General features: G+C 41.2%; 4 protein-coding genes and 5 non-coding genes across 10 annotated transcripts; 3 read left to right on the top strand and 6 right to left on the bottom strand.

Annotated features, from left to right (window-relative positions):
• The first annotated feature begins 7,136 nt into the window (after positions 1 to 7,136).
• On the top strand, positions 7,137 to 20,990 carry LOC114550710 (zinc finger protein OZF-like). The gene is made up of 2 exons (XM_028571491.1): positions 7,137 to 7,317; positions 18,889 to 20,990. Exons 1-2 carry the CDS (start codon positions 7,254 to 7,256, stop codon positions 20,346 to 20,348), a joined length of 1,524 nt encoding a protein of 507 aa, XP_028427292.1. The 5' UTR covers positions 7,137 to 7,253; the 3' UTR covers positions 20,349 to 20,990.
• A 15,567-nt stretch (positions 20,991 to 36,557) lies between these two features.
• On the top strand, positions 36,558 to 50,585 carry LOC114550715 (sialoadhesin-like). Of its 2 annotated transcripts, XM_028571496.1 has the most exons (10): positions 36,558 to 36,588; positions 38,119 to 38,200; positions 39,143 to 39,181; positions 44,099 to 44,198; positions 45,922 to 46,070; positions 47,102 to 47,341; positions 47,900 to 48,193; positions 48,272 to 48,514; positions 49,353 to 49,508; positions 50,386 to 50,585. In XM_028571496.1, the coding sequence occupies exons 1-10, from the start codon at positions 36,565 to 36,567 to the stop codon at positions 50,490 to 50,492; spliced, it is 1,434 nt and encodes a 477-aa protein (XP_028427297.1). In that variant the 5' UTR covers positions 36,558 to 36,564; the 3' UTR covers positions 50,493 to 50,585. The 2 variants fall into 2 exon arrangements, with proteins under 2 accessions (XP_028427297.1, XP_028427298.1); XM_028571497.1 differs by lacking the exon at positions 39,143 to 39,181.
• A 10,280-nt stretch (positions 50,586 to 60,865) lies between these two features.
• On the bottom strand, positions 60,866 to 103,981 carry LOC114550717 (gastrula zinc finger protein XlCGF57.1-like). Its single transcript, XM_028571499.1, has 3 exons — positions 103,825 to 103,981; positions 103,610 to 103,681; positions 60,866 to 62,434 (listed from the first exon to the last, which is right to left on the bottom strand). The coding sequence occupies exons 2-3, from the start codon at positions 103,647 to 103,649 to the stop codon at positions 61,095 to 61,097; spliced, it is 1,380 nt and encodes a 459-aa protein (XP_028427300.1). The 5' UTR covers positions 103,650 to 103,681; positions 103,825 to 103,981; the 3' UTR covers positions 60,866 to 61,094.
• Positions 74,799 to 74,871, bottom strand: trnat-ugu (transfer RNA threonine (anticodon UGU)). Its single transcript has one exon. It is a non-coding gene; the product is annotated as a tRNA-Thr (tRNA).
• On the bottom strand, positions 75,374 to 75,447 carry trnat-agu (transfer RNA threonine (anticodon AGU)). Its single transcript has one exon. It is a non-coding gene; the product is annotated as a tRNA-Thr (tRNA).
• trnat-cgu (transfer RNA threonine (anticodon CGU)) lies at positions 83,377 to 83,449 on the bottom strand. The gene has a single exon. It is a non-coding gene; the product is annotated as a tRNA-Thr (tRNA).
• A 1,734-nt stretch (positions 103,982 to 105,715) lies between the features above and the next one.
• On the bottom strand, positions 105,716 to 105,788 carry trnat-cgu (transfer RNA threonine (anticodon CGU)). The gene has a single exon. It is a non-coding gene; the product is annotated as a tRNA-Thr (tRNA).
• A 305-nt stretch (positions 105,789 to 106,093) lies between these two features.
• trnat-agu (transfer RNA threonine (anticodon AGU)) lies at positions 106,094 to 106,167 on the bottom strand. The gene has a single exon. It is a non-coding gene; the product is annotated as a tRNA-Thr (tRNA).
• A 2,857-nt stretch (positions 106,168 to 109,024) lies between these two features.
• Positions 109,025 to 127,153, top strand: LOC114550719 (oocyte zinc finger protein XlCOF6.1-like). The gene is made up of 2 exons (XM_028571501.1): positions 109,025 to 109,284; positions 125,473 to 127,153. The coding sequence occupies exons 1-2, from the start codon at positions 109,221 to 109,223 to the stop codon at positions 126,726 to 126,728; spliced, it is 1,320 nt and encodes a 439-aa protein (XP_028427302.1). The 5' UTR covers positions 109,025 to 109,220; the 3' UTR covers positions 126,729 to 127,153.
• Positions 127,154 to 133,091: the final 5,938 nt, after the last annotated feature.

Genomic DNA, 133,091 nt, shown 5'->3' with positions numbered 1-133,091 from the left:
GTGAAATAAACACAACATTTTTCAACTTTCTGCTATGATATATGTGACTTTTTTTGCAACGAAAATGCGGGGATTATGAAATCATGCAAGCCCTGCATATTTTCCACGGAAATTGTCAATTTATGCGCCGAAAGGGCGGCGTATTTGAAAAAATGCAGCCCCCGCATCAATATGCGGACTTTGGCTGATTATGCATTGAATTATGCGATCGCATAATTGCGTTTTTCTGGAGGGATTAGTTAAAGAGGCTGACTGCTGCTGGAATGAAGGACCTGCGGTAGCACTCCTTCTTGCACTGAGAGTGCAACAGTCAACTTCAACTCCCGGAGGGCAATTGTTTATGCAGCAAGGTGTAATACAGAAGAAAAAAAAACAGTCATAAAATTCAGAAGGAGATAAGGGGGTGACCTGAGTAACAGTGGGCTAGAAGATCAACAATAGTCACTGGTGACTGACTCTGACATTTCCAAGTGTACAAAGCACAGCATCAGTAACATCTAAAAAAAAAAAAAAAAAAAAAAAAAGCGGAAGAATGGGGACAGCCACAAATACCCACAATAAAGTGCAAAGTGAGCAGATGTGTTCGAATACACGATCAACATATTTTCCATCGTAACACAAATTGTCCCCATCAGCAGCACGGACATCATCATTATCATCGCTATCATCATCACCATCAGTACAGAATATGTATAACTAAGTAGATTATTTCTTTTTGTGTTTGTCAAGCAATTCTATTATGTTTACATTCTTGTCTTTATAGTCATAGTTAATATTTAATAATAAGCTATTGCAATGTTCACTTTTGCACTATACCACCATTGCACACACTCTACCAGCTCACCATATCATGGTCATTGCATCACATGATAAGTCCATACTGAAGTACAACATGAATTGTTAACTCTTTACATTTCTGCGAGTTATTGTTATGTATGTGAGATATATGTGTTTGTTGTGTTATGGTATATAAGCTATTGGGTGCCTAAATAATACTACTGATGTCTCTGAAGCCCTGAGAGGGGATGAGGTGGTCCGCAGTGGCCAGAGAGGAAAAGTTTGAGAGTCCCTGACAGGCCTGAAGTCTGGTTGGAGAGGTGGGTAGAATCAAATCTATTGAGAAAAAAAAAGGAAAAGAATAATTTGCCCTGTCACCAAAGTCCCTCCCAATGTCTTTATTTTGACCAGAGATGGTTTTCAGTCCCCTCCAGACCTCCCTTGTGTTGTTTTGCTGAAGGCGTACCTCCAACTTTTTCCTGTAACCGTCCTTTCCTTTCCTTCTCTCCCACCTGTGCTGTTTTTGAACCCTGCTCAGCTCTTCTTTGTCCCCAGATCGAAAAGTCTTTTCTTTTCATTCAGCAGGGCTTTGAGCGCCGGAGCCAACCAAAGTTTGTAGTTGGAGAACCACCAAACCTTTTTAGGCATGGTGTTCTCCACACAGAAATTAATATAGTCCGTGACACGGTCATTGGGAAAATAAGGGAATTTTTCTTAAAGCTACATGATTAAATTGTAAGATATAGTTGTTTTTTGTGAGTTTTCTCTCTTTACTTTTTATATACTTTTTATATATAGAACTGATGTTACTCACACTCCAGTACGCAAAATTACAATCCCACTATGGCCACGCCAAGACCCGCCCTACGAAGCAGCTCGATTGGTTGGGGTTAGGCATTTCACCTCGAGTGGTTAAGGTTAGGAGATAGGACAGGGGACCTGTAAGCGGCTGTAGACTCGACCTGGGACACGGAAGTGCGCAAGTTGGTTGTAGGTGGACGGAACGACTCGAGCACGTTTCGAGGCTAGAAATTCTTTTTTCAAACGCTCAGTGGATTCAAATTTGCTTTAAGAAAATTGTGTATGATCACACTGTGGCAGGGTTGGGAGACCATTGATGGCGAGTGAAGATAGTATGGACGAAGATGAACGTCGTCCTCAAATGAAGAGGGGGCTTAGCGAGTCAGACGACGTGAATGAGCGAGTGGTGAGGCAGAAAATAGATCAAGAAGGACTGAAAGTGCTGGTAAAGTTCAAAGAGGGTCATGATATTAAGTCAGTGGGGCCTGTGGCTCTCACTAAGTTTTTGCGCGAGAAGGTGGGTGAGATAGTCAGAGCTAGAGTTCAGTTTGATGGTGATTTGATGATAGTATGTAAAGACGAGGGCCAGCAATTGAAAGCATTAAAACTGAAGAATGTTTGCAAAAAAGAAGTTCTTGAGGTGAAGGAAAAAATGGCAGCAGGAGTGGTGTGTAGGGGAGTTATCTATGGTATTCCTATAAAAGAGGATTTGGGAAAGCTAAAGGATAGCATTGAAGGAGGACGTGCGACTAGCCTGAAGAGGCTTAAAATGTGGAGGTCTGGAGAGAAGGTTGATAGTCTTTCAGTATTAGTGGAGTTTCAAGGGAAGAAGCTGCCTAAGTATGTCACTGTCGGATATATGAACTTCAATGTAAGGATGTATGTGCCCCTCCGTTGAGGTGTTTTAAATGCCAGAAATATGGTCACATAGCTGCTTATTGCAAAGGCACTCAAACATGTGGACGCTGTGGCGGAGAGCATGTCTATGGTACATGTGGAACTGGGGTGCAAGAGAAATGTGTTAATTGTGGGGAGCGCATAGTGTTGGGTACAGGGAGTGTGAAACCAGAAAAGAGCAGTTGAAATCCAGCATATGAGGACTGAAGGAAGGTTGTCTTATGCTGAGGCAGCTAAGAGATTTCAAGCTGAGCCAGTTCTAGTGAGACAGACAGCAAGAGCTGCTAAAGCCGCAGTTGTTGATGAGGAATTCCTGATTGTTAAGAAGAAAGAGTTTCTGTGCTTTATTGCGGAAGTTATAAATTGTACGTCGTAAAGCAAGACACAGGTCTGAGAAGACCGCTATTGTGGTTAAAAGTGCAAATAGGTATCTGGGTATCAAAGACATTACGTGGGAGAGCATTTATGAAGAACTCCAGCACAGAGATAAATCTGGGATACCAACATCCCTATCACAGCCTGTCTTACAGTTGCCTACGCTGATTTTACAAGCTAAGACTTAAAAGGAAGAAAAGGAGGGAAAAGAGAAAAAAAAAAAAAAAAAAAAAAAAAAAAAAAAAAAAAAAACATTTATTTTCTTCAGTGGAATGCTAGAAGTTTGGTGGCAAATGGGCAAGAGCTCAAGAGGTTTATCTCTGAACTAGAGATTAAACCTGAGATTATTTGCATTGTTGAGACATGGCTGAAACCTCATCTAAATTTTGTTTTAAATGGTTATGTGTGTGAAAGAAGTGATAGGATCGATAGTAGTGGGGGTGGTTGTGCTACTTTTATTAAGGTGGGGGTTCCTACAGAGTTTTAGGTAAAGGTGAAGGCTTAGAGTATTTAGTTACTGAGGTTTGGTGTGATAATGGTAGTTTAAATATTGTAAATTTTTATAATCCCTGTAAAAGACTTGATATTGATGCACTGGAGCAGGTTGAAGGGCAAGAAAGTGGCAAAGTAATATGGTTAGGAGATTTTAACGCACATAGTTCTCTGTGGGGAGGGGATAGAACGGATCATAATGGTTTGGTTTTAGAAGAACTTATGGATAGGAAAGGGTTGGTTTGTTTAAATGATGGGTCACCTACTCGTATTGGGGTGAACGTGCAGTCTGTATTGGATCTGACTTTGGTTTCTCAGTCCCTTGCAGATCAAATAATATGGGAAGTTTCTAGTGCGACAACGATTGGAAGTGACCATTATCCGATTTTATGTAGGATGGGTAATATTAGCTGCAATGTAAATCAGAGTTTCTCTGAAAGATGGAATTTTAATAAAGCTGATTGGATAATGTTTACAGTTTTAAGTGATAGGAATATGGGTCAGGTTGAGGTGATAGATGATGTAGATGAATTTGCAGAAAATATTAGTGTAGCTATGGTGGAAGCTGCAAGAGCTTCTATTGCCGAGTCGAGGCCGGGAAGTACGAGGCGGAAATTGGTACCATGGTGGACAAGTGACTGCACTCAAGCAATAAGCAGTAGGAATAAAGCGTTTAAAGAGTTTAAAAATAGTTTAAGCTTTCAAAAGTATATGGATTATAAAAGAGAGCAGGCTAAGGTGAGGAAAGTAATTAGGAAAGTAAAAAAGAATTACTGGATAAAGTATTGTAATACTATAGGACGACAAACCTCTTTAAATGATGTGTGGAGAGTTGTTAAAAAAATGAGTGGGGTGCGGCAATCTTGGAGTTATCCAGTCCTTAAGAATGGTGAGACTATGGCAGTGGAGGATGGAGATAAAGCAGCATTAATGGTCAAAGATATAGAAAATGTTCATAGTAGTTTTAACTTAACTGAAGATGAAAGACATAAAAGAGAGGCAAAAAAAGACAGTACCAATATCTTTTAGAAAATGTAGAGGATCGAGATGATAGTTTGAATGCGAAGTTTTTCGCTAGGTGAACTAAAGAAGGCTGTGAGCAAGGCGAAGGTAACAGCTACGGGAAAAGATCGAATAAGTTATGCAATGTTGAAGCATCTCGGTAACGAAGCTCTTCATACTATACTGGAGTTAATCAATAAAGTATGGGAACAAGGAAAAATTCCAAAGAGCTGGAAGATGGCTGTTATTATTCCAATTAGAAAGCCAGGAAAGATCCTACTATGACTTCTAACTATAGACCAATTGCTTTGTCATCCCACCTAGGTAAGATAATGGAGAGAATGATTGTGGAGAGACTGACTTTTTTTGTTGAGTCTCGAAATTTGATAACGCTGTTCCAAAGCGGCTTCAGGAAAGGAAGATCAATTATGGATCCGGTTATTAAATTGGAGAGTGATATAAGAAAGGCCCAAGTATGTAAAGAAGTAGTAGCTGCTATATTTTTTGATATGGAAAAAGCGTATGATATGCTTTGGAAGGATGGTGTGTTAATTAAAATCCGAAGGCTTGGAATAGACGGGAAAATGTATTGCTGGATTAAGGATTTTTTTGAGCAATAGGCAAATTCAGGTGAGGATAAATAGTAGCTTCTCTGATTGTGTTTTTGTGGAAAATGGTGTACCCCAAGGAAGTGTTATCTCACCAATTTTGTTCTCTATTATGATAAATGATATATATGATACACTTGATTATGATATAGGAAAATCATTGTTTGCAGATGATGGCGCTCTCTGGAAAAGGGGTAAAAATGTTCAATTCATTGTTAGAAAATTGCAGAATGCTATCGACTGTGTAGAAGAATGGGCTGGGAAATGGGGATTCAGGTTCTCTGTTGAGAAAACCAAGGTAGTGTTTTTCTCGTTAAAAAAAAAAATTGAAGAAAGGTTTACGTTGAAATTGTATGGTAGAGATTTAGAAAGAGTAAAATGTGTGAGATTTTTAGGTATGCTTTTTGATTCCAAGCTTACCTGGCATAATCATGTGGAAAAGGTAGTTAGCAAGTGTAAAAAAGTAATTAATATAATTAGATGCTTGTGCAATAAGGAGTGGGGAGCAGATATGACTTCAATGAAAAGATTTTATGTGGGATTAATTAGATCCATTGTTGATTTCGGGTGCGTGGCTTATGGGTCTGCTGCAAAATCTGAATTAAAGAAGCTTGATGTTATTCAGGGTTCAGCCCTCCGGATATGTTCAGGAGCAATGAGAACCTCCCCTATATCAGCGCTCCAGGTTGAAGTAGGGGAAATGCCATTTGATTTGAGACGACTGCAAATGTCACTATCATATTTTGTTCATCTAAAAGGACATGTGGAAGACCATCCAACTAAAAGTGTCCTCATATCAACATGGGAGCAGGCAAAAAGTAAAAGAGAGACGTTTAGTGCAAGTACACATGAAAAGGTAAAGCAAGCGGCTGTAGAACATTTTGAATTTGGTCCATCTGTAGTCTATCCACCGCATCCACCGTGGCTGCTACCGGTTCCAGATGCTGATATAACTTTGCATGAAAAGATAAAAAACTATAAGGGGGATAGTGGACAAATGGCTATGAGGTATGTGGATAACTATTATGGGTATGTGCAAATTTTTACTGATGGGTCAAAGCAACCAGATACAGGGAAAGTGGCAATTGCATATGTGATACCAGAGTTTGATATTAAGTTTTCTGCAAGAGTTTCGGATCATTTATCAGTGTTTTCAGCAGAGTTGATAGCTATTGTGATGGCCTTGCAGTGGGTAGAGCAAAGTAAACCGATAAGAGTAGCTATATGCTCAGACTCGTTGTCAGCCTTAGAAAATTTTAAATCAGGTAACTCATGTGAAAGGTCTGATATTGTATGTGAGATATTGACGTTGCTGCATAGTATTCAAAATTGTGGGACGCATGTAAAGTTTATTTGGGTTCCGGCTCATGTAGGCATGGTTGGTAATGAGTTGGCAGACAAGTTTGCTAAACAGGCTTTGAAAGCGACAAATGTATCTATTCAGTGTAAAATATCAAAATCAGAGGCTAAGTCAATGATTAAAAACATGTTAAAAAGTTGTGGCAAGATAAATGGGATAGGGAAGTTAAAGGGAGGGATTTTTACAGTGTAAATCCTGAGGTGGGTCAGGGTCGTTTAGTACTAAGGTGTCGAAAAGAAGAGGGAATTTATACAAGAATGAGACTAGGGCATACTAGACTAAACAAAACATTACAGTTAATAGGAAAACATAATACAGGAAATTGCGAGATTTGTAATGTGCCAGAGACAGTGGAACACGTCTTTATGATGTGTAGGAAATTTAAAAGAGAAAGGGTTTTTATGAAAAGGAAAATAGAGGGCAGTGGAGAAAGTTTTATCCTTAGAGATCTTTTGTCTAAGGGCTCTGATCACAGAGTAATAAAGTATATGCTTGAATTTTTAAAGAACACTGGACTCATTGACAGAATATAGGGTTTTTTTTTTTTTTTTTTTTTGTAGCTTGCAGGCTACAGTATTTTTCAAGGATGTAAGCCATAGTGATGATCATGCACAATTTATCTGGAGGGTGGCGGTAGTGCGCTAAGTTAGTCCGCATCCGCCGTTAAACAAGCAACTGAAGAAGAAGAAGAAGGGGACCTGTAAGCATGGACGCCTGGACAATAGTAGTGTGTGAATGCTATTGAAGGGCAGGTCTTGGCGTGGCCGTAGTGGGATTCGTAATATCGCCTCCGGTACAGTGGGTGGCGGTATGTATCTATTGGTTTGCCATCTGCCATTAAATCAGAAAAGAAGATTTTACCGAGCTAAACACCGGAGCAGTCAGCGGAAAGAAGCCGTTAGTTGGCAGAAAAACCCGAGCAGTTAGTTTGTTCAACAGAGATGGACCGACACCGGAAACGGCTCGGGGAGGTTTTAAAACCGAAAACGAAGCCGCTAGGAGAAGGTTTGTGGTATTTCTACTGCTCTGCTAAGGACGCCAAGCTAACGTCAGCTAAACAATTCACGGCCGGAGCTAGCTCCTTAAGCTAACGTGTCTCATCTCCAATAGGATTTCATTGCGAGTCTTGACAGTTTATTGTGTTATCTGCCAGCGTGTGCAGCTTGGTTACCGATAGAAGCAATACAAGGAGCAGCTGTGAATGGTTTTTCAGTTGTAACGCGAGGGGTGTAGCCGGAGAGAGCTAGCTAACGTTAGCAGTTAGCTGGAGCTCCGAGAGAGCCGGTTAGCTCCAAGAGTCCATAGACAACTGAACGGAGCTCCCACCCTGATACTTTCCTCTACATCATCGACCATACAATGCCAGGTCTCCACGGCGCGTTATTTACTCCTCATACGTGAGCAGTAGAACATGTAGCTAGCACAATCTGCTCGCTAGTCAAGTCTCTCTTGACGTCTGTCGGTCCGAGGAGAGAAGCCTGCAGCGGCCCGTCTTCACACTAGTACACCACAGGGCTCGGCATTTAGGCTACTTTTTGATTTACGTTTCACTTGTCCATGCACAAAAGTCACTTTTTGTGTGTTTTGCTATTACAGAATTCGAACAAACCGTTGAAAGCATCCTAACTCTATCAACATTAATACAATTCAGTTGAATCAGTAGAAACAAACAAGAATAGGATCTCCAGACTCCATAATACAAAGTGATACATTGCACGCCGGTGTGCAGAAGTTAATATATTGAGATTCTAAGGCAATAATTTTAAAGTTTGTCATTACTTTCAGATTCCTAGTCAATATTCTGAGTTAATAGTCAATATATTGAGACAGTGTTTCCTCTGTTGATAGCATAGTGGCGTTGCGCCATGGTAAAATTTCCAGCGCCACGGTATCAGAAATGGGGTCTGCACATGAGATAATAAGTTATTGAGATTGTAAGTCAATATTTTAAATGTTCTCATTACTTTGAGATTCTTATTTTATATTCTGAGATACTGAGTCAATATATTGAGACACTAAGTCAATATTTTGACCAGAGGTAGTGGTGACTTGAACTTGTACTATATCTAAAATAATTTTGTAGACGTAACAATGGATTTTGCCACTAAATGTTGGTGTTAAATTTTATTTTTTATTTTTATATATACAATTTCACTTTCTACCCGGCAGAGGCTGATTTACCAAGGGATCCTTTACAAGGTGTAGCTCCTTTTACAGTTGATTATTAGCTTATATTTAATCCGGCAAGTCGCGGAGCTGAGGTTTTACAATAACTGACGGACAAACGAGCAGTGGAGTAGTAACGCTACGAAGCAGAGCGCCAGCTACTGCTAAATGAGTCCGATTAATGCTTCATCCACACAAAGCACACTACTCTCGCCACGAGTGACATCTGTATTCGGCTTGTTTTCTGTGAACGATGTGGCGAGGGGGTAACAGTAAGGCAGAGTTAGCTAACTAACACTTTCATAAGCATAACGCTAACATAACGTGAAGTAACATGGCATTTTATTTTGTTTGAGTTGTAACTTGTCCAATGGGGCAAGTCAATTTCTCTTCCACTTGCCCTATAAAAAATCCACTTGTCCCGAGCCCTGCATCACCATATGGCGTTTTTCCATTACATGGTACCTGCTCGACTCGACGCACTGTGCGTCCGTTTTCCGTTGCAGTTTTTAGTACCGCCTCAGCGGGGCTGGTCGTCATAGCACCGCCGCTGTAAACTGCCGTTACCTAACGCGACACACACAGAACGTCAAAAGGTGTGTTGTTGCTACAGCCAGAAGACACATTTTGTTTCAAATGAAGCTGGAGGCAGCAAAAAAACAAAAAAAAACACAGCTGGCTAAACTATTTAAAAATGGTGGGTTTGTTCAGGACCCCCCTCCCCCACCTAAGTCGCTTTCACGTCACCTTTTTGTATCGCCTCAGCTCGCTTGGAACCTCAACTGAGGTGGTACTAAAAAAAAAAAAGTACCTGGTTGGCAGGTACCAGGTACTTTTTTTTTTTTTCCTAATGGAAAACCAAAAAAGGCGAGTAGAGGCGAGTCGAGCGGGTACCGTGTAATGGAAATTTACATTTTTTCGGCTCGCCATTAATATCATTATCAGAGCAAACGCTGTCAGCGTGAAGTTTTGAAAAACTGTAATCACACTTGAAACCACTTTATCTGCATCGCCGTGACTCTCTGTGACTTCAACAAAACTGCAGACAGTTGTGTGTGTGTGTGTGTGTGTGTGTGTGTGTGTGTGTGTGTGTGTGTGTGTGTGTGTGTGTGTGTGTGTGTGTGTGTGTGTGTGTGTGTGTGTGTGTGTGTGTCCCCTCTGTGTCAATATGCAGAGGACATAAGCTTGCGTTGAGACACTTTTGGCACCGAAAGAAATAATTTTTCGTATCAGTGCCATAAATGTATAGACGTTCGGTAACCAGCCCTATTCTACTTGCAAAATATCAATTAAATATGATGCATTATTTATGAACCTATCCATGGATATGTTTTTATTTTTTTATATAAACCTCCAACATGTAACACATGTGGCAGCGTGGTTCGGCTGCGGCTCGTGTAGAGACTCAACGTGTCCCCTGACTGGACAGGCTGTTCATACCAGGCGCACTCATTTATAAAACAGTGCGGCGAATTTGGGTCAGAAGTGGCGTACGGACGAAACATAGGCTGGTCACGTCATTCCCGCAGGAGTCCTGTGGTGCGGGAGCGGGACAGAGCCGGAAATTAAATAAAAAAATGACGCTGCAATGCGGTGAGCGCGCCCAAAAGATTGCGAGGCATTTCGTTTTAGGAAAGAGAACCATTTAGAACTCACAATACGTTTGTTGATTTGGGAATACCGTGACCCGCGGGAGTCCCGAAAAATTCAACCCCCCCCCCCCAAGCTCCAACTTTAGCCAGGCACACTAGCACAACATTTGTTCTAAGCCACTGCAGTCAGACAAGTGCCGTAGTGTGTACACCTCTTCAGCGTTGTTACTCCACTTAGATCCAAGCTAACATATTTTAGTGTCTCTCGATGTTTCTCAGGGTTTTCTTTCCTCTTCTCGATTTGCGATTTTCTCCACTTTCCTCCGCGTGTCTCCGCTCAGCCGTTTTGCGTGTCTGTGTGCATGTCTGCCTGCCTGTCTCAGTCTGTGTGTGAAACGGGTTTGGTGACTGAGAATGTTATTTTTCATTTGAATGTTTATGCCGCGGCCGGAAAATTAACGTGCAACGTCACCACGTTATAATAGATTATGGTCGGCCGCTGCATCGATGCAGCATCGTCCGTGTCCGCATCCAGATGCATCGATTATTTGGATTCATTTCAACGCCTGTAGTTTATGATGAACATATTAAAACGGCGTCTTCCGCCAGACAGGGTGCCAGTGTGTTATATTTGCCCCGGGCCATCGGGCAATCCTTATTGTTGAGCCCGATTTAGTCCCGATTTATAGCTAGATAACTCTGTCGGTTACAAGTGTGCTCATGTTATAGGACTAATTAACTCGATAACATCAACTTACTAATCACTTCTTAACAGACACGTGTTCTTACTTTCACTTGGAAAAGACTAAAAGAAAAAGTAAGGTTTTTAAGTGTTTTTTTTTTTGTCATTCATCATCATATTACACACACACACACACACACACACACACACACACACACACACACACACACACACACACACACACACACACACACACACCTGGATATTCTACTTTATTTTCTACTGCAGTTCATTGCTGCCACCATGAGGAAATATTAGGGGTGTGAATCTTCACTGGTCTTTCGTTTCAATTATGATTATCCTGTTGAAGATTCGAATCGATTAGATATCACAATGCGTCACAGTGCATCGAACCCTCAGTATTATTGATTGCTACACGTGGTTTTCATCATCAATTCAAGCAGTCAGATATATATGTATAAATAAATGAACTCTCCTTTTTTATTGTATCTGCTCTTTAAAAAGGACTCTTCCTGAATGTAGTGGAGTGTGAAGCACAGCAGACTACAGACAAAAGGCCAAACAGCGATGCAGTGATTACTTTCAACACACCTAGAAAATATTAGCTCAGTTTCTTGTTATAACGAGATATCATTTTAACGTTAATGTTTTTAAATACGTTTTCGTTCTTACTAGTTGTTACAATGAGGAACAGTTGTTGTAAAAACTGAATAAAGCACAGTCCCTCCAGGATTTCGCAGCCTTTTGTTTCTCGATTTTTGCAGCCCAAAATGCCTGGTTTCGCGGGAGCTCTTGTAAAAAATTTCGATAATAGATGCGATGCCGTCTGTATTTTTGTTGCAATGAATTTGCGAGACAGTGAAAGTTAAAAAAAAAAAAAAAATCTTTTGAGTTCTTTTTTGTTGTAGTTCTTTTTAAAAATCAAAAGCAAACTTGTTTTGGGGATAATAAAACGACTCTGGGCGGAGTTTTCCTAGTAACCTTACCAAAAAGGCCCAGGATGCTGCAAATGTTTGTATAATATGAAACTGGCTGGTGGATTTAAGACAAAATAATTTATTGAATTAATCAATTTTGAACATATTTGTCAGTGGCTTGTTGATCTTTAAATTGTTAGTTAATTTCCTATCCTGGCCTGGGACACACATTCATACGGTTTGATAAAGTACTTTAACTTATCATTGCACTTACAATAACGAGTGTAGCTGTCCTTAATTTAGGTCATCCTGTATGTCTCATCTCCGGTCCTGCATCCACCGTGTGTGCGCGGGCGTCAGTCGCGGGGGGTCGCCCCGCCCGCTGCAGAGAGCCGAGAGGAGTGAAACAGCAGCAGCTTTCAGCAACTTTTAGAGTGAAAAATGGTTACAGCGTACATTGATGTTAAAATGTATACGGATTGGCGGGATGGTCTGAAATGTCTTTCGCTGTACGTTTTTGTTGGTAAATGTGAGATGTTCGAGTCGCACACGTCTCGTCTTCGTATCTGAAACAAGGAAATGAATTTGGCGACCTATGTGTTCTCACTCCCGCAAAGTCTAAGTGCCAAAGTCTGGCATGTGGGACTGCTGGGATTGGTTGAAGTTGGGTGAAACTCCGGTCAGTGGCCCCAACTTCACGGTGATTGGTAGAATTTGCGTGAATTGTCGCGATCCATGGTGAAGACATGTCCCGCTCTACTGTTCTTACCCCAACCAAATCTCAATCCTCATGCCTAAACCTAACCAACAAAGGCAACGTGCAGGGAGGAACTTGTCGCGTTGCAGACATTGATTAGCGTTTACAGTAGCCAATAGCGCTGATAAGCGTTACGCTGTATGACGACAGTAGATTGGCAGTTCTCACCAGCCCGATGCTGAATGATGCCTTTAAGTGCCCCTACGACAGCAGGTCCAATGAGAGAAGTGGGACGATGTCTTCTCAAATGGTAACTAAAACTTTTTAGCGTATTTACTTTAAACGTTAAAGAAGTAACGTGTGTAACGTTTGTCAGCGTCATCTTACTTATTCCAATAGGGCACCCTATTTATTTGAATTTGAAAGACCTTTTGTGCATTAGAATATAATTATGTTCGTAGCGTTATAATATAATTACATTAGTTGGATTACAATGTTAGTTGCATTAACTAGATTGACGTACATACGCCATCAGTTCTGATAGATAGCTAATGTGCGCAATAACTATAAAATTAACTCCACATTTACATCACAGCAAATGCAAACAAAATAAACTCTTAAGACCTCATGCCACTGACACCATCCCCCCACCGCCACTTTTTATTACATTTGCAGAGTTTTTAGTTGGGCTGCTCCATGAAGGGTCCCGATTATGAGAAAGCGGCCCTTTGTCCGGCCGGAGAAGGGCTAAGCAGTGGCGGTTCTAGACAAATTTTACTAGGGGGGGGGCCAAGGTGGGGCCAGTGTTTAACCTGAGGGGCACATAAAAAAATAGCAACAAATGCTATTTAAAGATTATAAACTTTTCCTTTTAAAATCATATAAACCTTTTTTTGTAAAAGTGTGAGTGCAGGTGCAAGAGAGGTAGGGCAATCAAAAATGAAAATGAAGATTATACCAGTTTGGCCTGAATCATTTATTTAGTTATGCATGTATATCTGCATGTATTTCAAAATGTATGCCAAGTATTTACTTAAAAAAAAAGAAACCGAGACATTGACACAAAAAAGAATTTACAGTAGAAAGCAGCATTTTAAGGACACACAGTAGGCCTACAATAAAATTGTAATTGCACTGCTTTGCAAAAAGTAAGAACCTTCTTCATCACAAACCTGATGGGGCAGTACTTGATCCACATGGATCCACTTGCTGTCCCTCTGGAGGACGCTATGTCCCGTCCTCGTTTCATGATAACTATTAGAAGTAAAAAAAAAAAAACATAGGGGCATGCATTACATTTCCTTTCCTAACCATCCCTCTCTACTGCGCGGGCAGATAGCCTGTTGATTACTTTACTCAAATGTATTTATTATCGCAATGCAACAGCCAGGACGGATGAAGTTCTGTGGTTAACATCACAGCATTGTGTAGACCTAGCAAGGTGACTGACATTTGGATATTCGCTTTTGCTTCGATGAGTTTGCTTAGATATGATTGAGTTTCTAAACACATCAAGATCAGACATTTACAACCTTGATTTCATTATCAGTGTGACGAACAAAAGTAACACGGTTATGTGCAAGAACAGCAAGTCACTTAAGAGATGAAATCGTTTTGCTTACCAACAGGAGAAATTGTAGCTTCTCTGCCCTCTCCAAGAGTAGTTTGCTGTCTCATTCACCGAGCAGCACCACACATTGCAGGCTACAGTGTTTGGGTGCGCCGCTCTAATTTACCTGTGTAGAACATTAGGCACGGGCCTCCCTAGGCCTCCGTGTAGAACCGCCACTGGGGCTAAGGCAAGAAGGGAAGGGGCTCAAGTGGAAGCGATAGAGGCAGGAGTAGTAGAGGAGATAGAGGAGGAGAATGTGGCCGAGGAAGAAAATGAAGGAAAGACATGTTTGATCAAGAGGAAGAAGAAAGACTGAGGGAACTCACCTGGCTGAAATAAGGGTAGGTGATTTTTATTTTATCAAGCTTTCCACACTAGAGCATGCAGGTCTGTCTGAAATGCATCAACAAACATGGTGTGTGAACAACAGAGTTAAGCTTAATTCAGTCAATTTTTAATGTAGTTGGCCAAATAATTCTTCTTGCTAATTTGTCATATTCAACAATCATTCATCATCCGAAAAGAAAATGTGTATTTGAGAATGTGCCAGACACTGTGGTCGTTAAAAACTTATATCATTTTTTTCCTCTGCCAAACACTCTTCATATTCCTTGTTGTGCATAAACAGGCTGAAAGAGATGCCGTGACCCCAGAAGAGAGGGACAACATTGCAGAGACAGTCGTGATGCATCTACCTGCAGTCAGAGTCAGTCGGCGGAAGGCTGAGAGCTCCGCGCCCTTCAGCATCGGCTTATCGCTGCCCCACTGGTCCCCCAGGGCAGAGGATGGAAATGGAGTTCCCGTTAGCGTAGCTTTACAGCTGAGCGATCAGGTGTAGTGAAATCTGCGCCATCCAAATGAGTATATAGTGGCTGTGAATGAGAAGGAGGTTTTCCTTCGGCGCTGGCTAAAACATCTTTGGGGGGCACCCAAACTTTCTCGATGCAGGAAAAACCTTGAAATAGCCTAGGCCAGTATATAAGAAAAATCTCCGTCTCTAGGGAACCTACACACTTATACTCAGTTAACACACACACATGACAGGCACAACACTAGACATGCCTATAAAGGATGATTCACACTACCTTTACCTAAAACTAATGCCATAAAGAAACTGTAATGTATAGGGCGATGTCAAATTAGAACACATTACCACTTACATTTAACAAAGATTACAAGTAAGATCAGTTTTTTAAAAAAAGACTAAAATTCGCAATTACTCCAAAAAAAATCATCTTAAGCTGCATATGATAGTAGGGTTGTGAATGTGGATTAATTTTGTGTTTATCTTAGTACGGACACTAGTGCACACTGGTACAGTGTGTCCATTGGTTACTTGTTTCAAACCTTTGTTAAGAAGGAAATGGGCATGTATCAGTGGTATATATTTTATTGATAATGTGAAATTATTTATTAGATAGTATTTATTTTTCATATGTGTATTAATGTAAAAATTGATATTTTGTTTTATCTTTTTTGTGGACCACAGGAAAAATACTTGTTACTACGCTAACAACTAACGGGGAGCCTAGTCAAAATAAAATTTAAAAAAATGATAATGAAGTTAACTCGAGCTATCCGCTAACCGGAGCTCATCTTTGCTCACCGAGCCTGTTAACATTCTTTGTCTCCGTGCCTGTATCCATTAACTTTAGTTATAGACTTATTATTTTTTTATTTTTTTTATAGTTTTCTGAATGACAAAGATATCTGTTCAGGTGAGATATTGAGGGCAATGGGACACATGTAATGTTAGTACAGCGTGCTTATTAGGATCCTAACAATATCAAAAAATGAAGAATGATCTTTAATAAACTAAATGAACAGGAGTTAGGAGGAGACATGCCGTGCGCACAGTGTTGACTTGTATGATAACAAGTAACTTTCTGTATGGATCATAATAGGCTATGGTTTTAAGGTTAAGTTAATACATATAACATTTGGGCTCAGGGTAATTGGGTATTTTATCTGCGGAGCGATAACATTTATGAAAAACAAACCAAATTTAATGGACAAAGCACATCATAAGCTACACTTCATCTGTCTGTATGTCATCTTCTACTTATTTAGTTATTTCTTCCTAAATTATTTAATGTTTAAGTCACTGTTTTCAATAAATACTGTGGTTTGTTTGACTAGTTTATTACTGAACCCAGTCGCCACACCCCACGCTGTCACATCCTGCGTCACCCACCACCACAGGTAAATTCTAAACCTGTAACATGATTCACTTTACTTATCATTAGTTTACTTATCAACCTTTGAACTGTGAGCTATGAAGTGCACATTGTTATCATTCATTTTTTCTGTATATTTATTGTCATTTTATGTTATTTCAGTTTTTATTTATATATATATATATATATATATATATATATATATATATATATATATATATATATATATTTTTTTTTTTTTAGTTTGTTATGCATTTGTTTATTGGTTGTTAAAAAATGCTAATAAAAATATTTCTAAACCTGGGAAGTTTATCTGGGAGTTTAATTTTGTTTAAAGTTAAAAGCTGTGAAGTTACAAGTTATAAGTTTACATTTATTTAATAATCTAATTAAATCAAAATGCTAATTCTTTACAAAAATACAGTGCATTTCAACAAAGCGGTATGTATAAACAATAAGTCAATTTTCTCACTTGTGCATACCCAGCAGTAATGTGTGGTGTCCACACTTCATTTCATCATCTATAAATGGTAAATAACTGCAATTAGATCACTATCTGCTAGCAGAGTAATTTTTAAGAGAAGCACTGATAGGGAGGGTCTCAATGTCAATTTTGCCCTGAAGTTCTGTGCAAAAATCACGGTTTGACTGTTGTTTAATGAGTTAATGCATTTATCCAAGAATATATTAAAAAGTAATGTGAAAATAATGGACTCTGGACTGGAAGAAACCAAGGAATCAACTGAACTCTCCGTCATGGAATGTGGTGACTATTGCTACGCAAGGAGGATTTGCTAAACTTAGTAAAAGTAGATGGACATGTGCATGACACAGGCCTCCTCGAGTCATTTCTGAACAATACAAAATCCATGAAATAATAATCATATGTATACCATATCATTGTAATAACTGACAACACAAGTTTTAAAGTCATTGACTGTATCCTCATCAAAGTCATCTACATCTTCATCAGACCCCCAAAGACTCCATGCTATATTTTAATACAAAAGTGACTGTCACAATAGTAATAATTGTTTGTAATTGATTGTGCACAAGCTGAGGAAGGGCGCTGCCTAAAACATTTGGTGTGTGGCAAAAATAAAAAAAAAAAGCTTTCCAAAAACCCCAGAACTGTGGGCCTGATTTTATGAATGCAAACTGCGAAACAAATAAATAGGTTTAGGCCGCAGACTGCAATCAAATTGTATGAAAGAATATGCCTACGAATGTAAATTTCACACACACAAATAACGTTAGTGAAAAACACGATCTGCTGATTCTAACTTTAAGATGTCGAAAAATAAATAAATGCAGGATTATTTGAATGTAAGATTACTCCCTTAATAAGCCTTTTTCTATTTATCTGTTGTAATGAAAAGTTTTTATTTCCAATACAAAACAGTCTTTTAACAAACCAATTCAGTTAAAGGGGACTATTGGCGTTCAGACAGTTCTTAAAGGTGCCCTGCCACACAAAACCATTTTTACTTAGGTCCATATGGGTTTGTGTTATGTGGTGAATGTGAAAATGAACTGCTGCCTCCTCTGTCAGCTCTAGCCACTTTAAAGCAATAAGCGGAGAAATCAGACCAATTACTAAAAGCTGGTCAGTCTGACGTGGTGTTGCCTGAGCTCATTACTATTCATGAGCTTGCCCAGTTGCCCTGGGTAAAGGATGCTGATAGCCAGGCTCTCATTGGCTAGCTGTTAGCCAATCAGAGTCAAGCAGATTAGCTTGTTGAATATTAATGAGAACTGGCACAAATCGAGCTGAGTCTTCCTGCAGGCTTTCTATACCACGCTAGAATGGCTTAAAATGAGGTAACCAAGGCATTTGTTTCCACAAAAACATGTTACAGAGTCCATGGTAGAACTTACCACAAAGTAATGAAATACGTGTGACAGGGCACCTTTAAAACGGTCTATTTTAAATATAACTACATCCTATATCATAGGAGGTGAAACTACAGAGGCAGATAATGATGGTGGTTGAACAGATACTGATAATGGCAAAAACACAGTTTGTCGGCTGGTATGCACTCCAGATTCCCAAATGCATGCAAGCACTCAAAAAGTGAGTTCTCAAAAATATGTAATATGGGCTTTCAACTGTATACTGAGGTTGCCAAAACAGACCGAGATGTTGTACCACAGGATGCTCTCATCTACAGCATGGTAGACAAAACATTCTCAGCCTACTAAAAACCCTCAGCCTACTAAGGAAGTGTAGCCACTGTTGGGCTCCACGACACATCGATATAGATCACCAAAACTATATTCAAACAAAATACAATATTGTGATATCGTTATCGACCAATGAAATGCCCTGGCTGATACAGACAAAGGTTCTAAAATCAGGCAGTCATTTTGTGGATGTATTCAGCACCGAATAGAATATTTTGTCCCGTTACTGTGGTGAAATCCTCTCTGATCTGGTGCCGCATAGTTTTCCTACCTTCCAGCTACCTTCAACTTATACAGCCGGTTGAAGAGCAGAGTGGAGGCATACGTTTTTGGAGAGGAAGTGCACTAGCTCTAGGCTTAAAAAGTCAGCAGCCAGGCAAGTTGTTCTCAGTATTGAATGATGGACTATGGGACCCCGAGGTAAAGCAGATGATGTCATCATGAACCTATGTCATTATTGTAGTGAATGTAGCTACTAGCAAAGTATTGTTAATTTAACATTAATGGCTGTTTGTGTTTGTGGTTCAGTTTTACCTTCAGATATCCAGAAAGTGATTGTTGGTGAAGAACAGCAGCAGGAGTGGAGCTCCAGTCTGCACCAGGAGGACCCAGAGCCCCTCCACATTAAAGAGGAACAGGAGGAACGCCAGGCCAGTCAGGATGAAGAGCAGCTCGAAGGGCCGGAGGAGGCTGATATCACCAAGTTCCCATTTACTCTTGTCCATGTGAAGAATGAAGAGGATGAAGAGAAACCTGAACAGATGAGAGTAGAAGCTGTTGGAGAAGACTGTGGAGGACCAGACCCAGCCATGAACTCAGATCCAGATACACATTTACAACCAGATATGTACGAGACTAGAGACTCATCTGAACCTGAGACAGATGACAGTAATGATTGGAAGGAGACCGGAGACCCTCTTTCAGGTTTAAACTCTCTGAATGATAACGGAGTCCCTGTTAGCGATTTGAGATGTAGTACTGGTGAGAAAGAGTGTCTGAAAAGATTTGGCACCAGTGGACATCTTAAGACACACACGAGATCTCAAACAGGAGGAAAACCATTTAGCTGCTTACTCTGTAACAAAACTTTTACAGTGAATGGAAGTTTACAAAAACACATGAAAATCCACACTGGAGAAAAGCCGTTCAGCTGCTCAATCTGTGCGAAAGCTTTTACAGAGAATGGATATTTACAAACACACATGAGAACCCACACAGGAGAGAAACCATTTAGCTGCTCCATCTGTATGAAAGCTTTTACAGTGAGTGGAAGTTTACAGAAACACATGAGAATCCACACAGGGGAGAAACCGTTTAGTTGCTCCATCTGTCAGAAAGCTTTTATACAACGCGGACATTTACAGAAACACATGAGAGGCCACACAGGAGAAAAACCATTCTGCTGCTCAGTCTGTAACAAAGCTTTTACAGTGAATGGACATTTACATAGACACATGAGAATCCACACAGGAGAGAAACCTTTTAGCTGCTCATTCTGTGAGAAGGCTTTTACAGAGAGTGGACATTTAAAGGCACACATGAGAATCCACACAGGAGAGAAACCATATAGCTGCATTGTCTGTGAGAAAACTTTTACAGTGAGTGGAAGTTTACAGAAACACATGAGAATCCACACAGGAGAGAAATCGTATAGCTGCTCAGTCTGTATGAAAACTTTTGTACAAAGTGCAAATTTACAGGCACACATGAGAATCCACACAGGAAAGAAACCATTTAGCTGCTCAGTGTGCGAGAAAGCTTTTACAGTGAGTGGACATTTAGATAGACACATGAGAATCCACACAGGCGAAAAACCGTTTAGCTGCTCTGTCTGTAAGAAAGCTTTTAGAGTGAGTGGACATTTAAAGACACACATGAGAACCCACACAGGAGAGAGGCCGTATAGCTGCCCTCTCTGCGAGAAAGCCTTTGCAGTAAGCGGAGTTTTACATAAACACATGAGAGTCCACACATGCGAGAAACCATGAAGCTGTCTGAAGTGGAGCTCCAGTCTTAAAGGAGAGCAGAGAACCTTAGTCAGGTTAAAAAACTCCACAAATGAACGAGGTCTTTGAAAGTTATGTGACACCCAATACTCTGTGTGTCTAGGCAACACTTTATAATAACAGTCACTAAAAAAATTGTAAATTGATAACTAACACTAGTTACTAGAATTGCCATAAGTGGTCATTTTGAGTGCAAGATTCCAAACTCTATAATCTGTCGTGGTAAATACATAATTGTGAGATTAACGCATTTATTGTTTTATGGTATCTTTCTGTAGGGAATTATCAGTTAACGTAACTCAGTACATGCAAATAATTGAATGCATCTTATTTGATTATGAATCTTTACTTTTTTTTTTTAACATTATAACCTAACCTGGCACTGCCACCGTTTTGGGGTCCACTGCGGTGGTAACTGCGCAGCTCTGCTCGCACTTTGTGCTGATGCCCTTTCTTTTAAACGATAAATAACAATATTTACTAAATCTAAACATGAATTCATTAGTTATGCTATGATTTGTTATTTTAAAAGTTTCCTGTTGCTCACGTCATAGTCCCGCATTGCCAGACCTTCTGGCTAGTCCACACAGCATTCTGGGATGGGGAAAAAAAAACGTGCTCCAGTTTATTGCCATTTCTTTAAACCAATAACCGTCGTCACGAGCGCTAAGCTCCGCACAGAGCCGCTGCAAAAATAGCCTCGGGAAGGAGCTTGTTTTGGTGGAACGTGTACGATCAAAAGTAGTTTGCAATGGAAAACTCTGATTGGACAGATAGTCTAGCTAGCTGTCTGGATTTACCCTGCAGAGATCTGAGGAGCAGTTAACCATAGTCCTCACAAATCCACCCGAGTTTAGAACGCCAACACAAAGAAAGAGGAAGGAAACGGACATCGGTGAAAAGGCATGCATCCGGTGGAATTTCCTGCAGCACCGGAGCAATCCCGGAAGTGGTACTTCGTGGATATAGCTACTCAAATTATAATATTTCATATATTTTATAATATATATATTTTATAATATATATATTTTATAATATATATATATATATATATATATATATATATATATATATATATATAACATCTGCATCTTATGAGTATATACCTTTTTAAGTTATTTATAATAACTTTCTTCTGTTAGCTTAGATCTTTTAGTTAAGTTAGGTATTGTGTGTTTTACTTTTGCTTTACTAATTTTCTGAATAAATGCTTTGTAAAATACGTGCTAGGTCATTTTGTACAAAATTAATTAAAATATTAATCTTCTCTGAAAAGAACTCCGAACACTTTTACTAGTTATTGGCATGTTCATTTTGGTTGTAGTTATTCCCTTTAGATCGTCTTGAGCGCGGAAAAAAAAGCAGTGATGTGCGCGTCTACACGGAAATGAATAGGGACAAATATTAACAATATCAAATGATTTAGAAGTAATTTCCTCTGAGCCGTCATGCCAGATATATTTTATCACGTGAGAGGTCAATTGATATTTACAAGATTGTTTATTATTTCAGAAAAGTTTTAGCATCAAACACTTAATTTCCTGCATTCTGGTGAATTTTTCTGCAACAATTTGTGCCTTTTCTGCATCAATTTATGGTGCCATGTTTTTTTAATTATGTGAAGGAAATTATTATTCTCCTGTATAGTTCAAAACTTTCTGCATATTAAAAAACATCTCACAAGTGTTTCGTTTTTTTATGGAAATAAAATAGAAAAATTATGTTTTTGTCTGTAGTGTCTCCCAGTAATAGGCTCTCCGGCACTATGAGAGACTAGAAAATAATAAATGTGACTTCAGACTTGCGACTCGACCCAAAATACTTGACACAAAATACAGACTTGACTCGAGCTTCGAGACTCGTCAGCAACCTGTTTTCATGCAATTATTACTTTTTAAATCTATATTCATGTATTTCAATTTTCTTTTATTGGCGCATATACGTTGGGGAAACGTATGACGAGCTGCATGTCCCCTGCCCTTTGCCGTAATGTGGAACGTAACTCACGCACATAAAAAAGTTACTTACGAGCTCAGAGACTTGAGACTTGGACTTCCAAAAAATTACTTGTGAACATCTCTGGTGTAAACGATCAGTGTAACTCTTATGAGTTCAATTTTCTAAGCACAAACGGACATACAGGAAAAACAATTTTTCATTTTTTTCCGCCATGACAAATCACATTTTTTTTTTATCTTTAACCTGTTTTTCCAATTATGTGTTTTGATTCAGAGGATCAGAAATTTAGAAAATTACAAAATTGCGTCTGAGCTCCAATTATTCAATACTGCAATGATATTCTGTCCCTCGTTCTGCCTTGCTACGCCCCGCCCCCCCCACTCGAAACCATCAGTTGCAAGCACCTCTGACCCTAAAGGCTATCAGTTTTTCATTTTGGTCCATATGCAGTTAATTACCTGGGGTCTCATTTATAAACGTGGCATACGCACAAAACGGGGCTGAAAACGTGCGTACGCCACTTCCCACGCAAAGGTTGTGATTTATAAAAAACAAACTTGACGGGAGAATGTGCGGTCCTCCACGCAAACTCTGACCCGTGCGTACGCACGTTTTGGAGACAAAATAGGAATTGGCGACGCAGATGGTGAGGTGGTGAACTGAAGTCAGACTGAAAAAGTAAATGGGAATAACTATGAGTAGAAAAAATTAAAATGTTGATGCCTCGCACATTTTTTCACTCCATATCATCCATGAAGATTAAATCCAGCAGTGTTATTTGCGCTTGTACTCAGTGATAACTGTTCCATAAACTGAAATCTTAAATAAAAATGTGTTCTTAATATTTAATCGCCGCTGTCTCGCCGTCACATTGTCCGCTACGGAGCGCAGGAGGAGATGGCCCGACTCCATGGAATACAGGATATCATCAAATAGCCTAGCATTAGATAATGGCAGAACACAATGTAAATAACTTTAAATAATATCTTTAAAACTATGCATATATCATCAAATGTCAAAGTCTGAAAATACAGCCGTTAAGCTCTCGCGCACTCGTTACCCTTAATGTCCTCGTTACCCTTAATGTCCTCGTTATCAGTCCGAACTTTAATACTGTTAACAAAACCTTCACGAAGAAAAGTGTGTTTGCCTATTACACTTTTTTTTGTTCTTCAGATTGTATTGCTGTGTTGGCAAGGTGTTAACGATCACAAATTGTTGTAAACAAATATTGCGGTGACCCCCGTGTGTAATGCTGCATGATGGCACTGCTGGCCCTGCAGGAGGACTAACCCCAATGGAAGAATCAGGAGAAAAAGAGACTTCAGGGACCATGACGATGACTGGATAATTTGCAGATTTCGATTCCCTAAAGCTGAGCTCTTGGATATATGTACTGAATTGGGTCCAGTGGAGAGGGCAACGCACCGGAACCGTGCCATCCCGGTCCAAATACAGGTCCTCGCCACTCTGGGTGAAACCGGCTGTTTCCAGAGGGAAATGTCAGACAGCTGTGTTTTTTAAAATAAATAGTATATATAATCTTCAACTTCATCACTAAGGCTTGTTTGGATACAATATATAGTTCTGTTAAATCTTATTATATACATCTGATATATTGAAGCTGTGCCCGAATGCCATAATGCCTGCTGATTAGAAAGATTTTATTAATAAAAGGTAGTCTATAGATCCGGTTTCCCTACACTGTGCGACAACAGGCCGAAATTATAATTCAATTGGCAGCAATTCCAGAGTGTCTGAGAAGTTTATTTATTTACTTATTTTTTTTCTCCGCCAGTCGTCATGATTCGGTCTAACGAAAGAACTGCAAGGGTCATTAACATACTGATCAGCATTCACATGTGCTTTGCAATGACTGTTTATGGTTAAAAATGGGAGTGTACAGGGCAGGATAAGAGGCTGACCCAAGTACGCACACTTGTAGTCAATCTGTGATTTATAAAGGGAACACTGCTTTCAGGTGTGCGTACACACAGTTTTATAAATCTGACTTTTTTTCGGCGTACACCATTTTAGGCTTTTGGGCGTACGTACACTTATAGTAAGGATCCTACACACAGTTTTATAAATGAGACCCCTGCATATTCCGCAAAGAAGAGCGAAAGAATATCATTGCAGTATTGAATAATTGGAGCTCAGACGCAATTTTTTAATTTTCTCAATTTTGATCCTCTGAATAAAAAACTGAAAATTGGAAAAACAGGTCAAAGATCCAATTTTTTTATTTGTCAAGGCAGAAAAAAAAATGTAAAATCTATGCTAATCAGTGCTTCGTGGTGCTTTGCGGGCTGTGTTCCTGGTGTAATTCCCCCTTGGAGCATCTTCTCCACTCCCCATACTTTTTGAGTCAGTGGTGGCTCAGTCCGTAGGGAACTCGAGAGTCGCGGTTCAAGTCCCCGTGCCAACCAGGTACCGAGTGTGGACTGGTAGCTGAAGAGGTGCCAATTCAAATCCTAGGCACTACTGAAGGTGCTCTTGAGCAAGCCCCCGAAACACCAACTGCTCAGGGTTAGCCTTTAGTGGGCAGCCCCCTCAATCTGACATCTCTCCATTAGTGTATGTAGGTCCTGTTGCAGATCCTGTGCATATGTGTCTATTTCGGACCTGTGTGTAATATATATATATATATATATATAGAGTGTAAACATGTTATTTCCCCCTGGCGATCAAAAAGTATCTCTTTGTCTTGGAAGGCTCTGATGGCCAACACCTGTTGTTGGGCCTCCGTCATCCTTTACCCTGACTGAACCACATCTGTATAGCTCGTCCAATCTAGGTCCCTCCTCTTTGAGATGGGTCCATGCCTTTCCAGAGTGCGAAAAATTAAGCTGAAGCAAAAACAAGAAACTGAGCGTCATGATGAATCTGTGTGAAAACCGACTGTTACACATTCCTTGTTGTCATCTTTAAATGAGAAGCTGTTAATGCCGGTTTAATTGGTAATTTAATGGGACTTTTGACTCTAAAAAAAAAAAAAAAAAAAAAAAAAAAAAAGCATGGGAAAAAGGGAGAAGGAAATGTGTTGTTCTGAGTTTCAGCCACTAGATGGACACAGAACTGCACTAATGGACTACAAGGATGTAAGTGAAAATCAGACAACAAATTGGGAAAGACTTCTGAGTGACGATTATATAATTGATGTATATAGAGATAGTTTTTGGTCTTTTTTCACATCCTTTACATCTCTTTAACATCTGTACACCCTCTGGTGTCGTCGCTGCTTTAGAAAAATAATAAAAAGGGAATCAACTTCTGTCGAATGCCGCAAGGCTTTTTCCGGATGGAGGACTTTTGCCACTGGACCATATTGCCTGTTTTTGATGCTGAATGTTTCAACAATATTTCTTTTATTTCTTGGATATAATTCTATTTTATTTTTTGGGGTTATGTACCAAATCACCAAGACAAATTCCTTGTGTTGTATGTGCATGCCTATTCACCATTTTCTGATTGTCAGAGGAAGTGTGTGTGTGTGTGTGTGTGTGTGTGTGTGTGTGTGTGTGTGTGTGTGTGTGTGCGCGCATGCATATGTGTGTTGCAGTAGATCCAGTCCATTCACTGCAGCCCATTCATTATAAATAAGCAGAACCACTCAGGATTCAGACCCCTCCCCATTATTGCTGTTTTAGTGCATAAATTGCAGGAAAGGACAGGACTATTTTTAACTGAAATTGTGTTATATATTTTGATTGATGGTGTGTTTGAATATTTCTGTATACTGGGCCAAAAAAAGCAATTTTACAGTATAGTATGTTCAAAAAAATAAAAGTATAATATGTCCAAAAAAGTGATAAAAAAATAGTATACAGTAGTATGCTCAAAAAAGTCGTAGTATAGTATGTTGAAAAAGTGATAAAGCCATAGTATAATATGTTGAAAAACATCATGAAAAGCCGTAGTATAGTATATTGAAAAAGCCATAGTATGGTATGTCGAAAAGAGCCATAGTATAGTATGTCGAAAAAAGTGACAAAAAAGTCAAAGTAGTATGTCGAAACAGGTCACAGTATTGTATGTTGAAAAAAGTGATTAAAAAGGTCAATCACCTGTGTCAACATACTATAGTGTATCAAAAAAGTGATATAAAAGCCATTCTATAATATGTTGAAAAAATCATACAGAAACCATAGTATGTTGAAAAAAGTGATAAAAAGTATTGAAAAATCCATAATATAATAGGTCCAAAATAAATCCTAGTATAGTATGTTGAAAAAGACATATTTATGTTGAAAAAAAGTCAGTGTAGTGTGTCCAAAAAAGGGATAAAAAAAGCAACAGTATGTTGAAAAAAGTAATTAAAAATGCCATAGTATATTATGAAAAAGCCATAGCATAGTATGTTGAAAAAAGTGATAAAGCGATAGAATAGTACGTCCAAAAAAGTGAAAAAAAGGCATGGTATGTATGTCGTAAAATATAGAATAGTAGGTCGAAAAAAGTGATACAAAAGTCATAGTATGTATGTTGAAAAAAAGAATCATAGTATAGTATGTCAAAAAAGTGATACAAAATTCATTGTATAGTATGTCAAGAAAAAGTAATATAAAAGCCATATTTTAGTATGTTGAAAAACTCATTAAAAAGCCATAGTGTAGTATGTCAAAAAAAGTGATAAAAAAGCCATACTATTGTTAGCCGAAAAAAGCCTTGTTGAAAAACCCAGTAGGTCAAAAAAAATTATAAAAAAGACATAGTACAGTAAGTGTATAAAAGTGATAAAAAAGCCATAGTGAAGTATGTCGAAAAAAGTGATAACAAAGCCATAGTATAGTCTGTCCAAAAACATCATAAAAGGCCATACTATAGTATATTGAAAAAGCCATAGTATAGTACGTCGACCAAGCCATAGTATACAGTAGTATGTTCAAAAAAGTCATAGTATAGTATGTCCAAAAAAGTGATTAAAAAAATCCATGTCCAAAAAAAGTGATAAAAAGCCATAGTAATATGTATGTCATCGAAAAAAGCCAGTATATTATGTCCAAAAAGTGATAAAAAAAGCCATACTATAGTAAGTCCAAAAATGTCATAGTATAGTATCTGGCAAAAAGTGATAAAAAAAAAAAGTCATATTGTGGTTATTCGAAATAAGCCATGTTGAAAAAAGGGATAAAAAAGCCATAAAAATAATTCAGTGTCGTTCTCAGAGACACTATATATTGTATTTAGAAAAAAGTCATGAAAAGCCATTATTATGTTGAAAAAAGTCATAGTATCGTTTGTCCAAAAAAGTCATAAAAAAGTCATAGTATAGTTTTCTGAAAAAAAGACATTATATAGCAAGTCGTAAAAAGTAAAAAAATACAAATTATAGTATTTCGTAAAAAAGTCATAAAAGGTCATAGTATAGTGATGTGAAAGAAGTCATAAACAGTTGATTGATTGATTTTATTTGACCACTTAAATATAAAAAAAAATATGAAACAGCACTCTGTGTCATACATTAAAAATACATAAATAGTCAGGGAAAACATAATAAAGCCCAAAGACTTATTTCCATTTTGGTCCCTATAAGGGCAAGGGGAGAGGACAAGTAGCAGCAGGTCACACATTAATCATTCATCATACATTAAACAATTCCATCCATGTTATACAGACAAATTAACAATAAAAATAGACTATGATATGATAATGACTACAATTGGCACCTAAGCCATAATTTCAAACCCTGTTTAAAACTGCGTATGCTTCCGACTGTCTTGAGTGTACCAGGTAACCGGTTCCACAGGGTAGTTCCAACAGAAAGAAAAGACTATTTGCCCAGGTTAGTCTTAGCACTGGGTGGTACAAAAATCTGTTGAGCTACCCCTAGTGGAGTATCTTTGAACTTCATTTACTCTCTTAAAATAATTTCTAAAATATTTGGGAACATCTCCATGAACAATTTTATGTACCATACCCAGCTGCAACTGAGACACTCGATCCTCAACTTTCAACCATCCCACCCTTTCAAAGTGGGAAGATTCCAGATGAGTTCTTATGGGAAGGTCTAAAATAAGCCTTATTAAATTTGTTTCGAGACATCTGAAGCCTATGTTTCAGGTTCCCTGTGACACCATTGTACCATGAGCCACACGCATAATCAAAATAAGGCTGAATTAAAGCTCCTGCCAGAATTAATTAGTTTTTTCATCCAAAAACTTTGATATTCTGGCAAAAAAGCAGACTCTCTGATTTACTTTGGTGATTACCTTTTGGGCCCGACCTACTCCAGATAAAATGCAATTTAACATACAGTATATGATCAATAAATCTGATGACAACGAAGAGAAGCAGGTGGGCCGGGTTAGGCGGACGCTGCAACTCCTCACTCCTTAACTATAAGCTTTATCAATGAGGAGAGTTTTCAGTTTAGTTAAATGTGGTGACGGTGTCTGCCCCCCGAACCCAAATTGGTAGCTGGTTCCACAGGAAAGGAGCCTGGTAGCTGAAGGCTCTGGCTCCCAGTCTACTTTTAGAGACTCTAGGAACCACAAGTAACTCTGCATTCTGGGAGCGCAGTGCTCTAGTGGGACAATAAGGTACTAAGAGCTGTTCTAGATATGATGGTGCTTTACCATTTAGGGCTTTGTAGGTCAGGAGAAGGACTTTAAAGTCAATCCTGAATTTTACAGGAAGCCAATACAGAGAAGCTAATACAGGAGAAATATGTTCTCTTTTCTTAGTTCTTGTCACAACACGTGCTGCAGCATTCTGGATCAGCTGGAGAGTCTTAATGGACTTATTTGAGCAACCTGACAGTAAGGAATTACAATAGTCCAGCCTGGAAGTAACGAATGCATGGACTAGTTTTTCAGCATCGTTTCGAGACAGCATATTCCTAATTTTGGCAATGTTACAAAGATGAAAAAAGGCTGTTCTCGAGGTTTGTTTTAGATGGGCGTTAAAGGATATATCCTGATCAAAAATAACTCCTAGATTTCTGACAGTAGTGCTGGAAGCCAGGACAACACCATCCAGAGTAGCTATATCTTTAGATAATGAAGTTCAGAGGTGTTTAGGGCCCAGCACAATAACTTCAGTTTTGTTACAGTTTAACATCAGAAAATTATAGGTCATCCAGGATTTTATATCTTTAATACATGCTTGAAGTTTAGCTAACTGACTAGTTTCGTCTGGTTTGATTGATCAGTATAATTGGGTGTCGTCCACATAGCAGTGATAATTGAGTGTTTCCTAATGATATTACCAAGAGGAAGCATATATAAAGGAGAATAAAATTGGTCCAAGTACTGAGCCTTGTGGAACGCCAGGGTTAACTTTCGCGTACTTAGAGGATTTATCATTAACATTAACAAATTGAGATCGATCAGAGAAATAAGACTTAAACCAGCTTAGTGCAATTCCTTTAATTCCGACTAAGTGTTCCAATCTCTGTAACAGGATTGTATGGTCAATAGTGTCAAAAGCAGCACTAAGATCTAGTAAAACAAGCATGGAGACAAGTCCTTTGTCTGCAGCACTTAGAACGTCGTAAGTAATTTTCACCATTGCCGTTTCTGTGCAATGGTTCTTTCTAAATCCTGATTGAAAGTCTTCAAATAAACTGTTGCTATGAAAAAAAAAAAAAAAATCACAAAATTGATTAGCATTTACCTTCTCAAGGATCTTGGAGAGAGAGGGAAGGTTATATATAGGTCTATAGTTTGCTAAGACCTCAGGATCGAGGGTGGATTTTTTTCAGAAGAGGTTTTATCACAGCTACTTTAAATGACTGCGGTACATGACCTGTTAATAGAGACATATTGATCATATCTAGTAGTGAAGTGTTAACCACGGGTAATGCTTCTTTGAGTAGCCTTGTTGGGATGGGGTCTAAGAGACAGGTAGATGGCTTAGCTGAAGATACCTTTACCATTAGTTGTTGAAGGTCTATAGGATAAAAGCAGTCTAAGTATATGTCAGGTCTAGTCGTTCTTTCTAGCAGTCCTGCGTTGAAAGGTGAACCGTTAGAAGTTGAGGGCAAAAGGTGATAAATTTTATCTCTAATTGTTATAATTTTATCATTAAAGAAGCTCATGAAGTCATCACTACTCGGAGCTAGAGGAATAGATGGCTCAGTAGAGCTCTGACTCTCTGTCAGCCTGGCTACAGTGCTGAAAAGAAACCTTGGGTTGTTCTTGTTTTCTTCTATTAATGATGAGTAATAGTCTGATCTGGCATGTCTGAGGGCCTTCCTATAGGTTTTCAGACGCCATTTACTTTCAAGTTTTCGCGAGTTTTGCTTTAATTTACGAGTTTGGGAGTTATACCAAGGTGCTGGTTTCCTTTGCTTCATCTTCTTCTTTTTGAGTGGAGCAACAGAGTCTAAAGTAGTCCGTAGGCAGGCCGTAACACCATCTACACAATTGTCGATTTGAGAGGGACTAAAGTTTACATAAAGGTCCTCTGTTGTATTGAAACAAGGTAATGAGTTTAGTGCTGTTGGAATGTCTTCCTTAAATTTAGCTATAGCACTGTCAGATAGGCATCTAGTATAGCAGCTTTTATTTAATTTCGTATAATCGGGTATTAAGAATTCGAAAGTAATTAAGAAGTGGTCCGATAATAAAGGATTTTGCGGGAATACTAATACATCTTCAATTTTGATACCATATGCCAGCATGAGGTCGAGGGTGTGGTTAAAACAGTGCGTGGCCTCATGCACACTCTGACTGAAGTCAATAGAATCTAGTAGTGAGTTGAAAGCAGTAGTAAGGCTATTGCTGTCAACGTCCACATGGATATTAAAATCACCTACAATAAGTACTTTGTCTGATTTAAGGACTACACATGATAAAAACTCTGAGAATTCAGATAAAAATTCAGAATACGGACCTGGAGCTCGGTAGACAACAAATATAATTGGCTGTACTGATTTCCGTGTTGGATGTTGAAGATTGAGAACAAGGCTTTCAAAAGAGTTATAATTTAGTTTGGGTTTAGGGTTAATTAACAGGCTTGAATCAAATATGGCTGCAACTCCCCCTCCTCGGCCTGAGCCTCTAGGAATTTGAGTATTAATATGACTGGGAGGAGTCGCTTCATTTAGACGAATATATTCTTCATGGCCCAGCCAGGTTTTAGTAAGACAGAATAGATCAATTTGATTATCAGATATCAATTCATTTACTAGTACTGTTTTAGAAGACAGAGATCTGATATTTAGTAATCCACATCTAATTTTCCTATCCTTTTCTATCATTGCAGTGGTAGTTTTAATTCCAATTAGGTTGTTAAGTATTGCCCCTCTCTTGGTTACCTTTGATCTAACTGATCTGCGTCGAGGAACAGACACTGTCTCATTTTTGGGACAGGCTGTGGCTGACGTGAACTGGATGCTAAATTGACTATGTTTGGAGTCAACTTCTTATTACTTAGGGGATTCACCACTTTGTATGGTCTGTTGTTGATTATAATTGGAATAGTACTAGTACTACATGTTACTGGAATAGTACTAGTACTACATGTTACCCTTCAGATTCATCCACTTGTATAGTGCTATCAGGGTCAATACCTGGGGGGCATGAATCTGTGATATTTTCAACAGAATGTCAATACTTGCCTTTCAGTGTGGTCGTTATGTTGCCAAATAGCAGCCTGGCTCCGTGTCGGTTTGGGTGGAGACCATCATGCTTGAGCAGGTTGGGCATTTCCCAGAACAAGTTGAAGTTGTTGACATAGGGAATGCTCAGGGAAGTGCATGTTCATTTTGCACTGGACCGCGATCACCCCCAGTGGAATTCGGTACAATGGGGCTAAATAGGGAGTGAAAAGGCTTTCCGTAGACAGGCTTTGATGCAGCTATCGCTACAGGGCGCATGTGTTGTTTACCCCTGCTGGGGGTTACACTCTTTAAGCTCCTACAGTGGAAGTGCGGGCGCTTTCTGCTTCCAACTGACAGCATTATATTCAAACATCAACAGCAGTGAGGATGTTCATCTATTAAATTAACAATAGGCAGTCGGGCCTTTTTTTTTTTTTTATATATATATATATATATATATATATATATATATATATATATATATCCATCCATCCATCCATCTTCGTCCGCTTATCCCGTGTCGGGTCGCGGGGGAGCAGCTCCAACAGGGGACCCCAAACTTCCCTTTCCCGAGCAACATTAACCAGCTCCGACTGGGGGATCGGCGTTCCCAGGCCAGGTTGGAGATATAATCCCTCCACCTAGTCCTGGGTCTTCCCGAGGCCTCCTCCCAGCTGGACGTGCCTGGAACACCTCCCTAGGGGGCGCCCAGGGGCATCCTTACCAGATGCCCGAACCACCTCAACTGGCTCCTTTCGACGCAAAGGAGCAGCGGCTCTCTCCGAGCTCCTCACGGATGACTGAGCTTCTCACCCTATCTCTAAGGGAGACGCCAGCCACCCTCCTGAGGAAACCCATTTCGCCGCTTGTACCCTGGATCTCGTTCTTTCGGTCATGACCCAGCCTTCATGACCATAGGTGAGGGTAGGAACGAAAACTGACCGGTAGATCGAGAGCTTTGCCTTCTGGCTCAACTCTCTTTTCGTCCTGGCGGTGCGATAGATTGAATGCAATACCGCACCCGCTGCGCCCGATTCTCCGACCAATCTCCCGCTCCATTGTCCCCTCACTCGCGAACAAAACCCCAAGGTACTTGAACTCCTTCACTTGGGGTAAGGACTCATTCCCTACCTGGAGAAGGCATTCCATCGGTTTCCTGCTGAGAACCATGGCCTCCGATTTAGAGGTGCTGATCCTCATCCCAACCGCTTCACACTCGGTTGCGAACCGATCCAGTGAGTGCTGAAGGTCGCAGGCCGATGATGCCATCAGGACCACATCATCTGCAAAGAGCAGCGATGAGATCCCCAGCCCACCAAACTGCAACCCTCCCCACCCCGACTACGCCTCGATATCCTGTCCATAAATATTACAAACAGGATTGGTGACAAAGCGCAGCCCTGGCGGAGGCCAACCCTCACCTGAAACGAGTCCGACTTACTACCGAGAACCCGGACACAGCTCTCACTTTGGTCATACAGAGATTGGATGGCCCTGAGTAGAGACCCCTCACCCCATACTCCCGCAGCACCTCCCACAGTATCTCCCGGGGGACCCGGTCATACGCCTTCTCCAAATCCACAAAACACATGTAGACCGGTTGGGCATACTCCCAGGCTCCCTCCAGGATCCTTGCGAGAGTGAAGAGCTGGTCCGTTGTTCCACGACCAGGACGGAATCCGCATTGTTCCTCCTCAACCCGAGGTTCGACTATCGGCCGAACCCTCCTTTCCAGCACCTTGGAGTAGACTTTACCAGGGAGGCTGAGAAGTGTGATACCTCTATAATTGGCACACACCCTCTGGTCCCCCTTTATAAAAAGAGGAACCACCACCCCAGTCTGCCTCTCCTTTGGCACCGTCCCAGACTTCCACGCAATGTTGAAGAGGCGTGTCAACCAGGACAGCCCCTCCACACCCAGAGCCTTGAGCATTTCTGGACGGATCTCATCAATCCCGGGGCTTTGCCACTGTGTAGTTGTTTGACTACATCAGTGACTTCCGCCTGGGAAATCGGCGACAATCCCCGTTATCCTCCAGCTCTGCCTCTAACATAGAGGGCGATTAGTCGGATTCAGGAGTTCCTCAAAGTGCTCCTTCCACCGCCCCTATTACCTCCTCAGTGGAGGTCAACAGTGTCCCATCCTTACTGTACACAGCTTGGATGGTTCCCCCCCCCCTCCTGAGGTGGCGAACAGTTTTCCAGAAACACTTTGGTGCCGACCGAAAGTCCTTCTCCATGTCTTCTCCAAACTTCTCCCACACCCGCTGCTTTGCCTCTTTCACGGCAGAGGATGCAGCCCTTCGGGCCCTTCGGTACCCTGCAACCGCCTCCGGAGTCCTCCGAGATAACATATCCCGGAAGGACTCCTTCTTCAGTCGGACGGCTTCCCTGACCACTGGTGTCCACCACGGTGTTCGTGGGTTACCGCCCCTTGAGGCACCTAAGATCCTAAGACCACAGCTCCTCGCCGCAGCTTCAGCAATGGAAACTTTGAACATTGTCCACTCGGGTTCAATGCCCCCAGCCTCCACAGGGATGCACGAAAAGCTCCGCCCGGAGGTGTGAGTTGAAAGTCTGTCGGACAGGGGCCTCCTCCAGACGTTCCCAATTTACCCGCACTACACGTTTGGGCTTACCAGGTCTGTCCAGAGTCTTCCCCACCCCTGACCCAACTCACCACCAGATGGTGATCGGTTGACAGCTCTGCCCCTCTCTTCACCCGAGTGTCCAAAACATACGGCCTCAGATCAGATGAAACGATTATGAAATCGATCATTGACCTTCGGCCTAGGGTGCTCTGGTACCAGGTACACTTATGAGCATCCCTATGTTCGAACATGGTGTTCGTTATAGACAATCCATGACTAGCACAGAAGTCCAACAAACAACCACTCTGGTTTAGATCAGGGAGGCCGTTCCTCCCAATCACGCCTCCAGGTGTCTCCATTATTGCCCACGTGTGCGTTGAAGTCCCCCAGCAGAACAATGGAGTCCCCCACTGGAGCCCCATGCAGGACTCCAGTCAAGGTCTCCAAGAAGGCCGAATACTCCGAACTCCTGTTTGGTGCATATGCACAAACAACAGTCAGAGTTTTCCCCCCACAACCCGCAGGCGTGGGGAGGCGACCCTCTCGTCCACGGGTAAACTCCAACACAGCGGCGCTCAGCCGGGGCTTGTGAGTATCCCCACACCCGCCCGGCGCCTCACACCCTGGGCAACTCCGAGAAGAAAAGAGTCCAACCCCTATCCAGGAGTATGGTTCCAGAACCGAGACTGTGCGCGAGAGGTAAGCCCCACCAGATCTAACCGGTAGCGCTCCACCTCCCGCACCAGTTCCGGCTCCTTCCCCCACAGAGAGGTGACGTTCCACGCCCCCAGAGCCAGCGTCTGCCGCCCGGGTCTGGTCCGTCGAGGCCCCTGACCTTCACTGCCACCCATGTGGCATCGCACCCGACCCCAACGGTTCCTCCCACAGGTGGTGGGCCCATGGGCTGGAGAGATGGGAGCCACGTAGCTTGTTCGGGCTGTGCCCGGCCGGGCTCCGTGGCAAACCCGCCACCAGGCGCTCGCCGACGAGCCCGCCCGTCTGGGCCTGGCTCCAGACGGGGGCCCCGGCTTCCTCCGGGCAGGGTCACTCCATCTCTACCTTGCTTCTTCATTGGGGTTTTTGAACCATTCTTTGTCTGGCCCCTCACCTGAGACCACTTTGCCTTGGGAGACCCTACCAGGAGCACAAAGCTCCAGCCAACACAGCCCTCAGGTTCACAGAGACACACAAACCTCTCCACCACGATAAGGTGATGGTTATATATATATATATATATATATATATATATATATATATATATATATATATATATATAAATAAAAGTAACATACAAAGCACATTTGTGTACAAAGAATTAAAAGATATGGCGTTTTTTTCAGTGGGTTTTGTGGTTCTCTCTCCTTCAGCAGCGCCCCTGAACAGCGCGGTCAGACAGCGACACTCCGTGGCAGCTCGGTGGAACTACGGCTGCTGTTTGATGTTTAATAAGGGAGAGAGTTTACGTTCAATTTGCGTCAAAGCCTGGCGCACCCAGCCTGCTCTGAAACTAACAGAAAAGCGCAAATGTATTTCTCTGTATATTTCAGAGGGCATGAAATTAACACCCGCCCACCCGCCAAATGCAGGTGAATTTGCAATTGACGGGTAACACTGTCAATCTACCTGCCACTTTGGCAGGTAGCCAATGAGAATTGAGTGATTCAGATGCGCAACTAATGGGTAAGCAGGGTACGCGGTTGCTTACGGGCCTGGTCCAATCAGGGGCCCGCATCGCTGGAAGACCTTGATTGACAGCCGGGGCTCCCTATCGCATTTTCATTACTAACACAATCCCGGCAGTCCCACGCTCCCACTGACCAAGCGGGAGTGAGAACGGGTAAAATTTATTTCCTTGTTTCGGTTATGAAGACGAGCTGCGTGGGACCTGTGTGTGTGTGACTCGAACATCTCACATTTACCAACAAAGCGTACAGCATTTTAACATCAATGTACGCTGTAACGATTTTTCACTCTGAAGTTGCTGCTGTTTCAGTCAGCTGTCTGCAGCGGGCGGGGCTGTCGCTCTGTTTCCCCCGCGACTGACGCTCTCACACACACAAACGGAGAAAAACGCAGATGAGACGTACAGGATGACCTAAATATGAGGCCAGCTACGGTCGTTATTGTAAGTGCAATGATAAGTTAAAGTCCAATAAGTACTTTATTAAACCGTATGAATGTGTGTCCCAGCCCAGGAACAGACATGTTCATATTTGATTCGTTCAATTAATTATTATTTTGTGTCTTAAATCCACCAGCCGTTTTCATATTATACCAACATCATCATCCTGAGCCTTTTTGGTAAGGTTCCTAGAAAATCTCAGCCCAGAGTAATTCATTAATAGTAATAGGCTAATTATTATTCTCCCCAAAACAAGTTTCCTTTATTTAGTTAGTATATTTTTTTTTATTTAATTTTTAAAGAACTATACAAAAAAAGTTGCAACTTTTTTGCAACAACTCATGCGTTATGGTCCACATTAACCAGTGTTTTTGTTGTTGTTGTTGTGCGCATAGGCTACTCCTGATTTTGTCAGTCCTCTGATCTCTTATATGCAGTGCCATTTAAGACCCATTTGTAAATCTTTACATATCTAACCCTAGAACATAAACAACACAAAATAGCCATGACCTATTTTACTCTGTGATATGACATGTTATGCTACTGTACTGCAAGTTATATGGATGGGGAATCAAAACATAGCATGTGGTCCAGGATTAACTGCAGGCCTACCCTCTTCATCCCGTGTCATCTCCCTCTGCCTCCTCCTGATCACTCCGTGCCTCTGTCACTCTTTGTGAATCTGCAGCCTCCTCTTCCTCCCTCAAATTCAATTCTTCTTTCTCCTCTTCTCCTCCACTTATTTCTTCATCTCCTTCCGTGGCCTTCTTCTGCCCTGACCCTCCTTGTCTCTCCAGGTTACTGCCTTCTCCTTACTTCATTTCCCTCGTACTTGTCGTCCTTTTGCACAATCACGGGAGGCTTGTATCATGTGGACGCGCCGACAGTTTTGTCGTCATTACTTAGAATTCCTCATGGGGGCGACAGACACTACTCACGCTAGCTTTAACTGGCACGCGACATGTAACAATCATAACGTCTAATGTATCAACTATCCATGCAACCATCTTCACGCATTCATAGCAAAAAGTTTTGAGGCGTGCGTGCGTTTGGACTAAAAAAGGTGGTACATGTGACCGGGTTGGCTCAGTGGTTAGAGCAGGCGCACATATACTGAGAGGCTTATGCCTTGACGCAGAGGTCCAGGGTTTGAGTCCCACCTGTGATGATTTCCTGCATGTTTTCCCCCCCTTTCTCACCTAGCTGTCCTGTCAATTAAAGGCGGAAAAGCCCCCCCCAAAAAAGTTATCTTGGTAAGCTATTTGATAACATTGTAGGAAATTATTTTCGGTGCGTATAAAAGCCGATAAGATACCAGCAGACAAAATACTCCAGCACAGATTAGTCTCTAAAAAGTCACCAAAATGAGGTATTTGAACCTCATAATTAAATACAACATCGGGGCAAAACTGCAAAAAGGTTCCCTTTCATTAGGCTGGCTACAGCCCTGATATAACAAACATGACAGTTTCTGTTCTACTGTGTGCAGAAGTCAAATGCGCCTACTCACCCTCTCTGTGTCAACTTTAATAGGATGTTCTCACCACAGCCGGTAGCAGACGGCCATTGAGGCTTCAGCTGCAGACAACCATGAAGGCAACTCCTCTTTTCCTCCGTGAGTACAGACGACTTCAGTAACAAACCAAAGTCACTTAAGGACAGTGCTGGGCAAGTAACTTCCAACTTGTGATAGATTATTGATTACTAGTTACTGTCAGTTGAGAGTAATTAGTTATGTTACAATGTTACTGCCTCTGAATTGTAATGCTTTACACTACTTTTGCGTTACAGCCAGGTAGCTTGTGAATTTTACCACGGGATGAATAAAGTCTATATACAGTACAGGCCAAAAGTTTGGACACACCTTCTCATTCATGTGTTTTTTTTTTCCATGACTATTTACATTGTAGATTCTCACTGAAGGCATCAAAACTATGAATGAACACATATGGAATTATGTACTTAACAAAAATGTGTGAAATAACTGAAAACATGTCTTCTATTTTAGATTCTTCAAAGTAGCCACCCTTTGCTTTTTTGATAACTCTGCAAACCCTTGGTGTTCTCTCAATGAGCTTCATGAGGTAGTCACCTGAAATGGTTTTACCTTCACAGGTGTGCTTTGTCAGGGTTAATTAGTGGAATTGTTTCCCTTATTAATAAAAAAAGCAAAGGGTGGCTACTTTGAAGAATCTAAAATATAAAGACATGTTTTCAGTTATTTCACACTTTTTTGTACATAATTCCATATGTGTTCATTCATAGTTCTGATGACTTCAGTGAGAATCTACAAAGTAAATAGTCATGAAAATAAAAGGAAACGCATTTAAATGAGAAGGTGTGTCCAAACTTTTGGCCTGTACTGTACATTATTATTTATTTATATTATTTCAACCATCGAACAAAGCAACAGCAAATAATCTGATGCCATCAAGTGCCATGAAGTTATGAAAAGTTTGAACTAATATTTATGAAGCTTAACATTTGAGTGTGATTTGGGTGAATGTTCAAAGGTTTTCTGCACACACCAAGAACCGACTGTGACTGTTTTTTTCAGTGTTGTTTAGTGCCTGCCATACGTCTGACCTCCGTCGAGGTAAGATTCAAGCCATACGTGTGTGTGTATGATGGATTAATTCTTTCAGATGTCTTCAACAGGGGGCCCGGGACCCCTAGGGGGTCCTCAGAGTAACTGCAGGGGCGGGGGGGCCAAATTATTGTTTGATAGTTTAAAAAAAGAAATATATCAATATGTCTGAAAATATACATTAACATGAATCCAACATATTATTTGTAAAGATGTAGCCAGGTAGCCATCCACAGATACAGTTAAGCTTAAAGGGGTGATAGAATGATTATATAGGGTATTTCACACTCGTTCCTTATGGTCTCCTAATGGGGTATGTAACATTAGTTGGGCTGAAAATGGCCTGGTTGATATTTTATTGGCCCTTATGCATCCCTGTGTTTTGGCCCAATTTGTAACAAGAGCTTTTCTTCCAAATATGGTATGGTCATGAATATTTAGATGAGCTGCGCGCTGCTTGGTTGAGCCTTATCCCCGTACACACACGTAGAGACGCGCGCTGATTGGTTGAGCGAATCCCCATACACACACATTAGAGACGCGATAGAATCTCATATTCCAAAAATTGCAATATTTTGTTACCAAATTCACTTCTGAGACATTTTTATGCGAGAAATAAACTATATAAAGCTCAAATATGGGCGGTTTTACGAAAATGGATGGCTAATTGCAAATTTGGTTACACTGTGTGTCGGAGTTCAGCGGCTGGTGCTGCCTGTGTTGCTGCCTCGCCGCGCGGCCTGCCTTCCTCCACAGACCCCGGCCTGCAGCCCACAGCACCTCATACCCGCGCAAAGTCACCATTTGGGCTAATGGACTAGCTACCAAACGCCGCTGCCCTGACAGAGCTCTAGGACCTGCAACTCCTCTCTTTCTGCTAGCTAAATGGCCCATTGTGTAATAGCGAGAGCGCGGTCAGCGAGCTTGTTACACCAGCAATCTCTTACCACATGTTACACACATGTCACGCCACTTAGCTATACAACATACCTAAATGTCTTATAAAGCTAACAACGGTGTTCGATTTCAAGTTAATGAATATTTGTTAACTGTAAGGGTTTCGTTAGCTGCGACTGTCCCTTCAATCCTATGTGTACAGATTGCGGCTAGTTAGCTTCATTTTTGGTCGTAATTTGAGTATATTTACAGTTTGAATTTTGTCACGCCACTTATACAACATCTAGCTAAATGTCTTATAAAGCTAACAACTGTGTCCGAATTCAAGTTAATGAATATTTGTGAATTTCAGAGGAATTCTAAGAGGAGGCTAGCTAGCTCTCATTGATAGAGCTACATCCAGCAGCAGGCTCTATCAATAAGAATCGCGGACAAGCAGCGTTTATTTCCCCAATCGTTTGTTTAAATAACTCAACACATTATAATTACACACATTACAAGATTAACTGGAACCTGTGGTAAGAGATTGCTGGCGTAACAAGCTCGCTGACCGCGCTCTCACTCACACACACCGGGCATTTACTGTAGCTAGCAGGAAGAGGGGAGATGCAGGCCCTGGAGCTCTGTCAGAGCAGGGGCATTTAGTTGTCCATTAGCCCAAGACTCCATACCCCTTTGCGCGTGTATGGAGTGCTATGGGTTGCCAGTCGTGACAGACCTCCAAGTACCTCATAGCAGGTCGGGGTGTGTGTGAAGGAAGGCAGGCCGGGCGGCGAGGCAGTAACCCAGGCAGCACCGGCGCTGAACTCTGACACACAGTCGGACAAAATTTGCAATTAGCCATCCATTTTCGTAAAGCTGCCCATATTTGAGCTTTACATAGTTGACTTCTCGCATAAAAAAGTTTCAGAAGTGAATTTTGCAATGGAATAGCAGAGATCTGCGTGACCTAGCTAGATTCAGAAGACTACCTGATCTCAGGTCAGTTGTGTAGCTTATGTAAATGTTGGGGCGTGACCGTTCTCTTAATACACCCATGGGCTGACAAAGGTTCCGGTTTTTGGGAGGTTGACGTCAACTTCCAGCTTTGTTGAGATTCAGCGGCAGTTTCAAAATATGAGATTTTCATAGTAAAGGGGTGTCAATGGGATTTTGAGCTTCTATGTATGTCCTATTTACCCACCGAACTATCGTTATTCAACTATGACAGGGTAAAATCAGTTTTGCATTTTATCACCCCTTTAAGGATTGACTGTTCCACATTTTAACATTAAAACATGATGTATAAATATGTGAAAACATTATTTTAATAGCTTAGTTTTGTATGCACCATAAACAAAGTTACATTTTAAGGCTCTAGGCCGCCCACCATGTTTTTGTAGGTCCCGTTTAAAATATAAGGGGCCCCTGCTCCATCTCTTTTTCAGCTGAGGGGTCCTTGGCCTGACAATGTTGAGACCCCTGATTGAATGAGTCGGGAACAAGTTCATTTTTAATCATTGCTTGATTTGCTTCACTTTTAGCTTCCCGTTTGTCAGATAAGCCGGTCGTCTCGTTTCTCACACCTCATACTAAACGACCAACAAGACAGCTGCATGAAGGAGCTGTTATTAGCAACAGAAGTACACTGCAGAGTTTATCAGAAAGTACTGTTGACAAATTCCTTAAAGAAAACTTAATGTTGTGATATAGTTCATGAACATGCACCTACTTTACAAACCTTACATCAATTGTATGATGGATTATTTAAAGAGTTGGGAAATTGTTCATTTAGTCATTGCTTTATTGAAGAGATAGATAGACAGATAGACAGATAGATAGACAGATAGACAGACAGACAGATAGACAGATAGACACACACAGTATGTATATACTACACTCTGTACAATACTACACTTAGTACAATCCGTTTACAATCTGTAAAATAACTGAAAAACTTCTGGCAGCTCATTACCCAGACTTTGTACTGTAATTAAAAATAGTAATTTTGAATGTAGCTACAGTATTTTCTGTTATTTAAAACTGTCTCGCACAAAGCAGCTCAGTTAGTAAACTTCTGAAAATAAATCTCTTCTTTAATTAATTTAAAGCTTTTTTTTTAATGCATTTCAAACAATTTTTCAACGCTTTAAACACTTTTGTGCGCTCGCTGATCCAATCGCTGGTTAATAATTTACGATAACGGTGTTGTGAATAGCTCACCATTTTAGCTACACTGTAAAACTTTTCACCGCCTCTTGGGGTGGCAGCAAAGGAGTAGGTATGGTCCAAGGTTATGATATTTTTTTAAATTCAAATTTTACTTAGTTTTTATTTCATGTTAGTTTTGACTTTTAGATTTCATTTTAGTTTTTGTTAGTTTGCATAGTATGTTTGCTAGATTTTGTTTAGTTGCAGTTTTTCCAGATAAAAAAATTGTTTTCATATATTTAGTTTTTGTCAGGGCCAGGTATAAATGTCTCAGAAGTATGAAGCTAAATATACATACAACATACATAGTTGAAGAATTACGGAAGAGGATTAGGGCCACATGTTAAAAAATAAATAACTAAATAAAAAAAAAAATAAAAAAGTCCTGAGTTTAAAGTCAGAATTCTGAGAATAAAGTCAGAAGACTTTATTCTCAGAATTTTTAATTATAAAAAAAGCCTTTTTCTATTCTGAGATTTTCGTCCGAACTCTGACTTTTTTCTCAGAATCCTGACTTTAATCACAGAATTCTGACAAAACATTTAGAATTCAGACTTTTTTTTTTTTTTTTTTTTTTTTAAACTTAAATTATTATTTTTTAGTTCTGACTTTTTCTGACAGAACTCAAATACTTTTCACATTGTGGCCCAAATCGTCTTCCGTAGGGAATTGCCATAATGTTTAATCTTTGCGCTACTTTAGCATCTTATGTGAAGCAGTCACAGCACAACGCCATGCCAGAGCAAGTCCGTCCAATTTCTGTGGTCCAATGTCACGAAGAGTTGATGGAAATTTGAGGCGGATGGGCTGCTCAACAATGCATCGCACCTCATAGCAGTGTGAAATGCACACAGGCTATTTTTGTGACATGCGGGTGTCTGAAAGCACAGATGTGTGGGCCCGGAACATTGTCATCCCCGGTGAAAAGCTTGTTAGTTTTGCTTTTGCTTTTTTCTATTTGTTGCAGAACCTTCTTTGTTAGTCATGGTACTTTAACAAGTTTCCACTTATTTCAACAAAGGGTGATAGAGTAGTTTTTGGTTACACTTCACTTGAAGTTATCTACACAAGAGTGACATGACACTAATGAATGTGTCATAAACATTATAAACAAGTCATAAACGTTTATGACCTAACTCTTCTGTCATTAAGTGTCATTCGAGTTTTTTATGATAAATTAGGGTTAGGATTAGGGTTAAGGTTCAGGTGTCATGACTGTGTCATGTCACTCTTATGTAGCTACCTTCAAGTAAAGGGTTACCTTCTTTTTTACTGCAATACATTCATTTGAGAACTGGAGTTACTCTGCCGATTAAAATGTTACGAAACGTATGATCAGCTGAAGCTAGTTCAGCAGGTATTTGGTCATATATATATAAAAATCGGACACATTAAAATGTTGACCTGATGAAAAGTCAGAGGATCACCAGAGTTATCACAGTTCATCCTGAGGGGAACATGAATGATGGACCACATTCCATTACAATCCATCCAAGAGTTGTTGACATATTTCAGTCTGGACCAATGTGGTAGTGCTAAGCACACTAAGAGAATAACTTCTTAGATTGCTCTCCTCAGTACACATCCATTGAAGTGTATTGCAGGAGAAACAGGTATCAAACTTAACCAGCATTTCTCTTAAACACATCCTTAACATTACATCAATCCGGCTCAGTCTAGTATCTGAAAGTAGGATGGAGTGAGCTTTTTCAAAAGAAATAAAGCAAAATGTAAAGTGATGCTACCATGTCCTAAAGAAGCAAGACAGTCCAGAAAACAGGCAGTGCAAAAATGTTATATAAACTCTCTCTCTCTCTCTCTCGCTCTCTCTCTCCCCAGTCTCTGTGACCCTCACTCCTAACAGGTCTCAGTATTTTGAGTATGAGAAAATGTCGGTGGGCTGTGGTAAATGGACAGCGTGGAGATACACAACAGACGGGTCAGTTCCCCTCCACACACATCACGGATGAAAGCAAAGCTTCTTTTTTTATGTGCTGTAGCACATCAACACTGAACCCAGAATGCTTTGCTCCTCATGGATAGTCTCATAAAGCATAAAGCATCCTCTGCTTTATCGTCCATTTTACAATAAAGGGTCCATAATTTACTTAATGAACATCATGCTAGATAGATAAACCTTTATTGGGCTTACACAGAGACCCATACAATTAAAACTGTGAGTGCCAAATGATAAATAGCTAAAACCAGGAATAATTTAAGACATTATACACTTAGGACAGGACAGGTAAAATATTGCACATCATGTGTGATATTGCAATATATTGCAAATGTATTAGCTGTATCATAGCTAGGCAGAATGAGGGAGAGAATACCGTTGCAGTATTGAATAATTGGAGCCCAGACGCAATTTTGTAATTTTCAAAATTTCGGATCCTCTGAATAAAAACAGAAAATTGGAAAAACAGGTTAAAGATCCAATTTTTTTAATTTGTCAAGGCGGAAAAAAATGATAAATTGGATATTGGAACCCATTTTTCTGTTTTTCCAAATGTCCGTTTGTGCTTAGAAAATTGAACTGATAAGCGTTACACTGACCGTTGTCTTCCCGTCAACCACGCACATTTTCATATTTCTGCATCAAAATTAAAACTTTTGACAATTTTGTCGCTTTTCCCGAAAAGTTTGTCACTTTCTTTGACTTTAAAAAAAAAAAAAATGTTTATGCTTTTCTGTCATGGGTGAGGAATAGCAGGCTTGAGTGCACAGACGAGTAGGCAGCAGAATGTTTGAGGATGTAATTACCTGAATGGTAAACAACAAAGGGAGACTAAGGCAAGCAGGCAGGCTAAACAAGTTCCAAAAAAACACTGAAAAAACTGAAGACCATCAAAACCACGAGGAACACAGAGGCCAGGGGATGCAAACACAATGACCTGACAACACAAAAAGAAAGCTCGGAGACTAAATACATGAGGTAACGAGGGAAAAAACGAGGGACACGGACATGATGGCTGATGAATAGGTGGAACACAAGGCAGGAAGTGAAACAAGATGCGTCATTTTCAGTATTAAAGATGTATTCCGTGCACCATGTATAGACTGATAGCTAAGCTTTGATGACCTAATAAGTTCAGGAAATTGTAGGGGAAGTCTCTTGTGTGTTCTTATTCTACATATCAGAATAAGTGGCACCAGACAGGCCTTATAAGGAATGGTTAGATCGTTGGCCACACAGTTAGTAAAACTCTGTGTACTATATCATTTTGCTTACATGTATGTATCCAAGGATGTCAGATTTTTTTTCTCCTTTTAAGCATGTATGAGCTTTTGAGCATGCGTTGTGTGTGCATTTGTGAGAGCTTTAAAAAAAAACTGCCCGGAGAGAGAAGAGCAAGCAAAGATGATAAGAGATAAGGATTTTGGCTAGACGCGGTTATATAATCTGACGTAGACTTTGCTCCGTATACTCTGTCTGTCTGCAGTTAGGGAAATTTAGTGTAATTTTGTGAAAACCACAATTGTGTATGTTAACTTAAATATGCTGGACTTCATTAACCGCTCTTGACTTTAATCTCCGTTTTGATCCCTGGGTTCTGCTATCTCAAGCCTCAACAGAGAATGCGCAGGAATTGGGGTGTATAGAGGATTGAAATTTATTTTTTCCACATTTGTAAATGACAAATGAACCGCTGTGTTCCCAGCCTGAAGCTGTCCCAGTGTGCACTGGGCTGGGGCGACCAGGTTTCCTCGAACTGCGACATGAAAGCTGTCAAACTGTCCGACAGAGGGGTGTACTGGTGTGAATCTAAACACGGAGACAGCAGCCATACTATCAACATCACCATAACTGGTAAGATTCGGAGAATCACAAACCACATGTATACTTCCTCTTCCTCCTCTCTGGGGCACTCTACTACTAGTACTTCTGCTTTGTACCTATAACAGCCTAGTAACCATTCGGAATTAAATTAAAAAAATTAAGACTTTTGCAACGCTTTTCTTCCGGTGATTTTGACGTTTTTGTCCCTTGTTGACTTTTTTTTTTTTTCCAATGTTATTGTTGATTTCTTGTTTTTTTAACTGTGGACGCGTTTTTCCACTACCACCAGTACTGTACACACGCCACGGACACCAACTTATTACCCACTAGTGTTACACTCATTTTTTTGGAACTCATGGTCAATAAACGTAGTTGGATTTTTAAATTGTACCTACGTTTTGAGTCCAAAAAGCTGAAATTCTGAATTATTTTGACTAATATTAGAGGAATGTATGCTGATGGATAATCAAAGACTCGCGTATGTCAAATCTGAGTAAGAATACCGTTTAGAAACCATATTTTTTTAAATATTAGGCCTAAGGAGGAGATGTAATTCCCCCCACTTAGCACTGTAATTCTCCACCTGATCGGTCAGTCTAAAGCAGGGGTCTCAAACTCATTTTAACTAAGAGAGTCACACCAAGGGCCAGACATGGAGAGTTTGACGTGCTTTTGTTACTGCATGTCACTTTTTTTTAACATTTCGTTAGCTTTTTTTCCGACATTTATTTGGCTTTCTCAGACATTTGTCACCTTTTTGTAAATTAGTTGCTTTTGCCGACATTTTTTTGTACACTTTTTGTCGCATTTTTGTTGACATGAAGCCCTACAAAAGTCATCAACGAACTGGGAGTGAGAATGTGTCGTTTTGGCCGAGGTCTGTACTTTCCGAAGGCCCTTCTAGTTTATCTTTCTTCTCTTTTAAAGCTATATTTATCCTCTGGCGTTGATTAAACTCTCTAGTTGTAGATTCAAACAGGTTTCTCTGTATTCAGATCCGACTGTGCAATCGGTGTTTGTGTGTGAATGGATGAGATGCTCTAATTTGTCTCTGTGTTGAGGTGGAAAAGTGATCCTTGAGAGTCCTTTCCTCCCTGTGACCGAGGGACAAGACGTCCCTCTGCACTGTAAAACAAAGACGTCCTCCAACCTGCCAGCTGATTTCTATAAAGATGGCCACCTCATCGGGACAGGCCCGAATGGTAGTTTGATCATTGGCAATTTTTCCAAGACTGATGAAGGAGCCTATAAATGTAAAGTCCGTGATGGAGAGTCTCCACTCAGCTGGTTGCTGATGAAAGGTAAAAGGTCTCCGGTCAACAAACACACACACACACACACACACACACACACACACACACACACACACACACACACACACACACACACACACACCTTGAAGTTCTAGTTCCAATAAAAAACACTTTTTGGGCCAAGTCCTGGATCTTTGCAATCCTACCTACGGCACCTGTAACTGGCACGCAACATGTTAATCTAACGTTTAACGTATCAACAATCCACGCAACTAACTGTATGCACTCATAGCAAAATGTTTGAGGCGTGCGTGCGTGCGTTTGGACTAAAAAAAAAAGGTGGTACACGATCTTGGTGAGCAATCTGACAACTTTGTAGTAAATATTTTCTGTGCATCAAAAAACGTGCTTGTTAACATACCGGCAGACAAGCTAATCCAGCACAAATTGGTGCATAAAAAGTCACCGAAATAAAGTGTATACCCCTTCCACTAGGCTGGCTAGGGGCCTTTGTACAGATAAGCAGCTGAACTAACAGTGTCAGCTGGTGGACAATAGAGGAACTGCAGCCGAGCGCACTCTGATTCAGACGTTGGCGTCCCCCAGATGATCCTGCGCCTGCGTCGCTCACAGCGTCCCCCGACTCGTCTCAGCTGTTTGAGTATAAGAAACTGTCTCTCAACTGTGGGGACAACAGCAGCTCTCGCGGGTGGAAGATCTTCAGGGCCACAAACTTCAACGCCAAGTCTGTCGGAAAGATGTCCAGCTGTGGTGAGGACTGGGGGGTCCCTACCTTCTTTGGCTGCGAGCTCTACGCTGCCAAGCAGGATGACAGCGCAGTCTACTGGTGCGAGTCTCCTGGGAGGCAGCGGAGCAACTCTCTCAACATCGGTTTTCTCGGTAGGTGGACTACGAAACGAGTAAGCACCAGAGAGGGACATGTAAAAAACATTTTCCCCCATCTCTCTCCATGTTCAGATAAACCGGTAATCCTGCAGAGTCCCGTCCTCCCTGTGATGGAGGGACAAAACGTCACTCTGTACTGCAGAACAAAGCAATCCTCCAACCTCTCCGCTGATTTCTATAAAGACGGCTCGCCTATCAGGACTGAGCCTGGAGGTCGCATGACCATCCGCCATGTAAATACGACTGATGAAGGCCTCTACAAGTGTCACATCAGCGGCGTTGGAGAGTCTTCACCCAGCTGGCTTTTTGTCAGAGGTAAGGAAGTCGTGGAGAAGAGGCCCAGCAGGTGTTGAGTCGGTAGGGCACTGGCAGCTGTTTGAAGAACTTAATGTATGTACGATTCCTGCCCTTTATGGGGGTTAAATACATGTAAATGCAACAGCCTTAGTCAGGGGCGATCCTAGGATCAGAGCTTCACGGGTGCCCGGAACCCTTTTAATGTCATTTTTCAAAATGCTTCTGTGATAACTGTGTTTTGTTTTTTAATAACATCATTGTGGACCATAATGGTAGGGGGAAAAACGGAATTGTATAACTAGAAAGACACCAACAATTCTGAGAAAACTTTTTAACTTGAATGCTGAGCCACAGGGCATTTAGCTCAAAGGGTCAGGTGGTATTACAAATAGAGTCTGATATTTATCAATGGGGAAGCCGACATTTTCAAAATGCTGTATCGATAACCTTTTGAAAATTAGAGATTTACGCGATTTTGACTTAACGGCTGACAGGCACTATTTTCTGAAAATGGCTCAGAAAATATATCTTTTTTTTTCGGAATGATCTAGGCATTTGGAATCTGGGTTTAGTATCAGAATGTTGCAAAATTCCTAGAGAAGAACTACTTAGCGCACAACAGATTACAAGAGACATTTTTAAAAATAATTTCTCTTTAGCAATTCTTTTTTCAGGGGTGCCGGGATCAAGTTTAGGGGTGCTTCGGCACATTTCTTTTGTCTCAAGATAAAGTCATGTTTCATGTTTTTGACACTAGATTCATTTATATATTTGATTGTAATTAACATTACCACATAAAAGGTCATGGCTTGTTGGTTTCAGACATGCACCTGACCAGGTGTGTTTGTTTTTCCAGCTACATATAGCAATACTACCAAGCCTTCATCCTGGGAGGGGTACCAAGGATACCCCTCCCAGCTAGTGCTGAGTGTGATTCGCCATCTGGTGGTGGCCTGTCCATACTGCATCGCCACCATCCTCATGCTGTCTACATGTGGACATAGGCCCAAAGGTAACGGATATTCTGAGCCATGCTTGCATGTACCAACGTGTTGGAAACACATTGACAAGTTGACCACAGGGGTGTAGTGCCGCAGGAACAACGCTCCGCCACTTGTGTTTTTTTTTTTTTTTTTTTTATCTTCACTAAACCTAAAACTATGTCACCTTCAAATGCCCTCCATATCTCTCTGAACTCCTTCAGCCCTACACTCCGTCCCAAACGCAAAATTATGAATCCCCACTACGGCCACGCTAAGACCCGCCCTACGAAGCAGCTCGATTGGTTGGGGTTAGGCATTTCACCTCGAGTGGTTATGGTTAGGGGTTAGAGGATTGGTCAAGGGATAGGACCTGTACATGCAAGCATGGACGCCTGGCCAATAGTAGTGTGAGAATGCTATTGAAGGGCGGGTCTTGGCGTGGTCATAGTGGGGAAAAATAAAAAAAAGATGTTGCGTTCCGAACACTCCGACCCCCCTCTTCCTCACTGCTTTACACTCCTTCTGCCCGCCTGGCCTACCCCACATGACTTCACTCTCCATCAAAATAATGGATGAATTGCTTAATTTTCATTTATCACAATCTTTTAAATGCGTGTTTTAATGTAATTATATTTGCCTTTTTAACTGTATTTTTGCTTGTTTTAACTGTAAGGTGTCCTTCAGTGGTATGAAAGGCACCCATAAATAAAATGTATTATTATTATTACTACTACTATTATTATTATTAATAATTGCACAAACAATAAAGGAAAGGGAAAAAGCCAAAAAGCATAATTTGAGCACTTTAAAAAAATAGCACTACACCCCTGGTTGAACTGATGAGAAGTCATAAGTTTTTACAGTTCATCGATCGATCAATGTCCTCATCACAACATGCTTTATTAGGTCACTCTGCAGGAAGGAAAACGCTTGTTTCCATGGAGATGTGTCCACTCAGCGAGGACGATGGGGCACGGGTCATTGCTGACGTCACCACCGAGCATCATTTCTAAACTCTCTCTCTTATGTTGTTTCTCTTTGACTTTATATCGGTTTTACATGGCTACTTTTTTAGTTTGATGGTTGTTTTTTTTGCTTTTGCCTTCTTTTTTTACACTGTATTAAATATTTTCAAAATAAATTTCAAAGTTTAGTTCTGTTGTGAAACGTATCTTCTCTTTGAAAAAAAGCTAGACCTCTGCGGGGATCCTCTCCTTAATGTTTTCAGACACATGGAACAGTATTCTGAGCCTGTCAGCGGCAAAACATGCGCTTTTATGTACGTAAATTAAAAAGGTGTTCCCAATTGCCTAGTAACTTACATTGTAGCTGGTTTCCCTGTCAATCTCGCTTAACACTGGGGCTGAAAACGCGTGCATGCTAGAAATAGGACCGACGCATTATTTTTCACGCAAGCGTGTTGGAATCATTTCCAGGCAAAAAAGAATAGGAAACGATGTTTATATGTCATTTTGACACAAATAAATATTAATAAATGACATGTTGAGGTTTGAAAGTCTCTAGGTTGTGACGTAAATGCAGAAATATAAATGTAATTTAAAAAAATTATAATTATTGATTTTCAAATATTGCACCTGTCAACACAGAACGAAATACTCTGTAACCTATTTTGCCGACGTTGCCTTTGCGGTAATCAGATCAGTATATGTTTACGTTTACCGTGACGTTTTCTACTGCTTGAGTGCAGTAAATCAATGGGAAACATCCATGTCTACAGACAAGACAAAGCAGCAGCAGCGCCGCATCAGACACGTTTCTGGTCATAGACATCGAAAACGCCACACAGCCGCCACGCAACAGAAACGCCACGCTCACGCAACGCGTTAGTCTGAACAATCCATCAAGGATTGCTCAGACTAACGATGTTTGGTTGTATTAGGTGACATAATGCAAGTACATTGGGATAACAGTAGGGAAGTAGAAATGTATCTGATGTGGTTGTTGTATTTTGTATAATTGTTTAGATTGAGTACATCTCAGATTTCCCTTGTACTGCGGTAGGGTCCAGATGATGTCAGGCTATAAAAGGCTGCCAGTTTCCATCTAGCGCTGCTGCTGTCAGGACCACGTGCTGCCTGTGGTGCTCAATTTGCTCGTTGCGATCGTGGCTCTCATTTTTGTGTTCGTTGTCAGTGAAATAAACGACTTCTTGTTGATCTGCACCGTACCTCGGCCTCAAGTCTCCTGCGGTACATATCCAACCGCTATGCGGCCATTGTAAAAGGATGGAACACTGTCTTTCTTGTTTGTTTTCCATTCCAACACTAACTCTAACACTAGATTTCTTTTCAGCGCACACAGAAAATAGAGCGCTAGGTGACCATGAGAAGATAATTCACTAAATTTGACAAAAGCAATCACTTACTATACCTTTGAGCCCTGAACCCTCATTGACTTCACTGAAGTCACATTGTAAGTAATCTCGCATTGCTCCGGACATAGCGATGGGTGTTCTGCAAAGTAGTTTCAGGAAGGAACTTGTTTTGGTGGAACATTTGCACCCCCCCGCAAAGGAAAACGCCACATGCAATATTAAACGGAGGTAACCGTTCACACAATACAGTAACATGAGCTATTTAAATTAGCTCGATACATGGTTAAACCTCTTTTGCTCTTACCGGTGTTCCGCCACGCGTACTTCGTCCACAGCACTCCCACCAATCGGTCCCAAAACGTCCCAGTTAAAGCCCAGTGATGTGGATGGGACACCCCGGGACTCCCACGTGGCCTTAACCACATTTCTTCACCATCCTCCAAGAACCGTCCTGAAATACAATCATCCTGAAATGAATGTGGGGCGTTCTAAATTTAAAATCTTTGTTTTTCTACATTATTATTACTGCAGTTAAAAATCATTCAAAGTGATCTTTAACATGAATTAAACATTGTCCAAATGGTTGGATGATCAATCGTCAACCTTTTAAAAAGTGCCCATATTATGATAAAATTATAAAAATGTTGTGTCTCTGGTGCTTCCACACGCATACAAACTTTGGAAAAAAAATAAATAAATCATCTATGTTGTTCTGAGGGAGATACTGAATGTTTCTGAATGTGTCCTGCCTTCAGTCTCCGGGTGAGCTGTTCAAATACGGCAGGGCTTTCTACGTCACTAGCCGAAAAGGGGTGGCTAACCGTAGCATGCTAGCTCGTTCTGAATGGCAAAACACTGCTACAACACACACTAGTTTACCATAATGTACAAAAGAACTACATACATGTCCCTGTTCTGCAGGTATTCCACGCAAAGTTGGAAGTGCGCCCTCATTTAGAAGAAGTCTCCTGGCTAATCCGGCCTTGTACTGACTGAAGTTGGAGAAACAGCTAGCTAGCTCATGTAGTCCTTACCTAGCTACTGAGCATGTGCGCCTCCTAACAAAGATGGGACAGAAGTGCAATGCCTCACTCTGTAGCTAAAAACAGAGACCTGAACACACAGGGTGTCACGATCCTTAGGTGGATAAAGAGGTTAGGCTTGGACCCAAATGCAGCTCAGAATTTATTAAGGACAAAACACTTCGAACAAAGAGTGTCCAGGCGACTGGCAGAGCAAAAAAACTTACAAGAAATAGTTCCAGACAAAAGTAAGCAGCAACACATGCGCCACACAGAACGATGAAACAGAGGCAATGCTCCCACAAGACACAAAGGAAAAAACACAGAGACTAAATACACCAGGTAACGAGGACTAACGAGGACTAACGAGGGACAGGCGACACAACAGGTGAAACGCATCTGACAAGACAGAAACCCAGACCGTCAAAATAAAACAGGAAATAGAACATACAGACGGGAAAACAAGACAGGAACTACAGCTAGACAAGACAAGGGAGGAAACATGGGCTACAACAGAAAACAGAACAAATACACAACAAGAACACGAAACAAGAACAGAACCTCAAAACCATGACACAGGGTGAAAAGAGGAGCTGCAGCAATGTGCAGTACAACAAAAATATGGTGTTTTTTTTGAAAATTAAGCCATGTAAACTTATTCTGATACAACCTCAAAATACAATTATGAACCTGAAAATGAGCATAACATGGCCACTTTAAAAAGCATTTGAAAAGATTAGAGACAGGAAAATGGATGAAATAAAAACTGCTTTCAAGAAGCAGAAAACCCCTTTAACGTAGATAGATCCTGACAAAACATTGTCTCTGAAAGGGTACAAATGCCCCTCTCTTCACTTACTTAAATAAACACAAATCTATTTAGGCCTACTGGTCATCATACTGACGTAGCTATAACTTTCTTAGCTAACTTGACAATACCAACACACGTTAATACGCAGTTTATGATGCATTTTTTCTCACTGAGTGATGAGTTGAAGAAGCAGCCTCTACCTGGAGGAACTGCAACGGAAGAGCAATAATTCATATTTCTCTGCAACCGTGATGAGTGGAATATTGAATTATCTTGTTGGGGTGAATGGGAATTTATATTTTGGGGCAAGCTCTTTTTTGCCACAGTTGGGAAATTGAGGAGAGGGTTAAATAAAATGGGTAGAATAGTTAGAGAAGGTCATTGTTGTTAGCAGTGGCGCCGACTGACACTGTGTGTCGCCTAAGAAGTTGCTACATTAAAGTTCTATAAAAGCTTATCTTCTCCTCCTGTGGTCTTATGTACAGCGGAGCGACAGAACAGGAGTGAACGAGAGCTAATGGACAGTAATTAACTGAAGTGATACCGTGAAGTACGCTGTTACAGATATAGCTCCTGTCGATAACATGCTAACGCGATTAGCGTTACAAGTTCTAGAAACTTCATTAAACTGATACAGTGTTAAAATTGCAAACAAGTGCGTTCACCTTCTGTAGAGTACAGGCTGTAGGGGGGGGGGGGGTTTCAGACAGGACACTGCAGCACACCGACACGGTGCTCTGTTTAGACCGAGACTGCAGGTAAGAGACAGAGAAACGTGTTCATGTCACAGACTGTTTCCCTTCTCTTTCTCTGTGTTCTGTGTTGTTGCCGTGGTGATTCCCTCCCTCTCTCCCGGCTCCTGATTGGTGCCAAGCTGGTTCACCTGCTCCCAGCTGCACACCTGCGACCCATCCACTAATCAACGCTGAACCATAGGAAATACTCAATGCTGGCCACATCCCAATCTCAAGAATTCAAAGAACTGACTTGTGTTCTTGGGGAGAACAACCTTGCTAAATGTTCTTGGAAGAACGGACTCGCAAGTTCACAAGCACAGAAAACGCTGTTAACAGTTTGAAACGATGCATCCTGTTATTGTGCAACACCCCCCCCCCCCCCCAGCACAGAGGCCGGCCTGCAGTGCTCCAAAATCACAGCTAGAAATAAAAACCACAACAATATAACCACTTTATATTTATTTATTTTATTTTTAAACAAGCTCCGGACAAGAAAACCTCATAATGTTACATATATTTCAATAATAGTGAAAAAACAAACTTATTGGGCTTGTGTCTGCCGTTTAGTCTACATAATATGCCATTCCATGTTACCACTTTATGTACAATTGTTAATTTATCATACAGATTGAAAATAAGTACACCAAAAAAGTATGAACTAAATACTAAATCTAATGTATATAGCCTACAGAGTCATAATTTAAACAAGTCTCACGACGATAAACGGGTATATCTCTCTCCTGCTTTTGCCTGCTGTGCTGTGTCAGAGTGTGTGTATGTATATGTGTGTGTGTGTGTGTGTGTGTCTTTTAGGGGTGCACGATATTAAAAAATGTGATATTGCGATATTTAGGGCCCGAGCCCCGACAGCGGCGAAGGCCCTATTGAAACTGAAGGAATTATTGTTTCTTTCTATTATTATTATTTTCCCGTCAAATGAATTGGCTTTTTGAGGGGCTTAATATATTCAAAAACTCACCAAATTTGGCGGTCGCATCAAGTCTGGTGAAAATTTACGTATTTTAAGGGTTTCGGGAATAGGCGCACAAAAATGGCTTGCTAGCGCCCCCTAGAAAGTTAAGAAAATTGAGCCCCTGCAGTGCGTTTAACGTAGACTCACGAAACTTGGTACACATATGTAACATGTCAAGATGTACAAAAACCTTCATTAGAGCCATACCCTAAACCCAACAGGAAGTGCACCATTTTGATTTCAAAGTTCGAAATTAGTGCGATTTTGGCCATTTCCACATGTCGTACTTTAACGAACTCCTCCTAGAGATTTCATCCGATCAACTTCAAACTCGGTCTGTGCCATCTTAAGAAGTTAAAGATGAAAAGTTGTTAAAGGAAAAACTTTTTGTTATAGGGCGTGGCCGTGGCGGGGCGGCCATTTTGTGCATTTCGCCGCCGAAACAGGAAGTGGGTGTAACTCGAGCGTACGTTGTCCGATTACCTCGAAACTTTTCAGGATTCATAAGAGTCCAACCCTGAGGACAAATAAAGGCCGATATTTACTTAAAGTCATAGCGCCCCCCTAGTGGCAACAGGAAGTAGGCCTAAAAGTCAAGGTGCTATACTTTAACGAACTCCTCCTAGAGATTTCATCCGATGGACTTCAAACTTGGTCTGTACCATCCCAACACCTTAACGATGAAAAGTTATTAAAAGAAAAACTTTTCGTCAGACGGTGTGGGCGTGGCGTGGTGGACATTTTGAGTGTTTAGCGATGAACAAAGAAGTTGAACTTGTGTGTACGTTGTCGTATCTGCCCGAAATTTCTTACGATGGACAAGTGTCCAGGCCTGAGGACACCTACAGGCCAAAATTGACTTTTGGTCATAGCGCCCCCAGGCCACAGGAAATGCGCCTTATATGACAAACATCATCCGATTTACATGAAACTCAGAATGTGTGGTCTACGTGTGATACTGAGCCGCCCCCTATAATATGACCACGCCCACTTACTCAGGCCAAAATTTGAACCGTTTAAGGTAGAGTCTTGTGTGAGGTGTCATTGAACTCAGCAGAGAGTTCCTTCTTTATTGGTGATGTTTTGGCTCGCCCACTATGCATAAGCCACGCCCCCTTTCATAACATTTGAACCGTTTAAGGTATACCCTTGTGTGAGGTATCATTGAACTCAGCAGACTTCCTTCTTCATTGGTGATGGTTTGGCCCGCCCCCTATGTTGAAGCCACGCCCCCTCTCATACATGCTGACCCATTTAAGGTAGAGTCTTGTGTGAGGTATCATTCATCTCAGCAGAGGCTTCATTTTTAATTAGTGATGGTTGGACCCGCCCCCTATGCTTTAGCCACGCCCCCTTTCACAGCTAATGAACCGTATGACGTAGAGTCTTGTGTGAGGTATCGTTGAACTCTGCGGGGAGTTCCCTTTTCATTGGTGATGGTTTGTGGCGGCTGAGTGCCGCGCAAATGCACGGTCGCAAGGAGTGCCGTCCGCCGGTAACCCCGACACGCGCAGAGGCGCGAGGGCCCGTCCATCGCTGCTCGCAGCTTTAATTGGTTTTCAATCTTGGAAGCACAAAGGATGTCATGTCCAGCAGATCTTCTGTGACCTGATTTCACTTGGCATTCAGGTACTGGAGGACCTTGGACTGGGTAAGCTCAGTGTCCTCTTCATCTCGAATCAGCGCTTGAGTGTTCAGAAGATGGAGGACTGGCTTTACAGAAGATACGCTGACGTAGCTCTCCCCCGACATCAGTGAAGTCCTGCAGGGGAGAAAGGGCCTTCTGTAACCAGTGTGTGCTCTGGAAGGTTGAGCTCCTTCTGTTCTGTCAAAGCTCTCCTCTTTTTCAAGCTGTGAGAAAAGTGGCCCACTATCTTTTTGCACAACTTTGTAGCCATGTTGCGAGGATCACCTTTAATTGCGTTTTCTAAATCATAAAATTAAGTAAAGACAAAAATCAGAAAGTTAATATATTACCTTTTCCTAAATAAACATTAAGTCATCACCAGTGGTGGAATAAGTATTCAGATACTTTACTTAAGTAAAAGTACTAATACCACACTGTAAACATACTTCTTAAGTCTTGCAAACTATCATCAGGAAGATGTATATGAAATATTAAAAGTAATTAACGCAGAAAAATCATCACAATTTAGAAACTGTAAAGGATCCAAACTGGTGTTTTTAAAGGTCTTATCATCTCAGCTGGACTTGTAGTCCATTATATTCCTGTGTAGTTACATTTATAATAAAACATCCCATTTTATAAGCTGTTTTGTGTGCAAAAATCTAAATTTGTAAAGTAACTAAAGCTGTCAGATGAATGTAGCGGAGTTATAAGTACAATATTTCTCTCTGAAATGTAGCGGAGTAGAAGGAGAAAGTGCCATGGAAAGAAAAGACTCTAGTAAAGTACAAGTACCTCAACATTTGAAAGTACAGTACTTGAGTAAGTGTACTTAGTTACATTCCACCACTGGTCATCACACAAGGCATAATACACGTATTTGTTAGGCTATGGTTCAAACCCAGCACACAGAGAAAACAACCACGGACTAAGAATTAAGGTAAACAAAAATAATTTTAATGAAAGTTCAGTTCATCGAGAAACGAGGAAATTAAACTACCGATTAGGTCGGCTCCAGACTGGAGAGGGGCTGAGGCGGGCAGGCAGCACGTTAGCAAGAGCACGAGATAATGACAAGAAGACAAAAAACAAACAAACGAACTGCAACTTGGGTGCCTAGTTACCGCACTGGTAGTAGCAACGATCTGGCGCCTGTGGAGAGCCATGCCCAGGAATAAATACTGCCAGGTTGGACGGTGTACGGAGAGGTAGATATCCCAGCCACGCCCCTTGACCTACTTTCAGGCGAGTCTGCCACACACACAGGCAGACACCACAAACACAGTGGGGACAAACACACATACAGACACCACCGACACAGTGGGGACAAAACAAGGGAGGACGCTACCAAGCAACGTGTATTTTTTGAGAGGTGCATGTCGGGTGGGACGCATGCTTCACAAAATAAACAATCTCATAATATCGCGCAACGTGATATTGCGATAACAATGTTGAGTCGATATATCTTGCACCCCTAGTGTGTGTGTGTGTATGTGTGATGGCCAGCCAGCGAAGTTGATAGGCCGCAGGAGATTGTGGAGTTTTTCTCCGAAAGGGCAGTTAACCACAAGCTCCCGTTAATCTTATGATTCAATTCAATTTATTATTTATAGTGAATTATTACCATGGACCATGGTCTCCAAACACTTCAGAACAAAACATTTACAATTTAGCCCATATAAAAGGCAAAGTGAAATATAAAATCAACAACACAAAAAGTAATATAATTGGAACACCACATTGTAAATTTTTAAAACATGAAATAAAACAACGAAGGATAGTGCATAATAAAATAAACAAAACAAGGGTTCAAAGGTTATGGATTTAAAACATATCCCTAATGATTTGAATAAAGAAATGCTTTAAGTCTGGATTTAAAAATATCCACTGAGCCTGCCCCCCTAATGTTGGATGGAAGTCCATTCCAGAGGGAGGGTGCGCGAAAGACAAAGGCCCGGTGACCAGCTGTTTATTTTTTTTAGATTTGGGCAGGCGCAAGTCCTTTTAGGGCTTTATAATTCAAAAGAAGAACTTTAAAAGCAGCCCTGGCTTGCACAGGTAACCAATGTAGAGCAGCCAGAACTGGTGAAATGTGGCAAAAAAAATGTTGTCTTAGTCAAAACTCGGGCTGCCGCATTTTGTACGAGCTGGAGACTTTTGGTCGTACAGGCAGGGAGAGCTGAGAACAGTGCGTTGCAGTAATTAAGGAGACAATTCACAAGTTCAGGAAAGAACCGACCCGACTCTTAGCAAACAAGCGATTGTGCCCGCTTTAGAAAGTTAACTAGTCGTAGTTGGCGGTAAAATGCAGTTGGGTTGTCGAGGTCCAAACACTATGTAGCAGCTGTGAATCAAATAAACGTATTATAAATAATGTTATGTCATTTTTTACTCTTACACTGAATGTTTGCTGCTTCAATCGAGCTGAGTATTGAAAAGTATATTCTGCGACTGAGAAAGGCACATGTTGAGGATAAGGACCTGCCTGAACCGGAGGTATCAGTCTGAAACAGAACAGTCCGACCAGTCTAAATAGTTAGGTTATTAATTTGTTTCCAATATTTGCAGGCTTCAACCAGTGAAAGGCAAGGTCTGGGAGAGAAAGAGATAGATTCGTTAGGCATTAAAATAGGAGAGGAGGACAGCATCCAACAGCTTGATCCTACTAAGTTTTTGATACTTACTGCTACGAAAAAGCCTCTTATTTACGAGACCGGTCTGAGAGACCTCCAGCTTACAGCGGGGTCTCCGAGCGTGACTGTCCGAGTGATTAGCTAGCGGCCCCGGCAGGCGCTAGCAGTCGCATCACTTTATGGAGCTTCTCAACTTTGGAGCAACTTGTAAATTTGGCATTGATTTTCGTAAGCCTATATTCTAAATCTACACAGTTGATTTCTTGCACCAAACATTCTCAGAAGTGAATATAGTGATTAATAAAATGGCAAAAATTCAAATTGTCCCATTTTTTAAATCCAAACGGGTTTCCCCACGTAGGTTTGAACTCTGATCACGCCAATATCTAAATTCAACAACATCATACCTGCAGTGCTTGAAATAACAAGGATTATGATAATCTTTATTCATAAGCACTTTTCAAAATCCACGCTAAAATGTTTTTTACAAAACAGAAAAATAACAAATGACATGACAACCATAAAATCATCAGGATTAAAAAAAAATATATATATATACACAGTGGGGAGAAGAAGTATTTGATACACTTCGCCCCACACAGGAGAGAAACCATTACCAACACACTTAGGGCCTTCGCCGCTGTCGGCGCTCGGGCCCTAATTAATACAATTTTAAATTCAATCCTGAAACAAACAGGAAGCCAGTGGAGCGTGGCCAAAACCGGTGTAATATGATCACGCTTTTTAGTCCCGGTTAAAAGTCGAGCTGCTGTTCTGGACTAACTGTAACAGACGAAGGGATGATTGATTCAATCCAACATACAGTGAGTTACAGTAGTCTAAACGGGACATAATAAATGCATGCATGACTCTTTCAAAGTCTTTACGTAGCAGGTAAGGCTTGACCTTAGCCAAAAGTCTCAGCTGGAAGAAGCTAGTTTTAACAACAGAACTAATCGGTTTGTCAAATTTAAAAGCACTGTCAAAAATCACTCCCAGATTTCTGGTAAAAGGAAGAAATTGGGAACCTAAAGTACTGAGAGTATCTACACAGGCACTGAAATGTTCAGCACGTCCAAACACAACAACTTCGGTCTTATTGTCATTAAGACAGAGAAAATTCTGATCCAACCATATTTTGAGATCACTCAAGCAGTTTAACAACGGCTGGATAGTTTCCTTCTCATTGTTTCTAACAGGCAAATAGATTTGTACATCATCTGCAAAACAATGGAAAGAAATGTTGTGTTTTTTTAAAATGGACCCTAAGGGCAGCATGTACAAAGAAAATAGCATGGGTCCCAAAATGGAACCTTGGGGGACCCCACAGGAAAGAGGGGCAGCAGATGAAGAGCAGTTACCAATGTGGACAGCAAAACTCCTATCTGTCAAGTAGGATTCAAACCATTTTAAGGCAATGCCCGTAATGCCAACACTTTGTTTGAGTCGGGATAAAAGGATAGAGTGGTTGACAGTGTCAAAGGCCGCAGTCAAATCTAAAAGCACTGTGGACTGTCAAGTGTTTCTTTAAACCTCCACTATCTGTAAAAGCTTTGTTACAGATTGAGCAGCTAAATGGTTTCTCTCCTGTGTGGATTCTCATGTGTCTCTTTAAATTTCCATTCACTGTAAAAGCTTTCTTACAGACTGGACAGATAAATGGTCTCTCTCCTGTGTGGGTTCTCATGTGTTTATGTAAAGTCAGACTCGCTGTAAAAGCTTTCTTACAGATTGGGCAGCTAAATGGTTTCTCCCATGTGTGGATTTTCATGTGCTTCCGTAAACTTCCATTCCATACAAAATCTTTCTTACAGATTGAGCAGCTAAATAGTTTCTCTCCAGTGTGGATTTTCATGTGTATCTGTAAGTTTCCACTCTGTGCAAAATCTTTCTTACAGACTGAGCAGCTAAATGGTTTCTCTCTTTTGTGGTTTCTCTTGTGTGTCTTTAACATTCCAGGCGTTGCAAAATCTTTTTTACAGATGGGGCAGCTTACTGGCTTCTCTCCTGTGTGTATTCTCATGTGTACCTGAAGGCTTTCACTCACTGTAAATTCTTTCTTACAGATTGAGCAGTTAAATGGTTTCTCTCCTGTGTGGGTTCTCATGTGTTTCTGTAAGCTTCCACTCCATACAAAATCTTTCTTACAGATTGAGCAGCTAAATGGTGTCTCTCCTGTGTGGATTCTCATGTGTATCTGTAAGTTTCCACTCTGTCCAAAGGCTTTCTTACAGACTGAGCAGCTAAATGGTTTCTCTCCTGTATGAGATCTCATGTGCCTCGTCACATTTCCATTGGTGCCAAATCTTTTCCCATAGTCAGAGCAGCTAAATGTTTTCTCACCAGTAGTACATCTTGAATCACTAACAGGGAATGTATCATTATTCAGAGAGTTTAAACCTGACTGAGGTTCTCTGGTTTCCTTCCAATCAGCACTGTCATCAGTCTCAGGTTCAGAAGAGTCTCCAGTCTCGCCATCAGTATCTGGTTGTGAATGTGTATCTGGATCAGATTTCATGGCTGGTTCTGGTCCTTCACAGTCCTCTCCATCGGCTTCAGTTTTTATCTCTTCAGTTTGTCTTTGATGAAGCTGTGAGAACTCAGGTTTCTCTTCATCATCTTCACTCTTCACAGGGACAGGAGTGAATGGGCACTTGGTGACATCAGCCTCCTCCGGCCCTTGAAGCTGCTCTTCATCCTGACTGATCCGGAGTTCCTCCTGTTCTTCTTTAATGTGGGGGGGCTTTGTGTCCTCCTGGTCCAGACTGGAGCTCCACTTCTGCTGATGTTCTTCACCAACAATCACTTTCTGGACATCTGAAGGTAAAGGTGAAACACAAACTAACAGCTATTAATGTGAATGTTAACAATACTTTTAAAAGTAGCTCTATTCACTCTCATAATAAATACAGGTGTCAGGATTTTCAATTCAATCTTCGATTTAAAGATTTTTTTCCAGCACTGACACTCACAATAACAAGAACATGAATGCAATATGAGTTTACAGAGAGTCAGCTGAATGCACCATGAAGTCCAGTTGGAGCCAACAAGCTTTAAAGGGGTACTATGCAGTTTTTTTTAGTTTAATTTGCCTTAACATTTTCGAAGTCATTGGAATGGTTATATCAGGGCTCGACATTAAGGCTTGTCCGCTTGTCCGGGACAAGTGGATTTTTTGTAGGACAAGTGGAAGAGAAATTTACTTGCCCCACTGGACAAGTTAAAACTCAAACAAAACAAAATGCCACTCATTTCGTCAATGTTACAGAATTGAAACAAATTTTACCCCACAATCCCGGGCAGCGGGTCGGCGGGCCGCTAACGTTAGACCCAGCCCGCTGTTCAGCGCATTCTCCGAAAGCGAAGCACCATGAAAGCACGGCGAGCTAGCCGGTGTTAGCTTGCTAACTCCACCTTAACGTTACCTCCTCGCCACATCGTTCACAGAAAACAAGCTGAAAACAGAAGTCACTCGTGGCGATAGCAATGTGCTTTGTGTGGATGAAGCATTATATACGTTATTATGTGCCACTCATTCCGTTTATGTTACAGATTTTACTTTACCGATTTGAAACAAATACATTAACAAACGTTAGACCCAGCAGCAGCGGGAGAGCGGACCGCTGACGTTAGACCCAGCCCACTGTTCAGCTCATTCTCTGTAAGCGATACAGCAAGAAAGCACCGCGGAACCGGCAAGCCAGGCAGCCGGTGTTAGTTATCGCTAGCTAACGTTAGCATGCTAACTACGCTTTAACGTTACCCCGTCCCCACATCGTTCACAGAAAACGAGCCGAATAAAGCTGTCCCTCGTGGCGATAGAAGTGTGCTTTGTGCGGCTGAAGCATGAAGTTAATTTGACTCTTGACGGTTGGCTCTCTGTCTCGTAACGTTACTAGCTGCTCCGCTACTCGTTTGTAGCGGATTAAATATCAGGTAATAATCAACTGTAAAGTAGCTACACCTTTTTAAAGGATCCCTTGGTAAGTGAAATTGTAGAAAGAAAAAAAACAAACACGCCGACACCAACATTTAGTGGCAAAATCCATTGTTATGTCTACAAAATTATTTTAGATATACTATAAGTTCAAGTCACCACTACCTCTGGTCAAAATATTGAATTAGTATCTCAATATATTGACTCAGTATCTCAGAATATAAACAAAGAATATCAAAGTAATGAGAAACTATAAAATATTGACTTAATCTGAATATATTGGCTTAGTATCGTAATATATTGACTTAGTAACTCAGAATATCTCAATATATTGACATAGTAACTTAGAATATTGACTAGGAATCTGAAAGTAATGAGAAACTTTAAAATATTCACTTAGAATCTCAATATATTAACTTCTGCACACCGGCGTGCAAAGTATAATTTTGTATTATGAGTCTGGAGATCCTTTTTTCTTGTTGAAGGGGAAATCTATTCTTGGGACACATTTGTTTCTACTGTTTAAACTGAATTGTATTAATGTTGATAGTGTTTGGATGCTTTCAATGGTTTCTTCCAATTCTGCATTAGCAAAACACAAAAGAAATTTGATGAATCTTTACCCGGACAAGTGACTTTTGTTCATGGACAAGTGAAACGTAAATGTACTTGTCCAAAGGACAAGTGCCTCAAAAAGTTAATGTCAAGCCCTGTTATATGACTTTTTTCGGGGTGAATGGTGGTCGTCTCGCTCCCCCCTAGCGCCTGTGAGCGGAAAAACCACCCTTGCGACTTTGGGCCGGCGAGCCGCTGGCCTCAGCGTCAGGAAGTATCGCGTGATATTAGGGTCGCAAAGGGGCGGAAAGAAACTTACCATGGAATGTTTAGCAGGAGAATTTTGGAAACTTTCATGGGAATTAATGGGAATTAACGGAAATAAACTGGATATTTTTAGAAATGATCCGTGCAGTAGGCTAAGTAGTAGCACAAACCATTGACCTTTAGCTTAACATATGAAGGTAGCTAGCATGCTGCCTTTGATTTACTATGGTTATGGTTATATGCGTGCTAAGGTTACCATCAGCGCCGTCTATTGTTTCCAGCCTATCAAGAACAAGTGGGCTATACAATTAACACACATAGATTAATAGCAATGGGTTATGTACTAATGATGATGAAATTAATAAGGTGATGCATGAATTTATACGAATGACATCTTTTATTTAACTACTTCAATCACCGTAGTATAATGAGCACTGACCAAGCCTGGTGTAAACATTCATATGAAAGTCAGAAACAAATCACACAAACTAAAGTGCAGATTGCAGAAAAATAAAAACAAATGTGGCTTTACCACACTTAGTAGTATTTAGATTATTTAATTATTATTTACATACCCATAGACTATTACTAGATAGTTAAATAAGTAAAAATATATAAATCGGTGTATTTTCTTTTACAGCGCACAGAGAGGAGCTGCCTCTAGCCCTTCCCTCCACTCATGAAGTTGCGTGCTCTGTGCATGACAGCGTCAACGACGCTGCACTTGCTCAGAGAGTCTATCGTTACGTTAGTAGTAGCATGCAGGTGTTGCCGTGGGATTAACTGTACTAATAAAACCGTTGAAACAACGTGGCCACGCTGCTGTGAAAGCTCCCCGAATGCCATTTATCAGAATCTGGAGGCTTGCTAAGTTGATGCTTTCTCTGTGGAGTGCAGACTGATTTGCTCTCGTGAATCATGTGACCAAATCGCAGCCTTTGCAATTAGGAAATCGTGTTTTAACATATCGCGATATTATCGCAAATGCAATTAATCGTTCAGCTCTAGTCAGCATGCACAATACCAGGGCCTCTCCTAAGTGGAATGCAGCCATCATTAATGGCTTTGAACACACCTGTGCTTTTCCTACTATGGCATGTCAACATGTCTGCCGTGAAAAAGGTCTATAGGGTTGAGGTCAGGGGAGGATTGGGGAGTTTCGCTCCTTTTATGCACATAGCAGCCTATGACACAGAGGTATTCTTTGCAGCACGAGATGGTGCATTGTCATGCATTTTGCTACAGAAGGCACAGTTCTTTTTGTACGAAGAGATACGTTGCAGCCTTATTGGGACATGGTGGCCATCCACCAACCATCCACTACTCCATCCATCTGGACCATCCAGGGAACAAGACTGTTCGAAAATTAGTCTTCATTTATTTCTGGGCCCACTGCAATCATTTCTGCTTGTAATGAGAGAAAAGCTCATGGTGTGGCCCCCATCCTCCCCTGACCTCAACCCTATTGACAACCTTTGGGGCATCCTCAAGAAAAAGGTGATATCAAAGAAGGGGGTCCCATGTTAACATGTAACTTGCCCTGTTAAGATGTGTTTGATTGAAATAGCTTCGTGCATAATCATTTGGAACAGTGCATTTTGAGTTTTTTTTAATAATAATAATAAAAAAAAAAAATGACTGGGTGGGTTGTACCTATACCCTAACGGTTGGTGACTTAAAAAAATTATACTGACTCACATTTGAAACGACTATTTAGGAAAATCCGTGTAAATTAAAGCTGCAAGCAGCGATAGACGGTCCCTCGCACCTCGCCGCTCCTTGCGAGCGTGCATTTACGTGGCACTCAGACACTGCAAATCGTCACCAATGAAAAGGGAACTCCCTGCTGAGTTCAATGATACCTCATAAGACTCTACGTCACAGTTCATTAGCTGTGAAAGGGTGCGTGGCCAAAGTATAGGGGGCGGGCTAAACCATGACCAATAAAAAAGGAAGTCTCTGCTGAGTTCATTGATACCTCACATAAGTCTACCTTAAACGGGTCACCATTTATGAAAGGGGGTGTAACTTAAGCATATGGGGGGTGGGCCAATGGGGGGTGGGCCATCACCAATGAATAAGGAAGTCTCTGCAGAGTTCAATGACACCTTACACTCTACATTAAACAGTTCAAATGTTCTGAAAGGGGGCGTGGCCTGAGTAAGTGGGCATGGGTAAAGTATAGCGGGCCCCCGTTATAAACTTATTATATATAGTATATTACATATTAGTTTCATGTAAATCGGATGATGTTTGACATACAAGGCGCATTTCCTGTTACCATTTTCCTGCTATGACCAAAAGTAAATTTTGGCCTGTAGATGTCCTCAGGCCTGGACTCTTGTCAATCGGGAGAAATTTCGGGCAGATACGACAACGTAAACTCAACAACTTCTTTGTTCATCGCTAAACACTAAAAATTGTCGCCACGCCCACACCCTCTGACTAATAACTTTTCATCTTCAAGGTGTTGAGATGGTACAGAACAAATTTGAAGTCCATCGGATAAAATCTCTAGCAGGAGTTGAAGTTAAAGTACCGTAAAACTTCAAATAATAGCCGAGTCCCAAATAGACGCCTGTCTCTTTTAAACGCCTGGTGTGACAACAGATTTGGGTAAATAAAGGCCGGTCTCAAATAGAGGCCTGGTCTGTTTTTTTGTTTTTTTTCGTGTCGGGTTGTATTTGATCTTTTAAAACCCGTCAGATCGTTTGTTCTATGTTTTGATTTCACGTGACAGACGCAACTGTTCATAAACGACTCATCACTAGGGCAACATAACAAACAGGTTAACAAACTTTCTTTTAGTCTTCAGTTTTTCTTAATTCTCTCAATACCACCATGGAGACAAAAAGAAAAAAAGTATGATTTGACATTTAAGCTGACAGTTGTCAAATTTGCTGAACAAAATTCGGGAGAAGCAGCGGCAAGACATTTCTCGATTGATCCTAAGAGAGTGCGAGAATGGCGTAAACGTAAAGCAGAACTGCAACGTCTGTCCGAGGAAGACGATAAAAGGGCCAGACTGCAAGGTGGGGGTAGGAAGAAGGTCAGTGAAGAGCTGGAGGTGAGCGTGTGTGAGTGGATCCACAGTATGCGGGCAAAGCATCTCAGAGTCTCACGTAAAATGATCAGGGCCAAGGAAAAAGAAGTGTATGCAACAGTGAGTGATGGCAGGGATGAGGAGAGATTTACTGCGAGCGCTGGCTGGCTGGACAAATTCCTGAAGCGCAACGACTTTTCAGTCAGAAGACGCACAACTGTAGCCCAGAAAGACGCTAAGCACTTCACTGAGAAACTGGTGAATTTTGTAACATATACAACGCGGATTATTAAGTCAAAGGAAATACACCCGAAAAACATTATAGCCATGGACAAAACAGCGGTGTGGTTAATGGTCAATTAAAGGCCTGTCTCTTATAGACGCCTGTCTCAAATACAAGCCGGTGCATTTCGGCGATTTGGGTAAATAGAAGCCCGGGCTATTATTTGAAGTTTTACGGTATAGCACGTATAGTTTTGGGCCTACTTCCTGTTGCCACTAGGGGGCACTATGACTTTGAGTAAATTTTGTCCAGTAAATGTCCTCAGAGTTGGAGTCTTATGAATCCTGAAAAGTTTCGAGCCAGTTGGACAATGTACACTCAAGTTACACCCACTTCCTGTTTTGGTGGCGAAACGCACAAAATGGCAGCCCCGCCACGGCCATGCCCTATGACGAAAAGTTTGTCTTTTAACAACTTTTCATCTTTAACGTCTTAAGATGGCACAGACCGAATTTGAAGTTGATCGGATGAAATCTCTAGGAGGAGTTCAATAAAGTACGACATGTGGAAATGGCCAAAATCACACTAATTTCGAACTTTCAATTCAAAATGGCAGACTTCCTGTTGGGTTTAGGGTATGGCTCTAATGAAGTTTTTTGTACATCTTGACATGTTGCATATGTGTACCAAGTTTTGTGAGTCTACGTTAAACGTACTGCAGGGGCTCAATTTGTTTTATTTTTTAGGGGGCGCTAGTGAGCCATTTTTGTGCGCCTATTCCCGAAACCATTAAAATATGTACATTTTCACCAAAGTTGATGCGGCCGCCAATTTTGGTGAATTTTTGAATATGTTAAGCTCCTCAAAAAGGCAAATCTAATATAATCACTTCCCTAAACTTTGTCTCATTCAGAGACCCGAGTCTCAAACGGGGCTCTGTCCGTCAGGAGGTCTCAGATCTACCGTATCAGCAGAGCAATCTCGTAATGCACAGCAGGCTATGGTGCAGGTAGATTATTGACTTTTTATTCTTGTAATAGCCTATTACCACTGTTTTTCACAAAATATCACGACTCCTCCAAACCTCAGAGAACACAGATGGGATGAGTTATATGTTGAATGTGCACAAAGTTTTGGACACGAGCAGAAATATTGATCAAACAAATCAGAAATATTTTTATTATATTAAGTTACAATTAGGATAACAGGTTAATATCAAATGTATCCTTCATAGAGAAAGAAGATAGAGAACATCTGATTGAGGATGATGGGAGTGAAGACAGCAGGGAGCATGAGTGTTGCTCTGAGCAGTGTGGAAATGAGAGATGAGGAACTGGAAAGTAGGCAGAGCAGTGTAGACCAGTTTTTGCCAGAGGATTCAGGACTATGGCCAGATAAATTAACAGATGATCAGAGAGACACAATTAGGGTTGGGTACCGAAACTCTGTGCCAATAGGGAACCGTTGCCGACGTAAACGGTAGTAACGAGACCGAATAAGAACGAAAGTTTCTGTGCCTCATTTCGGTGCCTGACTTTACACTACACCTGACAGCATGTAACGTTAGCCTACCTTTAGCTAGCAGCTGGATTAATCACGGTTAAAATGCTGACAGCTAACGTTAAACAGTGTAAAGTGTGACTGTATTTCACTGTGGAGGACTTCTACAGCGGGATGTAACAGTCGCAATTCTGTCGCAATTCATAGACAGTATGTTTATATGGTCGGAATTAAACAAAACAGACGGTGCGTTCACTTGCAGCTGCCGTTGTCGGAATTAAACAACACAGATTCACTTAAAACAGGTAGCCTCCTGGTGCATTCACAGTAATTGTAAAATACCCTTTTCCCATCTGGGGTTCAACAGCAATTTACTGGTGAAATAAGTTATTGTTATAACGTTATTATTAAATCTTTAATTTTGACCATGGACTTAGCAATAAACAAGTCACTGACTGTTGTTTACTACCCTTATTTTTTTTCTTCTTCTTTTTTTTTTACTTTATTGAAAAGTACCGGTTCAGGCACCGTTACCGTTTTAAAAGTATCGATTTAGCACCGGAATCGAAAAAAAACCAAACGATACCCAACCCTAGACACAATAGTACGCAGGCTGGCAAGTAAAGGTACAGAGAAAACAAACAAAATGTAGGAGTAACCACAGTGAAGTAGGCTAGAGAATGTTGAGAAAGGAGGTTTGAAATGTGTGTCATCAGGCTACTCTAAGCATTACAGTTAATAGTTATTACCCTATAAACATCTAGGCCTACAGATTCATGTGTACAGAGGCCCGATTATTTTATTTTTTTTTGGGAGGGGGGTGAGTTGAGGAACATGGGGGCCCATCAGGACTGCCTATGCATAGGGCCCATGGTCTTGTGCTACGCCCCTGGTTATATGCACATTTGCGGAGGTTACTTCTCCGACAAAATATGCAAAAAAGGAGGGAAGAGTAAATGATGCCTAGGCTAAACGTGTGCTGACAGAGATATAAATAGAAAAGTTGATCTACAGGAGAATAAATAGTTGAAAGCAATGCAGAATGCCTGAGAGCCTTACTGCAACATATTCCATTATGTTTTTATATTTGGATTGTAATCTACGTTTTCTTTTCATAAAGATATTTCCAGCATATTAATTCAGAAAAAGGTTGAAATAGGTGCATACAAATTCACCAGCATGCAGGAAATGAAGTATTTAATGCTAAAAATGTTCTAGTTACTAACCACCGTCGTGACACAGGTTATGCAGTAGGGCTCAATTAAAACGATATTTATGACCAAATACCTCGATATCAATACTGCAACGATAGGTAGGGGTGCACCGATCCGATATTTGGATGGGGTATCGGCCCCGATATTGACAAATAGCTTTTTTTCTTAGTTTTTTTTCCCGCCGTCGCAGCACCGGGACCCCTGTTAACTGCGTAGCCTTTTCACTCATGGTAGTAACTTCATAACACAACAATTAATAACCCACAAATAACTCTTTAAAAGGATAAAACACCATAGCATATAACAATTTGAGACAAACAGTTTCTAACACTAATAATTTTCCATTTACAAATGTAGCTACACCGCCGAATGGCATGCTGGGTAACATTACAGCTGCTAGCCTAGCTAGCCAGGTAGCATAACAGTCAGTTAAGCTGGGAGAGGCTCCGGTTGCTACTGCACATTCAAGAACCGAGAAGAAAGTCAGCTAGAGGATGAAGAAAGACCGGAGATACACCAGAACAACGTGTGCTCAAGAGAGGAGCCATCTGTTGTTCCCAAGTTTTTTGTTTCTAAGAAATCGGACATAATTTAGCCACTGTTGTTGCCTGTCGCTCTAACGTTACTCGGCCGTGCTAACGTTACTGTGTACAGACCGTTGAAAAAGGGGTTCAGAGCAATGATTAGAGCAATGTGTATTCATTCGATTTGAGTTTACTTTACTACTTTGCAGTTTGCACAAAACAAATAGTTTAGCTTCTGTAACTGTTTCATGGATTCCCCTTCATATAAAGTTATTGTATAGTGTCGTGGAGCCAAACCCTTTAGTAATAAAAGCTTTTAGTAAACATGATGACATTAACATGTTTTTGAGATATTCTATGTACTCCTGACAGTAGAATAAGCCATTATAAACCTGGCCCATTATCATTTATTTAAATTTATTTTAAGAAGTTTGATTACATTATGTTTTCGATTTGAATGCACCGTTGTTTTTTAAATAACAAATAATTAAGAATTCAATACATTACATCTATGTTATTTTGTCTTAGTTAGGAAAGTAATGTTTAGTTAGGGAGGTCTGGTGCCTTTACTCTCTTCCACATGGTGGAAGGAAGGTATAAGTTGGAAGGTATGCAGTTTATTATTAATTCAGCAACAGTATCGGATCAGTATCGGGTATCGACAGATACACAAAGCCCTGGCATCGGTATCAGGACTGAAAAAGTCGGATCGGTGCATCCCTAACGATAGGTAGTAGTCTTGACTATTGGCGCTTTCACAATATATTTACATAATGAGATTTTTGATAAATAATCATCAGTAATGTGGATATAATAACTAAGTGGGTAAAGGCAAATAACAGAACAGTTACAACAGTCTGGTAAGTTCAGAAAATGACATCACTTTACTGTAATGCGGCCTTTAAAACCAGGAAAAGACTTATACCATATTACAATACGACGATATCCAAAATCTAATACGATAAATAGTCTCATATCACAGTATCTATATAATATCGACATATTGCCCAGCTCTATTATGCGGGACCGCGGTTGTAAGGTTTGGTAATTTCGGGTAACGGCAATAAAATCCAGGACATGTTGATCTTGATTCATAGTACAGGCCTCAGGAGTTTGTGCAACAGCTACTGTTTGCCAAACAACAATACACAGCCACTTTGTCTCTCTTCTTCTTCTCCTCCGTGGAGTAAGCTCCAGTCAATTGCGGTCGGGTATGATCTATAAACGATACGACGGAAAACAGTAGGCCTAATTGTCAAATATGAAGACAGGTAGATTTCTGAGTAAATATATAACTATTGACCTCAACAAAACAAATAGTTCGTGTATTTTGAGCTCCATCTCTGGCTCGATCATCGCTTAATTTTTCCCCACACTGGATGCTTAGATACAGTACTCCCATTTCCATCGATGTTTAATCACATTAGATATTTAATCACATTAGATATGATGGCATTTCAGTGTTGACAAAAAAAAAGAGCATGTAATACAGTACATTGACATCGATACAACAGACCGTTGCTATGCATAGCAGAGCATCACCATGGACGAAGTGTGGTTAATTTATCAGCTGTGGCAAAAAGTGGAGCACCTCGTGTCCTCCAATTCAAGCATTGACAGCAGATCTTACTTATTAATGTACTTTTTCAGTTATGACTGACTTTCAAACTAGATAACAATAAAAGTCATATGGCATTATAAACCAGAGCCAGCTCATACAACAATGACTCTCCCCCAACAGGGTAACGTTAACGTTAAGTAAGAAGAAATAGAAGAAGAATATAGAACATTGTAAACGTCTCCCACCTCTCTGCTGGCCAGCTGACAGTTTCCTCTCAGAGTCCATGTTGAAGTGTCTCTCCTCAACTTCTCCCCGAGCTGCATTTGAGGAAAAACACGGAGCTCACAACATATCCGGTAACACCAAGGGGGTAAGCGTCGCTTCAGAACTCGAGCCATCTATGGCGCCATTTTGTTGCAAACTGGCCATCACCTCCTGTTAGCATTCCGCTGACTGCCATTTTTTTTTTACGCCACTTGACTGTAAATAACTTTACATCTGAAATGTTTGAAGACTCTATTTGTCCGTTGTTTATTTCTAAAGAAACACGACAATGTATAAAAGGCTCCATTACCTTGTACCTCACGTTATGGCTCCGTAGCAGACGCTTTTGTAAAAATAAGCTAACAATTGTGTCATAACCAAGTGACTTACTTTCGCATAGTAGAGGAATTACCGTATAGTACAGGAGAAGCTCGCAGGCAGTTCCGACTTACATGAGCTGTTTAGGTTTAATTACTAATGTTAACTAGCATGTTAGTTAGCAATAATTAAAAAGCCTGTGCCCATGTTATCTCCTTATATCCACCTACACCTACACTCTCCGTATCTGTAAGATTGGGAATGATTGAGATTTCTCTTGGCACAGCTACCAGAAGACTTCACACTTTCAGACACGTTGCTCACGTCACATTCTCTCAGTTGGAGGCTGCGCAGTAAAGCTGGCCATCACCGGAAAAGTGCTTCTAATAGCCTTCACTGGTCTCCGTCCAGAGCAACGGGGTCTATTGGTCCATTATATACTGTCTATGGGTAACACACGTTAGCAGGAGCTAGCTGCGGCTAACGTTAGCTTAGCGCACGGACTCCCTGCAACAACAACAGCAGTAAACGCGTTTCCGGTCGGAGAAAGAAAACAGACCTGCTCTTTGTAGCTCCGTTTCAGGTTTGAAAACCTCATGCAGCAGTTTGGGATGTTTCTCTCTGGAAGGACACCAAACACTGGCGCCTTTTACTCCGCCGTCCTCATCACGAGCTAAAAGGCAAACAATGGGACGGAGGTCGTAGCGTCTTCAGGGACCCGGAAACACAAACACAATTTCCGCTACACTCCTCTGCCCTTCAAAATAAAATGAAATGTTTTAAGAGTCTTGTTTAGGTCTATACCGCCACCTACTGTACCGGAGTGTGTAATATCAAGGCTTTAGTACTTCAGGTTACAGTTTAATAATAATAATAATAAAAAATATAAATAAATCAATAAATAAAACTATACTTTACGATCTAATCCTGTAGACTTAAGGAAACTAAATAGAGCTTTGCAGCACTCCCTTCTCACGTCACATCCATAGGCGCGGGAAGTAGGGGTGCTGGGGGTGCTGCAGCACCCGTTGTTGGCAAACTGCGATCAAACCCGTATTACCAATGGGCATTAATGATTATGGTGATAATTATCCAATCAGAATAAAATAAAAGTTGTTTAATGTAATGATTGGGAGAAGGTCGCATGCACTGTGTAGATTGGCTAAAGATAAAGGTGGGTGGGCATAGAGCAGGTTGTTTACATCGCACTGATCCAAGATCAGCTTTCTAAGAACGAGTTGAGATTGAAAGAGTGGAATTAATTAGTAACTGATCCCCGGTCAGATTGGGTTGCATCAGCGAGTGAAAGTGTGGAAAAGAGAGAGAAAGAAGCGGCTGCTATAAAAATGTCCCGCAAATAAATAGCTTTTTTAAAAGAGCTGGGAATGACGAAGAGGAGGATGTCGAGGAGCTAGCCAACGTTAGCTTGGAAGAATCGCTGCCTTCTACCAGCTACACTCAGCCACAGCTAACGGTGGCTAACGTTAACTTTAGCGAAGTTGTTGTGGAAAAAGACAGAGATGAGGCCGGTCATCAGCATTACAGAACAAGGTAATGGCCCCTCAGGTACCATCATCTCTGAAGAGCCTGCACTACGGGGACCGATTACAGAGACTGTTGAAAATGACTTCCCGCGCCTTTGGTCACATCTACATTTTCAAGCTCAGTTGGAGGCTGCGCAGTAACGCTCAACCATCACCGGAAAAATACTTCTAAGAGCATACACTGGTAATGGGATCAGTTGGTGTATGTCTATGGGTGACCACCTGACAATCAGGCACTGCGGGGATTTGAACCCAAGAACTCCTGTTTACAAGACAGGCACTTTAACCTCTAAGCTACAGTGCCTCATAGCCAACGTGGCCCAGGTGTACACCATGACCCTTGGACATCACTGCTGGGTGTGGTTTAAGGTGCACGTGATGCTGGCTGAGGTCAGAGGTGAAATAAACTTGAACTTTAACAGCCAGGGCTTTTAAGGGGCCGACTGCCTGATATGAGCTTCTTCCAGGCTCTTCCTTACAGAGTGGAGGAGAGCTAATAATCAATTTACTAGTTTTTATCAAAACAGCATAATTAGACCAAATTAACAGAAATGGCTGATGAATAAACTAAGGTGTGTATTGTAGCTTAAACTTGCATTGCTCTGCATTTCATGTGTTTGTATGTATCATCTTAAGTCTGTGTTAATGTAGTGTTTCTGAGTAAATTTAATATGCCAGGGAAAACAGTCTGCCTTTTCAATCATTTTTTACCTTTTTCCTTCGCTACCAGGTTAGCATAACAGGTAGCATGGGGATTGGGCCCACATGCTGATGGGATGCTAACAGAGGTAATCTCTGCAACAACAAGGTGCTGCTGGGATTTAAACCCAGGATCTCCTGTTTACTAGACAGGCACCTTAACCAACTAAGCCACAGCACCTCCTAGAGGACTTCTGTAATGTTAAGTCTCTTTTACTCTCTTCTCTTTTACCTTATATAAGCTGTATAATATACACTATACTGACTGATTGATACATTTTCCCATTTACTATAACTGATTTTTTGCTGAGGTTTCAACTGTTAAAGTAAGTAAGTAAGTAAGTAAGTAAAATGTATTTGTATAGCACCTTTCACAGATAAAAATCACAAAGTGCTTCACAATAAAATGCAATACAACACAAGAAGTCACAATACGAGCACATTGAAATACAAATAGAAAATGTAACAAACAACCATAAAGAACCCATCGACTAAGTAAAAGCCTGCTTATACAGCAGAATCTTCAGCTGCTTTTTAAAAGATTCGACAGAATCCACACAACGTAGCGAGAGAGGCAAGTCATTCCACAGCCTAGGAGCCACTGCTTGGAATGACCGATCCCCTCTAGTTTTAAAGTTAGTGCGGGGAACCTTTAATAGCATCTGACCTAATGATCTCAGACTACGGGTGGGGGTATGTAGCTGTATCAAATCAGAGATGTAGAAAGGAACTTGACCGTGCAAGGCTCTGAAAGTAATGACCAGAATTTTAAATTGAATTCTATACTGGACTGGTAACCAGTGAAGTGCTGCTAAAACAGGCGTGATGTGTGCTCTTTTGTTAATGTGCATTAAAAGCCTTGCAGCAGAGTTCTGAACCGTCTGTAGATGATAACGCTGATTCTTACTCAGACAAGTAAAAAGACTGTTACAGTAATCTAAGCGTGAAGAAATGAAAGCATGAATGATCATCTTTAATTCATCCTTAGTGACAAGTGGTCTTAACTTAGAGATATTTCTCAGGTGGAAGAAACAGTTCCTAACTAATAATTTAGAGGGGTGATCCAACGACATAGCTGAGTCAAAAACCACACCTAAGCTCCTGAGACTCGGCTGGACAGACAAGCCTAAGTCCCCAATATGATGCTTTATCTCAGGGATACGACTTTCAGGGGCAATAATTAGAGTTTCTGTTGTCCCCAAGAACAATGAGCAGGGAGTCTGGATGTTAGAATGTGACATCATTCTCAAAAACCTCTTCTGAATTACTAGTAGGTAAGAAATTAAGGATATGTAGCAATGCTCCTCTCTTTACTTATTTAAATAAACCCAAATCTGATTTAGGCCTACTGTTCATCATACGCAGTTTACGATGCATTTGTCTCACTGAGTGATGAGTTGTAGAAGCAGCCTCAACCAGAAGGAACTGCAACGGAAGAGCAATAATTTATATTTCTCCGCAACCGTGATGAGTGGAATATTGAATTATCTTGTTGGGATAAATGGGAATTTATATTTTGGGGCAAGCTAATTCTTGCCATTGTTGGGAAATTGAGGAGAGGGTTAAATAAAATGGGTAGAAGAGTTAGAGAAGGTCATTATTGTTAGCAGTGGAGCCGACTTACACATTGTGTGTAGTCTAAGAAGTTGCTACTTTAAAGTTCTATAAAAGCTTATCTTCTCCTCCTGTGGTCTTATGTACAGCGGAGCGATAGAACAGGAGTGAATGAGGGCTAATGGACAGTAATTAACTGAAGTGATACCGTGAAGTACGCTGTTACAGATGTAGACTACATAAAACCCTGTACCCAAATGTAAGGAAGTGTGGTAAAACAATTTAAAAGAAAAAATAGACATTTCAAATGGATAGACTTTATGAACTCTAGCCCGAATAAAACAGATGTTTGAAACTTGGTCGAGAGTTTTTTGAATGACAGAAATCTGTTCAGATGAGATCTTGAGTGCAACATGGACACATGTAACGTTATGGTACAAAAATAAAACCTTTTAAAACCATACAATGATCCTTAAACTAAATTAACAAAATGTAACTTTGGATTGGCTTAATTTGATTAAACAGGATCTGTATTTTCTTTGCACAAGAGGCTGTTCTGTTCTAGAAATGCTGACGTGTAAGGTGAGCGTATTGTGTCACTTCCGGTGTTCCCGTGTTACAAACGCTAGTTTGCTGCTCCAGCAAAAACTTACTCAACTCTGCTTTACTGTTTAAATTAGCGGCTATTTGCCTGGATTGCATTTGAATTACAATTGTTCTACTCAAGCACTTATATTTAGTTTCATTTACAGCGACTGACTCGCTGAATTTACAATTGTTAAAACGCTGTTAGCTACTTTAGCTTAGCCATTAGCAATGGCTAATTCCTCTCCTGCTCTTTCTTGCCCTGTGTGTCAAATGTTTAGCTATTCCTCTGCCTCCTTTAGTGATAACGATACATGTAATAAATGTAGTATATTTGCTGCTCTGGAGAATGGAATCAGAATCGTATGCTTCCGTAGCTAGCCAGCGCCAGGTAGCTAATGCGGGCCAACATACTGTAGCTTCTTTAACTTCTGCTAGCTGTCCCCCGGCAGACCTCGAGCAGCCGGCCGAGTGGGTGACTGTCCGAGGGAAGCGTAGCGTTAGAGGGAAGCGTAGCGTTAGATCTAGACCAGGGAGTGCACATGATGACGGTCGCTCTAAACCGGAGCGTCTTCGCCTCTCTAACAGTTTCTCCCTACTCAGTGATACACCCGCCGAGAAGCCAATTCTGGTTATTGGGAGCTCTATACTGCGATATGTGAAGCCATCGGCTACAGTCATATGTGTCCCCGGTGCCAGAGCGGGCAATATAGAAACCCATCTAAAGCTGCTGGCTAAGAAGAACCGTAAATACAGTAAGATCATACTTCACGTAGGGGGTAATGGTCGTAAATCGGAGATCACTAAATTGAATGTTGAGTCACTTTGTGCATACGCAAAGACAATGTCGGACTCAGTAGTTTTCTCTGGACCCCTGCCAAACCTGACCAATGATGAAATGTACAGCCGTACGTCATCCTTCCACCGCTGGTTGTCGGGGTGGTGCCCAGCTAATGATGAGGGCTATGTGAATAACTGGGGGGCGTTCTGGGGAAAGCCTGGTCTGATGGAGAGAGACGGCATTCATCCCACCTGGGACGGAGCCGCTCTCATATCAAAAAATCTGACCGAGTTTATCAGACATAAACCATGACAACCCAAGTTTGATATTAGTAATCAGGGGTGCAGTACTACGCCCCCCTGTGCTTCCGTTGGAGCAGTCGCCCACTCATAGTCTAATAAGCACGGTGTCTGTCCCCCGGATCAGATCGGTTAAATCAAAGGTAAACAAAAGATGCGCTATACTTAACAACCTAATTGGAATTAAAACGACTGCAACGATAGAACAAAATAGGAAAATTAGATGTGGACTATTAAATATTAGATCTCTGTCTTCTAAAGCAGTATTGGTAAATGATTTGATATCAGATAATAAAATTGATTTATTTTGTCTTACTGAAACCTGGCTGGGCCATGAAGACTATGTTAGTCTGAATGAAGCCACTAAGCTCAGTCATATTAATACTCAAATTCCTAGAGGCTCAGGCCGAGGAGGGGGAGTTGCAGCCATCTTTGATTCAAGCCTGTTAATTACTCCTAAACCTAAACTAAATTATAACTCATTTGAAAGTCTTGTTCTTAATCTTCAACATCCAAAATGGAAAACATTACAGCCAATTATATTCGTTGTTATTTACAGAGCTCCAGGTCGTATTCTGAATTTTTATCTGAATTCTCAGAGTTTTTATCATGTTTAGTCCTTAAATACGACCAAGTACTTATTGTAGGTGATTTTAATATCCATGTTGACGTTGACAATGATAGCCTTAGTACTGCTTTCATCTCATTATTAGATTCAATCGGTTTCAGTCAGAGTGTGCACAAGGCGACGCACTGTTTTAACCACACCCTCGACCTTCTGCTGGTATATGGTATTGAAATTGAGGATTTAATAATATTTCTGCAGAATTCGGTATTATTAGATCATTCTTTAATCACTTTCGAATTCTTACTACCTGACTATACTAAATTAGATAAAAGCTTCTACACTAGATGCCTATCTGACAGTGCTATAGCTAAATTTAAGGAAGATATTCCAACAGCATTCGACTCTATGTCATGCCTTAATATAACAGAGGACCTTTACGTTAACCTCAGTCCCTCTCAAATTGATACATTTGTAGACGGTGCTACGACTTGCCTACGGACGACCTTAGACTCCGTTGGTCCCCTGAAAAAGAAGATGATGAAGCAAAGGAAACTAGCACCTTGGTATAACTCCCAAACTCGCAAATTAAAACAAATCTCGCGAAACCTCGAAAGTAAGTGGTGTTCCACCAAAGTGGAAGAATCCCGTTTGGATTGGCAAGAAAGTCTCAAAACCTGTAGGAAGGCCCTAAGAAAGGCCAGATCAGACTATTACTCATCACTAATAGAAGAAAACAAGAACAACCCAAGGTTTCTTTTCAGCACTGTAGCCAGGCTGACAGCTCTACTGAGCCATCTATTCCTCTAGCTCTGAGTAGTGATGACTTCATGAGCTTCTTTAATGATAAAATTATAACAATTAGAGATAAAATTCATCACCTTTTGCCCTCAACTTCTAACGGTTCACCTTTAAAGGCAGGACCGCTAGAAAGAACGACTAGTCTCGACATATACTTAGACTGCTTTTATCCTATAGACCTCCAACAATTAATGTTAAAGATATCTTCAGCTAAGCCATCTACCTGTCTCTTAGACCCCATCCCAACAAGATTACTCAAAGAAGCGTTACCCGTGGTAAACACTTCATTACTAGATATGATCAATATGTCCTTATTAACAGCTTATGTACCGCAGGCATTTAAAGTAGCTGTGATAAAACCTCTTCTGAAAAAACCCACCCTCGATCCTGAGGTCTTAGCAAACTATATACCTATATCTAACCTTCCCTTTCTATCCAAGATCCTTGAGAACGTGGTTGCTAATCAGTTATGTGATTTTTTACATAGCAACAGTTTATTTGATGACTTTCAATCAGGATTTAGAAAGAATAAGAGCACAGAGACAGCAATGGTGAAAATTACTAACGACCTTCTAACTGCTGCAGATAAAGGACTTGTCTCCATTCTTGTTTTACTAGATCTTAGTGCTGCATTTGACACTATTGACCATACAATGTATTATTCTGTTGCAGAGATTGGAACACTTAGTTGGCATTAAAGGAATTGCTCTAAGCTGGTTTAAGTCTTATTTCTCTGATCAATCTCAATTTGTTAATGTTAATGATAAATCCTCCAAGTACGCTAAAGTTAGCCATGGGGTTCCTCAAGGCTCAGTGCTTGGACCAATTCTATTCTCCTTATATATGCTTCCTCTTGGTAATATTATTAGGAAACACTCAATTAACTTTCACTGTTATGCGGATGACACCCAATTATACTTGTCAATCAAACCAGATGAAACTAGTCAGCTAGCTAAACTTCAAGCGTGCATTAAAGATATAACATCCTGGATGACCTATAATTTTCTGATGTTAAACGCTAACAAAACTGAAGTTATTGTGCTGGGCCCTAAACACCTCCGAATCTCATTATCTAAAGACATAGCTACTACTCTGGATGGTATTGCCCTGGCCTCCAGCACTACTGTCAGAAATCTAGGAGTTATTTTTGATCAGGATATATCCTTTAACGCCCATCTAAAACAAACCTCAAGAACAGCCTTTTTTTCATCTTCGTAACATTGCCAAAATTAGGAATATCCTGTCTCAAAACGATGCTGAAAAACTAGTCCATGCATTTGTTACTTCCAGGCTGGACTATTGTAATTCCCTTCTGTCAGGTTGCTCAAATAAGTCCCTTAAGACTATCCAGCTGATCCAGAATGCTAAAGCGCGTGTTCTCACAAGAACTAAGAAAAGAGATCATATTTCTCCTATATTAGCTTCTCTGCATTGGCTTCCTGTAAAATACAGGATTGATTTGAAAATCCTTCTCTCTAAATCAGTCCCTCCAGGATTTCGCGGCCTTTTTTTGAGATTGTTGCGGTCCAAAAAGACTGATTTCGCGGGAGCTTTTGTAAAAAATTGCGATAAAAGTTGCGATGTATTTTGTATGTTTGTTGCAAAAAAGTTGCAATTTTTTTTTGTATAGTTCTTTAAAAATAAAAAGGAAACATGTTTTGGGGAGAATAAAACTAGTAACCTTACCAAAAAAGCTCAGGATGCTGCAAATGTTGGTATAATATGAAAATGGCTGGTGGATTTAAGACAAAAAAATAATAATTCATTGAAAGAATCAAATTTGAAAATACCTATCAGTGGCTTGTTGATCTTTACATTGTTAGATTAATTTCCTAACCTGGCCTGGGACTCACATTCATACAGTTTGATAAAGTACTGACTTTGACTTATCATTGCACTTACAATAACGAGCGTAGCTGTCCTCAATTTAGGTCATTGTGTCGTCTCATCTCCTTTTTAACTGCATCCACCGTGTGTGTTGTTTGTGTGTGTGTGTCTGTGTGTGTGTGTGTGTTGTTTGTGTGTCTGTCTGTGTGTGTGTCTGTGTGTGTGTTTGTGTGTGTGCAAGCGTCAGTCACTGAGGGAACGGAGCAGTAGCCCCACCCGCTGCAGAGAGCCGACAGCCAGGATTGAAACGGCAACAACTTCAGCGACTTATAAATCGTTAAAGTCTGAATCGTTGCACGTCTTGCAAAACAGTTTACCCCCGCTTTCGTAAAGAACATCTGGATACTGTTTTTCACGGTCCTTTGCTGTTATTTTTGTAGGTAAATGTGAGACGTTGGCAGCACACATGTCTGCTGCGCATGTTGCTGCATCTTCTGAACAAAACAAGGAAGGGAGTTTGCTGACGTATGACGACGCTTTGCAGGAGACCGCGATGATTTGTCAAAGTTGCAGAAAAGTTGCGGTGATTGGTCAAAATTGCGAGTCGCACCAAAGTCGCAGTGATTGGTTGAATTCGCGTGAATTGGCGCGATCGCGACATCGCGAAATCCTGGAGGGACTGCTAAATGGTCTAGCACCATCATATCTAGAAGAGCTCCTAATACCCTATTGTCCCACTAGAGCACTGCGCTCCCAGCATGCAGAGTTACTGGTGGTACCTAGAGTCTCTAAAAGTAGAATGGGAGCCAGAGCCTTCAGCTACCAGGCTCCTCTCCTATGGAACCAGCTCCCGATCTGGGTTCGGGGGGCAGAAACTGTCACCTCATTCAAGAATGAACTCTTCTATTTGATAAAGTTTATAGTTAGGGAGTGAGGAGTTGCAGTGTTCACCTAACTGGCCCACCTGCTTCTCTTCATAATTGTTAGATTAATAATACATAACAAAGTAGAGGGAGGCAGGCCAGATCCGGCAGGGGAGAGTTCAAAGCCCGAACAGGCTACCTCTCCTTATGACCTGTCTCTCTTAGTTACGCTGTTATAGTTCTAGACTGCCGGGGGACTTCCTTCCTTTGACACACTGAGCTGCTCTCTCCTCTCCCTTTCCTAGCTTCTGGGGAGTTCACTCCCCGGAGTCCTTATGTTTTTCCCCCAGCGTATTTCCTTGGAGAACGTTGGCACCAAGATCCTGGTTCCAGCTGTCGCCGTGGTCCTGCTGCACTCCCTGCTGAGCTCAGCGGTGCCCTGCAATGTCATGCTGCTTCCTGCTACATCCATCCATGCTTTGCTGGGCCACGCTACATCCTGTAATGCCCTGCAGCGCCCTGATATGACATGAACTACTACGACTACCATTTGAAGTCACTGTTCCATTATTAATGTGACTACTATTGCCACTGTTCATCATATCCCCAACCGGCCCGTCAGACACCGCCTACCAAGACCCTGGGTCTGTCCCAGGTTTCTTCCCAAGAGGGAGTTTTTCCTCGCCACTGTTGCACTGCTTGCTCTTGAGGGAATTACTGGAATTGTTGGGGCTTTGTAAATTATACAGTGTGGTCTAGACCTACTCTATCTGTAAAGTGTCTCGAGATAACTCTTGTTATGATTTGATAATATATATTGAATTGACTGATAACCAGGCACTGCTGGGATTTGAACCCAGGATCTCCTGTTTACGAGACAAGCGCTTTAACCACTAAGCTACAGCGCCTCCTACAACCTGCTATATACTCATGTGAGCAGACAATGAGCTAGTGAACAGGGATGTGAATGGTACAAGATGCAAAACAATCTTACAATCAACGATCGACTCTTTGAGATTTTTGAGAAGGGAAATGGATTAAACACATTTGGTCTTGCTGTTAAACGATTTTAGTGAGAAACTGATATGACAGGAGGTAGGTTATTGATTAGTAAAGCTCTGTTGAAAAAAGATTAACTGCAATTTGAACGTGACCAAACTAATGTATTTTGTTATATGTAATGTCTGATCTACCTTTGTGATTTATACAGTATATATATCTATATCTATATATCTATATCTATATCTATATATATATATATATATATATATATACACACACACACACACACTACTGGTCAAAGTTTTAGAATACCCCAATTTTTCTAGTTTTCTATAGAAGTTTTAGCAGTTCAAGTCCAATGAATAGTTACCCAAAACTGAAAAATAATTTTACAAAAAGGCATTTTTCAGGGAACAAGAAATGGGTAAACAATGTAAAGCTGTTCTGCAGCAATGGAGGTTGATCAAGCTTTGAAAGTTGGTGCTACCAATTCCCACAGGTGTTCCAACTTGTCTGGATTACTTACAAAACCCCTCTGTTTGTATAAAAGTATTGTTGGAACACACTGTGGTACCGTACCCTTGTGAGAATTATTTGAACAGTATTGTACTGCAGAAAGTAGTGTGTTGCTATAAAAATGGCAGGAAAAAGGCAATTAACAATGGAAGAGAGACAGACCATCATAACACTTAAGAAGGTTGGTCTTTCCTACAGAGAAATTGCGAAGAAAGTCAAGGTGTCAGTGAGTAAAGTATTCTTCACCATCAAAAGGCACTTAGAAACTGGAGGAGACTCTGACAGGAAGAGGTCTGGCAGACCCAAAGCCACAACAGAATCAGAAGACAAGTTTCTGAGAGTCAACAGCTTGCGTGATAGGCGGCTCACAGGACAACAGCTTCAAGCACAGCTTAATAGTGGTCGTAATAAGCAAGTCTCAGTTTCAACTGGAAAGAGAAGACTTGGAGCTGCAGGTTTGATAGGTCCAGTTGCAGCAAGAAAGCCATTGCTAAGACGTCAGAATAAGAAAAAGAGGCTTGCCTGGGCCAAGAAACATCATCAATGGACTACTGAAGACTGGAAGAAGGTGCTATGGACTTATGAATAAAAAAAAAAAAAAATTAAATCTTCGGTTCATCACGCACGATTTTTGTACACCGTCGGTTCCTCAGTGTGTGACATCAACTGTCAAACATGGAGGAGGAAGCGTGATGGTCTGGGGCTGTTTTGCTGGATCCAGGGTCGGTGATTTGTACAGAGTGAAAGGCACCCTGAACCAAAACGGCTACCACAGCATTTTGCAGCGCCATGCAGTACCCTCTGGTATGGGCCTAGTTGGTCAGGGGTTCATCTACAGCAAGATAATGACCTGAAACATAAGTCCAAGCTATGCCAGAACTACCTTAGGAAAAAAGAACAAGATGGTAAGCTTAAAAACATGGAGTGGCCAGCACAGTCCCCAGACTTAAACCCCACTGAGCTGGTTTGGGATGAACTGGACAGAAAATTGAAAGCAAAAAAAAAAGAATGTCACGAGTGTGTTCAGCTGTTATATCTGCCAAAGGGGGTTACTTTGACGAGTCAAAAATGTAGAATACATTTTTGGTTTATAAATTGATTCAATGATTTCTTTTTTAACTTCAATTATTTATTTGTTCTATTCTTTCATTTCAGATTACAATAAGACATTGAGCTGCATGAATTTCAATAAAAACCTGGAAAAATTGGGGTGTTCTAAAACTTTTGACCGGTAGTGTATATATAATATAAACATTAAGAGAATGAATAGTAATGCAAGTACTTCTATTTTTTTTATATTGTTTATTGAACAAGTTTTGCAAAGCACAAAAGAAGACAAAAACGATAGAAAAACAGGTACAGCATTGAAACAGCACAGGGTGAAGACAGGCAGCTAAAAACAATAAGTAATGAGACCAACGTTAAAAGTAGATGACAAACAGACTAACAAACAAGCAAGGAAAAAAAAAAGGGATAAATAAATGAAACAGGAGTTTCACGGAGCACGTATTGGAAAGCGAACACTGCATCTGGGATGCTGTATCTAGGCATCTTCACCATGATCGATGATACTATTCCCCTGCCCCCCTCCAGGCCATATCCATCAGTCGTGATTTCAACCTCTGGGCCTTAGCAGATCCCAGGTAGTCAAAGAAAGAGTCCCAAATCCTGTAGAATGTGAAGGGTTTGTCCTTTAAGGCTGTGGAAAAAGCTTCAAAAGGGATGATGTTTGTCACAGTACACAACCATTGATTTAGGGTTGGGGCTTTATCAGAGATCCACATGAGTAGAATACACTTCCTGGCACTGTGCTACAGACTATGCAACAGTTTTATGTTATGAAGATCAGCAGGTAACTCATCAGGCAGACCTAACAAGTCCTGGCTCCCAGATGTAAAGGACGCTTAAAAACCTTATCGAGCTGTTGAGCAATTGCGATCCAAAACTGCTGGATATGGGGGCAGCTCCACAAACAATGAAAAAGAGAGCCAACAGCAGATTGACATTTAATACAAAGATCTGATATGGCAGGATTCATTCTGTGTCTGACCTCAGGAGTAATATAAAGACAATGTATAATCTTAAATTGTCTCTCCCAGGCTGAATTAGAAGCTAAGACATTGGATGGCTGGTTGCACAGGGCAGCCCAGTCCTCTGGTTTTATTGTAGTGCCTAGGTCAGATTCCCATTTGCCTTTAACTTGATTGGAGTTGTCCTCCTCGAAGCCGCAAAGTATCCCGTAAATCCTTTAAGATGTGAATTATCCACCAACAGAGACTCCACAGGAGACATGGCAAGTCCCTCAGAGAACACTCTTAACTTGGAGAGGATAAAATTCCAAACCTGCAGATATTTAAGAAAGTCACCATTGGAGACACCAAACTTGTTTTTAACTTGCTGAAATGTGAGGACTGAGCCAACCCGAATCATGTCCCTTACCACCTTGATGCCTCTGCGGCACCAGTCAGCCAGACCAGCTCGAAGGCCAGGTGAGAAGTCTGGGTTATCATGAAGAAGGGGTTAATAGCGAAAAACACTTATTGTACCCTGCTAACCCTGCCTCCAAATATTTAACATATTCCTTAAGACCCAACTGTTTTCAGTATTTCAGGGGAAATATATATAACAGGTTGGGCAGAAAGATTCCATCCAAAAAGGCTGATTCACAACTGAGCCAAGTAGAGTTAGAGTCCTGTATGAACCATTCCACGAGATATTTAACCCTTGTGTTGTCCTTCGGGTCCCGTTGACCTGAAGGACAACACAAAGATTAATACAGCACCTTAGTGCTCGTTTGTACAACATTTTGGTAAGCTTAAACTGTGTTTAAATGTGCTCTAGAAATAAACTTTACTTACTTACTTTACAAGAGACAGGGTTTAGAGAGCAATTCTCAAAGTAAATGGAAGTACATAACCCTTGTGTCATGGGTCAAACAAGGGTCAAACCGATTTTACCAATTGGTACAATGAAAATGATAGAGCCAATAAGCCGCCACACTTGGCCGGCAGACTAAGAAAACTGTATCTTAGCCTGGGTCTTTTTTTGGATCGGACAATTGTGATTTGCCTAATGCCATGGCTTCACTCTTAATTTTTTATATTTTATGTCCAGAAAAGGAGCCATATCTATTAATTAACTCTATCAATTTAGGAATGGATTGTCTTGGGGAGTCGAGATAGATTAAAACGTCTCATTTTGTGCTGTTGACCGTTTAAGGCGATTCCTGTTATGTTGACATCTTGACTTATAACTGCAGCTAGAGGCTCCATAGCCAAGGCAAACAACAGTGGGCTCAAGGGGCAACCCTGCCTGGTGCCTCGTTCAATACTAAAATTACTAGACCTGAGCCCATTAGTAATTAAGCAGATAGAGGTGAGGTATGTAAGATCTAGATCCATTTTACTAAATCATCCCCCAGACCAAATTTATGAATTGTGGAGTAGAGGTAAGGTCATTGCAGTCTGTCAAATGCCTTCCCCGTGTCAAGAGAAATAACCAAAGCCTCAGAGCTATACATTGCGGAGTGCTGAATAATATTGATTACATTACGAGAAGAATACGTCTCCCGAATGAACCCAGTCTGATCATTAGTGATGATATTAGGGAGGATTTTCTCCAAACGCAGAGCTAGGACTTTTGCTAACAGCTTCATATTTAAATTCAAAAATGATATGAGTCTATATGAAGAACATTCTTCCGGTGCTTTACCCTTTTTTGGTACTAAGGAGATATTTGCCTCCATAAGAGAAGGAGGGAGGGCTCCTGCCTCAAATGAGAATTGAAACATTTCGAACAATGGATCCACTAAAATGGCATTCAACTTTTTATAAAATTCTGCACAGAAACCATCGGGGCCTGGTTTTTTTTTTTTATTAGGAAGTAACTGAATACAACTCTTAATTTCACTCTAAGTCAATGGTTTACATAAGTATTCTCTTTGCTGGATTGTAATTTGTGGTAACTCCACTTTTGTAAAGAACTTGCGCATATCAAAATGTGACTGTTAAGAGGCATAAAGTTGCTTGAAGAATACTTTAAAAGTATCAATTTCTGCATTATTATAGCTAATAGTGGTCTTCGAGTTTCTGATACTCGAAATGTTCTGGGTATGAGCCCTGTTAAGAAGAAGATTGGCCCGATAGCGATTAGGTTTATTCACCTATTCGTACATCCTTTGCCTGGCAAAGAACATTGATTTTTCTGCTTTTTTGGTTAACTCTAGCGCAGTTTTGACTGTTTGAATATCATTTCTCAGCTCTTCAGATGGGGAGGAGTTATATTCAGTCTGAAGTTCATGAAGATCCAGCTCCAATTTTCTCTGTTCTTTTTGACTGTTATTCTTTTGTCTAGCTGTATATGCGATAACAAGTCCACGGATATAAGCCTTTGTAGTATCCCATAATAGACCGGGGGACACATCAGGGGTCTTATTTTCTTTAAAGAAGAAATTAAGTTGTTCCCTTAAAAATCCGTCAAAATTAGGGTCATGATTTAAGAAAGAGCTGTATCTCCAAGGTCTACTCTGAAAAACCACGTTTAAATTGCTTAAACCTATAAAAGAAAGAGCATGGTCCGATATAATGTCCCAGATACTACAGAACTTTATATTATTTAGTGAAGTTTTAGGGGTCAAAACAAAGTCAATTCTACTGCTAGTTTTATGTACAGTTGAGTAATATGTGAATTCTTTATCAATAGGGCAAGCTCGCTGCATGTGTCTGAAATAGAATTGGCTCTTTTAGACATTGGACTTTGCACTGGTGGAAGTCTATCCAATGCAAACGAAAAATAACAGCTATTACAGTGTTGTGACCAATCCAGTCAGAAAACTTAGAAAAGACCTGTGAGATGAAGTCAGTGGACTGTACCTTCAGACAGTGGAAGGTGTTTGTAATGCAAGTACTTTTAATACTTAAAGTACATTTAAAATCAGGTACTTTTTACTTTTACTCAAGTAGGGTTGTCATTTGTGGTACTTCTACTTTTACTAAAGTAAATATGTCTCTGGTTATTTGTACTTTTACTTAAGTACTGAAATTCAGCACTTCCTCCATCACTGCTCATAGAGCTGGCTCAGGTTTGCCTTGCACAAGCTCTTAGTTATGTTGCTTTCATTTTAGACTGCCAGGGGACTTCCTTTGACACACTGAGCTCCTCTCTTTCCATCTGTGTAAACTCATATCTCAGAAATGGTTGTTACTAACTTAGCCCTGGGGACCTGTATTTATAGTACAATATCCAAATATCATTTATTAATTTCTGAAAATTATCTTGGTTTTGCACCATACCCCTCAGACCTCAATCCCCCACAAAATGCACAGCTGCTTCAGTCCTCCAGCCTTCCTTAAGTACAGAGGGCGGAGCCAGCCACTAACGATCAAATCAGGATCACCTGAGTAAATCAAACAGGGAGAAATAAAACAAGGGGGGGGCTTGTAACGCTCACGTGTTGGGTTCTCATGTGTTTCTGTAAATTTCCCGTCTCTGCAAAAACTCTCTTACAGACTGAGCAGCTAAATGGTTTCTCTCCTGTATGAGATCTCGTGTGTCTCTTCAGATGTGCATTGGTGACAAAGCTTTTCCCACACTCAGAGCAGCTAAATGGTCTCTCTCCTTTGTGGATTGCGGTGTGTCTCTTTAAACTTCCACTATCTGTAAAAGCTTTCTTACAGACTGAGCAGCTAAATGGTCTCTCTCCCGTGTGGATTCTCATGTGTCTCTTTAAACTTCCCCTCGCTTTAAAAGCTTTCTTACAGACTGAGCAGCTAAATGGTTTCACTCCTGTGTGGGTTCTCATGTGTGCCTGTAAATATCCACTCTCTCTAAAAGCTTTCTTACAGACTGAGCAGCTAAATGGTTTCTCTCCCGTGTGGATTCTCATGTGTGTGTGTAAATTCCCACTCTTTGTAAAAGCTTTCTTACAGACTGAGCAGCTAAATGGTTTCTCTCCTGTATGAGATCTTGTGTCTCTCTTCAGAAGTGCATTGGTGCCAAATCTTTTCCCACAATCAGAGCAGCTAAATGGTTTCTTGCCTTCACGAGTTCTCATGTGTCTCTTTAGATTTATACTGGTGCCAAATCTTTTCCCACACTCAGAGCAGCTAAAGGTATTCTCACCAGTAGTACATCTTGAATCACTAACAGGGAATCCATTATTCAGAGAGTTTAAACCTGACTGAGGTTCTCTGGGCTCCTTCCAATCAGCACTGTCATCAGTCTCAGGTTCAGAAGAGTCTCCAGTCTCGCCATCAGTATCTGGTTGTAAATGTGTATCTGGATCTGATTTCATGGCTGGTTCTGGTCCTCCACAGTCCTCTCCAACAGCTTCTGTTTTTATCTCTTCAGTTTGTCTTTGATGAAGCTGTGAGAAATCAGGTTTCTCTTCATCATCTTCACTCTTTACAGGGACAGGAGTGAATGGGAACTTGGTGATATCAGCCTCCTCCAGTCCTTGAAGCTGCTCTTCATCCTGACTGATCCAGAGCTCATCCTGTTCCTCTTTAATCTGGGGGGGCCTTCTGTCCTCCTGGTCCAGACTGGAGCTCCACTCCTGCTGATGTTCTTCACCAACAATCACTTTCTGGACATCTATAGGTAAAGCTGAAACACAAGGAGGAGAGCTATACTCAGTAAACGTAATACAACTTTTGTCTGCTACGTGGCATCGTTTTGTCATTGATTACATGCAGATTTGCAACACAGTAATACAACAGAGACCTTATTTATTGATACGGATTGATTTGAATATCGATCGATCTAACAGCAAAGATTCTTTTGTACCTTAAAATGTTTCCAAAATGGTTTCAGTGGTTCATCAACTCGTAACGGGGTGACCACAAGACATAAGAATAATGGTAATGTAACGGTAATGGTAATGGACAATTCTGCTTCCAACCTGTCGGGGGACCAAAGAGGAAAAGTGCTTTGGTGTTGCTTTAAGGTTAGCCTACTATAAAGGTGCTGGTTGACAAGTAGCTAATGCTAGGTCTATAACGTTAGCTTATTCTTGGTGAGTAACGATTACGACATCGTTCAACACGCTCAGTTATTTCTAGTAAGATTGTTTTGACCGCTGTTCACAACTCTGGTCTAACCCACAAATTCATCAGTAACGTTAACTGTATAGATAGACGACTAATCTAATGGTAATTTAGCCAGCTAGCACACGTCTGTCTGCCTCACTCTCCCGGCGCTGCAAGGCTTCAGTCGGGATGAGAGCTGAGAACAGCCCCCGGGGACACATCCACAGTCAGCCCCCAGCCAGATAGCAGCCAGCCACTATCATTACAGCAATCCAAACCCGGTCAGCACGTAACTCCGGTGCTAAGGACGTTAACGGCAGTTAACTGAACCGTTGGGAAACCGACCCAGGCACCCGAGTCAGAACAGCTGCCTTTCGTAACGTTACACCTGCGTTAGAGTTACCGGTGTTCGTGCCGAACATTTCCTCCCTGCATGTGCCCCAAGGAAGAGCAAGAGACAGATGGCACACGGCGACTCTGTGGTGGCTGCACATCTGACATAGCTCAAGGAGCACATGGATAATATGTGGACTGACTTCAAGGAGTGTTTACGGCTTGCGACGTCTCCTACAGGGGGGGCTTGTTCAAAATCCTTGCGGATATGATGGAGAATGTCGATCCGCAGGTGCATGAGTGGCTGAAGCACAAACTGTACCAGACGATGTTTGAACATACCTAGCAGAACATGCGATGATGGTCACATTTTCTATTGCACATTTTAATCCACCTTATTGCTAATGTTATACCTATAATACCTAATAGTATTTTTTTTAACACATTTTAGCCCTCTTTCTTTATATTTTCTACTTTATTGTGTGCATTTTAAAGTCATTATTATATTGTTATGCTATAGGTGTTATCTTATGGTTTATGTTTTAGTTAAACCGTGGTTTTACATAAGCGCTGTCTGAGTGAAATGACGTGGCTGAAAAACTAATGCATAATGATGCACAAGCATAATGCTCAAAATGGCATTAAGTTATAAACAGAGATATTATGTTATTAACCCTTGTAAGGTGTCCGGGTCTGTGGACCCACTTTCAATGTTTGCTAAAAGAAAAATTATGCTATTTATTATATTATAATAAATATTATTATATTATACATTGTCTTTCTGCACCTGCTATTCCCCCACACATATTGTTACATTTCAAGCACTTTCACCTGTTCTGATTAAGTTCTAAGAAATAAGCACCAATAATGATCAAAAATCTTGTTTATATTTTATTTACCTTGGCTGTGTAACAAAAATATGAACACCTTACAAGTATTAAAGGAACACGCCGACTTATTGGGCTAATTTAGCTTATTCACCGTAACCCCCAGAGTTAGACAAGTCGATACATACCCTTCTCATCTCCGTGTGTGCTGTAATGCTGTCTGACGGCTCCAGCAGCATCAGGCCAGCACAGATCCTGCAGGTAATGGTTCCAGTAATCCTACTGCTCCAAATAAGTGACAAAATAATGCCAACATGTTCCTATTTACATGTTGTGATTTATAGAGTCACGGCGTGTACAAAAAACAACGTAACATGAGACACAGCAGTCTTCTAACTTTAAACAAACCGGGAACTATATTCTCAGGCGGAAGAATATAGTACTTGGGCGGAGTGATATGCTCGCAGCATGCCTGTCTGAGAATATAGTTCCCGGTTTGTTTACCGTTATAAGACGGCTGTGTCTCATGTTACGTTGTTTTTTGTACACGCTGTGACTATACAAATCACGTAAATAGGAACATGTTGGTGTTATTTTGTCACTTTTGTCACAATTCGGAGCAGTAGGCTAGTTGGAACCAGTTACCTGCAGGATCTGTGCTGGGCTAAGCTAATGCTGGAACCGTCAGGCAGCGTTACAGCACGCACGGAGATGAGAAGGGTATGTATCGACTTGTCTTACTCTGGGGGTTAGGGTAAATAAGCTAAATTCCCAATAAGTCAGCGTGTTCCTTTAAGCTAGATACTTACAGTCATACACTCTGGAATGTTGATGGCTGATCTGGCTACAGGTGCTAATACTGTATAATGAGAGACAGCCTGATGCACTGGAGGATACTATTCATATGATAACTGAAAAATATAGGCCACAGTATTGAAACAGATCGCCTAAGTATTATAAACGAGTTGAGCCTATTGTGATTATGTAGGATAAAGAACTAAGTCTTAACTGATATAATACAAAATTGTGTCAGAAATGAAAGACACAAGGGTGCCAATAGTAGTATAGCAAAGTTTTATTACAACAGTATTACAGTATTACACACAACAACAACAGGGGCCTAGCACACAATTCTGGGCCCTGTAGAAAGGCATTTTCTATGGGCCCCTCCCCACATCCACAGCTATTCATTCTAGCATCGTTTTGGGCCCTCCTCACATGATAGATAGATAGATAGATAGATAGATAGATAGATAGATAGATAGATAGATAGATAGATAGATAGATAGATAGATAGATAGATAGATAGATAGATAGATATACACACACACACACTTTTTTGCATTCAATTTTGAATGAAAAGAATGTTTTTTGGTCTCTTTAATCATATAAGGTAATGTAATATGGCAATGTATTTTGCAATTGTCAATTTTGTCTTAAATTTGAATATGCCTTTTGCAATTGACAATTCAATATGCAAAGTTTCAATGCAATCCTCAATTCAGTAAAAGTTATTTTGACTAAACATTAGAATGAAATCTTAATCAATTGCATTTCATGTTGGCATTTGTTTTGGTCTCTTTATTCAACTGGCAATGCAACATGTCAGACGTCTAACAAGGTCAATTTTAATTTCATATGGAGAAACAAATGTCAGTACGTAAGGAAAATCGTCATGGTTAAAAACTATGAAGATGGAGGTGCGAATGCGATTGATTGATATAATGAATGGTGTCTTGAAACTGAAATGGTTACATTTTTTTTTTTATTAATAATAGGCAGTCATTTTGGTTCATTGTCCCCAATTTAATATTTTCAAAAATGGGGGGAATAGACTTTCTTCTACGATGTGATTTTGAATGCAATTCATTACCAGTCAAACTTTCTGCTTTCCATCAGCAGGTCCTTCTCAATTGGAGGTTAATCTACAAACATTATTTTACACCTCATAATACTCCAGTTTGGAATAATAGATACATATTGATAAGGAAGGAAATTGAAAATCTAGAACATTTATTTTTTCTGTGTGAGTCGGTGCAATCCTTCTGGAGAGATCTGCAGAGCTGGTTACAGACCAGGGAAATTGAGATACCAACTCTGATGGTGAAGAATATAAAGTTTTGTGTTTTTCTTGAAGATAAGAAGGTAGATTTTGTCAACAATTTGGTTATTTTAGGAAAAAATTTTAAACATAAATGTAGATATTTTAAGATCAAGCCCTCCCTGATCCATTGGAAGAATAAGTTAAATCTTTTGTGTAAGTCATTGAAACGGGTTAAGGAAAAAAAAAAAAAAAAAAAGCCCTTCAATTGATTTATGTACTTGGGACTCTTAACATAAGTTGAGATAGCACCTTCTATTTTCTCTTTTTTTATTCTTATGTTGATTTGTTATGTATAAGCTGCCAGGTTTGTTCATATGATTGATAGATAGATAGATATAGATAGATAGATCTATATATAGAACACCCCAATTTTTCCAGGTTTTTATTGAAATTCATGCAGTTCATATTTTATTATTATTATTATTACTTATTGTCCTCTGAAATGAAAGAACAAATGAACAATTTAAGTTAAAAAAGAAATCATTGAATCAATTTATAAACCAAAATGTATTCTAAATTTTTGACTCCTCAAAGTAGCCCCCTTTGGCAGATATAACTGCTGAACACACTCGTGGCATTCTTTCTACAATGGAAATCAAATATTCTTCAGAAAGTTCTTCCCAACTCTATTGCAGAAGTTCCCATAAACGTGTGGCACTTGTAGGTTGCTTTGCTTTCACTTTTCTGTCCAGTTCATCCCAAACCAGCTCAATGGGGTTTAAGTCTGGGGACTGTGCTGGCCACTCCATGTTTTTAAGCTTACCATCTTGTTCTTTTTTTGCTAAGGTAGTTCTGGCATAGCTTGGACTTATGTTTTGGGTCATTATCTTGCTGTAGATGAACCCCTGACCAACTAGGCGCATACCAGAGGGTACTGCATGGCGCTGCAAAATGCTTCCTCCTCCATGTTCGACAGTTGATGTCACACACTGAGGAGCCATCCTTTCGCCTACTCAATGGCGTACAAAAATCCTGTGTGATGAACCGAAGATTTCAAATTTTGATTCATCAGTCCATAGCACCTTCTTCCAGTCTTCAGTAGTCCATTGACGATGTTTCTTGGCCCAGGCAAGCCTCTTTTTCTTATTCTGACGTCTTAGCAATGGCTTTCTTGCTGCAACTGGACCTATCAAACCTGCAGCTCCAAGTCTTCTCTTTCCAGTTGAAACTGAGACTTGCTTATTACGACCACTATTAAGCTGTGCTTGAAGCTGTTGTCCTGTGAGCCGCCTATCACGCAAGCTGTTGATTCTCAGAAACTTGTCTTCTGATTCTGTTGTGGCTTTGGGTCTGCCAGACCTCTTCCTGTCAGAGTTTCCTCCAGTTTCTAAGTGCCTTTTGATGGTGAAGAATACTGTACTCACTGACATCTTGACTTTCTTTGCACTCTGTACGAAAGACCAACATTCTTAAGTGTTATCATGGTCTGTCTCTCTTCCATTGTTAATTGCCTTTTTCCCGCCATTTTTATAGCAACACACTACTTTCTGCAGTACAATACTGTTCATATAATGCTCATGAGGGTATGGTACCACAGTGTGTTCCAACAATACTTTTATACAAACAGAGGGGGTTTGTAAGTAATCCAGACAAGTTGGAACACCTGTGGGAATTGGTAGCACCAACTTTCAAAACTTGATCAACCTCCATTGCTGCAGAACAGCTTTACATTGTTTACCCATTTCTTGTTTCCTGAAAAAGGCCTTTCTTTAAATAACATTTTATCTGCATTTATATGTTTAACTGTTTTAATGTTTTTAAATTGTTTACCTAGCAGTATCTAACAGCGTCTAACAGGGCCTAACAGTACCTCGTAGTGCCTAACGATACGATACAACTTTATTGTCAGCCAAAGGCTGAAATTCTTTGTACATCCCTGGGTAGCTCGTTAAAAAATAAGGACGTACACATACATCCAAACAGTGAATGACATACACATACATCCAAAAACATCCAAACATACATGGGATTAATAACACCAACAGACATACATGAGACATTACCAAAAATGACAAACTCCAAAATAAGGAAACAGAGAAAACATATATAACAACAGTACATGACATGAACATACACACAGACAAAGTCTTGGAGATGTATATCCCTGAAATAAATATTACACCGGGTTTAATGTAGCCGGTTTAGCAATAGGATAGATTGATGTATGAAGGAGTTTTTAAGTCTAATACGATTAAAAGAATGAACTCTAAAGCGTCTGTTTGAAGGCAGAAGCTGATATTCACTGTGCAAGACATGTAGAGTCATTTGAAATATTTCTGGCTAGTCTAAGCATACTATGAGCCTCCTGAAAGGAATGCGCTACAGGTAGTCCTATAATCTTTGCGCAAATTTTAATCTGATTAAAAAGCTTTGTTTTATTTTTAACTGAGAGGCTACTTAGCCAAGCAGTACTACAGTAAAGCATCATACTCTGAATTACTGATGTGAAAAACAGAGATGATTTGACTACTAGCTCCAAAAGATCTCAATCTACAAAGAAAATAAACACGCCGTTGTATTTTTTTGCAGATAAAATCTATATGAGAAGTCCATGAGAGATTGTCGTCTATCATGACACCCAAATATTTATAGACTGAGACTTGACTAATTTCTGAATTATGAATCTTCACTAAGGACAGTTGACGATTCTGAGTTGTTCCAAAAATGATTTACTTGTTCTTCACAGTGTTAATAATGAGAGCATAGTTATCACACCACTCAACTAACCAATCCACATTGCCCTGATACAGTGTAGGGTCATCACCTTTGTTCAATAGGGTCAGGAGAGTTGAGTCATCTGAGTACTTTAACAAAAACTGATTTGGTAAAGTAGCGGTGCAATCAGAGGTATATAAAGTAAACAACAAAGGTGAGCTAATACAGCTCTGGGGTACTCCAACATTAGTTGTCTTTGGAGAGGAAAGTTTGTCATTTACTTTGACCAGCTGGACCCTATTTGAGAGAAATTAGTAATACCAAAGGATAAGATAAGAATTAATCTGAAACGGAATCATTTTTGATGAAAGTAAATTTGGTTGAATTGTATTGAATTGAACGCAGATGAGAAATGAAGAAACAGAGCCCTAACATATGTTTTTGGTTTATCAAGATGCTTGGAAATGAGGTGCACCAGTGTAACCACTGCATCCTTCGTACTACGAACCTGTTTATATGCAAATAGAAAAAGGGTCTTGTTGCTTCCATAGATATTTGTTTAGATGTTGAACCATGATCTTTTCCAGTGACTTCATGATCACAGATGTAAGGGCTATTGGCCAAAAATCATTATATTCTTTGGGACTCTGTTTTTTAGGGAGGAGCCTAATATGTGATGTTTTCCACACTATTCCCTAACAGTGCCTAACAGTGCATAGCAGTGCCTAACAGTGCATAACAGTACCTAGCAGTACATAGCAGTGCCTAACAGTGCCTAAAAGTGCATAGCAGTGCCTAACAGGGCCTAATAGTACCTAGAACAGTGCCTAACAGTGCCTAATAGTGCATGGCAGTGCCTAACAGTGCATAGCAATGAACAGTGCCTAACAGTGCATAGCAGTGCCTAACAGTACCTAATAGTGCCTAACAGGGGCTAATAATACCTAGAACAGTGCCTAACAGTGCATAGCAGTGCCTAACAGTACCTAGTAGTACAAACAGTACCTAACAGTGCTTATACTGCACTGTAAATTTTATTCTTGTCTTTTAATGTTTTGTTTTTTTAAATTTATTTTAATTGTTTTGTAACTGCTCTTTCATGTTTCTCTCAGTTTTATTAAATTCTTATACTGCACTGTAAATTTTATTCTTGACTTTGAATGTTTTTAAATTGTTTTTAATTGTTTTCTGAATGCTCTTTCATGTTTTATGTAAAGCACTTTGAATTGCCCTGTTGCTGAAATGTGCTATATAAATAAAGCTGCCTTGCTGTAAAATTCTGAAATGTACATAATTTTTCAATTTTGGGTAACCGTACTTTTTTTTTAACCTCAGGCAGTTCACCACTTACCTTTGTACCATTTCAAGCTATTCATTGGACTTGAACTACTAAAAACAAATTGGGGTGTTCTAAAACTTTTGACCGGTAGTCCTATCTATCTATCTATCTATCTATCTATGCCACACTAAGAGCCACTAGATGGCAGAAGGGTACTTTGCAACAGTTTGAGTTTCACCTGAATGCACCATGGAGGTGCACCCGAATGCACCATGGAGTCCTGTCAGAGTCCACTGCTAGTCACCAGTCAAGGCCACTTTTGTTCTCCTTGCTTGGTAAGTTGAACGTTATAACTTAGATCAGCGGTTTTTAATAGGTGAGCTGCGCCTCCCCTGGGGGGAGTGTTATTTGCGCTTGTACTGAGTGATAACTGTTCCATAAACACCTCCAACTCAAATAAAAATGTGTTCTTAATATTTAAATCGGCGCTGTCTCGCCGTCACATTGTCCACTACGGAGAGCAGGAGGAGATGGCCCGACTGCACGGAATACAGGATAGCATCAAATACCCTACTGTTGGATAGCTGCAGAACAGTGTAAATAACTAAATATTAGGGCTGAAACGATTCCTCGAATAATTCGATTACAAAAAGTCCTCGATGCAAAATGTTACCAACGTTGTATGCTGACAGACGGTGTTTCCGCACGGACCATTATTACCGTCGCACACCAGACCCTGCTCAGTCTGCTGCTGGCGACACATGCTAGAGTGTAAATAGCGAGGCGCTAAGAGAAGAGACAGGCTGGAGAAAACGACAGAAAGTGTCCAAAGTTTGGAATCAGTTCAAACGTAATTAAAACTAAAACTCTGTACAGTATGTCTACTGCAAAATCAAACTAGCTCAACACAATAATAGCACGACGCCAGTGCTTCAGCATCTCAACAGAAAACATTTGAGTCTACATTAATCATCCGTTCCACGAAGAGGACCCGACAAAAGTACATCACAGAGTCGTATGGACGATGAAACTACACCAAACACAACCACTACCAAAATCAAAGACAAGGAAATATGTAGCGGTGACCACAATTTAACCTAAAGAGCCGACGCGTTGACTATCCCATCGGAAAAACAGCCGATTGTTGCACATCTCTCTCTCTCCCCACAAAGAAACAGCTGATCAACGATCTACTAGCATAAGTGTAACAGAGCTGTTTAGCATTGTAATCCAATATATAAATGAAAATAGGTTGAGTATAACTAATATTTACATATAGGCCTATATACAGCTCAGTCTCAGGTTGAAACTCTGAAAGTTAAGTTGCACAACTTAATGTAATGCTTATGTATGCCTTAGTTTGAAGTTGATATTTGGAAAATAAATGCTTTAAAAAAACAAATGTAATATGGCACTTGAATGCAGTTAATGTTTAGTTTTTTGAGATATGATATTGTAAGCAATGTAGGCAATACAAATGTAGCTTTTTTCAAAAATGTAACCAAACTATTGTTAATTATTGCTCTTCAATAAAACAAAAGTATTTCCTATCCGATTACTCGATGGAATCATCGGTAGAATACTCGATTACTAAAATAATCAATAGCTGCAGCCCTACTAAATATCTGTCTTTAAAACTGTGCATATATCATCAAACGTCAAAGTCTGAAAATACAGCCGTTAAGCTCTTTACCCTTAATGCCCTCGTTATCAGTCCGAACTTTAATACTGTTTGTGACAAAAAACCTGCATGAAGAAAAGTGCGTTTGCCTATTACACTTTATTTCGACTGTATCTCAGAGTGGGGATACCACTAGTTGATGCTGTGTTGGCAAGGTGTTAAAAATCACAAATTGTTGTAAACATATAAATATCGCGGTGACCCCCGTGCGTAATGCTGCATGATGGCACTGCTGGCCCTGCAGGAGGACTAACCCCAATGGAAGAATCAGGAGAAAAAGAGACTTCAGGGACCCTGACAATGACTGGATAATATGCCGATTTAGATTTTCTAAAGCTGGGCTCTTCGGTCTATGTACTGATTTGGGTCCAGTGGAGAGGGCAACGTGCCAGAAACGTGCCATCCCGGTCCAAATACAGGTCCTCGCCACTCTGGGGCAAACCGTCTTAAGTTAAGTTGCACAACTTAAGGTCATGTCTATGTATGTTTAAGGTATGCCTTAGTTGAGGTTGTTATTGCATTTCAGAAAATGTTTTCTTTAAAAAACAATGTAATATGGCACTTAATGTTTAGTTTTTTGAGAGATGATATTGTAAGCAATGTAAGCAATAAAAATGTAGCTTTTTCCGAAAATTTAAAACCAAACTACTAGTATATTACTGCAATAGTATACAATTTGTATATTATTGCTCTTCAATAAAACAAAAGTATTTCTTATCCGATTAATCAATGGAATAATCGGTAGAATACCCGATTGCTAAAATAATCAATAGGTGCAGCCCTAATCACTGCTAGGAAACTGTCTTTAATCACAGTTTTAATGAATCAAAACATAATAATGAAGCTTAATAAAAAACTGTCATAGAGAGGATGACATCAATGATACACAGCCGGGACTCCAGTGTCTGTATTAACAGCAGCGCAGTGGAGTGTTCCATCTCAACTACTCTCGAGTACTGGGGTGATTTTGTAGGGGACTATCTACACAGGAAATAGAAATTAAAAAGGGAATTCTTCTAATGTGAGCCATTATTGGTTGAACTTTAATGTTTTACAAACATTGGAGAGGGACATTAGTTAGATCAATACCCTGGTTGACTACGTTTCCAGCGCCGGGGCTCCGTACCGTTAGTTCGCACAGACGCCTTGTTTCTTTAGACTAACTATATTAGCTTTAGCCTGGCTGGTTGCAGCTTTCTGCGGTGAAAATGGCCGCGAGATGTCGTGATTATGTTGCATTAATCAGGTGATTTAGTTCGTCTTTGCAGCGAACATAAAACACGGACTACTGTAGCTTCACTACCCATAGAAAAGTATGTGCATCACTGTGTCAGCTGCAGCTGACGCTTATGGTACTTTTCTACACACACTTCCCATAACAAACCAAGTCGGACTAACGTTACGTCACATACACATGCTGCCCACATGGCATCTTTATGAAAGATATAGATTTTAAGCGGAGGGATATTACATATCTTTGTCAGCTTCTTGGCAGTATGTCACCAACGCGCTAGAGAAGCACCGATTGGAGTTAAAAGGAACGGGTCACGTGACGCAACATTAAACCATATCGATATAAACGACATCGCTTCGTTAGTGGAGAGGCAGCGGATGCGAGGACGTTTGGTGCACCGGTGCGACCTAGGAAAAATCTTAGTCGCACCCTTACACATTTTGGTCACACTCTAGAGCCCTGGTCTATTTGCTGGATTGTTCCGAGGTCACCGTCGGTAGCTAACGTTAGCAGATCAGCCCGTTGACAGCAACGGTAGTGTTCATATTTATGCACAATGACACATAAAGCAAACTTGCTAAAAAAAATAAAAATAAAATAAGGACCTACAGGCTGTTTTCAGGTAACGTTACTGTTGACGTTCAAAGAGGCCTGTGTGTGTTTTGAGAAATATCTTTATACTGCAAGGCTTTATTTATTTGATTTTTTATTTGCTATTTATACATTTTATTGCAATTACCTGTTTTCATACATACAGAAGTTTAGTTTGCTAAATAGATCACATTTTTTCGTTGGATATTGGATGTGAAAAGAAGGAAATGGTTCTTCCATAACATTGCACTTTAGAGGTGGATGAATTTCCCATATCAGGAGTAATTTATATAGTTCTATTTTATAGCGATGGCTTATCTATTCAAACATTTTTCTATGTTCAATGCAAAATGTAAAATTTTCCATTAAAGAAAAGTTGGAAAATAAATATTTCTGTATGCTGTAAAGTGGTTAGAAAAAATGAAAATCAGTATCGGCTGGCCTAAGTCAATGAAAAATCTGAATTGGCCTAGAAAATTGTAAACGGTGCATTTCTACAATGCGCCCATCGGTTTGAATTATGTTTGTATGTATATGTATATATATTTGATTTGCTCCCACGATCACTTAACTGCCAGGGTTGCAACTTACAGAATACAGGTTACAGCAACGGAAGTTTATGGAATGCACAAGTGTAATTATGGTCAGATCTTGTGCCTGACTGATGAGGCAGGGATATTGATAAGTCTTGTAATTTACGCATGGCTATTTTTTGCCAGCTTTCCTTCCTGGGTTAGGAAGCAGCGGCTGTATTGCTTTCTGCCTGTAAAAACGTGTCTGTGTTCTTCATATTTCTGTGGGATTATCGTTTGCTCTTCTTATGTAAAATGTGCGGCTCTGGTAGACTTATCCATGTTTTCGATTGGTTATATGGTGCAAACACCGCCTCTTTTATGTGGACGCGCGCGTTGCCAGATTGGGAGACCCTGGGTTTGATTGAACTAGTTGTTAACCACAGCCGTGACACAGGTTACGCGGGACTGCTGTTAGGTTTGGTGAATTCAGGTAACGGCAATAAAATCCAGGACATGTTGATCTTGATTCATAGTACAGGCCTCAGGAGTTTGTGCAACAGCTACTGTTTGCCAAACAACAATACACAGCCACTTTGTCTCTCTTCTTTTTCTCCTCCGTGGAATAAAGCTCCGGTCGGGTCCGCTGAGGTCTATAAACGATGCGACGGAAAACAGTAGGCCTGATTGTCAAATATAAAGTTTACTAGTGCTACATTGAAGGCACTAGTAGACTGGTACATTGCTGATTAAATATATAACTATTGACCTCGTTTTGAGCTCTGTCTCCGGCTCAATCATCACAACATTTTCCCCACACTGGATGCTTAGATACAGTACTCCCCTTTCCATGGATGTTTAATCACATTAGATATGATAGCATTTCAGTGTTGACAAAATAAAGACCGAGAGGAGGGAGGCAGAGCCTGTATGAGGCTGTAATACAGTACATTTACACTGATTCGACGGCATTCTGCAGCCTGCTCATTCTTGATAACAGACCGTTGCTATGCATAGCAGAGCGTCGCCATGGACGAAGTGTGGTTAATTTATCAGCTGTGGCAAAAAGTGGAGAAAAGTGGAGCACCTCCTGTCCTCCACTTCAGGCATTGACAGCAACTCTTACTTATTAATGTACTTTTTCAGTTATGACTGACTTTCAAACTAGATAACAATAAAAGTTATGGCATTATAAACCAGAGCCAGCTCATACAATAATGAATCTCACGAAACTCTTAACTCTCTTAACACTTAACGTTAAATAAGAAGAAATAGAAGAAGAATATAGAACATTGTAAACGTCTCCCACCTCTCCGCTGGCCAGCTGACAGTTTCCTCTCAGAGTCCATGTTGAAGTGTCTCTCCTCAACTTCTCCCCGAGCTGCATTTGAGGAAAAACACGGAGCTCACAACATATCCGTTAACACACGTTAGCAGGAGCTAGCTGCGGCTAACGTTAGCTTAGCGCGCGGACTCAACAACAGCAGCAGTAAACGCGTTTCCGGTCGGAGAAAGAAAACAGACCTGCTCTTTGTAGCTCCGTTTCAGGTTTGAAAACCTCATGCAGCAGTTTGGGATGTTTCTCTCTGGAAGGACACCAAACACTGGCGCCTTTTACTCCGCCGTCCTCATCACGAGCTAAAAGGCAAACAATGGGACGGAGGTCGTAGCGTCTTCCGGGACCCGGAACACAACTTCCGCTACACTCCTCTGCTCTTCAGAATAAAATAAAATGTTTTAAAAAGGAACCCCGACTAGTACGACATGTTGGCCTTATAAGATTAACGTGGGCGTCAGCTATAAAAAGGTGCTACAAAAACACTCCAAATGTTTTGTTTTTTTGTTAAAAAAATGCAGAAAATATGTTCCCTTGTAGGCCGCCATGGTTATTTACGTCGCAATGCATTCTGGGGTAGTGACGTGTATTGGTTGTGTACCCACGTACCGGCTATTGAAAGTACAGTAACAGCGAGATGAACACGTCTGCCGTTCAGCTTTTTCAGTTTGACCGTAGGCTTAAAGGACGAACCTAGGGGTTAATAACAGATGTGTACCCACTCTGTCGTTCTCTGGGACAGGTTTTCATGCTAATTGATTGTGTTTGGAGCTTCAACGAAGCTAGCGCGGACCGCTGGTTAACCTAGCTTACAACGCTAGCTTGTATTCGGGCACAGGAAAAGTAAAAACAAATTCGCTATTTATATCACAAAAAAAGGCTCAAAATATCACCAAACTTCAACGGTAGCATAGCGAGGGTCCCTACATGTTAACCAAAGCACTGAGAACTTTGTAAGTGTACAGACGAAGAGCTGCGGGAGCTCCGTTCATTCATGAATATTGTGCTGTTTGATCAGCATCACTATCTAGTCCACACTTCTCACAAACTGTACATTGACTCTTTACTTCATTACAGCATTTTATTATTCATACAATGTATTGTGTTTTCTATTTCTACCTCACTACCTAGACAAATATTTATATTAACTCTTTACTATATTCCGCATTTTAGACAAACTGACTGTTAATATTCACCGTGTTTATTATTATTATTACTGACCCTCATCACTAACTAGATTATATCTTGCACTATCTGTATATTGACTTCACTACTTTTCAGCATTCATATAGACTATCTATTTATATATACTGCGTTATAACCACAATTTAATTTTATATAAACTTATTGTTTTTGAATCTGTGGGATGTTAATTGCTATTTGTCTGAAATAAAGGCTATTTCTGTACAGAACACATGTTGCGTGGCTGGTAATGACGTTTAGAAATCATTGAGACTAAATCAGTTCAGATTACAGATCATCTACAGTCTGTCCATTAAGATCAGCAACAGATCACATGTAGAGCATTTTGACAGCCACTCTGTCATAATAAAAACTGGAGACTGTGTACAAGCTGATATATGGGTCTGACAACATTTTATTAAATCGGAATCGGACCTAACAAGATGCATTGCTTTGCCTTCCTGTTCAGCCTGAAGGCTGCCCGACGGGGTTGTTGTGTTTTTAGCGGTTCCTACCATAATTCGAAGTAGAAAAAAAGTGTGTCTGTCAGTTGGTTACAGAGCTCCGCGTGAACACAGGTTTTTATGACTGTTAATATAGCCAGCATCTAACGTTAGCTACTCCGCTGTGCTGTGACGTAATGTCTGTGTGAGACAAGCGTCTAGCCACAATGTTGTGAATGCTGAGGTCTCAGCCTGGCAACCTCCGCGAACTTCAAGTCTGGGGAGGAGGGGGCGGGGGAAATGACTCTCCAATATTTTGAATTTGTACTGCGATAACTATTTTAAACACTAGCTGTCCGTATTAAATTAGGCACCTCTAATATCCTAATGTTACACATAATTTTTGGGCTGGTCAATGTGGTAAAGGTGATTAACTGATAATCAACAGTTAATCAGGCACTGCTGGGATTTGAACCCAGGATCTCCTGTTTACGAGACAGGCACTTTAACCTCTAAGCTACAGCGCCGGTTAAACAAACGGTTTGCACATTTTGTCGGGGCTGAGCGTGGCCCAGGTGTACACCAGGACCCTGTGACATCACTGTTGGGTGTCGTTTAAGGTGCATGTGATGCTGGCTGAGGTCAGAGGTGAAATAAACTTTGACTCTGTTAATGTAGTGTTTCTGAGTAAATGTAATATGCCAGGGAAAACAGTCTGCCTTTTCATTCCTCTTTTACTTTTTCATTTGCTACCAGGTTAGCATAACAGGTAGCATGGGGATTGGGTCCACATGCTGATGGGATGCTAACAGAGGTAATCTCTGTAACAACAAGGTGCTGCTGGGATTTGAACCCAGGATCTCCTGTTTACTAGACAGGCACTTTAACCAACTAAGCCACAGCACCTCCTTGAGGACTTCTGGAATGTTAAGTATTAATTTCTCTTTTACCTTGTATGAGCAGTGTTGGGAGTAACGCGTTACAAAAGTAACGCAATTACAGTAATGTATTCCTTTTTGCTGTAACGCATTAATATAACGCATTACTAATTCAATTTCGATAATATTATTACCCGTTACAATCTTAGTAACGCGTGTTACAACGCATTTTAATGCAACATTTTTTAAGAACTTCCCAACACCGCGAAGCATTTGTTCACAGGAAGAACAAAAAGCCGTGCGTATTATTTCATAACATCTGTGTCCCAACAGGTGACGGTACGTCAGCTCGGACAGCTGTGTGTCCGAGCTGCTGACAGATTTAAACATGTCGGGAATTAATGTTTAGGTTGTTACACGTAAATCATTGCAGGTTATCAGCCGTGGAGAGAAACTCTGCCTGTAGTGGAACTGCTTCGAATGACGACCAAAAACGCTTGTCTTTTACTGTGACCATTTACTGTTCAATATGTTGCTGTCATGAACGGTAATAATTATTACAGATGCAGTTTTACAAACAAGAAAGTGAGCAACTTAGCTTGACGAACATGTTGCATCTCAGTAAGCTAGCAAGAGTACACAACCAGGGGCGTCGCACCCGTGGGGGATGTGGGTGTTTTAACACCCACACTTTTCCCGGTGAGAGGGTTCAACACCCACCCTTTCTCTGCAGTTTTTCCGCAGTTTTGCACATACGTCTTGCGTCAAACTGCCGCCGTAGCTACGTCGTAGGCTGTGTGTAGCGATAGCAACGCTCTGTTTTTCATGGCAACGGTGTGTATTTCGCAGCGGTCTTAATCATCCCGCTGCTCTGCGATCGCTGTCTGCACCCCTTGGCTATTTTTCCAAGGTGTAAATCTATTAGTGAAGATAGTTTTTCCCAGTGGAGGAGGAAGGGCATCTCTGTCTGACCCAGTTGGTGGTCACTGAGCCGTTAAATGAAAGCTAATATGTACGAGTAGTTTCACATGTAAGAAGTATAATGTTCTGTAACATTAGCTACATTATAGCATTCTGCGATTCTGCAGAATCAGCAGAAAAGAATTACTGAGTCGACAAGAAGTGCAGTCCCTCCCTTTGCATGTTCAGCTTTCTTTGTCTCGCCGACACACTCTCACAAACTGCTTGCACTCTGTTTGACTGTCTCCTTCTACTTGCAAGAGACTAAAAGAAAATAACAGATAACTCCAGAGTGTCAGACATCTTAATTTCCAGGTTCATCACCGAACACCAAAGAGATTTTCCACAACAGAGTCTTGATGTTCGAATGTGACATCATTCTCAAAAACCTCTTTTGAATTACTAGTAGGTACGAAATGAAGGATATGTAGCAGCCCGAACAATATTACAGTAGATATAGCAATTCATAATATAGGGTTTATTCAGTCAAGTGAAGCGGGGGAGAAAGGGAGGAGGAAACGTGCTGTTCTTTGTTTCAGCCGCCAGGTGGAGGCAGAACTCCACTGATGGACTAACAGGATGCAGGAGTGAAAACCAGACACACACCTGAAGATCATCCACCTGATGTTTCAAGAGATACTGTTTGGTCATTTTCCCACATCCCGTCTTAGACATGTGTACAGCCTCTGTTATCATCGTTACTTTAGAAAAATAATCAAAAAAGAGAAACAAATTCTGCTGAACGCAGCGCGGCATTTTCAGGCTGGAGGACATTTGGGCTCCGGACCATATTTTTATATTTTGTCTTTGACGTGTTTTCTCGTGGGGACATAAATCTCCAGTGGTATTCAGAGGAAAGGAACAGCAGCTGTGTGGGTTGACTGACGTTTGCCTGTTTTTAATGCTGAAATGTTTCAATTGACCGACGGTCCTGCACAAACTGTACAGATCTCCCACTTTAAGAACAGGTGTATTTTAACAGCTTTCTTTTAGGGCTGCACGATTAATCTAATCGCAATGTCACTCGATTACATAACCGCATAAATTGTGCGATTTGGGTAAAACAAAAAGGTGGGCTGTGTGCGTGACTGTGTGTGTGCACTGCAGTCTCCATGCTGTTAACAGCCTTCACTTTACCGACAGTATTAACAGCACGTGAAGCCACCGTTCTCACTGTTCACCGTGGAACTCCCTTCATGTCGCCTTTGTACAATCTGCCCTCTGAATTACACTACCCCATGGATGTATAAGTTGTTACCTAGTAACAACATCCACAAAATTTATAAATATATTGTGTTTAGGCAGTAGCGCGTGTGTCGTGTACGGTCACGTATCAGAAGTGTAGAGGGTTTTAGATCATGCTGACAAGAGGTTGTACAAAGTATATTTTGTAACGTAGTCAATAGTTAATATAGCCTAATACACCCATCTTGAATGTCATTGCTTATAAGGGCATACACTATGTATTCATTTAATAGGGATATTTTTGTCATTTACTTTTGTAAAATATTAAGTTATTTTTAAAAGTATTGCACTTTTTATGTATTTCTTCTTATGCTCGTTTAACTTTAACACATTTCACAATTTTAAGTTCCTGTATTTTCCTTGATCAAGTCAAATCCACGGATCTGTTTAGGGAAATAAAGGTCCAGGAGGAGCTCTGATGTAGACCGGGTGTTATTATGAATGGAAGGAAATATCTATTTGCGTTTTTGAAAGGTACTGGTGTTTTTAGGAAATTGTAGTGTATTGGTCTGAATAAATAGATATTGAGAAATTGTCAATAGGAGGCAGTAATGCAACGACTTGGATGCCAACTGCCGTTAAACTCTGAAGAAGAAGAAGAAGAAGAAGAAGAAGAAGAAGAAGAAGAAGAAGAAGAAGAAGAAGAAGAAGAAGAAGTAGACCGTCCTCATCACCAGCGGGAGGCAGCAATGCGGCAACACTGCCTAGTCTACCGGGAATGGACAGAAGAAGAAGAAGAGGAACACTGCCGGAATTCTACAAGAAGAACAAGACGACGACTACCGTTCATATGTCACCGACCTAAACACTGGAGCAGTCAGCGGGATCCAAACAACGGCCGAACCCCCTCGAGGAGTATTAGTCTGTTGCTCAGACATGGACCGACACCGGAAACAGCTGGAGGAAGTTTTAAAACCGGAGACGAAGCCGCGAGGAGAAGGTTTGTTGTCTTTCTACTACTACGCTAACGAGGCTAAGCTAACATAAGCTAAACCTGTTTCTCAGCCTGTTAGCCGGAGCTAGCTAGCTCCCGAAGCTAGTGGCCCTCATTCAGTGGTGTAGTCTATATTTTTGTAGTGAGTATACTGTGATTTTCCCCTCCCAGCCTCATACTCGCCTGTCCCAGAGCGACGCACTGTGATGTTTACGAATACGTTTCAGTCCACCCCCTGAAAACTTTGATCATTAAATACTTAATTTCCTGCATTCTGGTGAATTTATTTACACTTTTTTTTAAACCTTTTTTCTGAATAAATTTATGCTGGAAATATCTTTATCTTAAGGGAAACATAGATTACAATCCAAATATAAAAACATAATGGAATATATTGCAGTAAGGCTCTCAGGCATTCTGTATTTCTTTCATCTATTTGTTCTCCTTTGGAATGATGTTTCTAATTATATCTGAGTCAGCACACATGTAGCCTAGGCATCATTTACTCTTCCCACTTTTGCTTATTTTGTTGAGGAAGTAACCTCCTTAAATGTGCATATTAAAATTATTCACCTGAATGATACATGAATTAATTTTTATGAATTAAACCCCTGGACTGTAATATTTCAGATGTATTGGAGCAATATTTCTGCTCATGTTCAAAACTTTGTGGACATTCAAAATACAGTATATCTCATCTGTGTTCTCTGAGGTTTGGAGGAGTCGTGATATTTTGAGAAAAATAAAGTGATAATACAATAGGCTATTACAAGAATAAATTCACTATATTTCAGAAAATAATCCACCTGCACCATAGTCTGCTGTGCATTACGTGATTGCTCTGCTGATACGGTAGATCTCAGACCTCCTGACAGACTCAGAGCCCCGTTAATAGACACCCCTACACTGCCACACAAAACCATGACTAATAATTAGCATCATCATACAGGTTTTGTATCAATTAGTAATAACATCTGATGAACAGGGCCTAAATTTACTCAAAAGTATTTAATAAATTGTTTAGTCATCATCACCATGGCTAACAAATGCATAAAAAGCAGGCGAAAGAAGAAAAAAGCTCCACTCATTTTGTTAATTATCTGACCATTGATAACTAACATAATATAGTAATTTAATTGTGTAAAGTAATGAACATTTAAGATTTAAAAATTTACTCTAATTTGCATTGTCACTGACCCTATGAATTTCCATTGCTTAGATCAGCTTTGCATGTGTGCTGATATTTACCTAACTTTCTGTCTTTACACTCTAACCAAGGATGACTGATTTTAAACTCCCTAGCCTGACTTTCAGTCCACAATGCTGGCCACGAGTTCTTCTCACCATCTCTCTCATCTCAAACAAGGAAATATAAACATTGTATTCTGGTTACTGCTTTACTCAAACACAGGCACACAGATACACACAACACACGATAGCTTCAGGACGGACTTATGAAAACACTGAAGTAGAGTTATTTGGGTCTATTTACGTTTCATATCTTGTTACTTTAAAACCACACACAATATATAAATGTGTATATGTGTACACACACACACACACTACACCACTGCCCTCATTTATCAACCTGACGTAGAAACCAGCGCAGACGCACGTCAACAGATTCGCTACATATTCATAAACATTTTACTGGCTTTTGCATGTCTCAACTCAAATAAAAAACTGCACTGAATTGAACTGAATATCTGAGCCCTACATCACTGTAATATTGTACAGCTGGAAAAATGTGTTTTAAAAGTAATTAGGGTGTTCCCTGTCCCGCTGGATTCAAACCTTCCTCAGCAAAAATAAAAATGTACGAGTCCGCTTCGCTGTCCACTACACTACCACGTTAATCACGTCAGTCGGCAGGACATGACTTTGTCTTCTCTTTCCGTCAGTAGGCCATCAATCACTGTTTATCTGAGTACTCCGAAACAACAGGTTACCTTGATTTAGGCTTAAAAACATAACCATATCATGCACTCCAACCTTCTGCTACACCTCTGCGCTATCCGTGTACAAGGATTTGTCATAAATTATAGCAGGCAGCACACGGACTCTGAAACAATGGGTCTAAAACAACTGGTTATCCTGCGCTGGAAACGTGATCTCGAAGCTCTCAAACAGCTAGGCTACAATAACAAGTTCCGTGGATTTATGAAAAGAAGCAATATTTCTATTGACCTGGCTCAAATGCCTAAATCTACGTTTCCAATAGCCTACAACGTTATATTTACGACTGAAGATAACTATTATTATTATTATTATTATTATTATTATTATTATTATGATAACTAAGTTCAATCAGTTGTGATTGAACTGTATTTTTTTGTTACTATGTTGACCAACTGTGAGCTTGACATATAGGCTAAGCATTCTGTAGCAAATAACCATAAACCCACTATTAATTACATTATCTTAAAGGTATAGTGGAGGATTTTCTTTTTCCGGGTGGATCATCAAGACTATTGGTCCTCCTGGTTGTCAATCATTCTGGTGATATGTTTACGTAAGGCTGTCGTACGTGCACGTCCCTAGCTTTCAGGTGTATATGTGTTGTGAGCTTGAGCTACGGTTTCAGCCATTCATTGAAGCATTGAAGCTTTTGGAAGAATATTTCACACGCTGGCGTGCGCTAAAAGCACAGGTTGGGCTTCCCACTGATGCCTCAGTCGTGAAGTTTCTACTCCACAGGTAAAGTTTGGCATGCTATTTGGAGAAATCCATTTAAAATCTCTGCTAGTAAAAGTTGATGTAAGCTATGATTAGCGATGCTAGCCCTGGCACAAGTCACGCACCGCGCACACACGGTAAACATCTCAATTTGTGAAAAAGTGCAAATCTTTTGGAAAGTAGGCTTGTATGAGCCATGCCGACAGCAACTTGTAAACAGTGCACTCTCGTGCACACGTTTAATAGGTGTTCCCTCTCGGGAGCAGGCAGAGTGTTGCGCATGTGCATTTTTTCAAAAAGTACAGAGGGCGGTTCTTTTCTAAAATTCGGGAAAATCCTCCACTATAACTTTTAATGCAGTGGAACTACTTCAGCATGTAAATAATGCACCTCAAATACAAACGTGAGCGAGGGCGTAATCAAATCTACAGCCACATGCAATTTAGCTAGCAGGTGAAGAATACAAACAAAAATCACTAGTTAACTTAAATTTGCAAGACCAGCCTTAAATGAACTGACAACGTAAGATATTATACGACTTACAGTTCTCAAGGACGTACACGCACCATCTCAACTGGCTTATCGTCCGGACAGAGTCTCTTTTTTTCCTTTCTCCCTTTTTCTGCCGAGTGACCACGCTTTTCTCCGACACGCACTCTAACAACACAGCCCTGTTTCTGATACCGTGGGGGGCAGAAATGTAGCCGTGGGGGGCCGCCACGGTCAAATCAACATAGAGGAAACACTGCTGCATAAATATATCCTGATTTGATTACAGCAAAGACAACGTCGGCAGTGTTGACGGCAAAATAGGCTACAGAATATTTCCTTCTGTATTGACAGGTGCAATATTTTGAAAATCAATTATTTTTTTAAATTACATTTATGTCAAAACCTTGAGACTTTCAAACCTCAAAATGTCATTTATTAATATGTATTTGTGTCAAAATGACAAACATCTTTTCCTATTTTGCCTGGAAACGCTTCCAACAGGCTTGCATGTTGCGTGAAAAATAGGTGTCAGCTGACACGCTCACGCCACACAGCCAGTGTGAGGCCGGCCTAAGAATGGTCTTACGTTGATAAGTGCAGTGGCCGGAAACGATCGTAATTTAAATATTGCTCCCCAATATACAGTGCTCAGCATAAGTGAATACACCCATGCTAAAGTTGACTAAAATGAGGAAAAATCCAACCTTTTAAGGACACAAATTTTCTTTGTGATTGAATCATGCATCGTAAATAAATAAATAAATAAATGTTCTTCCTTAAAGTGATGGTTCGGAGTAATTTCACCCTAGGGTCCTTTGCACCATGATCTCGAGCCAAACACCCCCCCAGAAGCTTTTTTCAGCTGGGTCTAACATTGGGAGAGTTAGCGTAGCAGCGTTATCAGCTGAATAGCTTAGCGCAGGGCCTAATGGACCCACGTTTGTATCTGGTAAATGACCCCACTAATAATGCCCGAAATGATACCAAACGTCTACTGTAGTACATATAGGTTATGTACTCATAAAACGATGGATTGGAAAGTTTGTAAGTACACCAGAAGTGTATGAACACTTGCCCGCTCTCTTCTCTGTTGTTGTTGTTGCTGCTGTAAGACGAGTGCTTAGGGCTGTCTACAAATTACAACACCGAAAAGAGATACAACAAAAATATTTTTTTTTTAACTAAGTGCTGTAGTATAACTAGCAGGAGACAAGTAATAATTGAGGTAAGTTTGGAGACATTACCTTATTTAATCATTAAATTAATAAATATTTTTGTATCTCTTTTCGGTGTAGTAATTTGTAGACGGCCCTAAGCACTCGTCTAACTGCAGGTAGACGCAGCAGCAGCAACAACAGAGAGCAGAAGCCAGCAGGCAAGTGTTCATAAACTTCTGGTGTACTTACAAACTTTCCAATCCATCGTTTTATGAGTGCATAACCTATATGTACTAGTGTAGAAGTTTGGGATCATTTCGGGCATTATTAGTGGGGTCATTTACGAGATACAAACGTGGGTCTATTAGCCCCTGCGCTAATAAGCTATTCAGCTGATAACGCTACTCTACGCTAACTCTCCCAATGTTAGACCCAGGTGAAAAAAGCTTCTGGGGGGGTGTTTGGCTCAAGGTCATGGTGCAAAGGACCCTAGGGTGAAATTACTCCGAACCATCACTTTAAAAGACGGGGCATAAGTATACACACCCCTTTGTTAATTCCCATAGAGGCAGGCAGATTTTTATTTTTATCAGTTATTTCATTGATCCAGGATACTATGCATCCTGATAAAGTTCTCTTGGCCTTTGGAATTAAAATAGCCCCACATCACTACATACCCTTCACCATACCTAGAGATTGGCATGAGGTACTCTGCATAAAATCATCTCTCAATGCAAATCAACCCAGCTATTAGGCTAACTAACTTGGATTTTTTGTTTGGCTGTTCACGTTACCTTTTTAAAATGTGGCCTATATTAGATTCCAGTGGGCAACGTTTGCCTGCAGTCTGAACGTAGCCAGGTAGACCGTGATAAGCCCTATTTCAACAAACGGTGGCGTATTCCTTTAACTAGGGGTGTGACGAGACCACGGTAGGGGTGCAACGGATCACAAAACTCACGGATCATGGTTTTAAGTCACGGATTAGATACATTTTCGGATTAGCACCAAAAAAAGGATGGGGGATTTAAATGATTTATTAAAAATTGAATAAGATAAGACCAGTAAATTGCTGTTAAACGACAATTTAGTCCCTTTTGTGTTTTTTTTTTTTTTCGACAACAGCAGTGACCAGTTTCTAGTTTGTCTTTCAGCTTGTAGCTTTAGCGGCACTATTACACAGTTTTTATCTGTCGGTATTTCAACAGTGTTTAAATCCAGCTACTTACAGTAGGCTAACATCAACGTTAACTGCTGCCAAGTGCAACATAAGTGTTACTAATCGAGACATGCAGCGATCCAAAACTTTGCAACAGCTCAAACGTGTCCCTGACGCTACGACTGAACGTTGCTTACTTACTTCTCTTCATCCCCTCTGGGACATAAGGCTGCAAAGAGATCTCTCCATCGCATAATTTATTCCATGTCAACATGCTGCACATCTCCCTATGACCGCTGCATATTTCATAGAAACACCAGCTAGCAGGGCTGTTTTTAGCTTTTTGAGGGCCTGAAGGACAGCACTGTTGTTACCAACTTGGCCTTGGTTTGTGGTGTGACTGATTCACCTCTAGTCTCTAATCTTTTCAGATGAATTTAAATTAAAAGGTTGATCATATAATAATTTTCAAAACATTCTAACACTGTTACGGTGCTATGTTGGTTTCAAAAGGCAGCAATGAATAACATTAAAATCTAGAGTGTTGATGTAATGTCATACATTAGCAGTGAAATAAATTGATACATAATAATCGTGATAATTGTGAAACCGTGATTGTTTTTCAGACTATAATCGTACCAACAAAATCTGTAATAAGAAAAATGTATTTCCACAACACCTCCCTCTCTTTTTTTTTTAAATTTTTTTTTTTACTTCAGACGTTATAGAGGTCCGATAATGTTAGCTAATGTCAGCAATCGGAGAGAACGTTAGACTGTAACAGACAACGGCAGAGAGAAACAGACTTACTGGGCCAGCGGAAAAGGAGAGCCATTCACCCTAACCCTCCTGAGATCTAAAATCCAGCCGACAAAATGTACAATTGGATCGAGCTGAAATATGTGGATGGATAGCATTAAAAGCGGATTTAAAAATCCCTAAATAAAAGTCTGGCATGGGTAGGCGTGGGCCGGTATGAGATTCTGACTGTATGAAAAATACCATGCTATTGCGGTATTGCAATTGCAGCTCTAAAATGTATTATTTTGAAATGTCTGGTTAAAAAAAACAAATTCTTTTCATCCATAGACCTTTTTCACAGCAGACATGTTGACATGTCATGGTAGGAAAAGCACAGGTGTATTCAAAACCATTACTGATGGCTGCATTCCACTTAGGAGAGGCCCTGGTATTGTGCTTGCTGACTCACTGAAATAGCTTACTGGGACGCTTGATGGAGTTGAGCCATCGTTAAGGTTATCGACTTCAGCTGTGCTGTTCCTACTATGACAAGTCAAAATGTCTGCTGGGAAAAAGGTCCATTGAACACACTACTATTTGTTTTAAACAACATAGCTTATAGAATATTTTGTATATTTTAAAATGTGTACCATATTAAGTTCAAATAATACATATTTTTTTGCTGCCAGAGCTACCCCTGCCCTAAAAAGAAGAAATATGAAGACAGACATGTTCGCTTAAGCGGAATCTGTAATGAATGGATTTAACATCAATTTCAACAAAATCTTACATGATCTAAGCTGAGCTACAATTACCCCTACTATGAATTTTGTGTATGTGTGTACACACGTGTCACCAGCTCAATTTATTTTAACACTACAGTAAAAGTACTAACTTTGCAGAAAATGTGTACTTTTCTGCTCTGTGAAGTTACGTTAGGAAGGAAAATGGCTTACCGTCCCATGCCTACCACCCACCATATCCAACAGTTCCCTTATGATCAGCACTAGCTAGTGTATAGTATATTAGTAGATAAACAAATGTATTGTATGGTAGCGGCTGCAGCTAGTGATTATTTTAGTAATCAAGGATTCTATAAATTATTCTTATTATAAGACTTTTGCTTTATTTAAAGGTCCCATAACATGGTGCTCTTTGGATGCTTTTATATGGACCTTAGTGTTCCCCTAATACTGTGTGAAGTCTCTTTCCTGAAATGCATCCTTGGTGCAGAATTACAGCCACTAAAGCCAGTCCCACAATGAGCTTTCCTTAGTATGTGCCATTTCTGTGTCTGTAGCTACTGAGGAGGAGAGGGGGGCAAGGGGGGGGGTGTGGCCTTGACCAACTGCCACTTTGCTTGTTTGAAAGTCTCTCTCTCTCTTATATATATTTATATATATATATATATATATATATATATATATATATATATATATATATATATATATATATATATATATATATGGGCGGGCCAATTTCTCTGGGTGGCCAAATCAGAGAAAGGGGAGGTAACCTTGCTCCTTATGACCTCATAAGGAGAAGATCCTGGTCCATCTGAGCTTTCATTTTCTCAAAGGCAGAGCAGGATAGATAGATTTTTAAGAGATGCTGCTGAGGTTATCACCCCATGTATTACTCATGTCATTAACATGTCTATAGAGCAAGGATATTTCCCCAATAATTTTAAGTTTGCCAGAGTGATTCCACTTCATAAGAAAGGGAGTAAATTGGACCATGGAAACTATAGACCTGTTTCTATTCTGTGTAGTCTGTCAAAGATAATGGAAAAGATTATTTTTGAACAGATTGACAAGTATCTAGTATCACACAATCTACTTTATGAGTTCCAGTCTGGCTTTCATAAGTCACATTCCACTGACACTTGTTTACTGTATCTAACGGACTACATCAGGAGGGAGGTAGATAAAGGGCATTTTTGTGGTATGGTCATGTTAGACCTACAGAAGGCCTTTGATACCGTTGACCATGGCATTTTGGTACGCAAATTAAAAGCCATTGGTTTTAATGACTTAGCAGTCAGATGGGTGAGGTCTTACTTGAAGGATAGGAAGCAGGTGGTGGACATTGGGGTAACAATGTCTCAACCACTATGCATAGACTGTGGGGTCCCACAAGGGAGTGTCTTGGGTCCACATTTTTTCCCTTCTATACAGTGGGGGAAATAAGTATTTGACCCCTTGCTGATTTTGCAGGTTTGCCCACTTACAAAGAATGCAAAAATCTACAATTGTAATCATATGTACATTCTAACAGTGAAAGACAGAATCCCAAAGAAAATTCCAGAAAATCACATCATATGAATTTATTAAAATTGATAACCATCTGATGAGGAAAAACAAGTATTTGACCCCCTGGACAAACAGCAAGTATTCTGGCTCCTACAAGCCAGTTAGTCTTTCTTTAAGACACAGCCCCAATCCGAACCAATTATCTACATCAAATACACCTGCCTCACCTCGTTACCTGTATAAAAGACACCTGTCAACACCCAAACAACCAGCATCCAACATCACCACCATGGGCAAGACCAAAGAGCTTTCTACGGACATCAGGGACAAGATTGTTGATCTGCACAAGGCTGGGATGGGCTACAAGAGAATCGGAAAGCAACTTGGAGAGAAAAGATCAACTGTCGGTGCAGTCATCAGGAAATGACCACCGCCAACCTCCCTCGGTCTGGGCCTCCACACAAGATCTTGCCTCGTGGGGTGTCCCTGATCATGCGAACGGTGAGGAATCATCCCAAAACCACAAGGGGGGAACTGATGAATCAACTGAAGGCAGCTGGGACCACAGTTACAAAAGAAACGGTTGGTAACACACTACGCCGTCATGGATTGAAATCCTGCAGCGCACGCAAGGTCCCCCTGCTCAAGAAGAAACATGTACAGGCCCGCATGAAGTTCGCCATTCACCACCTGGACGACTCAGAAGAGGCCAGGAAGAAGGTGATGTGGTCAGATGAGACCAAAATAGAACTTTTTGGCCTCAACTCAACTCGTCGTGTTTGGAGGGCAAAGAACACAGAGTACAACCCAAAGAACACCATCCCCACCGTCAAGCATGGTGGTGGCAACATCATGCTTTGGGGGTGCTTTTCAGCCAAGGGGACGGGACAACTCCATCGTATTGAGGGGAGGATGGACGGGGCCATGTATCGTGGAATTCTGGACCGACATCTCCTTCCCTCAGTGAGAGAGCTGAAGATGGGTCGAGGATGGGTGTTTCAGCACGACAACGACCCTAAGCACACCGCCAAGCCAGTGGCCTAGCCAGTCTCCAGACCTGAATCCGATTGAAAATCTTTGGAGGGAGCTTAAAATTCGAGTTGCCAGGCAACAACCTCGGAACCTGAATGATTTGGAGGCTGTCTGCAGGGAGGAGTGGGCCAACATCCCTGCCGAAATGTGCACAAACCTTGTCACCAACTATAAAAACCGTTTGACATCTGTGCTGGCCAATAATAGCTTTTCTACAAAATATTAACATGCTGTTTGTCCAGGGGGTCAAATACTTGTTTTTCCTCATCAGATGGTTATCAATTTTAATAAATTCATATGATGTGATTTTCTGGAATTATCTTTGGGATTCTGTCTTTCACTGTTAGAATGTACATATGATTAAAATTGTAGATTTTTGCATTCTTTGTAAGTGGGCAAACCTGCAAAATCAGCAAGGGGTCAAATACTTATTTCCCCCACTGTATATTAATGACCTTAAGTCTGTATGTTAATGTAAACTTTTTTTATATGCAGATGATTCTGCATTATTGGTTTTTCATAAAGATAACATAGTCGAAAGAACTCTTAGTGTAGAATTATTGAATGTCAGTAAGTGGATGTCTGACAATAGGCTATCGCTTCACTTAGGGAAAACGGAAGCCATACGGTTTGGGTCAAAGATAAAACTGAAAAGATCCCCAGGTTTTAGTTGGAGATAATGAGATTAATGTAAAGGACTCGGTTACTTACCTAGGTTGTGTGCTGGACTGCCACTTGACTGGAGTGGGCCAAGCGCAAAAGGTACTTGCCAAAGTGAATCAAAGAGTACGTTTCTTGGCAAGAATCTCAAGATTTTTGGACAAGAACTAACTAACTAACTCTGGCAAGTGCTCTAATTCAGCCTTATTTTGACTATGCATGCTGCTCATGGTATAAAAGTGTCTTACAGCATCTGAAACATAGGCTTCAGACTGCCCAAAAAATGGTTGTGAGGCTTATTCTGAACTTCTCCATGTGATCTCATCTTGATACTTCTCATTTTGAGACTATTGGGTGGTTAAAAGTTGAAGATAGTCTCTCAGATTCACCTGTACATGGTACATAGGACTGTGTATGGGGTTGTCCCCAAATATTTAATCAATTATTTTAACAGAGTAAGAGATGTTCACAGCCACTCCACCAGGGGAAGTTCTACTGATTTTGTAGCGCTTGTAAGACGCTAAACAAGTGAACTCGTTTAACTGTTTAACATGATCAATGCAGCTGTCCGTACAAAGCTATGACTTTAATGTAGGGCTGGGTGATTAGTCAACGTAGTCGACGTCATCGATTATGTAAATGCAGCGACACAAATAATTTGCGTTGGCCTCCGCCAGGGCTGCGCTTTGTCACCAATCCTGTTTGTAATATTTATGGACAGGATATCGAGGCGTAGTCGGGGTGGGGAGGGGTTGCAGTTTGGTGGGCTGGGGATCTCATCGCTGCTCTTTGCAGATGATGTGGTCCTGATGGCATCATCGGCCTGCGACCTTCAGCACTCACTGGATCGGTTCGCAACCGAGTGTGAAGCGGTTGGGATGAGGATCATCACCTCTAAATCTGAGGCCATGGTTCTCAGCAGGAAACCGATGGAATGCCTTCTCCAGGTAGGGAATGAGTATTTACCCCAAGTGAAGGAGTTCAAGTACCTTGGGGTTTTGTTCGCGAGTGAGGGGACAATGGAGCGGGAGATTGGTCGGAGAATCGGCGCAGCGGGTGCGGTATTGCATTCAATCTATCGCACCGTTAGGACGAAAAAGAGAGCTTAGCCAGAAGGCAAAGCTCTCGATCTACCGGTTAGTTTTCGTTCCTACCCTCACCTATGGTCATGAAGGCTGGGTCATGACCGAAAGAACGAGATCCAGGGTACAAGCGGCTGAAATGGGTTTCCTCAGGAGGGTGGCTGGCGACTCCCTTAGAGATGGGGTGAGAAGCTCAGTCATCCGTGAGGAGCTCGGAGTAGAGCCGCTGCTCCTTTGCGTCGAAAGGAGCCAGTTGAGGTGGTTCGGGCATCTGGTAAGGATGCCCCCTGGGCGCCTCCCTAGGGAGGTGTTCCAGGCACGTCCAGCTGGGAGGAGGCCTCGGGGAAGACCCAGGACTAGGTGGAGGGATTATATCTCCAACCTGGCCTGGGAACACCTCGGGATCCCCCAGTCGGAGCTGGTTAATGTTGCTCAGGAAAGGGAAGTTTGGGGTCCCCTGCTGGAGCTGCTCCCCCCGCGACCCGACACCGGATAAGCGGACGAAGATGGATGGATGGAGTCACTAAATAAAATAAATAAAACTTGCGTGCAAATAATTAATGTAATGTGGAACTAATGTAATGCGGAACTACTGTTAGATACACGGGTTCTAGGGACACCCGATCTGTAGCCCTGCCTTAGCTCTGAAGCTAGCCGAGCGCCTCCGCGTACATGCAGTTTCTTGTCAGGTATGACGGTCCAGTGAGTGAGTCAGAGATGGCAGCACGAAAGGACGAGTATGGCGAGTGGTGGCGACTCACAAGAGTTCCCCGCCGGTCTTTTAAGATCAGAAGTTTGGGAGAACTTCGAGACTGTATGGCTGCAGCCCGGAGCCTCCCATGTCATGCCCTCTCGTCTTATGCCCTCCCGCCTGGTGCTGTCCCTGCCTCGAAAAACTTCGGTCTCCGGGTCAGTTCCTATAGGTAGGCTATAGGCGAGAGAGTGGGGGATAAGACGAGTACTGTGTGTCGCCGTTGTTCAGCAGTTGTTGGCTATGTGAGTGGAAATACATCTATCATGCTAACGCCTATCAGACGCCATCAGCCAGAAGTGCCAATCACTGGAACGAGACAAGAAACAACTGTCCTACTTCTCACTTCTCCTCCCTATAGTGCTTAACCAGCCTTTAGACGCAAATAATTAAAGTTAAATTAAAGGGAGAAGAGCTTGGATGTTAAAAGAAAGAAAAGAGCTTATTCATTATTTTACCTACTACTGTTAAACAGCAAATACAGGCTACTCTTTTTGCATTTGCTCTGTTTACTTTAAGTTTTTATTTTTGTATTCTTCCTAAAAGTGACTTTATTTTGTGGTTGGATTGATAGCCTACATCTGCCTTCAGGTTGCACAAATTCATTTTACTCGAACAGTGCAGAGTTATTATTGAAATTGTGTAAATTGTTAATTGAGCAATGGGAAAATAATCGCCAATTGAAAAATTGTCATGAGATTAATCGAAAAATTAATCGTTAGATTAATAGTTTAAAAATAATCGTTAGGGACAGCCCCACTTTAAAGGTCCCATGGCATGAAAATTTCACTTTGAGGTTTTTTAACATTAATATGCGTTCCCCCGGCCTGCCTATGGTCCCCCAGTGGCTAGAAATGGAGATAGGTGTAAACAGAGCCCTGGGTATCCTGCTCTGCCTTTGAGAAAATGAAAGCTGAAATGAGTTTTGGAATCTGCTTGTTATGAGGTCATAACACAACAAGCAAGGTTACCTCCCCTTTCTCTGCTTTGCCTGCCCAGAGAATTTGGCCAACCCATGAGAGAGAGACATCATGGCTTTCAAACGAGAAAAGTGGCAGTTGGTCAAGGCCACACCCCCACCCTCCACCTTGCCCCCCTCTCTCCTCCTCAATAGCTACAGACACAGAAGTGGCACATCCTAAGGAAAGCTCATTGTGGGACTGGCTCTAGTGGCTGTAGTTCTGCACCAAAGCTGAATTTCGGGAAAGAGACTTCAGATACAGTATTAGGGGACCACTAAGGCCTATATATAAGAGACTTCAGATACAGTATTAGGGGACCACTAAGGTCTATATAAAAGCATCCAAAGAGCACCATGTCATGGGACCTTTAATGTACTGAAAAAGAGGTGAAATAATAACAATATCGATATGTATTACAGTACATCCTGCAACAGTAATAATAATCCTTGTGGAAACACAGGGAGCAGTACAAAGCTATGTTTTATTATCATGCAAGCAAGTTTTTTTTATTTTTTGTTTTCGATATTAGATCGTGACATGACAGGTGAACATGGTGTGCTAGGTGGTTGCTTCTCACCAGACCTGACTTTGCTTAAAGTGCTCCTATAATGCTCATTTTCAGGTTCATAATTGTATGTAGAGGTTATATCAGAATAGGGATACATGGTTTAATTTTCAAAAAACACCATGATTTTGTTATACTGCACATTGGTGCAGATATGGATTTTATTTTTTTCCCTTCCAAAGAAGTGGTCTCCTCTCTTCGCATCTCTTAACATAATCTCGTAACGTAACTCTGGTGACGCTATGACAGCAGGACAAACTAGTGTAGATGACGTTGCCTACCCATGCAGTAACTAATCACTCACGGACCCTCCCCCTCTCACAAACCTTGGCCAACTCTGGAGCTCATAAAATAAATTTGGGTCGCACATTAATTGACAGGGTCGGTCGGAAACCGGAACCAAACAATTAATTTTGTTAGGCCTAATCGCCTGTTTTACGCATTCTGAAGGTGCCTGTTTTATCCATTGGTTGTATCCTGTTGCAGTCTATTAGGCAATATTCCGCATAAGATGGGCTTATATTTGGAAACATTACATCTGCATTTCAGTGGTAACAGATAAGGTGATGATGATCATCATCTTTCTTTATTATTGTTAGCACTACACTCAAACTAAAGCGGCGTCTCTTCGGTGCTGTCATTTTCTCAAATGAGCCGCAGCAATGTTTCTAATGAGCTTCTAACGCTAGACAAACGACTTTATTTTAAACGTGATCACCTGGCTTGTACCCAAACTATTTCGAAACTAAGGAGCCATTTGTCCTCCGATTACATACAAGCTCCTCTGCGCCGCATTTGCGGCACTTGTTTCGCGCTGTAGGGGATTTAAAAAAAACGTGACGTGGGTGGAAGGGCGGTGCCGTGTGTGTGATGCGCGTGTGTGTGTGTGATGCGTGTGTGTGTGTGTGTGTGTGATGCAACAGAGTTTAGAAATTGCAGGCGCGGCTCGAAATGGCTGTTATTTCAAATAGCGTAGCATATTTTAAACTAAACGGTTAACCGGTTAATGAGGCTCAGTGACCGGTCAAGAAAACTTAGTTTTCGCCATCCCTCGATGGGACTACTTCAACTTTTTCTATTTATACTTTTTATTAAATATTAAGCTTTTAAACATTTTATTTTAACATTAAAGTAAATGGGAGCAGGCTTCAAATCCTTCAAATCCTCTTCTCCCTCAAAATGTATCTCCAACATTCTTTCACCCACAGCAGACGTGATTAAAACTTTAAGCCATTCAGGGTGGAAGTGTTGACAGCTTTTTACAGTTTTTTTTTTTTTTTTTTTTTTAAATAAGTAAGTTTAGTGTTCGTTTCAGGATTTTTCTGCGTTTGTAATGGGTGTGTATTGCGAGACTTAGAGTGGATGATGTCATCACCAGAGCATAGAGCCTTGAAAAAACGCTTAATTAGAGCTTAATTGTCTGCTTCTCTTACCCGTCTCTCTCTCTGTCCGTCTCTCTCTTACCCGTCTCGCTTTGTCAGTCTGTCTGCTTCTCTTACGTCTTTTTGTCTACTTCTCTTACCCGTGTCTCTCTCTCTGCTTCTCTTACCCGTGTCTCTCTGTCTGCTTCTCTTACCCGTCTCTCTCTTTCTCTCTGTCTGCTTCTCTTGTCTGTCTGCGTCTGTCTCTCTCTCCTTCTGTCTCCCTCTCTGTCGGTCTGTCTCCCTCTATCATTCACTGTCTCGGTCTCCCTCCCTCCTGTCTCTCCCTCCCTCCTGTCTCTCCCTCCCTCCGTCCTTCTGTCTCCCTCTCTCCCTCCATTGTCATTTGTGATTTTATCCATGTATATTACCTTTTAATAAGCTGAAATACATTTCTAGAAAAGCTGGAAGCTAAACTGTAATACTGTCAAAAGTGGGAAGTTCAAAGAAATTGATTTAAAAAGGCTGAAAGTATAAATACTTTGTATTATTATCAGCATATCCATTGCATAGAACAATCATGACCTTTAATAGCTGAGAGATAGATACACACACACACAAGATACTAATCCAGTTTAGCTTTAGCAATATAACAAGCAGGAAATACATTTTCTAGTTTATGTTTTGGCCTTTTTAAATGTACGTTTATGGACATTATATTATGGCTCGTTCTCCACTTTAGTTTGATATTAAGGTAAACTTGAGTAATTTAGTTAATTTGTTAATGTTAGAGTATGTATAATACCTTTTTTTTGTGGATTGTCTTGGATGCCATCATCTCTGTGCTTTCATTGTTTTGTCAGAACCACAGGTTCACAGATTAAGTCTAAAGTAAATATGTGCATTGCTGTGCCTTCAACCTAACATAATAAAGTGCAGTGAACTAATACTAATATAGCATTGGCAATAGCTAACATGAAGCCAAGCAGGACCTCATCTGCTCTGATCTGGTGCAGCTAAAGTTGTCCTACCTTCTACCTTGGCATGTTTATCAGACACACGGGCACAGCTTTTACAGCGAGTTGGAGAGCAGAGATGGGGCTTGAGTTTTCACAATGGAAGTGTACAAGCTCTTGGCTAAAAAGTCAGCAGCGAGGAGAGTTGTGCTCAGTAGTGTATAATCGACTTTAGGGACCAGTGGTAAAACAGATGTCATCATGAACTTGTGTCCGGAAGAATGAATGAAATTGGCTGATGAGCAAATTATTGTTAATATTCACATTTAATGGTTGGTTGTGTTTCAGCTTTACCTTCAGATGTCCAGAAAGTGATTGTTGGCGAAGAACATCAGCAGGAGTGGCGCTCCAGTCTGGACCAGGAAGAGCCAGAGCCCCCACACATTAAAGAGGAACAGGAGGAACTCTCCATCAGTCAGGATGAAGAGCAGCTTCAAGGGCCGGAGGAGGCTGATATCACGAAGTTCACATTCACTCCTGTCCCTGTGAAGAGTGAGGATGATGAAGAGAAACCTGAGTTCTCGGAGCTTCATCAAAGACAATCTATAGAGATGAAAATGGTGGCTGATGGAGAGGACTGTGGAGGACCAGAACCAGCTATGAACTCAGATCCAGATACACATTCACAACCAGCTACTGATGACGAGACTTCTGAACCTGAGACTGATGACAGTGAATGGAAGGAGACCAGAGAACCTCAGTCAGGTTTAAACTCTCTGAATAATGAGGAAGTCCCCGTTAGCGATTCAAGATGTGGTCCTGTTGAGAAACCATTTAGCTGCTCAGTCTGTAAGAAAGCTTTTTCAGTGAGTAGAAATTTACATAGACACATGAGAACCCACACAGGAGAGAGGCCATTTAGCTGCTCAGTTTGTAATAAAGCTTTTACAGTGAGAGGAAACTTAAAGACCCACATGAGAACCCACACAGGAGAGAGGCCATTTAGCTGCTCAGTCTGTCAGAAACCTTTTACAATGAGTGAAAATTTACAGGCACACATGAGAATCCACACAGGAGAGAGGCCATTTAGCTGCTCAGTTTGTAATAAAGCTTTTATACAGAATGGACATTTACAGAAACATATGAGAAGCCACACAGGAGAGAGACCATTTAGCTGCTCAGTCTGTAAGAACGCTTTTACAGACCGTGCACATTTACAGAGACACATGAGAATCCACACAGGAGAGAAACCATTTAGCTGCTCAGTCTGTACGAAAGCTTTTACAATGAGGGAAATGTTACACGCACACATGAGAATCCACACTGGAGAGAGGCCATTTAGCTGCTCAGTCTGTGAGAAAGCCTTTATAGAGAGAGGACATTTAAAGGCCCACATGAGAGTCCACGCTGGCGAGAAACCGTTTAGCTGCCCATTCTGTGAGAAAGCTTTTACAGTGAGTGGACATTTACAGCAACACATGAGAATCCACACTGGAGAGAAACCATTTAGCTGCTCAGTCTGTAAGAAAGCTTTTACAGTGAGTAGAACTTTACATAGACACATGAGAACCCACACAGAGGGAAGAGACCATTTAGCTGTGTGAAGTGGAGCTGTAGTCTGTAGGGCAGAGAACCTCAGTCAAGTCTCTAAACACGGTATACAATGTAATACTATGAGTCGATGAAAAGTATCAAATATAATTAGAATTTTAGGCTTTAAAATGTCTTTAAATATGATTTTGGAAGGTGTTAAAAATGTATTGGATTATGAGTATTATAAGTCTGTTTGTATCCCATGAACTGAACTTCTTAGGAAATGAAAGAGCCAACCTATGCAATCCCAGCTCTCTTCAAAATGGAACTGTGACTCAACTTTGCGTCTGCGAGTGTGTGCATGTCGATTGTGCGGGTTTTGATAACCGGGTCATACGCATGTGTATATATATTTTATAGTTCTTTTCTGTTCATTTTTGGTGGTGGAGGAGCAGATGTTTTTATCTGTGTACTACTTAGCTCTTTTTGCAATAAATATTTTTATACACACTGCATGGTGTGTTGTATATCTGTTTCGGTTATCACAGTTTTGAATGTCATTGATGATGTCGAACACTGTCTTTATTGCCCAATAAAGTAAACATTACAGGCAAAAACATAAAAATTAGGGCTGTCAATTAAAAAAAGTAATCTCATTAATTACATTACAATCGAAATTAATCGCATACATAATTAATGGTGCCTGAACTGATACTTTTTAAGAAAGTAAAAGAAAAGAAAAAAGGGTACAAAACAGTCGGTGACATTAAAGAAGGGCTTGTTTATTGCTAAGGCCATATGGTCAAAATTAAATGATTTGATAATCTATAACTTATTTCACTAGTAAATTGCTGTTGAACAACAAACCACCACCAGATGGGAAAAGGACATTTACAATAACTTCAAATGCACCACGAGGCTGTAGTTTACCAGTTTCATTGAACGCACCGTCTGTGTTGTTCGACGGCAGTTGTAGATTGTTAGCCTAGAAATCTAGACGCGCCCTAGTGGCAGCTGGCTGGTCAGGCTAGCAGACTGTTACATACCGCTGTTTAATCCTCTACAGTAAAACACAGTCAAACTTTACACCGTTTAGCGTTAGCTGTCAGCATTTTAACAGTGTTTAATCCAGCTACTAGCTAGCGGTAGGCTAACGTTAGCTGCTGTCGAGTATAGTGTTAACTAGCGTCGCGTGGAGCGGTGTTTGTGTTGCCTGTATCATCTGTTTCAGAGCATCAGAGAGAAGAGCAGACATATCAGGGGCACCAGATTTCGGTAACCAGGGTTGGCAGGAAGTAGTAACAAGTAGCTACATGTTCCAATCAATGATCCAGGCAGCACCTTCTCGTCTCCCTCCTTCATTTTACAGTCCAATAGTGGCCAGAACGGCTCTGTGTCAAACGTCAATATGGAATGGATTAATCCGAGTTATTGTTAACGCGTTATTTTTTTCTCAGATTAATTAATCGAAATTAACGCGTTATTTTGACAGCCCTAATAAAAATATATTATACAGAACCATTGTCAACTATGTTATGGAAGTTTCCTTTGCAGCAGGGGGGGAAATTTCAGAGTTTAGTAAATTGAAACAAATAAGAGACCGACTAAAACCAAGTTGGGTTTTTGTATTTTATTAAAAAAAGATATTTGCAAATATAGGATCAACTTCTCCGTGAACCATCACCTTATCGTGGTGGAGAGGTTTGTGTGTCTCTGTGAACCTGAGGGCTGTGTTGTCTGGAGCTTTGTGCTCCTGGTAGGGTCTCCCAAGGCAAAGTGGTCTCAGGTGAGGGGCCAGACAAAGAATGGTTCAAAAACCCCAATGAAGAAGCAAGGTAGAGATGGAGTGACCCTGCCCGGAGGAAGCCGGGGCCCCGTCTGGAGCCAGGCCCAGACGGGCGGGCTCGTCGGGCGGCGCCTGGTGGCGGGTTTGCCACGGAGCCCGGCCGGGCACAGCCCGAACAAGCTACGTGGCTCCCATCTCTCCAGCCCATGGGCCCACCACCTGTGGGAGGAACCGTTGGGGTCGGGTGCGATGCCACATGGGTGGCAGTGAAGGTCAGGGGCCTCGACGGACCAGACCCGGGCGGCAGACGCTGGCTCTGGGGACGTGGAACGTCACCTCTCTGTGGGGAAGGAGCCGGAACTGGTGCGGGAGGTGGGCGCTACCGGTTAGATCTGGTGGGGCTTACCTCACGCACAGTCTCGGTTCTGGAACCATACTCCTGGATAGGGGTTGGACTCTTTTCTTCTCGGAGTTGCCCAGGGTGTGAGGCCCGGGCGGGTGTGGGGATACTCACAAGCCCCGGCTGGCGCGCTGTGTTGGAGTTTACCCGGTGGGACGAGAGGGTCGCCTCCCTACGCCTGCGGGTTGTGGGGAAAACTCTGACTGTTGTTTGTGCATATGCACCAAACAGGAGTTCGGAGTATTCGGCCTTCTTGGAGACCTTGACTGGAGTCCTGCATGGGGCTCCAGTGGGGGACTCCATTGTTCTGCTGGGGGACTTCAACGCACGTGGGCAATGATGGAGACACCTGGAGGCGTGATTGGGAGGAACGGCCTCCTGATCTAAACCAGAGTGGTTGTTTGTTGTTGGACTTCTGTGCTAGTCATGGATTGTCTATAACTTGAACACCATGTTCGAACATAGGGATGCTCATAAGTGTACCTGGTACCAGAGCACCCTAGGCCGAAGGTCAATGATCGATTTCATAATCGTTTCATCTGATCTGAGGCCGTATGTTTTGGACACTCGGGTGAAGAGAGGGGCAGAGCTGTCAACCGATCACCATCTGGTGGTGAGTTGGGTCAGGGGGTGGGGAAGACTCTGGACAGACCTGGTAAGCCCAAGCGTGTAGTGCGGGTAAATTGGGAACGTCTGGAGGAGGCCCCTGTCCGACAGACTTTCAACTCACACCTCCGGCGGAGCTTTTCGTGCATCCCTGTGGAGGCTGGGGTTATTGAACCCGAGTGGACAATGTTCAAAGTTTCCATTGCTGAAGCTGCGGCGAGGAGCTGTGGTCTTAGGATCTTAGGTGCCTCAAGGGGCGGTAACCCACGAACACCGTGGTGGACACCAGTGGTCAGGGAAGCCGTCCGACTGAAGAAGGAGTCCTTCCGGGATATGTTATCTCGGAGGACTCCGGAGGCAGTTGCAGGGTACCGAAGGGCCCGAAGGGCTGCAGCCTCTGCCGTGAAAGAGGCAAAGCAGCGGGTGTGGGAGAAGTTTGGAGAAGACATGGAGAAGGACTTTCGGTCGGCACCAAAGTGTTTCTGGAAAACTGTTCGCCACCTCAGGAGGGGCGGGGAACCATCCAAGCTGTGTACAGTAAGGATGGGACACTGTTGACCTCCACTGAGGAGGTAATAGGGCGGTGGAGGGAGCACTTTGAGGAACTCCTGAATCCGACTAATACGCCCTCTATGTTAGAGGCAGAGCTGGAGGATAACGGGGATTGTCGTCGATTTCCCAGGCGGAAGTCACTGATGTAGTCAAACAACTACACAGTGGCAAAGCCCGGGGATTGATGAGATCCGTCCAGAAATGCTCAAGGCTCTGGGTGTGGAGGGGTTGTCCTGGTTGACACGCCTCTTCAACATTGCGTGGAAGTCTGGGGACGGTGCCAAAGGAGTGGCAGACTGGGGTGGTGGTTCCTCTTTAAAAAAAAGGGGACCAGAGGGTGTGTGCCAATTATAGGGGTATCACACTTCTCAGCCTCCCTGGTAAAGTCTACTCCAAGGTGCTGGAAAGGAGGGTTCGGCCGATAGTCGAACCTCGGGTTGAGGAGGAACAATGCGGATTCCGTCCTGGTCGTGGAACAACGGACCAGCTCTTCACTCGCAAGGATCCTGGAGGGAGCCTGGGAGTATGCCCAACCGGTCTACATGTGTTTTGTGGATTTGGAGAAGGCGTATGACCGGGTCCCCGGGAGATACTGTGGGAGGTGCTGCGGGAGTATGGGGTGAGGGGGTCTCTACCAGGGCCATCCAATCTCTGTATGACCAAAGTGAGAGCTGTGTCCGGGTTCTCGGTAGTAAGTCGGACTCGTTTCAGGTGAGGGTTGGCCTCCGCCAGGGCTGCGCTTTGTCACCAATCCTGTTTGTAATATTTATGGACAGGATATCGAGGCGTAGTCGGGGTGGGGAGGGGTTGCAGTTTGGTGGGCTGGGGATCTCATCGCTGCTCTTTGCAGATGATGTGGTCCTGATGGCATCATCGGCCTGCGACCTTCAGCACTCACTGGATCGGTTCGCAACCGAGTGTGAAGCGGTTGGGATGAGGATCAGCACCTCTAAATCGGAGGCCATGGTTCTCAGCAGGAAACCGATGGAATGCCTTCTCCAGGTAGGGAATGAGTCCTTACCCCAAGTGAAGGATTTCAAGTACCTTGGGGTTTTGTTCATGAGTGAGGGGACAATGGAGCGGGAGATTGGTCGGAGAATCGGGCGCAGCGGGTGCGGTATTGCATTCAATCTATCGCACCGTTGTGACGAAAAAGAGAGCTGAGCCAGAAGGCAAAGCTCTCGATCTACCGGTCAGTTTTCGTTCCTACCCTCACCTATGGTCATGAAGGCTGGGTCATGACCGAAAGAACGAGATCCAGGGTACAAGCGGCCGAAATGGGTTTCCTCAGGAGGGTGGCTGGCGTCTCCCTTAGAGATAGGGTGAGAAGCTCAGTCATCCGTGAGGAGCTCGGAGAGCCGCTGCTCCTTTGCGTCGAAAGGAGCCAGTTGAGGTGGTTCGGGCATCTGGTAAGGATGCCCCCTGGGCGCCTCCCTAGGGAGGTGTTCCAGGCACGTCCAGCTGGGAGGAGGCCTCGGGGAAGACCCAGGACTAGGTGGAGGGATTATATCTCCAACCTGGCCTGGGAACGCCTCGGGATCCCCCAGTCGGAGCTGGTTAATGTTGCTCGGGAAAGGGAAGTTTGGGGTCCCCTGCTGGAGCTGCTCCCCCCGCGACCCGACACCGGATAAGCGGACGAAGATGGATGGATGGATGGATGGAGGATCAACATGATTTCACAAAAGGCCGCAGCCCAGTGTGGAGTCAGTTTCTCAAATGAGTGCACAAGAACACTAGGCTTATATGCATCTTCAGAGTGACAACACATACGCACTTGGCTTAGTATGACACTACAATTTTGACAGGCAATCTGATACACATGAAGACAATCAGAGAAATGCAAGAGACATCTTGGAGTCATCTCACCTCCTCCTCCCTGTACGACTGTCACCCCCCCCGTTACATCTTAACTGGCATGGGAAAACATAGTTTTGGGGTGACCTTGTACCTTTATCGGTTCAGGCTAACAGAGCTCACAAAATGTTCCAGACTGGATGTCTCAAAGTTAGAATCAAAATCTACATGTGGAAAAGGAGATAAACTCTTTCAGCATTTGAGAGAGAAGTAAAGTATGAATTAAACATAAAAATATAAGGAATTGTGCTTAAATGTATGTATGCCATTACACCTATTAGAACCATAACTTACATGTCACACACATACAGTATATAAAAAAGGCACTCCGATGTATAAAACTTAAAAAAAAAAAAAAAAAAAAAGGACACCCAAGACCAAAAACCACAGCTATTCTGAAATTCCAGACCCCAGTCTGATGCCTGTTTGTCAGTAACCCATCCCTCCAACCCCATTTCTTTCATCAGTGTCCTGTATCATATCCAACAGCAATGTACAGGTGCATGAACAGGAATGAATTACAAATGATTACAATAATCCAGTACAATGATGAATGGCAACAACACGAACGCATGACTCACTCCCTTAGTTGCTTTGCAGCATATTTTGATTTAATAAACTTCTGCTCGTTTTCAGCCCGAAGGTGGATACAGGACGGTATATGTAAAGCACCTATCGATGTCTCCAAAGCAAGTAGTGTTAGGCACTGATAAACGAAATTTGCTGCTAATGGAGTTTAGTTAAAAATGTAGACATACATGGAGTCCATTCAAGGCAGAGAAATGCGGGACTGCTGTGCAAACAAGCAATATAACGTTAGCATAGCAAACTAGCGATTTAAAAAAAAAAAATTTCAATTAAGAACATGGTTGCAAATACCAACGGCACCTTCCAGGTAGCTAACCGTACCCTTAACCCTAAACATAATCATTGCCGCGCTGCCTGGAAGGAGACGATTTTTAAATCAATTATTTAAGCCAAAAATACTTATATTTATGGTTGATCTGGCCGCCATTGTTGCCAGTTGCGCAGTGTATTCTGGTTACCCCTCGGTAAGCTTGCGACTTCGCTTGGTTTTAAGGGGTATCTACCCTTCCACCTCAGCCCAACCCCTCGATCAAAACGAGAATTTGGATAGCCCTTACCCTCACGTGAACACGCACAACTAAGGGGAAGGGGGAAGACAGAGAAATGAGATTCAGCTTACGTCTGGATACTCCTCTCTCAGGACAGTAT

Source organism: Perca flavescens, chromosome 24 (genome assembly GCF_004354835.1).
Source record: "Perca flavescens isolate YP-PL-M2 chromosome 24, PFLA_1.0, whole genome shotgun sequence".
Classification (NCBI taxonomy): domain Eukaryota; kingdom Metazoa; phylum Chordata; class Actinopteri; order Perciformes; family Percidae; genus Perca; species Perca flavescens.
The sequence above is the reverse complement of the archived record's forward strand: the minus strand, read 5'-3'. Positions and strand labels throughout refer to the sequence as shown.

What these genes read in the sequence shown, in the direction of transcription:
- LOC114550710 (XM_028571491.1), top strand. Translation starts at nt 7,254, where the DNA reads ATGGACCGACACCGGAAACGGCTCGGGGAGGTTTTAAAACCGAAAACG. An exon ending in AACGAAGCCGCTAGGAGAAG is followed by an intron (nt 7,318 to 18,888) that starts GTTTGTGGTATT and finishes TTTGTGGTTCAG; the next exon opens with TTTTACCTTCAGATATCCAG.
- LOC114550715 (XM_028571496.1), top strand. Translation starts at nt 36,565, where the DNA reads ATGAGGCCAGCTACGGTCGTTATT. An exon ending in GGCCAGCTACGGTCGTTATT is followed by an intron (nt 36,589 to 38,118) that starts GTAAGTGCAATG and finishes CAACTTTAATAG; the next exon opens with GATGTTCTCACCACAGCCGG. An exon ending in CAGCTGGTTGCTGATGAAAG is followed by an intron (nt 47,342 to 47,899) that starts GTAAAAGGTCTC and finishes GGCGTCCCCCAG; the next exon opens with ATGATCCTGCGCCTGCGTCG.
- LOC114550717 (XM_028571499.1), bottom strand. Translation starts at nt 103,649, where the DNA reads ATGGACTCTGAGAGGAAACTGTCAGCTGGCCAGCGGAGAG. An exon ending in GTCAGCTGGCCAGCGGAGAG is followed by an intron (nt 62,435 to 103,609) that starts GTGGGAGACGTT and finishes CTTTACCTTCAG; the next exon opens with ATGTCCAGAAAGTGATTGTT.
- LOC114550719 (XM_028571501.1), top strand. Translation starts at nt 109,221, where the DNA reads ATGGACCGACACCGGAAACAGCTGGAGGAAGTTTTAAAACCGGAGACG. An exon ending in GACGAAGCCGCGAGGAGAAG is followed by an intron (nt 109,285 to 125,472) that starts GTTTGTTGTCTT and finishes GTTGTGTTTCAG; the next exon opens with CTTTACCTTCAGATGTCCAG.